The sequence below is a fragment of the Puntigrus tetrazona genome, chromosome 23 (genome assembly GCF_018831695.1).
Source record: "Puntigrus tetrazona isolate hp1 chromosome 23, ASM1883169v1, whole genome shotgun sequence".
Taxonomy (NCBI): domain Eukaryota; kingdom Metazoa; phylum Chordata; class Actinopteri; order Cypriniformes; family Cyprinidae; genus Puntigrus; species Puntigrus tetrazona.
Genome location: NC_056721.1, coordinates 3,668,889 through 3,813,067, shown reverse-complemented (window position 1 = coordinate 3,813,067; position 144,179 = coordinate 3,668,889). Strand labels below are relative to the sequence as shown.

Sequence of the window (144,179 nt, the reverse complement as noted above, 5' to 3'; positions counted from 1 at the left end):
GACTTACAATTGTGAGATAACAGATATATTGGGCCTCATTCATGAAACACTTTCTCTGTAAATCATTCATAAGACCAAGCTGACCGAATCTGAATGGGTACAAAATGCAGTTCTTCCCGAAATATGAAATATTAAATTAAATAACTTTTTTAACGTACAAAACAGAATTTGGAGCTATTTCTGAAGACATTTCCCATTCATACGTGAACCCAGTTTGTAAAACCATTCTCATGTTCACTGCGTATTTAATTCAAGTTGACCTTTTTTCTGTTTTATAAATGAGATCCATAGATCCGTAGTGCGTTTATGATAATCTTTTGTAAATTAATCATTTATTCGTCAAACAATGCCATGGTCTATGAGTGGAAAGCCTTTCTTGGTTCGGAAATGCTGCAAGGGTTACTTATAAACTAAAGATATTTATAGTTGGGTCGCACTGTACTAAATAAACACACCTGTATCGCTAACTCAAACGTCTATGTAAAAATAAGTCATTTTTGTACATTTTCCTAGTTAAACGAGATAACTCTAGGCCCTCATGCTTCTCTTATCAGTTCGTCGGCATATTATGTCAGTCAGAAGACCAGACTATTTTCATGGTACTACTTAAGAGTATAGGGGCATTCTGGGAAGCTATTTTATTAGTTCATTTAAGGCCTAACATAAACACGGAGATATCAAGAAACTTTAGAAATGCTTTCTCGGTGAGCACTGGAAATCGACAATATAGACAGCACTACACGATATCTTGATATTTTTCTGCCTATGACAGCATGCATTATATAACTTGATATTTGTGCTCTGGAAATGTTTTTTTTTTCCACAAGCTGCAATAAAGAATGCAAGAAACAGTCTACTCTAGAGATTAAAATAATTGTGTTTTCCTCGCTGTTATGGACTAAAACGACAGCATTAGGTTTATCAGCCTCGCTCACCAGTGGATCTTCTGCAGTGAATGGGTGCCGTCAGAATAAGAGTCCGCACAGATGATAAAAACATCCCAGTAATCCACAAGAAATGGCTCCAATTGAAACCACTTTCAGCTAAAATACGTATCTATATATTCCATAATAACACTTCCTTTGGTGAAAAAGTCCATCTCTGGTTGTCCTCTCATATTAAAATCCACCCACAAACAGAGCTGCTCTGGACCGTTTTCATATTTAAACCAAGCATTTATCCCCCACATATTTCTCTCCTGACTCAGACAAGATGAAGGAAATCAGTTTGAAGTTGATGATGGATTTATTTCTTACAAACACACAGTTTTTTCAAGTCAAAAAGCATTAGTTGACAGACTGGATTAGTGCGGCTGTTTGGACTCTCATTGTGACGGCACCCATTCACTGAAAAGGATCCATTGATGAGCGTAATGCTACATATCTCCAAATCTGTTCTGATGAAGAAACAAACTCATCTACGTCTTAGAGGGAAAGAGAGTGAGTACAAATGTAACATTAATACTTTATGGATTTTTTTTTTATACAGCGCATGCAAATATTATGGCTTTATAGCATTTTGGAAAATGTCTGCTTGTTAGTGTCCCAAGCTGCACTGAAGCCACAAACAAACTACAGGGACTCATTTCAGTAAACACAGACGGCCTATACCGGCCTCAGCTCTGTGGAGCATATAAAGAAGCCATATTAAAACATTAAATGTCACTATATTTTACTTTTATAGATCGTCACCTTCAGCCTTCCCACATTTTTAGGGTGTGTTTGGCAGGTTTCAAAGCAACATCATGACACACGTTCAGTGTTGCAATAACACGAAGCCCTCAGGGATCGGGGTGGCGTGTTGTGATGTAGCTATTTCTCCGAGCTCTGTCTCTCCCTCTGAGAATCTGGGTTAGAGAGACATGTGTCCTGACTTGACCGGGGTTTTACAGGCGGGGCCATTGTTGATTAGTAACTGGCAATAACCAGGACAATCGGCTGCTCTGTTGTTTGTACAGAGACACTATTGAGCCCGTCTCAAACACATACTCAGCTATGTATTTATCCTGCTCTTGAACGACGGGGCATTTTATTATACTTCACTTTGACCCAACAGCCAACTGAAAATCAGTGTCCTTAGCTGAACCTGCCAGGCTCGTGCAGTGTCACCTTCTGTACTAGAGTGCTAAGAAGACTGAACATGCCCGTGCATGTTAGCCGTAACGTTTTCATGTCGGTTCTATTACTTTGACTTTATGTGCGTTTAAGTGCAGACAATAGTAGCTTGGCTTTTATCACGCAAATGGGATTGTGCTAACTAAAACGCCCTTAATGCTAGTGTTTGGTGGCTGGCGTCACGAGATGCCTCGAAACTAGGCCCCCCTTGGTTACTGTTGCTATGTCAAGGTACGGCGCTCTCACTCCACACGTAGTGAAAAATTCATCGCCGAGCAAAGAGGAAACTGACAACGCAATGACAGACAAGACAGAGCAAGGTTTCTTTTGCTACGAAACAAAGTCTCAGCTTTCAAATGTTGTCATTTTGTAAGAAATGTAACCGTTAATAACTATTAATCTTGTGGCTCTTTGATGAGTCGTGACAGATCGTGGTAGTGACTCAGTTCGAGGGGCATGTGAAATGATCATCTCACCCTCTGCACTAGTTTTAGCAGGAAATAATCATGAATCAACATTAGCAGGTTGTTTCAACCACAAAAAGATAACTGGTTTATCTGTCAGATTCAGAGTTCAGTCAAACCCCCTGCAAAGGATCAATTGTAAGGAAGTCACCACACAATCTTCTCTCGAATATTATTACAGTTAAAACGAATATGAATGTAATATGTTATGAATCGTGAGCGAATCTGTATATATATTTCTGTACTTTTTAATTTCTGTGACTTCATGCTGCACCAATTTGTAGTCCATTTACCTGTATTTTATGTAATTTGCGTTGTATTCTTTTACCTTACTTTTGTTCAAGATTTCCAGGATAGAGACATTTGGTTTTTTGTAAAAATACAAACAAGTTTGATTAGACTGGCATCAACAACAATAAATGCCGAAAGCATTTTTAACTCTCATTTAACTTTGTAGTAATTTCGTAGCAAGTTACATTTTATTGTAACCATTTAGCATAGTTTTTTTTCCCAACCAGAACAACCCTAATAAAAATAAGCCACCTTTTTATCATGCTAAAACTGTAGTAGGCCTACCCATGTTTTTTTTGATGTACTGATTATTATTTGAATAGCCACAGCTGTACTGCAAATAGCACAACCATGGTTAATTTGTGGTTATGGTTTCTGGATTTTGGTTTTATCTGTAGTACAACAATGGTTAATTTTCATAACAGAACACCTGACTGCCACCATTTACATTTCAAATCACATGTAGTAGATTAATCTAGCTGCTCGGGTATGTTTTTCTCCACCAATGATAATACACTTCCACCACACTCACTGAAAAGAGTGAGGACCACTTCACTCTCTTAAGCACTCCAACAGAGCTTTCAGCGTGGCACTTAGGACTGCTTCACAGCTTCATATTTCAGAAATATGTCAGGTGGACAGAGCAGGAGGAGGCTGGTCCTTTGATGAAGTGGGCAATGAAAGAATTTGTGGTGGACGTCTCTCAAGGCAAAGTTATGTTCCATTTAGAGGATCGTGTTTGAATATTTACGAATGGAGCTGAAATAGAAAGACATCTAAAGAGGCAAATGCATTAAAAATACACAGGAAGCATCACTTCCTTTAAAGTTTCCTGATTTGTCTATGTACATACACTGAAGCAAATGATGTCCTGTTGCTCTGCTGTATATGATGAATGGTTGAGCTCTCAGCTTGGAATCAAGCAGCCAGTAATGTAAATGTATACTAATGTACATGAATGTTTGGCCTTTGCATGCAAATCATCGGTTCAGAGCGATGCCCAAAAAAGAGTCTTGCAGGCTGAATAAAAATGTGGATATGCATTAGTTTGTGGAGTAGTTGTCAGTATTTACTAACTATTGTCTCATTTTGCTTCAATAAACTCCTATATTTGCTTCTAGTAAGGTTGTTAGTAAGTTAGTAAGGTTGTAGTTAAGGTATGGGGTCGGATTAAGGGATTTCTAAGCACTTAAAAAATAACCATTAATATGCTGGTAATAAGCAAGCTGATGAACAACAAGTCGATCATTAGAATTGGTCCCTGAACTAAAGTGTTAGAAAATGCTAATTCATTCTCTGACAGTAGGTGGCATATTCAAAAAGCAGAAATACTTTAATAAACAAAGCGCAATGCAACTTTTAGTTTCTGACACCTGATTGTCATAGAGAAGTCAAGAAGTTGTGCATGCAGGTGTGTATTTGAAGCAATGTTTGTCGCCCCAAATATTCTCTCCAAACATTAGTTTTATTGTGCTTAAGTGTGTAAGTGCTGACAGTGCTATAAACGCCAGTTAGTAGAAATCATAACATAGTTTGCGATTCAAAACCTTATCTTTTGCCATCAAACATTTATAAATATCGCAAAAGTGCAAGTCATCATCTCCAAACGCACTGGCCTCACGGAAAGTAAAATAAACAATCTAGAAAAAAGGGAACTACGTATGAGCGACAAGAACTTGTTTAAAACAAGCTCTGCAGGTAGAGCCGAAACATAAATGTGACAGTCAGCTGCTCAGACCTTCCATCAGTCATTCTGAGCGGCGCTCTGTGTTTTTTTATGCAATGCTAACACCTGCGGAGTGCACCAAGCCAATGTCAACAGTTCAGGTTGGAAAGTGAGATGACTCCGGAGCCACAGACCCAAAACAAACACGCAGAAAAACAATCAGCGCACAGGCATCACAGCCCATCCCGTCCAAGCGTTTCCGGGCACATGCATTACACAGAACGCAAGAGCACAGACTCTTCTTTGAAAGCGCTCAGGCGCAGGTGGACCGAGGGTCTTTTGAAAGGTACGCTTTACTGTACGGGAGTAACCGGAGCTGGACAGGATGGCATGTGCAGGAAACGGTAAGTGCCCAGGGAGGTGTACACCTCACACACATGAAAAGGTGTTCTGATCTGTCCCACAACAGGCACACAGCGTCTGACCTAGATTCCCCCCTATCCTGTAAAAAGCTGCTCTGCCAAGTAAGGCAGAGTGGGAAGGGCTGAGCCGTGGCGCGTAGCTTTTCCCCATCTCTCTCTTTCTCTCTCTCTCTCTCTCTCTCTATTTCTCGCTCTCCCAAACATGGGCGGAGTGTAGCGTGGCCTTTTCAAACTCGCCCGGCTGGCAAGCAGACTGGCTTTTGGAAGCAAGCAATGCTGTTTTGAACTGCTGCCAAATGAGACAGCCTCTGCCGGCGCAGCTGAAACTTTTACAGCCTCCTCACTTCGACAGGAAGAGACATGGGGAGCAAATTTGTAGGAGAGGGGAAAAAAGAGCAAAATAAATCTTTGTAGCGTCTGCAACTAAGGCACTGCATCAAGGATTTCCTTCTGTGCTTTCACGCTCCCAACTTTGGCAAGGCGCCATTCGAAAAAGATGTTTAAAAGAGATGTTTTTTCTCTCGCTCTCTCTCTGGGAGGACTGAACAGGGAACGGATGTGCTAGGAAGTGAAGAGTTCAGCGAGTTCAGTAAATGAGAAATATGTAAATGCATCAATAACAAAGGAGCGGTGACGTCACGCGCTGTGCTGCCCAGGACACTGCCTGAGAGCAGACGGGACAAACGTGGACTCATTTGACAAGATGCCATCTGCGTACTATAAAGCGTATTCCTGTTTTACATCAGAGCTTTCTGGCACAGGAAGAAGACCCCGCAACAAATGAAACGTTGCAGTCACTTCCTCTTTCATGATAAGGACTTGAGGACCTCACCAACTTCTAGCGTTATGACTCCGCTGGAATTTGCAGTAACTTTCTCAGAGCCTATTTGCATAGCGTTTCGCTACTTCTAAATAAATGACTGCATGCAAAGTGCAACTTGGATGACGCTGTCAAACACAAGGTGAGTCATAAAACCAACTGAATCAGTCAGGCAAAATGAGATTACCCGAGTGAGGTGTGTTTAGAGACTCTTTGAGGAAGTAGCACGGTCCACTCATGTCATGTTTCAAGAAATCCAAAACGCAGGCGGTGACAGAACAGCCTCTGGATGTGTGTAATGATTAGCGAGGACTATAACTCGAAGGCTCAAACTACCTGGGACAGATGCCAAATGCTGACAAAGGCAATCATTGCATTCCCAGGGGAGAGAAAAATCAACTCTTCATCCTCTCAAGCTTCTTTCAGGAGGGTTATTTATATTCCTTAAAAAAACACCGAAAGCATTGACTAATTGCTGAAGGGGTCGGTCACATGCTTTGGCTAAAGGGCAAGTAAGTATTAACCTGCTCTGGTGTTTCTCGCCTCTTCTACTGGACTGATCAAGTGTTTCCCTTGAATAATCAATTCTGAGCCCTTGTTTTCCAGACTGTGTACTTGGTGATACTGGCAAGTCGGGGTACAAGTTGACCCTCTTGCATTCCCGTAAAATCTAGTGTGTCACGTTTTGCTTGCTATAGTTTGGTAACCGTACCTTTATAGGCACTTTGTGATTTTCGGCACGGCAAACCTTCTCGTCTTGATCTCTGATTTGTTTTACGTTACTCAAACTCCCTTTCTTTCTCCACCTCCTCTCTCCCTCTCTCAGTTTCTGTCTTTCACTTCGCATCCTGTGCCAAAGTGGGCAGGGAGAAAGAGCTCGTGGTGAGGCGGGTGAAACGGAGGCCGCTGTATGTGCTCTTTCTTCAGCCACAACCCCGTGGAAGAGCATGTTTGGTGGTAGCACGTTTCTAGGTCTCTCTTTCCGAGATAGGCGTAGTGTATGCAAGAGTCTACTCTTCTCGCCGCCATGACCCTGCCTTGTGTTCTTTGACGTTGAAGCTTCTAGTCTGCAGGTATTCTGCTTTTTTTCTCGCTTTCATACTTAATCGAATGCCCCGTAGATTATTCTGCCACTTTTTTAAGAGATTCTCGTAAAGCATCAATGTCGATTCTTTCACTCAGCAGCTCTGGCTCTCTTGTTCACTGTTGTCTTCCTCTTGTAAACGTGTCTGCTTTACCCCTGAGTCCATGCTTCGGATTCCGCCATTTCTACCACATAAACGACTTTCGGACGAAATGATTGTTGATGTACATTTGAGAAATGTTTTTTAGGCTCGGATCTATTAACAATAGATATCTTTTTGTTGATATTTTCGAAAGTTATTTTCACGATGAGCATACGCGTTCCTTCAGATAGCTTGCACGTCCCTTTAGTTTTGTGACTTTGGGTTTGTGTTTGTTAAGGATTTTAATGATTTTCAACTTACAAATAGTGTTTGGCTGCTACCTAAATGTTTTTGGAGGAAATTAACACAGTGTTGTGTTTGGATATGATGCTAGTGTTTCGAGGATGGCCTATAAATTACACTGTAGTCAAAAATATGTTTTACATCCCTTAAATTGTCTTTTATTTTTGAACAATAGATTACGGTTAGTTTTGAGTGATTTATTTCTTTAAAAAGAAAGTACCAGTGAGGAACCTGTGGCAGAAATAGTGCATTTAAGAAGGTTTAGATTTCGTATTGAGTATACAGTATAAGAGCGTTGTAAAATACTCTTTATATTCAGTAGGTATTCTTTCGAAATGCTTGACTTGTTTTTATTTGAATGCTTTTTTTTCTGTTGTATTTGCAATGGCGAAATACACAAATGCAAAAACGAAAACAAAATAGAACTAGTTTGGGAGAGAAAATAATGAAATTGGGACCTAACTGAATAAAATTCTTCACTAAATGGCATTTGTTACACAGATCGGCAGATGTAACTGAATGAAATACTGATGAAATATTACAGACAGGATGCAACAAACAGGTGTTTTATTCTAATTTAAGGTTTGTATAAAATGAAACAATTAAAGACTAAATTTTAGCTATTGATCATAATGTTAGTGTGGTGACAATCCATCAGTGCAACGATTATGTTTATATTTAGTTCCTTTTGTCAAATTCACAGTTAATTCCTTTAAAATGGGATGAGCAATCGATGAGATCTGATTCTTTTGAAAAGGTGACATCTTTTTTATTACGAGGCTGTTATAACTAGGACGAAATTACGCCGCCATTTAATGGCATTAAAACTGCATTGATGAATTTGATTTAAATCTTTGTTTAAAAAAAAATTACAAAGAAAAGCTCTCAAGATGGCGTCGACGTGCCACGTGTTTGTGTACTACTGTACTAAGTGTATTTTACTTAAAGGGATTTTTTGAGGGACTTTTTAATGGAGTCTCCTTCAAATAACAGCAACGTTTTTAAACATATCATTATTTAACATCAGATCGGCTCTCCACGTGCAATCAGTTATGGAAAAGCTGTGAAAAAATGGTGCTGTTAGGTTTAAACAACCCATGATGTGCTGATATCTGATGATTTAGCTTTAGAGCAAGGATTTTCTTGAGTAATGTTCTTTTTATTGCTCGTCAGCAGAAGGAAAGAGGGCAGGTAATTTGCTGCTTTTTAAGCTAAAACCAAGAGAAGCACAAAAGTTTGCATATACATGTTTATTTTGCTCAAAGACAGAGAGAGATGGCAACAGGAAAAAAGTGGAGCGAGGGAGGGAGGAAAAGGAGAGCATTTCCTCCACCCCCTGTTCTCCTCAGATGAACTTATCATGTAGCGTCATATTTTCTCTCGCTCCCTCTTTTTTTCCCCCCTCTTTCCCATACAGCTCCACTCCCTCCTACATTTACTGTAGCTGACAATCAGATGCACTCTGGGCTCCGACCCCACATTAGCAAACAGGAAGTTTCAAAACAAACACCGTTTAACCCTAAAAATACTTCGATTTCGCTGCATGCACAACCAAATCTACAACCTCTTACTGGAACAGCCCGAGAACAGCAGCGGTTTCGTAATCTCTAAGTATTTTGAAAGTTTTATTTGGACGAAGCGTTTCGAACGAAAGCAGAAAATTTACTGCAGGTGAGAAAACACGCTGAAAATGCGCAGACACGCAGCATATGCTCGGGCCTATTAGTTACATGGCCCCAGACGGGGGCAGAGATCTAAGTCTAATCTGCAAGGTCTTTGTATAAACAAGGCAAGGCAGAATCCTTATCGTCGAGTTTCGATGAGTAACAGCAGGCTCTCCGGAGACCGCGTGACAGAGTCAACCAAGGTCAAGCCAAGCCCAACTTCCTGTTTTTTGGGGACCGCTATTTTTGCTTTAAGGGCGTTTCTCTCTGGTGTAGGTTGATGACAGGAGATCATAAGCAAAGTGATTAATGACATTTCCAAAGAGTTATGGATTAACTCTTAAAGCAGCGGCGCGGACGCAATAGCTGTCACACGTACAGTGACTGGAACAGGAAGAAAAGTGTTGCTGAATGTAGTTCAGGGAAACCGTACGATGATTCATACGAATGAAAAATATGTTTCATGTTAAGAAATAAAGCTAATGCTACGATGCTAGAACTCAATGGTATGCTGGTCTACAAACAAAGGATTACAGATGAGATAGCAACATTACTATTAATAGTAGACACGAAACATGCATTGTTTGTTCGTACCCTATCTCATGTTTTCCTTGATTTACGGTTATACGGATGCCAAAGGGAGTTTCAACGGGGAAGCTCCCCTCCTACGTTAAATTATCGTTTCACAAAGGCATCGTCTCAAGTTCCGTATTTTTTATTTTTTAAATGTGGCCTCCTATACTCTTCCTCTGCCAACATCCCCCACCCTTCAAGGCTCTACCCACCACCCTCTTCTCCGTTCATTGAAATTCAGCCTGGCATACAGGCACTGCCCCTTTCTTGGCACCAGACTCAGGGACTCGGCGACAGAAAGGAGGGGAGAGAATTAAAATGAAAACAAGAATATGTATCAATTTCTCAATCGCTGAGCTCGTGCCAAACAGTCAGCCGGTTTCGGTGGATCTGATGCTTGGTTATCGATAGCCATTTTCGGTGTACGATTTCAGCGAATATCGTAAGCACATATGGTCTTGGCAACCATAACGCAGTGGGAGGCGTTCAGCAGGCTAATTGATTTGCCTGTTTACCTCCTGCGATTGGACGGTCACAAGGGCTAACGGCTGTGTCCTTTGATCGCTAGGTAAGATAGAAGGCCTTTTGTTGATCTGATTTGTTTACCTCTTTTCTGATTTGCAAAACCCTCAGACAGGGAAGTAAGATGATCCTTTCTGGCTATAAAATGCTTGGTATATGATTACGCCAAGAAGCGGCAAGGCATAGATGATGCGTAAACAAATGCAGGCAATTAAAAATGGCAGCCATTTCGCTGTTTCTTGGTAGAGGAATATATTTTTAACATTTAACGTTCGTTTAATGGCGGGTTTTGTCATGTATCACAGTGTGGGATATTAAGCAAAGATCCATTTAACCTTTGTGATGTTTTTCATGTGTTAGAGGCACTGGCTCGTTTCCAAATCCTAGTGAGCTGCCTACGTAGGAAGCACTTTTAAGTCATCACATGTGCTCTCCTGATATGAAGGCTGTTCCAAAAAGGTAAGATACTCCACTTTAGCTAGATTCTGAGAATTGTAATGCATTGCATGAGTCCTTCAGTGAGAAGCTAAACCCAGAATGCATTGCAGGTTTAATGATTTTTCAAAGATTGATGCCATTAAATAAAACATCTAAAAATTAATCTAAAATATTTTACTCAGTATTGTAGTGTGCATTTTAAAGTGTAGTAGAGCGGTAGCTTAGCCACATGCTAACACCAGACTCAACTGAAATCAGTCTTGAGTCGAGTTAGTGACTTCCACAGTCTTCCACATCAGTCACTTATAGTACCGCCTATGTAGGCAATAGATTGCAAGTTCACTAGATTTGGAAAAAGACCATTTCGTCTGCACAGGGCAACTGTAAACTCATTCAGATTAAGTTGCTTAATACATAATACAGTGCGAAGTCTTTGACAAAAATGCGTGCCGTGACAGTTATTAACTTATTCGGTTATTAATCTGGCGCCCATATTTAGGCTATAAGCTAAAGCTGATTTAAAATGAATAAACATGTTGAATTATTAACATAAGGACACTAATGCCTACAATGCTATGAAGTATTACAAGCAGATTTGTAAGAGCTAAGTTGTTGATGTTAATGCTACGACTTTGTGTAACAAGCCTGCATGCATTTAGTTTACGGGGCTTGCTTTTTAATATTTATGCATGCAGAAACATTTTACCATTCTAAAATGAATCAATAATCTAATTTCAATTCCATTATTAAATATAACCTAATTTTTAATAGGCTTTTTTCAGAGTTAATCTAAAACAATTTTTGGCATGCCGTTTTAGTAGCGGTGTTATTTATTAAACATGTCATCTACTTAAGTGTCAAATTTAGCAGGCAATTAAAGTCACATTTCAATCACTTAGGGGAAATCTCCTTACAATACTGTAGTGTTAGGGTGTGGTCATAATTTGTCATTAGCATTTAGCTCTTATCATTCTTTTAGATGATTCTCTTAGTACAATTAGGTGTACTTTTTTTATACAAATACTTAACATTTGTGAGCTCATTACTGCAAACTATTGCCTGAATTCATTTAATGAAGTGTTGTCTACCTAATATAGCCACTTTTTACATATGCGCTTGTATTTTATGGTATCTCACGATTGCGTTTTCAATTCCACCCACACTATCTACGCTGAAAGCAACAGATAATCTCTAATGCTCTCTTAAATACCCATGCCGTAAAAATCAGGGCATTTGTGTCTAATTTGCATTAGCATTAGCATTACATATTTTTAAAACACAACTAAAGAGGTCATTTACATATGAAAAAATCTAAGCTGCACTAAAATGGACCTTAATACCTGGCAAAGGACCAAAAGCACTGGTTAGTCTCCATCAACGCGATTACCGCATATAGGGGAACAGAAGGGAAGACTAGTTCCCCATGTAATCTAAAAATGATCCAAATGCCACATCTGTCAAACCATATTAGCATATTTTCCTCTTTCACGGGCGAGGCATCAAACGTTGTCCTCGACTAAAGAAGCAGCTCTAGAATAGCCAGTACATCAAACACGCAAAATGCTAATGCCTACATTTTTCTTTGATTACATTGCAGTTGTGTGTCGTTACTGATGGTGTTTGTATAAAATGCACAACCTGATGAACCACATAGCTGATAAGAGTTCAGCGTGTTTTGCTACACAGCTTCTGACCTGACCTTTACCGAAAAGTTAGCAAATCCGAGTTGGCACAGCATGCCATCTCTTTGTGATTCAGCAGACTGCGTCTTGTGCCAAAACTTTTCAATCAATGTCCTGCCAAATGGGCCAGAAAGAGCATGTGTATGCTAATTAGCTAAGAGGACTTTTGTATGTTAACAAATTGCCGAAAGTCAATGTCTGGAAGAGATTTGCATGTTTATTTATGCAAAACAGACATGCTCCACCTCTCAACGCCACACAATAACTGCTTTTATCGGCATTTTGCTAATGTTTCGCGTCTCTGGACGTTGCTGCGAAAGGGTAGCCTACGGATACGTGGGTTGTAAAGCAGCAACATTCACAAACTGAGAAACCGATTTAGCTGGATGCTACTAGGTTAGAGTGCTGATGTTTAGAGATGTTTAGCTTCACACGTATGCTAGCATGCTAACGGGGGTCCAGAAGCAGATGACTTCCACAGCATATCTGTTCGTTTTGTTGTGTGTGAAAGCACGCTATTGACTCGAGGATGAATCTTGGCTTTCTTGTGGTTGTACTGATGCCAGGCGTCCTTCAGTGCGTCGAGAGGGAGACCCTTGCTCTTGCAAACAGCCTCTGAGAACAGTGAACGCGTGAATGGGTTTTCAGGCACACCTCGCAGAGGTTGCAAGGAATGCACAGCACTCGCACCTAAAATGGCCGAAATGACGCCATTTTGTTTCCCCTCTATTTTGCTGTGCGGAATAGCAGAATCAGCTTTGTTAAAGCTACAGGAGACAGCTGAGGAAGCCATGTTTTACATCGTATGTTTACTTCAAAAGCGTAGCTTACGCAATGTTGTCTTGTTGGAATGAGCTCAGTTTTTGGCAAAACGGGCGCGAATTCCTGGCGAAGGATCAAGACTTTTTTTCCTTCATGATCCAATGCCAGCCTCGCTAGAATGAGTGAGTAATTTCTTTGGCTTTCAAAATTAGCGCTTCCTTTAGCCTGCATCCTGGTTCAACTCCTCACAGTTCCCTAGTCTTTTCCGCATTTGATCGTTTTTCCGACTCAAATAAGCGCCGATGACTTGAGTCTGGTGAACACAGATGCCAAGCTTTAATCTGCTGTTGTCTTTCTGCAACTGCATAGAAATAAGCAGCTCTGAGATCTATATGACTGATTCAGACCGGCGATGCCTTAAAATACTGTGGCGCCAGTTTGAACTCGTTTTGACACTTCGATTTAGAGAATAAAAATTAAACCAAGTGGCATCACAAACAAATGCTGCACAGGCTTTTCTCGTCTAACTAACTTCACTTGAAATAACTTTTAACCAGCTGGTGTCAAGGTGACTTTAGTGGATGTGTGAATTCGATTCTCCTCAAGTTCACATATGGTGTCCTAGCAGAATAAGAGGTCTTCACATTAAAAATGCCGAAGATTATTCATTTCCTTTCTTAATTTTAAATAGTGTGTAAGTTAAAACATGGTGTATATCTTAAGCACATAATAAATATTTTTTAAAAAAGTGTTTTAATTGTTTAAAGTAATCTTTACACGTCCACTCTTGTCGAATATGCACCTTTGTAAAATAAAAATGACTTCAGAAGTAAATCTTTATGTGAACTTAATGCAGTGATTTCAGACACTTAATGTTATTTACAATTCAATGAAATTGCATTATAGTTTATATTAATTAAACTTTTGACACACTTAGGTATGACTAAACTACATCTATATGGCCTGGTTTCACAGACGGGGATTAGCCTAAACCAGGATTAGGCCATAGTTCGTATGCTTGTATTTTAAAATATGCTTTAAGATTTCAAATACACTACAAGTATAGCTTCAGTATAATCAAGCACACGTCTTTTTTCAAGTGGATAAATGTACGTGTACGCATTGCAACACTGGCTCAAACTGTTCTGTGCAGTCAAGACTTTATAGTTGTGCTAACCAGCGTCTTTCTCTCCGCAGGAATCCAGCGGGTCGGCTTTCTGACTGGTTGACATCTGTTCTGCTGTCCTTGGGGCTGAGGTAGTAGATTGAATAGTTGTGGAGCCCTGCGCTCTCTCATTGAGATAACTATACAATCTACTGTCTTTCCTAAGGCGACAGCCAAAACATCCACAAACAAGTGCCTGCATTCATCCAGTGAGGATGATCGCTCACGTTACAGGGTTGGGATTGACGTGTCATGTTGACTTCATACGTACGCAAGCGTGTCAGGCGATGGGATTGCCCTTTGGTGTCTTGACAGGGTGAGGTAGTAGGTTGTATAGTTTGGTGGGAGGGATCAAACCCTGTTCAGGTGATAACTATACAGTCTATTGCCTTCCTTGTTGTGCCAGCTGTCTGCCAGCTAGTGGAAAATCCTGGAGCTTAAATATTGCTTAAACTTTACGGCCTGCTTCACACCGCATGAACTATGAATATAACCACAGCGTGCAAACAGCGTGCTTATTTCAGCATCCATGTTTTCAGGAGGCAACATTTACGCTGTCTGCATACACAGCAACGGATACTGTAGTCGTCGCAAAATATGGCGAAAATGCCCTACAGACCTATTTATCAACAGTAATTTGCGGCATAGCCTTTTTTGAAGCAGGAAAAGACTGAATCAAGACGAAGTTAAGCAGTTTATCCGCACTTAATGCTTTTTGGTTATGTCCTGCATAGATTAATAAATATTTGGTTGTAAAGGTCATGTAATTTACACTATGATTTAAAAGGTTTGGGGACAGTACGTTTTTTTAAATGAATTTCAGCTAAGATGCATTTTAACAATCCAAACTTACAAATGATTTCTCTAACATAAATGCTCGCCCCGCTTCTTTTTCTGCTCGTCTGAGAATCCTGAAGCATGTAGAAACTATTGTCTATCAGAAATTGCTAGTAAGTTTCACAGTTAGATACAAAAGAAATCTCACATTCAATTAAACGTACAATTTTGCAGTAGAAATATTATATAATGCGCTCCAATAGTGTCCGTTTGATTCAGTAACTTTGCAAAAATCCTTCCTTTTTACAATCGATAATAAGAAGGAATGTCTTTTGCACAACATATATTAACATGATTTCTGAAGGAACGTGTCACGCTGAAGACTGGGGTGATGATGCTGAGAATCCAGCAGCAGAAGAGCTGCGAGTGTGAAAGCACAACGAGACTCTTACGGCTTTGTGTGTGTGTGTGTGTGTGTTTTGTGAACTCTTTACCTAACAAGCCTGAACAACATCCCCTGCCAGCTTAACTTGCTGATCTAGTATTACATATGAAGAGAAAAATCTGATTAAAAGGGATTTGCAGAGCTCAGATTTATGGCTTAATCAATAATTTAGCTTTTCTGTTGGCTCGTGATCAAACAGGATTTTCACACATCATGACAGGAAGTTCAGTTTCAATCAGACAATGCATGTGGCATTTCGATGAATGAAAAATAGTATGCATAATATGGTTTGGTCTATGAATAAAATAGCTTTGTTCAATAATCCTTTGCCTTTTTGATTATATTTTTATTTTTCTAAGAGTTGATTTATAAGAGTTATCATACAGATTATGCAGTATGTATTGATTTGATGCGCAACCTTTATAAAATCATAAAACAAACACTGCACAGCACTTTAGTTCATTGTGCTTTTGAATAAAAGATTTGAGCTTAGAACCATTTATAATTTTATGATGTTTTTACGAGGAAAATTATATTTGCCAATAAAATATACCTTGTGAGAGACACTTTGATATTTACAGTAAGCCTACCGTATGGAGACAAACTGAAAAAGTTACTGTAATTTTGCTTATAGATGTTACTCAAACACAATATACACATAACACATTTCATACAGCGGTGACATGTCAATATTTTGAAGTTAAAGGAATAGCTGACTCAAAAATGTTATTTCTGTCATCATTTACTCCTTGGCAGAACTATTCCTTTAATTCAAGCAAAACTCTTCACTCTGATAAGGTTAGTCGTATGCTATATTCGATAGCCTGTTTTTAAACATCCATTTAGTTTTTCGACAAAGTTGGTTGCTAACAAATGTTACTGTGCACAAATATTAACAAAACAAAACTTGTCAAGTCGGACTTTGGTCTAAAGCCCTGCGTGTTACAGCCTTTATCTGAACACATGAAGTATGTCAACAAAATGACAGGGATTAGCCACACAATGTTAAAAGGAATAAAGTGAAACTCTCACGCCAATCAAATATCTAAGAATGTTATAATAGCAATTGTGAGTCAACTCAGTCATAATTAGCATTAGCTCTTTTTTATCCTTCCCGTTACAAAAGTAGTCAGCCTCTTTATTTAGTTTTCGAACAAACAAATGAACAATCTGTTAAATGTTTATTAAATAAACAAAAACCTAATGAAATTCCGACTTTCGTTCTTCACCGTGTCGTTGTAAAAGCTTGTGGCGCCCTCTAGTGATCATCCGGCTTTCTAGCTCCTGAAGGCTTTTTTTCAGTGATATAATTCGATATTGGGAGCCCGTTCTCGTGAAAATGCGTATAAATATTACGCCAAATAAAAACAAAAGACTTGTGTTATTGATGTGCAAAATGACTTTGACGCATATGATACTCACGTGATCGGCGTGATCGGCGTACATATGATACACGTCTGCCGACGACCCTAATCTTACCCACTGAGTAGCATATATACGCCAAAGTAGACATTTACCTCTTATTTTTATTTGGGATTCTATTTAAATGCACTTTCATGAGATGCCTATATCTCCAATATATTGTCACTACTCAGAATTGTATCATAGAGTGAAATTATGAAGAGATTATGGATCTGCCTGAGTCATCTGCCAGTGTTGGAGGGAAATGATGGCCAGTGTTCGGTTCTCCAGGCTGGGATCTCAATGAAGAACTTGAGAAGTCGCCTCGTCCTCTCCAGCACAGTACGTAGCGTCTCCAGATCTCCAGGTAAGCCTCCTGATTTTCGCGACACGGAAGGCGAGACCACAGGGTTCACCGCTGAGTTGGCGTGAGAGAGGAGTATTCCTGCATAAAAGCGATCTGGGGGCGCCGAGGACCCGTCGAAAAGCGCAGACGCACCATGACGTGCAGAGGCATCCAGCACGCTGCGAACAGCAGGAGAACCAGTGCCAGAGAACACGCCAGCCTCTTCTCCTTGATCAGAAAGGCCCTTAGTTTAGATTCAGCAGGTGTTGAAGTCTGGTCTTCCCGCCGGAGGCGTTTAGCGCAGGCTGTAGAAGACCAGAGCGTAAAGAAGGGTCATGGCTGCTAATGGGAGCAGGATGCAGCCCAGGTAGTTGAAGTAGACCATATAGGGCAGGGAGATGACAGCTAAGAAGGTGCAGTTGATTTGGGAAGAGTTAAGGAGCGAGGTGGACTGGGAATGGCCGTTATGCCAACCGAAGAGAGGGGTGAAACCCAGCAGACAAGATATCAACCAACACAGGACCACTGCAATCCAGGAACGCCGCCAGTGGCGATCTCTTTATACCTGCATTCACAGAGCATGTCGACTGGGCATCAAAAGTTTTAAAATAACACTTCATATAAAATGAATATACTTAAGCGTGAACTGATTATAATTTACATCGAAATGCAAACAGCTCAGCTTTAGAACACTGACACGAGCAACTTAATTGGGACTTCTTTCGATGTAATTTCATAATTTCTTCTTTTTTGTCTTTTATATGCGATTTAAGGCATACTGCTGAATGAACTGATCAGCATTTGATGAACTAAAATATACTTTGATGCGTTGCTATTTAAGTCACGGATTTGAATATATTTATAATTCCACACTTGTGACCCTGGACCACAAAACCAAACTTAAGTGGCTGGGTCAAAATAATATGCCAAAATAAACATTATGTTCCATGAAGACGTTTGAAATTATACCGTAATTAATAAAACCTATTTTTTGATTATTAATATGCATGAGAACTAATAAGGACACATTTAAAGGTGACTTTCTACATATTTAGAATTTTTTTCCCAAATAGTTGCATCTCAGTCAAATATTGTCCAGTCCTAACAAAAAACACACATCTATAGAAAACCTATTTATTTAGATTTTGGAAGATGTATAAATCTCTCTTTTTTTAAAAGAAAACTGACACTTATGACACTTTTGTGGTCCAGGGTCACATTTGTTCAGAGTTTAGCCCATTTAAAATAGTTTAACTTGTAATATAACATCTAAAAATACACTATAGTTAAAATCAAGTGCTTTGGTAAGTAGCCTCCTTTTTTAAAACAGTAATTAAAAACACTCATGGACAGCTGAGTGGAGGTGAAGTGAAAAAAAATAAAACCCTGCGAAAGTCACGATTCGCCCGACCAATCCCGGTTCTGCAGTTTGTTTAGCTCCACCCATTTGGTGCCTGTAAGATTATAATGATTTTGGGAAACGCAGCCCAGGCCTGTTACCTGATCCTTTGCTTTGTTTGTCAGTTATTATGTGTTTCTCATTGAGCTCTGGACGTGGGAAAAGCATCTGTTACACGTCGGTTGGGAATACAGTCAACAAGTGGCATATTGTTTAGATAAATGCAGTAAGTGTGAGAACATCATTCACGGAGCCTAAAATAACTCTAAAAGATCGCTGTGTCAGAAACATCTGAGGAAACGGAGAATTCAAAACCTTCCTGTTAGAAAGGATCGATGATTAAAATGATTTCAGTCAGAAACATCTGCAGACAGGAAGGGCATGGACGTTTTATCATGAAATTATATCGCTGTGGTGTAATTTTGTGACCATGACAAACATTTTAGGGACGATTTTTATTATTGTGATCAGATACCTTGGGACTGAGAACAGTTTGTCTTATTTAATGGCTGTACATGTGACCCTGGACCACAAAACCAGTCATAAGTATCATAATTATTTGTAGCAACAGCCGACAATATATGGGTTAAAATTATATTTTTCTTTTATGCCAAAAATCATTAGGATATTAAGTAAAGATTATGTTCCATGAAGATATTTTGTACATTTCTTACCATAAATATATCAAAACGTACTTACTGATTAGTAAAATGCTTTGCTCATTTCTCAATATTTATTAATTTTTCAGATTGTAAAATAGCTGTGTCTCAACCAAATACTGTCCTGTTCTAACAAACCTGATTTATTCAGCTGATGTATAAGTCCCAATTTCAGAAAGTTGGCCTCTTTTGTGCAAGGCCATACAAGCTGTGATTTGAAAAAGATATTGGTTTTCTGTGACTTAATGTTAGGACTTTCTGTTATAATGTTGGCTAAAACAATTTTCAATCCAAAATTGCAAGTAAATTGCTAGTAATTGCTACCAAAAGTCTTCTGAAGAGACAATAATATTCTTTTTTTTTATATGTATATATTTCGTAAGCTCTGACCTGAGAGGTATTGAGACGCGCAGGTATCGGTCCACAGCGATCGCCAGGAGGGACAGCACAGACGCTTGGGTCAGCACCAGCAGCACACAGCTGACCGCCAGACAGGCCTGGAACGGGATCTCCAGCCAGCCGTCCACCAGCACAGCCAGGGGCACTGCCACCGCCCCCACCAGGAAATCAGCCACGGCCAGAGACGCCACGAAGCAGAAGGTGGGCTGACGCAAGGTGCGCCTCAAACACACGGCCCAAACCACCAGCACGTTCCCCAGGCAGCAGGCCGCGGAGATGACCAGCTCCAGAGAGGTGTAGATCAGCCAGGCCATGAGAGGACGAACCGACACCAGCAAACAGAGCCCAGCCTGAGTCGAGTGTGAAGAAGCCTGTGACCATCTGGTCTGCACGCACACACACACACACACACACACACACACACACACCCCTGATCTTCAGTGTGCATCTCTGGGGGTCTCATTTCCACTCATAAGCCTTCTGAATAGACAATATTATTCACGGTCACATCTGTATTTCATCAACTAACTCCATTTGCAGGCGGACGGAATAATGATGTTAAATTCAAAGTCGCAATCAAAATGATGGGAAGCTGGCTGCTCGTGTTAGTTCTAGCTCAACCTCACAGGTGCTTGAGCGCCGTCTTCAGCTGCTACTATACTAAGCGTGCTGCGCCTACTATTGGTTTTTCTTTAAATGGAATATATAATGCATTGTGCAATAATAATAGAACGGCATTCTACACATGACCTCTCACGTGCATGTACTGTATATATACATATATACTCACTGTGGCAAAAAGAAGAAGTTAAGGGATCTATAAACTTCAGCCACATGTTTCTACTTAAACTCTGCAGTTCAAAAAACCCTGCCGAGGACAGATGATTGACTTGTGTTTGATTTCCCTTTTTTTGCGTGATATGTGTGGTTTGGTTCATAGTGCCAGCTCAGCAGCCCAATCACGATCGGGAAGAAAATGTGCTGAGTTTAGAGGAGATGGTTTCCAAGACATAGCGCACAAATTGTTGTTATTGGCAGTTATCAATAAGTACATACATAAATATATACACAACATGTTCACAGAGACCATATGAGTCCAGTAATCACCAAAACCTCTGTCATATTGTAGTTATCATATATATGTAGTGCGCCAGCAGCAAGTGGCTTTAATAAAAAGAACTGTGATTGACAGCTAATAAAAATGTATGTGATTACTGTTAGAGAGAATATTTATGTTATATGTTATGTTATACTGGAGAATCAATTTTCAGCTCTTTGGCAAGAAAAGTGAAAAGAGAGACACGCGCAAAACCTGTTTTTCTTCCTCTTGTTGTCTCTTCTCCATTCTGTGTACCTCTCACTTGGTCTTCCTCCATCTTCCTCCATCTGCTGGTCAGTGTTCATAAACGCATCGTGTTCATTTTAAGAAACGAAGGGTTTGTGTACCTGCTGCGGACAACAGGGGCAGTGTTGTGTCTGTGCATTCATCAGCCACAGGCAAATAAAATAAAACATTTATTTATTCAACTATGCTTCATTGATTCATGTACAGTTTTGTTAGTAAGATGTAGTTTTTGATGTTTTATTTTCTGTCGATCGTTTCAAAACAATGAACGATGATGTATAAACGTGGCACACTTTTCCAAGGAATATGCAGAATAACATTAAAGAAATAATCAATTTAATCTCCATGTTCATTTTCAACTCTGACCAAAGATCATGTTCCTAGTACTTCAACATGATTGTAAAACTTATTTTGATTTTACACACAGTCCTGTAAACTGTAACTTGTGCATCACACTGATGTGCGCGCATAACTGTTTTCAAAATATAATAACTATATATAAATATCTTGTGTGGTTTTTAACAGCAAAGTGAAAATGGAAGTGAAAGTGAAGGACTTCAGGCCAGGTGTGGTGCTCCCATTTGAAAATTTGTGCTCTGCATTTAAGCCATGAAATTAATGCACACACTACTACACACACACACACACACACACACACACACACACACACGCAAGACACACACATATACACACACACTACATATACACACACACACACACTCACATATACACACACACACACACACACATACACACACACACACACGGATCAGCTGCAGCCAGTGGAGCAGATGGGGGTCCGTCTCGCTCAAGGGTCTCTCCTCGTGGTGAGTCCTCTAGTTCTTCCCCTCTGACGTGGTGACTCAAACACCATCTCTCCCTCTTTTCCTCAATCATTAACACAGTTCTGTTGTAGTGGCGGTTTTCCAGAGTACATACATATTTGCATATTTGACTGTATGTGTGTGAATATGCAGGCGGGCTTGTGGTAAACTGCCATCAGATGGAGGCTGGGCTTTGTCAGTGATGTTGTGATCTGTGTTTGGAGCCACTTGATAGGCCTTATCAGTATGAGAATGCAGCAGACTGTTTCAAATACGATGCAAAACCAAACTCCCTTAGTTTACATGTGCTGCACGTCAACCACGTTCATTCTGTTGATGCCATTCAAATGTTATCATTCACTGTCGCCGCTGACAAACTAGCATAGTTTTATTTTTTGAACATATACCATGATAACGCGGTATGTATTCATGTTGTTTGGGTATGATGTATTGTTTTAAATACTTTCATAGAACAATATGGCTCATAAGCACATAAATTCAATGTGATACAAACAATGCAAACCAATCAGATATCACTTGAATAGTTATGAATAGTTATGAATAATCATTCACAGGGGTATACTTCAGAAGTGAGGGGGACAGAACTGTAATGATATATGTAGTGATATACATTACGAATCACTTTGCATTTTGTATTTATTTTTGGTCCAAAATAATAGTTTTACTTCCAAAAACAACTGCTTTCTATTTGAACGTGATCAAGAAACCTTTTTAATTATTATTGTTAATATTTATTGGATTTGATGTGAATAGAAAGATCCAAAAGCATTTAAATATGAATATTATCTCTATTTCAGATAAACGCTGTTCTCCTGAACTCTCCATTCATCAATGAAACCTGGAAAAATTAAGTTCAGCTGTTTTTCAAACATCTATAATAATAATAATAATAATATGTAATATGTTTGAGAATGTTTGGCAATGGGACTAGGAGTAAGAATGCTAAAATAAAATTGCCTTGAAATCACAATAAATTACATTTTAAAATATATTAAAAATAGGAAACATAGTGAATATATTTACAAAACTTTACAAAACATTTTTTGTAGGCCTACTTTAGGCTTCCAAATAAATGCAGGCTAGAAGAGCAGAAGAGACTTTTTAAAAAATATATTAAAAACGTACTGTTCACTCATATATACTTTTACTAGTATTTACTAGTAGTGTTTTAAACTATACTGATTTGATACAATCTATAATAAATTTTTTTTATCACATAATAATAAAGCATACTGTAATAAATGCTACGCCAATAATCTTGTCGCAATCGTGCTGTGTGTTTAACGCCATGTTTCCAAACATTTGTGTTTTTCTGTGAAAAACTGTTTTCCTGCAGCAATAGTTGGCCGCTTTTGCCCATATTAGAACTTCCTGATAGGATGTTGGAGATGTCTTAGGCATGAATGAAACACACACTGCATCTCACCTAGAAAACATCCCGATTAAAACATCAGGCACGACTACCCTCTCTCTTTGAATATAAAGTTATATATATATTCACACCAGTTTCTGAAAACGGGAAAGATTTACGGTGTTATCCCAGCAGACGGTATTATATGTGCTTGGAGGTGGAGGGTCCCAGAGCAAACTTGATAGCAAACACTGAACCAATGTCCGGTTGCAGGAGGCTTAGGTCAGGTGGTAAATGATGTGATCGCTTATAGAATAGAAAGCACCTAGCAACTAGAGTTTCAAAACCAAACCAGTCATTTAAAGTAATAGATTTGACTTGAATACAATTATTTACTCAAACACGCTACTGTGTAGATTAAACTGGCCGGTTTCTTGTTATTGTCAAAATACAGCTTTGCACGTTAAACAATTTATTCAGGCACATCAGACGCCAACATTTCTTGGCGTTGTTACAAAGTCATTGAAATGGGCACAAAATGGGCAAATATTTTATCAAACGATTCATACCTACATATAACGAGTGTAATGTTTAATAATCCTCGATTTATATAATTCAAAGATCACCATCAGCTTCAGAATGTCATGCTATTCCGTGGTCATTATACACTAATAATACCCACTTTTAATGGATAGAGGTCTAACGATTTATGTATCGTCCATCTGGTCATTTTTCTCAAGTCAAAGTGCTCGGCCCTTATCCCCTTTGTTAGTGCAGGACTTGAGTGAGCAGAGCACGCGGTGCGTGTCGTTATGTAGTCAAAGGGAGCGACGTCATTTCATTATCTTCAGCTGATGTTGCCATGACGACTAACGCAATGGTTTGCGCCAGCAGATGTCGCTGTTTTTAATGTCATTTTTTATTGGTCGTTAGCTTAACGAATTTCAAATAAACATACATCTTATATTTTAGATGCTTTTAAATCTGCTAATATATAAAAACTAATACGTATTAAAGCAGTCAATGTTTACACGCTTTTGTTTATTTTTAAATGCTGGAATTTAAAACGCGTAATTATACTCGTGATCTCAGTATTATTTTATGGACATTCACGTGTAAGTGAAATGTTCAAGAAGGTCAGCGGGCACGTAAATTTAACCAATAATATAAAAAGAAAAAAAAAACTGCATTCAGGGACACTCTTCTTTGTTTTATGCTTTAACAGGTCTTCACTGAAACGAATGATTGCATGAAGACAAAACGAAAATATGATAACTAGCATCTGGTTATGATCTCTGTTTCTCACGCTAACTTCCTATTTCTTCTAAAATTAACAAAAACATTAACATTAACGCGTTTTACAAAATACAACTACTGGCCAGATTTAGCAACCAATGCGTTAAAATGCCAAAAGCTGCAGTACTTCTCAACTTTCTGGCGCAGTGTTTGAGAAGAAGCACCGAAGCATCGCCGATGGATGACACGCTTTAACTGCCTTGTTCAGCTCCTACGGAATACCATGGGAGCCGCCGTGACCAATTTGTAAACGACTTCTGAAAAATAATGAGGAAATAACATCGTTCCCTTTGACGAGTGAGGTCCAAACGATTACATAATGACAATGCACGTGCTCTGTCCACTCCAAAGTCCTCACTAACAAGGGACAACGAAGGTCACTCTTGATCATTTAAAAAGACCGGAAAAATGATACGCGGATCATACACCTCTCTATCAATTGAGCCTCAATTAAGCCAAATAATATTAGAAAAAAGTGTTTCATGCCCACATTACATTATGAACAAAAGGCAAAACCATTTTCTGTAAAATACTCAGTATTTGTTTACACTTTCCAGTTAGAGAAATTCTTGGTGTATGCCACATCAACTACCCGTGAATTTGTTACTTTGAAGGCTTCAGTGTTCTCGGTGAACTGATAGGTGAGTTTACGCTTCACTTTGCAGATCTCCCTGTTCGCGTATCAATTGCTGCAGGGCGCGCCATTTTCTCTGGTACGCCATAGTTTTTCGCCACTCCCTTAAGGCTGCCCCACATCTCGGCCAGCCTTTGTTCTGGGACGAACTGGAACGCCCCAAGTTGGACTGCAACCCACTAAAATGCAGCTCCACATGTCTGGTGTCTGCAGCATCTGTGACAAGAACTGAAACAGACGCTTTCCTTTTACTCTGAGAAACGACATTGGAAATGTCGTATTTTAGTGACAACTGAATATTTATTCATCTTTCTATCTGTCCATTGATCTCTGCACACGAAAGCCATCTGTTATCAAACCTATTACGGCCTTTCAAACGCTTCAGATTAAACAGCTTATATAATAAATTATAAACTGGATGTAGTTTAATCAGCTGAACCAGATGCTTATCTAATTTGACTGTAAGGGAATAAAACTACAAGTTGGGTGACATGTTGAAACATAAGCAATACAACATTTACTAAATAAATGTACCTGCAAAATCTGACACAATGATAATCTGTGCTATTTGCATAACTGGTCCTATTGTTGTTTCTTTTTTGACTTTTTAAATCTCTGGGGAAGTAGAACCGATTACTCTTACCAGTTTTAAGACTAGTCAAAGATCTTTACGCAACTGTCTACTTATTGTGCTGTATGTTTTTAACTCAACTGGTGTGTTGTTTTGGACCACCCCACTTTGAATGAATTAACAAAAAAGTAGTTCAAACATTCCCTAAATATTCTTGTGCTCCACAACATACAAAGTCACCCCAGGTATGAAACAAAGGAAGTTGAGTAAACAAAGACAACTAATTAAAACTCCAAATAAAACCAATTCGCTAATATGGAATGACCTTCTGTTGATATGATAGCCTGGGCACGTTAGTTCACTCTTGAAAGCGTGCTAGGGTCAGGAGTCATACGCAATCTGACCCTCTTCATGTCAGAGGTCGGAGACGGTGGGAATTCTTGGCAACCAGAACTGTGGACAGCGAATTGAATCGCTGTACTGGTTTCTGTCATACTGAAGTGTCCCTAAAGATAGATTGACGATTAATTATAACCATGAACTGTTCATTCCTCGCCACAAAGCCGCATGCAGTACTGTGAGACTGTATGAGTACTGTATGTCTGGTGATGACGTAATTCCACTCGCTGAGACTGGACTGACAGACCCACGTCTGCTGCTGCTATGAGTTATGAGGATGTTGTTGTTGTTCGTATGCCTCATCTGTTCCTGCTATCCGCCGTAATGCCATTCAGACAGTATAATGTCCAGGCCAGCTGTTCTCTATGGAACAGTTCATTCATATCACCAGCACATACGCTGCTCGCTAGAATCAACAACACATGCGTACTCTAAGAAGATGTTTATGATCATATATGTAGTTTAATCTACTTTTCTTGCTTTTCACTTTCAAAACATTGCTATTTGTTTTATGATCTGACCAGCCTACAGAATAACTCAACCAATAGCGTGAGTTTGGGGGCGGGGCTATCATCTTACCACCAATGGCAGTTGGTGAGTAAGGTAAATTCGTTTAAACACTGGCGTGGACTGTGTCGCGAGCTCATTCATCACAAATTTACGATTTTTTTTTGGTCCAGTTTCACTCATTAAAAACTTTTATCACCCATGACATGGATTTTACAGAAGCGGGCTTGTCAAGGAAATTACTGATCTTACAAAACCAAACTCCACTTCTGTTCAATTAACAAAAGGAGAAGTGACTCCTTCCCTCACGGCCCGTTCCAGTGTTTGGCTGACTGTCAGTCTCTCTACCTGCCATGCTGTGCTCCTCTTGATTTCTCCTCTGCACACCTGGTGCTGACATCACGCCCACCGAGTGCTCCTGCAGGTACTCTCTATCATGTCGAGGTCCAGGTTTCCAGACGCCGGCTCTAGGGCCCAGATCTAAAGTATTGTATCTGTAGGTGAGTCAATGCATGTTAGCAAACACTGAATCAATGCGGTATTGTGACACTGCACAAAGTACAAGACACAAGCAGTTTCTTTCCTTCTCCTAAATTCATTAGTGAACTAAATATTACATGTTACTTAGAAAAGATTGTGTAAATTTGACCTATGATAACAACTGTTTAACGGGAATACTGGAAGTGAAGCTGCAACAATTTGTCGACTAGTGCATTCTTCCTGCCCTCTGTAAAATTTGTTTTATTTGCACCAAAATAAATATTTGCATTGTGAGCGGTGATATTGATATTTGGCCTCTGTTTTGATAGTATTGTGTATAATGCATACACATTATTTGGATAGAACAATTCATCGCTTAATGTCTGAATATCATTGCATTAAACGCACAAAATGTCTAAGCATCAGGTATCATTTATTTTATTTTAATTTCATGCTTTCATACTAAATGTTTTCAAGAGTTAATTTTTGTACTACTTTACATTACTATAAACTTTAATGCAATAATTCAAATCTGCATATTTGTTGATCACGTATGGACATAATAACTATTCCATCTCTTTATTAAGGTAATATAATTTCCAGTACACTTAGGATAAAAAATCTACTACTACTAATCTACTAATATGATTGGCTAAGAGATATATATATATATTTTACTTAAATATAATACAAAGCTGTTTTTATAGATATAATAAATCACCTGCCAGCCTTTCATGCACTTCTCAATGCTTTTTGCAGTATAAATAAATAATAATACTCACGTTTTCAAGAGCGCCAACATCTGAAAACAGAAAAAGTCAAATGAGTCCACCAGCTTAATGTGACTCTGCATGACGGAACAGAACCGAACGCAATGCAAAGTTTTTCTGAAACGCACTTCACAGTTAAGAGAAACAGACAGAAACTATAAAGCCAAAACGCCGACATGAACAACATCAGAGACGCGGTGGATGTTCAGTTACTCAGTGCGCCCCAGTGAATAAGACGACGGTGTATGACGACAGACAAGTGAAAAGACTGTGACTGGAAGAGAGGTGGAGCCGCACATCACCGTGAAGTGCACCTGCTTTGGTCTGATCTGATGCTTTATATTCTCCAAATGTCTCTCTGTCTCTGCTTTTGCCCGCCCCTCCTGGAATACTTCATAACGTTGTCAGCCTTCCATCAACCGAATGCAAATTCTATTAATCAAACATTGATCTGGGTTTAACGGTAGTAATGTAGTCTTGTGATTACTCTCCTTTCTGTCTGCAAGCCAAAGCCTTCTAAGATGCGGTCTGCTCTGTTACTTTGTGTCCTAAGAACTGGCTCGTGAATCAAGGCGGTGAATATTGGAGGTAATTTATGTATTACACAGATCCACAACCCCAAATCTGAAACAAAAGATTAACTATTGAAAACTACTACTATGTGTTATCCTCTTGTTCATTTAATGTTAATTTTAGTACAAATAAAAATGAGATGAACAGCTTGGTTGATGTACATATGAATCATCAGTTTCTTCTGTTAGTGGTGGTCACAAAGCTGTAATGCACTCAGTATCTTGAAATTTAATTAAACAGAAACAAGATTCTAATGGTTTATTAATGCATATCATCAAGTCTGTACTAGTTAATTATATAAGGTCTTTAATATGTATAATACACGCTACCTAAGCAAGTTATTAAGGCTTTTGAATATAAGTCTGTTGATTTGTATTATGATTTTATTTTATGGCCAAATCAGGTGCATAAAGATTCTCCTGCTGTACTTGTACAGTAAATAGAGTTCAACAGAGAAGTGTTTATTGAATTTTGAAGATTTCGAATATAGTATGTGTTTATAAAGCAACATAGTCCGCTATCAGATCCTGATCTGATTCCCTCTCTTTCTCTTCTTAAAAGTCCTTTCTATATATACTTACAGTGCTTTGAAAGAACTGAACCTGGAAAGCGAAAGACTTACATGGTAATTTTTTTTTTTTAAATAAAATGTTTTATTCTGTGTTACTATTAAAATCCCATCCTTTAATTCAATCTCACGATAACGTCCTTTCGACAGTAAGACGATGTTCTTTGGCAACACGTCACCTGATGAAACATGAAAACAGCATGCTGAGCACATGAGGCGGTCAGATAGTGAAGTAACACTCCGGCGACACGAAGTGTGTTACTGCATTGCAGAAACGGGAAGTACCTTCCAAACATAGCATAGCAGGAATGTGCAGCTTAGAGGAACAGAAGAGGATTGAAAGTGAAATGAGGAAGAGCTTTAGGCCTTTAGAAACTCACACTACAAACCACTTTCTGGTAACCCTGATTCACTTATCGATTTATTTCCCGACTCAGACATGGCCTCGAGTCTCATTATTGTTTCCCAAAAGCTATTCACCAAACCTTTTGTAAACAACATTATCAAGTTGTATGATTTAAAAGCTGCCTTAGTGCAGAAGATAAATTAAAGTTAGGGGAGGAGAGGAATTGGTTGGTTCAACCTTTAATTTAGCAATGTGGTAATAAATGTCAAAAGAAAACAATTTCAAGGCTACAGTGGATTTAGAGTCCAGGAGCAGCTGAAGGACTACATGAATATAAGGAGATTTATTGCAAATAGAAGTCAATAACAGTTATAATCACGTGATATATCGCAGAACAGAAAAAGGTCGTATCAAGGTTTTAAATTAAATTTGAACGGTAAGTAAGAAAAGATATCGCTATAACTGAATGAAGTAAAATTCATTTCTATGAATGTAGCTTTAAAAACAGTTTTATCCAAAGTATTCATTTATATATATATATTAAACTTCTTTATATCCTGTGTTACAAATAAAACATAATTATGTATCACATTAATTTTAATATCTGATCACCACAAACCAAGTCGGACTATTTAAGGATTGAAACAATTTTTTATTCTATGGACAAAAACAACAAAATACCTTTTTCAGATGAAAAGAACATGAAGGAACAACGAAACAACCAGGAAGTACAGATCAGCGTATGATTGTCTTTTACACAAGTACACTACAGTCACTTTTTAAAAGGAAGAAACATCATGTAGGTGTCGCCTATTGCAAAATGCATCTTGTTCTGTCAGTTTTGGCCTTCCGTCCATATTAAGAGGAATTAATGAGGTTTTATATACACAGTTAGGTGAATTTAATCTGAATTTCAATGTGAATGACAAATTTCTGGTTTTAAAGTGAAAAACTTACGCACTTGGCCAATAATTTTCATTTGTCTTTACATTAAACAATAGATCATCATGCGAAGGCATACATCTAAACAAATATTCTCAGCACAGACACACACACAAAGGTCATGATAGGTTCAACGGATTTTCTGTGTTGGGTTTTATGAAATCACAGACGAGCACTGACAAGGTCTTGAACTGTTTCAGAGAAGTGATTAGTAATGAAATTCCATGGCTTCAGCGACAGCTGGGAAAAACACATCTGGCTCTCTGGCTCTGTCAGGATAAAAGTCCACCATCTGAACATGGCGGCTTTTTATGAACTAACTGGCCACTCAGTTCAGCCTAACCTCCACCGAATTATCAAACTGTCCCCGAAGCATCGTTTACCCAGCAAACAGCCATCTGAAATCCCTTTACAACACTCCTCGACCTGTGAGAATCCCGTGACAATTCACTCGGCCAGGACGATTTCACTTTGAATCGTTTCTGTGCACGGCACATACGCAGAGCCGACCGCATTCCGACTGGAATGTGGAACTCCCAACAGGAATTTACTGTGAATTTCAGATTGTTTGCTTTCATTTTGGCTATCCGAGGACATCGATCGTGGGTCGATTTGAAGACTCCGACGCGAGTAGCTCCGTCAGAAGCATAGCTTCTGGTTATAAGCAATGCCTGATTGCATCATTTACACGAATTGTTTGCTTAGGTTTTGGCTTTCTTGTTTTGACTGCAACCACGAGGTGAAACTGGATTTTTGGAATGTCGGGTGTGTTGGAATTGATAACTCCTTCTAAAGACGAGCTAAGAAAATGAGATTTAAACAATAATAACAAATAATCACACAACTGGTCCACGAGGAGAGCTAAACCAGAAGAGCTCGCTTGGAAAACCCCGTTTGTTACTAATATCTGGCAGCAGCTTTCTTTGCACCTGCTACTGATTAGCGATGTTAAGATACAAAAGATATAGCTTGCGTGTAGTTTCTAGAAACACGAGAGCAGATTCTTATCAATGCTAATATTTTATTTGACTTTATTTGTACTCACATGCATAATTAATAAAGCCAATGGGGCAGACTTCATATTGATAATAGTTAACAACAAGCAGGCTCCCGGTAAACGGGTAACGCTCAGATCTCTGACCACGCTAATAGAGCCTTCATTGTGAATCATTGTTCGTGGTTCCCAAAATAACACAAAAGGTTTTGGGAAATATATTTCAGTTGGACTTGTCAATGATTTTAAACATCAAACAATACACTCCCAACCCAACTTTGAGTCAAATATAATTAACCTAACTTTTGCTTACAATTAAATTTTTTCTGGGTTTAATGCACCTTGATTGAGGGGTTTTCTGCCACTTTTTGCAAAAGCCTCAGTCTGGTTGGACAGTCATTTTCAGGTTTCTCCAGAGATGTTCACTGGAGACATTCACAGAGTTGTCCCTAAGTCATGTTGGCAGGTGAATCTTCTTCAGCTCATGAGGTCCTAGTAATCGTGGAACAGGTTTTCACTGAGAATATCTCTGCACTTTCCTCCATTCAGCTTCCCTTAACCCTGACCATTCTTCCAATCCCTGCCACTGAAAACAGCCTCACAGAACAGGCAGCACACTTTGACTTTGACTGAGGTGAGGAGTTTGGCCAACACCGCAGAGATTACTGGAGTGTTGGAGATGTTTGTCCTTCTGCTGTATGCTCATGGAGCTCATCTACAGTGACCATCAGCTTCTTTGGTCATCATCTAGACTAGGCCCTTCTCCATCAATTGCTCATTTTGGCTGAACGATCAGCTCTCAGAAGAGTCCTAAATGAGCCAAACGTCTTCCATTTGTGTGTACTAAGTCAGAGTGCTTGTGGGTAGCTTCAATAAACCTGTGCCTTTGATATAGCCTCTTGACCTCTGTGGCTTGGTTTTTTAAAGCTCCTCTTTGTCTCCCACCACGAGGATAATCACATTTATATATACCTCTATAATATGTTGAGTTCATATTGTGAGGTGCAATTATATTGAAAATTTGTGTTTTACGAGATATATACATATATATGGTATATATATATGACTGTCAAATAATCACGACATCTCATCCAAAAGTTATTATAACAGTTTTTATATAACTGTATAACATTTATTTAGAACCAGTCCTCTGAATGAATCAACATCTCTATCGTTATTTATCTTAGTTTGTTCGTGAATAAAAATAATAATTAAAAAATATACATAATCATTGCTCACTGAATGGATGAACAATCAATCAAATTCAGTTTATTCAGTTATATGGTGTTTACTCTTGTTTCAAATATTTAGAGATGTGCTTGTTAGAGAGAGAGAGAGCTGTCAGAATCAACTGACCTTGACAGAATGAGGAAAGTGTTTTCTAAAAATAACTATCTTCATTAATAGTCAGGACTAGCTAGACTTACTGCAAGGCACAGCAACAACTGGGCACATGGATTAATGATGTAATGTCATGAGGGAACGGCTCCTTCTCTTTGTTAATATGTTTTAAGATGTTACTACAGTATTGCTTTCTTTGATTGGTTTAGACTTTAGTGTAAACTGTTCAATAAAAATGAATAAAATAAGCAGATTATACTACATTATGAATTATATTATAGTGCATTATATTGATATAAGCCCATTACATTAATATCAGTTGTATGTATTGTGTTATCGGCAACCGCCAACCAATTTAATTAATAAATTTAAATCATACTTTTAGGGTTGATATATTTTGTATGTTTCTTTCTTTGTTTCAATGTTTAAGCATACCGTTTGTAACAAGTAAGTGCACGTTACGCTGTGAAGTCATTTTTATATCATTATGTTTTTATATTTAAAATGTCATAAATGCTTTTCGATTTAAATCTTTTTTCTGTTATCGTGTTACATCGTTATTCCTGGGTTATTAGAACCCTAATTTGAGCCAGATAAATATCTATTTTGGTCTTGTTTTTCATAAGTGGTGTCTGCTCGACTGCACTTGTGTACTCCGCACGGCAAATACGCCCTTATCTCTCTGATATACAAACAGGCCTCTGCGACCTGTACTCGTATGTTGTGTATGTCTGAGTATATTGGTGGTTTGGGGGTTACGCCAATGGCTCTTAGCTGCTCGGAAATATTAAGGGTAATTGGAATCATTGGTCAGCACAGTGCAGGTGTACTTAACAGTTTAAAAGGAGCCCCAACCGAATTCACATAGCAAACTATAAGCAAATTAGCTACACGAGATAGAGGTTTGCTGGGAATTTCTAAAGGCCCAGCAGGCATGTGATATAGACAGTTTCAAGCACTGAACAAATAGAGCTGTGTATAAACAAACCCAAATTTGAGGGGGTGGTTTAAATTGTGATATTACAGTATTTTGTATAAAAATTCAACTTCTTGGATGCATTTACACTTTAAAGCACCCCACTGAGCACATGAATTAGCAAAACTGTGGGACTGGTTTATATGTATGAAAACAAAAAAACAAAACAAACAATTATTGATTTAAAACAAGTTTATGTGTCTGTCAAAATATCACAGAGGAAATAATCTAATAAATAAAAAAATATCTAATGAATAACCAAATCATACTCTCCCTCCTCGTGATATGCACTAACAAAAAAGTCATGTTTAAATATATAGAAAATAGGGTAAACATGATAAACAAATATAATATTTTAATATAATTACTTCATTTATGAGTTTGGAGTCTGCAAATGCATTTATTTGATCAATGCATCTTTACCGTATTTCAATATATTTTTCAAATTTAGTTTATATTTAGGATAGCAAAGCTGATTTTTTAGCATAACACTCCAGCTCCCAGTGTCACGATTCTTCAGAAGTCATTTGAATATGCTGAAAATATATCTACATCGGCGGAATGAGTAGATGATCAGATGAACAGAAAGTAAAAAACTATTTTTCAATATTTGCTTGTTATTTTTTTTTTGTTCAGTAATATGCTTACTCTCATTTTAAAATGAAATGAAATTTAAATAATCAATCAATATTGGAAAGCTTCTAAAACTGGAATGAAGCCTAAACTAATTCCTGCAGCTTCTGGTTATTACAGAAAGTGCATCATTCATTTGAAAGCAGCTGTGCAGTAAAATGCTGATCAATAATTGCTTATCTAACTACTGTGTAACTTCTGGATGAATGCACACGCAGGAAAAAGCTGTTTCACAAATGCCTACTATAAAGCTGGGAAAACCTTTCCTTTCCAACGCCCGAACTGAACTCCTGCTATTGATTTCTTGCAGCGTTACGACACTTGTTTCTGATCTATGACACTTAAAAGACAATAACTCCACTGTCCTGACAACTCACACCTGTCATAAAAGTCGGCGATCTGAGACTAATTAGGGCTAATGTGGATATACCAAACACCAGCTTTCCCCTAACCCTTCGACTCCTTGTAGCATGCGACATTGCGCCCCTTATCCAAAAATGATTTAGACTAGGAATGCTGGTGATCAAACACGGTTCATGATCTGTGCACAGTATCCCACGACAACACTTTCCCAGCTGGTATCCAAAGGCAATAAACCTCCCTAGACAAACAAAGCCTGCTTTATCTGTAGCTCGGTAGAACATGCATGAATGTAAACTGCGTTTTCTCAAGTGAGAAAGATAAGATAGAGGGCCTTCCAGCGTCTCATGTGACGAAGCTTGAAAACCACGCTGGATTCGAAAGACCTACGGTACGAGATATGAAGAAGCGACAGACACACACACACCACACACACACAGGCTTTGTTATGAAACCGCACAGTAGTCCCTCTGGTTATTTCCTACTCCTGCTCTCCATCTGCTGTAGCAATCATTTGTTCATTATTTGTCAACCCACAGTAGAAGTAAACTCTCTTCCGGAAGGCAAAAGACATACCGCAATAGTATAGTTTTTCCACAAACTGATCACAGGTAATCATGCAGTTTCTTCAAGATCTTTAAAGCATGTTTAAAAACACTTCTCCGGAAGAAAATTCAATGTTTTAACTAACAGGCTGTTGCCATTGACCAAAAAGCATCTTTCTCTACTGATGGTATTCTGACTGAAACAATTCTGAAAGCACATGCTTTATGCGTTTAGTATTATACCCTTGAGATGAATGGAATAATAATGAGCCTTCTTCAGGAATCACACATCTTTATGGCTGGAGGACCGATATTTTCTAAGTCTTCCAACCAACGACGGCAGTATTTTCTTCTGCCATAAGAGGAGCCACAGATACCAGACGCTCGAAGCTCTGCTTATGCCATAACGAAAGACACAAATAACCTGGTTTAACCTCACACGAGAAGGTTGCAAGACGTCCGTGATTTGTTGACCTTCACGTTGCTGTCCTCTTTACTGAAAATAAACTAAAAAGATTATTAGGATGCTACTTAGGAAAGTAAGGCTATTCACAGACTGGCAGTCTCAGTTACTAATGCATCTGTTTTTGAGCTGAGAAACCAAGTAAACCTAAACCGATGATGGAAATAATATGAAGTGGGGACAAAAACCTATATTATTAAAGTTATATGGTTGCAAACAATTTTATTTTAGATGTGTAGATATGAAATGTAGTCTTAACTTTGTTTATTTAAATGTACATAAAATAAATGGATTGCAATAACTTAAAGCAAATTCAATAATTTTTTTGTTTTCAGTGTTGCAGTCTGTAAAGTAACCATAAAAATAACAGGAGGTGATGATGATGACAAGTCATTAAAAGCTATAAAAAAATAAACCCCAGAAAAACCGTGACTGTTCACAGCGATGCCATAGAAGAACCATTTATTGGTTCCAAAAAGAACCATTCGAGCTTCTCTATAGCTTTTTGTAATCTGAACAACTTTCTTTTTGTCACAAAGAACCTTTGTGAAACAGGTTCTTTATGGACATCACAACAAAGCGATTTTATCTTTCCGTTCCCCAATTCTTGTGGAGGGCACGCGTGATTTATACATACAGTGGTGGCCAAAATTAAAAGCTAGCATTTTCAATGGTTAGATGTGTCAGTATCAGTTAAATATCAGTTTACATATCAGTCCAATTTTGCTATCAATTTGTAAAAATCCAGTGCATCCATCTAATCACCATCCAGAAACAGAACAAACTGAGACTGTGGCAATGTCTCCAATACATACGTCAAGTGCACAGAGGGCAAACGCTGCTTAAAAAAAAATGCAAAGGATGGACTCTAAATTTTATATTTAATTTAGTTCAAATCTGTCTTTGCCGAGTTGTCCCTCAGTGTCATGCTAAACCTTATGCTCTAGGAGGCGCTCCAGGATATTAATTTGAATAAAAAGTATCACGAACAACACCGGAGATGTCACATTACAGTATCAACACATACTTTCACTATAGCTTTATGTAAACAAAATAACATCACGTAATGTTACATTGTCATAAGCACTTACGGAAGAAATGCACTTAAAGGACCTTTGGTTTGTCATCATTGAATAAAACAGAAGTAATGAAAGAAACACCTTATTATTCTCAGAGTTTTTATCTGCTAGGAACCTAAAAATCAAGATATCGATATATAGAAATAAATGTAACATCTCTCTTTTTTAATGTCGTGATTAGTCTCGTTGTTGTTGACTAAATTGAAGAGGTCCCTCCTTTATGGACCACGAACACCCTGCTTTTCAGGCCTATCATTTTTCTCTGGTTCTGGTTGGCTGAACTCAAATGGAGACAGTAAAATATTATCGGGCAATGTTAACATTCCACCTGAGCTGTAATCGCAGCTTGCTGTATGCCAGATACGATCATCACTTACTGTACCTGTGTTTTGTCTCTCTCTCTCTCTCTCTCTCTCCCTCTGTTGGTGTGCATATCTGTTGCATGAATCCAAACACAGCTTAACAAGTGCCATCTCATCTCAGCCCTCTCTTTCTGCTCTCTGCTGTTGTGTCCTGATAACTGTTGTATGCTAAATTTCCATTACAGGAGCACCTATCTTATAAAGGCTGTTCGGAATGGAATACTTGATTACTCTATATTTCACATTATTTTTTCAAAAGCATACAAAAGCATTAGCCAATGCCAAAAAACAACCTCTACATTTTGCCACAGGACCTCATTATGTTGTGAGTAATGTCCATTTATAAACTTATTTTTAATAAAAATCAAAGTCAAAATAGGCGCTCAGCTTCCTTTTTCAAGGCTAAGTAGGCCTTACTACGATAAGTATGAATTATTCCTGCAAAAAAACACATCTTAAATCTTAAATAGATTTCTTAGAAATCTTTGAATGTGATGCAGAGCCATCGAAAGAGTTTAGATTCTAACCCTATAACCCGTCTGACTTGCCCCAAAGTAACACGTGCAACAAGTCTTTGCCTGGAAATAATTGAAGCAATAAAATTTGATACAATCGATAATTTATCATCCTTATTTAGGCTATTGCTATTTAATTTATGCCCCCTTCTTACCTTTACTACTATAATTGGACTGCCAATGGCAAGACTTAAAATAGAATCCAAAATAAGATCCTTTTCTTTTCTCTGTTCTCCCGGCAGGCTCCGACTCGTGAAAGTGTTATCACATTATACTAGCTGACTGTATTTTTATACTGTCAGCGTGATTCTCACGAGTGAGCCAACACGAATCCAGCTTGCCGTCTTTGGGGTAAACATTATGGGACATGAACTCTCGTGCGGGTTCACAGCTAAACGTCTTGAGGTAATGGCATTTCAAAATGAAAAAGAAAAAGATGAAACGTTGAAAATAAAACCTAAACTAAAACTTCCCATGTTTCTAGTGTTGTATTTTACAGTCCTTATCATGCAACCTGTTTGCTTCCCCTTTCAGTGGCGTACAATAAAGCGGGTGACAAAATGTTCAGAAATGTAAAAAGCGTATGGACTCTACGACCATTACAAGTAACCACTTTGGCTATGCACTTATTTGTCAATGATTAAGTATTTCCTGTCAATGTGCGAGACGTACAGATGTGCTTTAAAGTACTATAACAAATAATAAGCCTATCTGCACGACAAACCAACATCGTTTTAATGATGATAATACAATACGATAACATTTAGGTGCAACATAAAGGACTTTTTGCTTCCTTTTTGTTGTTTTACAGCTCAAAACTACGTTTGAATGGCTGCAGAGGGTGTCTTGCTCAAAGACAATTAACCTACTGTTAGCTATACTCGATTTAAGTTCATGTACTCTAAGTTAATTTAGCAAAGCGGCTTTACAAAGGAGATTAATATCCGTTTCTGTGCTCAGGCTGCTGTCTGGACATTAAAGGTGGGGATTTCCTGCATCTTTACGCCAGTTGGTGGCGATAACTGCCTGTTTTAACCCGATTAATGAATCGTTAATTAAATCAAAATCATATTCATTGAGGAAGCTGTGTCGACTTTGCTCAAAGAAAGCGCGACGATACTTTGAACGTGTTACTACTTTCATAAATGTAAGTAGAAAAATGCTGAGTAACCTAATATAATCAGTAACTATAATGCTAGCCAATATTCATTTATTTTTCTTTTAGGCTAGCTGTTGTTCAAAAGAATCAAGCTTCATAATCGGAGTGATACCAGATATGGTTAAAAATGTTATGCTGTCCATTTGATATAGACTTTATTTAATTTCTGGGGCTTTGTCAATGAACCATATGCTGTTTAGGTATGTTTTGAAGCTGGGATGCTGGTTTGAGCTGGTCATGTTCTGGTCCTAAGATGCAAACCTAGCATATGCTGTAGTTTTCAACAAGACAGTGGGGTAAATTTCTATATGAATGGCCAGTCAACCACAAGTATCTCCTAATAAGAACAATAATGCATTTGTAATGACATAAAAGCATCCAGTAATACCCTAGTAGCTAATACTTACGTAAAATGTTATCAAGAAAACCTATATGTCTTACTTCAGACTATTAAAGCCTATTAAAAGCCACTTACATACAGTGATACTTAAACAAACAACATTTTGATCACTGCAGCAAAGTTAGAAATATAGAAACCGAGAGTTGTTTTGCTAGCTGTTTGCTTTTTATTGTAAGACGTTCCCTCAAGTGAACTGAGCAGGTGGTCATAGCAGCCAGATATGACTGCGTTTACCGTAATTGTCTGTTCCCAGCCTCGGTAAGTGGGTAGAACCAGGTCTCCAGTTTCTCCTCTCATCAGGCAGCCGCTGAATGGACTTCCGTGCTTGGACGGAGCTCGAATAACCTCTGGCAGATTCAGACAGGTGAGAGCCAGGTAACTGCTTCCCTTTTGTGTCTTAAAAGATTGCCGATGCTTGGATAGAGTGTGTGTGTGTGTGTGTGTGTGGGTGGATATGAGATTGAGTGGGGAGTGTAGGCCTTTGATCTTCAGGGGGCGGGGCAGGGCAAATCTTCCAGCGGTCCCTGTAGCTCCAGCCGTATAGGTAACCCAACCCTGTTTTGGCCTCCGACTCAGCGAGCAGGTGCCCAGAGGTGGGAACTGTTTGCAGAGCTGTGTTTGGTGACAGCACGTCTAACTTTCAACTTCTCCTTTACTGCCGGCACATTGTTCACAAATCCCTGCTTTTCAGCGTCTGAGCTTTTCAGAATTGCTCGTTCTTTCTGTTTTGCTCTTGAGAGAGAAATAGTGAGAGCAGATCTCATTCATGCTGCTGCAGAAAAACACAAACCTCACAGTCACAAAGCACTGCAAAAATGTTGCCTTAGTATGTTCCTTAGCTAGTTTACCAGTAAAATGATCTAAACAGTGCAGTTTAGTTGATATTCTAAATATACACAAGATAAATATTAATTTATAAAGCGGTACAGTGGAAAAAATGTTTTTACAGAGTGTTTGATTTAGCTCAAATAAAAATTTGAGTAATATAATATTAATATTTCACTTGCTTTTACTAGAGAGAAATGAGATTAAATAAAGAAAATGGAAACATAAAAATTATGCTTTAAAAAAAATGATGTCATTATCAAAACTCACATTCTTCCTTGACCAAATTACATGAGCTCACATTAATTTTATTATTTATTTCTACTTCTATTGAAGAAATATTAGATAAATGAGAGCTTTGTTAAGTATCCTGAGCTATGACAATGCATCCTTTAAGCAATTAATTTTTCCTCTGGGTACAGGCAATCTTCATGTTTTATTTACTTAATCTTTTTATTCAGCATCTCTTACCTTTCATCACGTCTTGCATGACACGACTGGAAACTGAACTGACATAAATTATACCTCAGAGAGAGGAGTATTGCATGTTTGTGGATCTATATTGAGGCTGTCCTCAGGCAAAGCAATTACCGCAATGAGTGTTTGCATGAGAATTGAGCTCTTGATGGTGTTCGGTGTGTGAAAGGTCGACCAATCTGCTGATGTGTGTGTGTGTGTGGATAATGCAGAGATAATGTGCAGCAATGACTACAGTTCATTTTTTTGGAGGCAATGCAACAAGGGGTCCACAGAAAATGGGCTCAGCTGAGGAATTTTAATGAATTAAAGGAATTCATTTGAGCCCATTGTGAATGATTCTAAATCAGATGAATGAGCAGCGCTGGAGATCTTCATGCTGGACTGCAAAGTTGAAAGCATAAAAAGCATTAACTACTAGAAAGAGATTTTGAAACAGATGGGATGACTAAGATTAATGCAAAACAACTGAAGCACTCAAACTAATGTTATTTGATTCTCAGAAACTGGCCACAGTTTCACAAAAGAAAATGTATCACGCCAACAATCAAGACCCCATGAACAAAACAAAAACAAGCCTAAAAATAATCGAATGAAACAGAACAAAGAGAGGATAGCGCTTTGGGCACTATACTACGCAAGATCCACAATGGGAATTTTTCCAGAGACCAATGCCAACATAGTAGAAGATGATCACAAAAGCATAAATAGTGCATCCTTTCTCAATTCACATTTTGTCCTGTTTAACAATAGAGCCACGGTGAAAGTACTTAAAGAGTTTTACAGACATTTGGAGCCACATCGTGGAGGAAAACTTCCACAGCTTTTGGAAATATCCTGGATATTTCCTGGAGGCTTATGTGTTGTGGTACATCTCTATAGTGTTTTTCCTGAAATGTTTATGTAACATTTTGCTGTTGCCACTGTTAGGACCCTTGACGGCAATCGATCAGGAGTTCCGTGATCCTTCGGGACATAAACAAATAGTATTTCTCGCCTAGCAAACCGAAAAATTCCATTGTCCACTTTTCCAATTGAAGAAACAGTGCAACTCGTAACTGTACCTTCCGCTAGCTAAAAGCAGAGACCCACTGAACTATGAGAATGTCTCTCGCTCTGTATATTCATGCCTCTTGCGGTAAAGAGACACCCCGCTGTACAAGCTGGGACAGCAAAGTAGTAAATCTGTAGTTTGTTTGGCTGAGCATGGTGTTGAGGGGAGTCCGCAGCTTAACTCAATTATTGTTGTTGGGGTTATAAAACACCATGTAAGCGTTGCTCAAGAGAAATGGAGCGCAACAACATTCACGTATGATTTATATGAAGCAACGGCAGGAGAAGCGGTCGGCGGTGCTTGACAGCTAAATTTGTGCTGCAGGATCTATGGGAACTTTCCACGAAAGCCTGGATTACAGAAGTTGTAGAAGGATTGTGGTAGCTCTAAAGGTATGACGGGCAGGCATAGTGAAAATGAATCTCCGCATACAGCACGCAGTCCCCCCTCTCAGAGTTCGGCTCTCCTGCTTTCTTCCAACCATCCGCTCCAGCTGCCGAGGCAGAAAGAGCGCGCGAGAGAAAGTAGGAGGAGTGCTGTGCCGGCCGGCTCCGCCCTCCAAAAGCTCCGGCCAATCAGAGGAGCGCTGCAAGCTTCCACTACAATAGGTGAATGTCTCTAAGTGAGATGAGACGAGAGAGAGAGAGAAGACCTGTGTAAGCCCCTAACTGACTCATTCACCCATGGGAGTTTGAAGTGACAGAATAAATCTACAGAGGACGAGGCTCAGGATAACATTTCAGAGAGCTGAGAGCGGACAGACACGTCCACACAAACAGAGCTACAGCTGAGGGAGACTGCTGAGAGGCAGACAGATATACAGAAAGACAACAGTTGGAGTCATTGTCATGTTGGTGGTGCTGCTGATCCTGCATGCCGTCTCGTGTGCCCATTCTCACGGGCCGCCGGGTGCCTCCTGCCTGAAACAGTGCCCGCCTGCGTGCCAGTGTGAGGAGGATGGCATCCTACTGCTCGTGGACTGCTCCGAACAAGGACTATCCAGTGTGCCAGCTGACCTAAGTCCTTTGACGTCTTACCTGTGAGTACACCCTCCTGCTTCCATCACCCGCTTTGCTGAGACAGTAAGGGCTTGTGAATAGTTCTCAAGGGATGTTTGGTTTGATTACCTTAAATATCTTCAAAAGGGCGCTGAAAGATTATCGTTTTATGCCTGGATGAGGGGTTTGGAAGACATGAAAGGCTCTCGGTTAATAACAGACTCTGTGGTTCTCAACCGGTTTTGCTTCAAGACCCAGACCTGGTATCACTCAAATATTAGCGACTGTTCAGAGGTCTATTAGAATTTGTTGAGCTACAAACATACGCAAAGTTATTAACAAAGAGATAGACTGAACATTTTTGTGGTTTCATGTTGCACAAAACACATTTAGGGCTTCATAAATCATATTTATGCCCAAGTGCACCTGTATTTAATGTAGTCTGTGGCGTGTTTTCTTTTATCTTGAGTAGTTTGTTTGTGGTTTATGAGGATGAGTGCAAGTCAGGCTATCTGGCATTTGTCTGATTTGACTGTTTCTACTAAGTGACAGATGGATTTGCGCTAAAATGTCATTGTTTAATTGAGCGCTTGACCTACATGTCACTTGAGAACCATATGGGAAGTGCTTTTCTCCTCTGTTTATTGCTTATATTTTAAATGATCTTTATGATTTAAATTATTATCATGAAATTAGATCAAAATGACCTGATCCCATTTAGGTTGTACGACATACATGAGATCGGTGTTGACGTGCACCTTTAATCAGGACTGTTTCAAAAATATGTGAAACCCTGTTAACCCGAGCAGGACACTTTCAGCGTGGCGACCCGTACAGACTGCTCCGTTCGTTACCGTACGTGAAAAGCAGTGCTTGTTTCCCATGTGTCCTGTGACAGTTCTCAGTGCAGCGGTATCTGATGGGAACGTGTGTGTGTAGAGTGATGCAGTGGGGCGCTCCCGTACAGTATTGGGTTTCTCCATGTCAGCTGGAAGCCTGTTGGGTTTAAGTCCATGCTAATCGCTAAGGCATGCCATATGTCCCCTGATTGTGAATGATGACGCAAAGGAGGACTCAAATGTTAAGCTCATAAAACGTTGTGCAGCTCACGTGAATCAATAACTGGAGAGAGTTGTGTTTCAGGCTTCGGAGGAAGCGTAGCTCATGGTTGGGAATTGGATTGCAAACACATGTACCGCAACCTTTCAAACATATTGAAACGTCTTGAGCAGCGTCTCTAGGCAGTCGCAAGTGTATAAGATTGTATCTCTTTTTTATTCGCTAGTGTTTTAGGGATTTTTATTGCGTTGTGCAATGTATCGAGTGACTCCATATTTAAAATTTGTGTGCATTTAGTACTCAAACACTGCAGCGTTAATATAATGAGGATTTTAGTGAAGCTTTAATATTGCAGTCTCACTTGTTTTCAATGAATAATTGGTCAACCTGATTCTGCCAAGTATTTCACGACGTTCATGAAGTTATTGATTTTAAATTCATCATGAGTCTGTGCAAATCAGACCAGCAGTCTTTCACATGCAGTGCCTCGTCTAACACTTGCTTTCTTCGCGGAGGGCGCAGATTGATGTAAATATTGACTGAGCTTTGAAGTGCATGTCATTGTTGAGATGTCAAAGTGTGTGTTTAAGCACGACGGGGACCGCTCTGCAAGAAAGCTCTGTTCTACTGCGCCATTTACTCAAAGTGCTCATTCATCGCTCGTCTTTTTTATGCCAAACTTTTAGGCTTAACGAAAGAAAAAGTGTTTGCATTAGACATGTACAGAACATGCAACTGCTTTCCGGTCTGATTTCTTTTGCTTACGCCCTGGCCTGTCGTTATTATTCCACTTTGAACTGCTATAACTTCTAATGCCTGCACTGAAAACTCACCAAACTTTAAATGCATTTAGTGTCTGTGTCCTATTTTAATATTTTGCATTGCTTACATTTTAATTGTGTGATGTATTGAGTATTATTTACAGTAATAACCTGGCCCCCCTATTTTAATTTGTCTTGCAATTATTGAGATTGCAAAGGAAAAAATTATCTCTGCAAAGGCATCCTTACTCAATGGATTCAACTAATATTATGCTTTTATTACTGCTTGTTTTTCTTCGCACTTAACAAGCAGATATCATCTTCACCCGTTTTTTTATGCTTGGTGGGTCTTGATTAACATTATATTTAGATAAAATAGTTTATAGAGCAAAAAGTAAAGCACAAGTGGGAGCTGTGTGAACGTGCTACTGAGAAAGCAGGCAGCAGCACTGGACATTCTGCCAGTATTAAATGCCTGTCCTTTCTCGCTCTGCAGCGATCGCCCATATGGGACAACAGGTGCCCTGAGGCGCGGAAAAACTCTGTCACCAAGAGAGTCTGTTTTTGCACTGATTTCTGTTTGTTTCTGTTGGTTTTCACAGTGGACGTTAGGTACATCAGACGAGGAAAGTTAGAGATTGCTGTTTTGTACACTAACATGTATAACACTCACATACACATTCCTAAACACAATGACTGCTGATTGATGCATATTTGTAGATATGGAAGATCTAAAAAACCTGGAAACAAAGTCTTCACACAAACTTCATTTAAACCTCCTTTTCAAACCTGTATGACTTTCTTTCTTCTGCAGATCACAAAAGAAGATATTTTGAAGAATGTTTTAACTGTTTTGTCTGTAACGTCAATGCAGCCTAAAACAACACTGGGCCCCACTGACTTTCATTGAATGAACACAAATGGTTTAATGATTAATTCCATCCAAAATAAGGTTTTTTGTTTACGTAATATTTGTATATTCATTGTGCATATATAAAAGCAGAAAGCACACACATACAGTGTGTAAACATTTATAAAAAATAAATATAATTTAAAAATAAATATAATTATCATATAATTTATATGTAAATATATGTAAACATCACATATTTTTGTTAAAATATACACGTAATAAATATGTGTTTGTAGTTGTATATAAACATAATAAATAAAAAATGTCATTGTTTGTTTTTGTATATTGAGGTTGAGTAAAGATGACAATTTTCACCTTTCAGTCTTTTTAATATTAAATTAATGTTTGTCTTTCAGTACAGGTGCAGATAGAAGCGTTTTAGCCTTTAGGAGATTAAAGGCGTTTTAAAACTGTATAATATATTATAACTAAACTATATTACAATCACATACATAACAGTTGTTTCCTATATATTAGAAAAGCAGGAGTGCTTTAAGGCAACATTTAAATAACTGTAAATAGATACAACTAACGATAAAAAAATAAAACTCAATTCAAAGAAACATGTCTTTTAGAGCTGTACTGAAACCAGTTAGCATCAGGTTAGCTCAGCTGAAGATGAGTACAAGCATCAACCAGCTAAAATATCATCATATATCCAGCTCAAACCTCAAAGCTGTCTGCCCATTCCCTGAAGCCAAGGTCCATGTATTTTCATCTCTCTCAGGGCAATTTTCTACACAAACACAAATTAATGCTGAGCTCGAGCTGAGGGCTGGAGACACATGTTTTCGCTTACTGGTCTGCCTCAACTTCCAGTGCTTTGGCCTTGAAACCTTTTAGAGTCAGAAACAAGAACAGAGCGAGTGTGTGAAAGATGCCTTCAAGTTCTGAAGTGTGTTGTGTTATCTGATTTGAGGGCCATAAATCTATTTGCGGCCCTTTTGGCCAGTGATTTATATTTTAAGGGTCAAACAGGAAGAGTTAACACCTAAATCACTGTGTAACAAATATTACAAACAGCTGGAACACATTTTAGATACACTTATCAATTATGTCACATGACCATGTGACAAGTTTTAGTTTAGTTCAGCACAAAATGCCAGTTACTAATATATTTATGAATAAATACAGATATTAAACGAGGGGAATAAATGTGAGTAAAGGAGGTATCTTTGGCAAGTTGTTGCATTTTTAACCTTTTACATTGCTGACATTTATTTATGGGATGTATGGTTGATTAGAAAGAAGTGCTTAAATTATTTTTTTAAATATTAACCCAGCAGCCCTATTTTAATTATGTTTTGTCTATAATTATTCAAAAACAAACAAAAATTTTATTTTCATGAACTGCTTTTTTAGTGGATGCGAGATCTTTGCACTTTAATATGCAAGTCAGTAGTAAAAAATAATAAATGTTTTTTTTTTTTTTTTCAAAGACATGCCACCAAAAGCACTGCCCATGAGGCTACTGACTCCAAAAGCTAACTACAATTTGATAAAGACTACTTTTTGTTTATTTATTTTTGATTTAAATGCTGTTGTGAAAAGAGATGTCAAATGTAAATGTAAATTTTACCTAGCGCCTAGTAACTAGTAGCTAACACACACAGGTTAGTACATGGTGCTCATACTGAGAAGAGAAGTTTGAATAGGGCTTACATCATTTGCCGATCTCTTTCCGCTTCTTTGTCGCATCGTTTCCTGTCTTCTTTCTATACTGTCAATAAAATGGTAAAAACATTACCAAAAAGTTTAGAAGAAGGACTTCTCAGGATCGGGGCTCAGATCTTCAGGGTTGTTTATGCACTTCTGAATCCTAGTGAATTCAACTCTGGCAGCCTACATCATTAAACGGCTCCAAGGGCTCTAATGTTCTCTGCGTTTAACCACCTAAGCTCTTCAATGAAACAGGGTGATAATGGTCTTTTCATCCTGGCAGTGGTGAACGCTTTGAGCTTTATAATGTGGTAAGTTTGTAGGCTGATCCCTCAGGGGGTGCTAGCAGACAAACTGCACGGACAATCACTCACAGCTTTGATGCTTATGGTACCACTGCAAAGCAACACAGCGGGATTCACGTAGAGCAAAGAGCTGAGGAATAACATCACAGCTGAGGTGCTTCAGTGGATTTATACTGCTGTACGTAGACCCTCCATCAACAGGCCATTACCAAAACCCAGAGTCTCCAAAAAGTAATACTCGAAATTTAACAAATATATGAAACACATGGACAAATTTGGCATTCCCGCTGACTGTTCCTCAGAGAAAGAGAATAAAAACTTTCTTCAAGTGAGGCTCCAAATGTCAACGGGATATCTGGAATGGTGAGTTTATTAAAAGCCCCCAGCTGACGAAGTCCACAGTTTACAGAGATGTGCATATTTGCTGGGGTGAAATTTCTCCATGGGTTCGTGACCGAAGCGAAAAGAAGGTGAAAGTCATGTATTATGTCTGGTAGAAGCGGGAAGACGGCTTAGACTCTGACCGTAGATCTCAGCTCATGGTACCCCAGTGGCCTGTTTACCTGCTTTGTGTGTCAGGACAGGTCATGGACAAGGCACCGGGGAAGGGGTTTGATCTTTTCAGAGCAATGGACAATTCAAACAGACATAGGAATCTGCCACACCGATGTGCAATGTAGTGAGTGAGTGAGAGGGGTCAGGATGTACAACATACCCTCCAGGCTGTAGGACAGACAGAGGTATGTTTACACCTGAGAGTGTTATGACCTTACTCGCAGAACCAAATCACATTCATGATACATGACTTTTAAACTACCCTATGCAACTTATGCAATTTGTAGAGGGGGATAAAAAAAAATAACACATTCTTTCATAAATTCCTCACTTCCTCAATTCAAATTCCGGATAAAAAGGCTGAATGGAAAAAAAACAAACAAACAAAAAACAGGCCGTTCATTTTTTTCTCTCCAAGGAGAGCGTCTTGTCATTAACACACGACTCCATTTGTGTACAAGCTAGTACACATGCAGAGTTGCAGACTCAACCTCACCCTCAAACAAACATGGGAGTGATTGTTCATTTCCTTCTCTTCCCGTTACCTAACAGTGAAACGAGAGCAATTAGTGCCCTGTGAAGTCAGCCCGAAAATAGTCAGAGCCCATGCAGGATAAATAAACCAGTGGACCTACACAGACTGCCTCATCTCCAGAACATCTTTAAATAGATCCAGAGCTAGAGGAGAAGACCCGAATGCTTCTACTCAGCATGTTGTAGAAAAACCAAACCTGATGAGCAAACCCTGTATGGGACCCCCTAAAAATTATGTAGGATTGCATATATGTAGAAATTTGTAACATCATCAACTGTTATCAACTTGAGACTTTCCTTCCAGGCCACTTCCTTCCTGAGTTCCTGATCCATCTTTGCTCTTTCTTTTTTTTGTGAAGGACAGAAAGAATTAAATTTATTTTATATTTCAGTACAGAACAAAGGGAATCATTTACTTTGCTTTACGCAATGTATATAAGCACGTTTCAGAAGAGTTTCAGACTGATGTCAGATATGACATATAAGATATCCCAATCGGTCATCATAAGACATCTCAATATGAATGTATTGAAAGATGGTCTGATTTGACTCCAGAGAAATACTAAGAAAAACATCTGTGACAAAGATGATTCTTAAGTGAACCTAAGTGAGAATTCGCCTGGTGAATGAAAAAGCAACCACTGAACAATAAAATTGTCCTGTGGGTTCTGGTGAGAGAATAACAATTGAATCAGTGGCTAAGTGTGGATTCTGTCCTTTTTAATGGCAGAGGTTCATAAATCACCCCCTGGGCAAACTTGACAATCCATCACAGACCTCTGTGGGGGTCTCTTAACCTGTGGTTAAGTCTTTAGCCACATTTCACCATCGGCTCTTTGGATCTGACAGAAGCTATAAACTCTGCTTTTGAGGTGACTTGTTCTCACCCCTTCAAACACCACTGGAAACCTTAAGGGAGGACAATGGCTGGGAAAGAAGATACCCAGAATATTGTTTGTTAAGTGGAAATGGTTTATACAGAAGCTCAGATTTCAGATTCATGATCCTAAACATAAAGAACCCAGTCACAGCAAAGCGGGAATGGTTAACTGTTCATCCAGAGATGCTTGGGATCCACACATGTGAAAAGCCGTCAACTCAAATGGAGGAGCAAATGAAACCTTCCGAGTTTCCAAATAGATTACTTTACATGCATACAGCTTACAGCGTTACACAGTCCCCCTTAATGCTTTTTTAATGAGTTTGCTTACATTTGCCGCATTGAGAATATACAACTCATCCAAGATTGCAATATGTGGACCAGGAAGCATCACTGGCCAGACTGAGGCCGGCTCAAAGCAGGAATTTTTAACTCAAATTTTTCCTTATCTGAACTATTTAGGGCTGTGCCTTGCATCAGGAAAGATTACTCACTGAATCCTGGTTACTATCTATGTATCAGGTTTATTTGAGAAGCTTTTCTCACCAAACTAGGAAAGGGAAATCTCATAACCTGCTTCCCTGTCAATACCAGAGGAATATTTGCGTCATAAATTGGACAAATATTTTTGAATCACCTAGGAATGTAAATTGGAGTCACACTTTCTTAGTCTTTTGTGGAGGACTCAAGCTAGGGCATTTCTGATGGATGGCTAGTTTATTCTTGGCATTGTGTCTAGCAGGAAAAGATGAGAGAATGGTTGCTTAGGAAGGGAGCTATGAAGTATGCGTGACGTGCCGGAGTCGCATCACTTGCAGCTGCACATCTCTGAAAGAAGTAGAACTGCGGTCCAAAGAAATCAATTCAGTGCCCACTGCATCGTAAACCAGCCAACTACGCTCATACCTCACCATGCATATACCGAAATGCAGGTGGCGACCTTAAACTGTGAAGAATGTACACATCAGGAACCTTGTAAACAAGATCTTTGAAAATCGCAACTTAGTTTGATACTATGTAAAGTTGTGCCAAAGAAAACATGGTGTGCATTTTAGGAGTGACTGTGGGAGAATAATTCAAATCAAAGCCAATTATTTTGTAATAAAGTGAAAATTACCACTCTGGGAGTTATTTCCCGGAAGGATGGAAAAGGCCTGTTTGAATGTGTGCCGAGAAGATAGAGTGCTAGTGTACTTTCAAGTTGAACACAGCATGTCCCAACTGACCAACTGACCAATGCTGATAAATGAATGTGATCGGTTTACAATAATACCACTAATGCAGGCAAAAACATTGCCATTTGTAAAGGTATAATCTTTTACGACTAAAACCTGCATGTTCTTACTTGCCAAACTGCCGGTGAACATCAAAGCATTTACAGATGATTTGCCACTTTGAATATGGACAGTTGTTGTGCTTTGAGACTTAAGAATCAAGTAAGATGCCCAGCATACAGTATCTGATGAAAATAAATGAAAAGAGTAAGAGCTGATGTTGAGGTCACCATATGATTTTTTTTTCCATTGGCTTTGACATGCAGATTAGGTTTCCCAACTCAAAACTCAAAGCAAATGTCAATGGAAAAACTTTGTCATTTGCCTACTGAACAGTCTTTATCTGTACGCGCTATTTCCCACGGCCAGTGTCTTGCAAAGTCCGGCGATCCATCTCGTACATCTTCTGTAGAGTTGAGATTGGGACCTCCAGGGACAGGGTGATCTCCAGCCAGTGAAAAGGATAGATGGAGAGGGAGTTTTCTCCACCCGACCTGCAGCTGTCTCAGCTGCTCGCCACTGGGGACAACAGGAAATTTATTGCAATAATCATCTCTCTAGGCAACACATTAAATAGCGCACTCCTGCTTTGAAAAGGCTTTGAAAGACTTTCTCTTTGATAGTTGATTAGAGAGTGAAGTTTGCAGGAGGTGGCAAACAGTCTTAACATGTAGAGAGTTGTTGGATCATTTTTTAAAATAATTTTTTTGCTTCCTTTGGTGTTAGTGAGGTTGATTGGTTATTTTACTATATATAAAGGTAGTGGCTTTTGAATTGCTTTTAAATTAGATATTTTTTTTACTACAATAATTTACAAGCATACATGTTAAATGTATCCAGATTGTATTTTAGATCATATTTCATGTCTGCATCATATTTACATCAATTCACTCTATATATTTCCTAGAAGCTGGTCTGCATGGTTTAGTGTAAACTTGTATTTGTCAGAAAATAATTTTTGTTTGTAAAAGACTGAACAAAACTACAGATTGGGCCCTGTAATGATTTATTGCACGTCCGGATGAACGGCAAGTAGAACATGTTGAATGCATCATAAAAATGAAAACATGTGTGATTTACTTAACTCTCTTTGCAGCACAAAAGTCACTTGTAGACTGAAATGAAGTCTGGACTACATCTGAAACATGACTTTAAAATGTATTGACATATTTTTGGAGAACTAGGCTTTAAATATTGTAAAGTTCAAGATACAGATCAATGCAAACTTTGATATTATTTTACAACAAGAATTTCTCTTTTTGGGGCAAAGAGACAGCTAGACCGTACATGTTTTGAGATACTGTTGAAGCTGTTCGTGTCTATAGCCATGGTGTCCATGTGGACTGAATCTGGCTTGTTTTAAAGACTAAACAGTCAAGGGTATTTTATGGTGCCATCATTTGTGCACTGTATTGCTATGCAAAGACATGCAGAAAATCAATTTGTAGTCTCAAAACATTGTGACAAGTGGATCAGCCTATTCTGAGGCTTAAGTCCTGAAGAAAACGGAGAAGAATTTTAAGTTATGGAATACTGTACATAGTGTGGCTTGTAGCCTCATCTCAATTCGTAATTTTAACTCTAACCACTTTCTGTGACAGTTTGGGCAGATTTTGAATCCACACATCAGTTGCGATAAGCAATCTCGTGGATATATTTTGATGTCATTTGCGAAAGCATGGTCAAAGAAAGCCGCAGAGACAGTTCTGGGGTCTGTCTGTCCTTCCACATAGTTTTTCTCCATTCCTCATCCACTTGATTCACTCATCCCTTCACTCTCGGATATTTGTGGCTCTGTCTTCCACAAAAAGAGTAAGACTCTCATGTCTTTCTGTCTTCTTTTCTCGTTTTCTCCCTTCGCGACCACAAATTGCTGTCATTATGTGACGCATTGCAGTGGTGATGGCTAACCAGAGTCTGGCCTGTGGAGAAAACCACGACAAGCGAATTAAGAGCTGAGGGAAATTGAGGGCCTGTGTGTGTGTGTGGACCACCCAGACTCTCATAACCAGAGGGTGAGACCACAAGCAGGAGCGACTCTGTTCTGCCGCCCGCATCTCGTTCCCTCACTTTCTGTCTATATTTAGATCTATTTGTTTCTCCTTTGTCTCCTTCTCAATTGCGCTTTCTGCTTCGTTCTCTTGGTCTCACACCCTTATCTTTGCGGTCGTATAAACTAAAGCCAAACCCATGAGACCCTAAGTTAATTTCATTGGGCACTTCACGTATATACTATATACTATATCATGTAGTGTTCCTTTTATTACTTGGAAGCTGCATGTTATACTTAAATAAGATTGCATGTTCGCTGTATAGACACAAATGAGACAATTGTTGACACACAGGTAGCATCTAGATTAGCTATTTTGTTTACTCTCACAGTCCCTGGGGACGTAGCAAATCTGCGCTATTGGAAATCGTGAACACACATTCCTATCACAGTCGGAAACATTTGCGTGTGTCTTGGCCCTACAGAGTCTCACTTCTCTCAAAGACTTCCTCCAAACTTTAATCTCTTCCTCTTAGGTTCCCCTCTTCCGTATTGCATTTTTCTCCGTAAAGAAAAAAATGGTTTCCATGCGGATTGCCCATTATGTCAGTGGAGCGATGGTTATCGGTGCTGACCCAGGTCAAGCAGCACTGTAAACAGGACTGTGTTCAGAGGCAGGCGGCAGAGGAGAGAGGAGCCACGCTGAAGCCAGACGACGGGACGAGCCCACTATCAGCCCCAGCATCAGGCTGCTGGCTCCAGACTGTTCCCTCTCAAACTCTCGGAGCCTCCCGCCCCCCGTCTCACCGGGGAAGGAATGGGTGTTGGTTTGGGTGTTGGCTTGTGGCTGGTTCTCCACGTGGCTGTAGTATCTACAATGCATGAAGATAAAAAATTCACATGTAGAGGCTAACCTGGCTAAAGGCTAACCTGTTACACTGGACTTTGATAAACTACTTAAAAGCAATGCTACTCAGTATACGTAATCTCCATTTTCAGTTATCAGTTTTATTTTACTGGGGCAAAGCGTTATTTCATTGGAGTTCATGTCTCTGTAAAATCTATAGTTGATCTATAAAACTATAGTCTCCCTGCAGCACTCTTTTAATAGCTTTTGTGGGTATTTTGATGTCAGGATATTATTTTGCAACATTTGCATTAGGTCAACTCATTATACCCCCCCCAAAAAATATCAAATTGAATCTTAATTCAGAAATTATAAAGACGCTAATCAAAGATTCTAAACTAAGTTATATCCAGTCCTTATGGTCATGTGTTTTAGCATTTATATATGTACAATGCCTTGTCCCATTGTAAGTGCACTGCTTTATTTTCTGTGACACATATTTGTATTGAACCCAGAATATAAATTTTTGTATTCTACTGTTATTATTTAAGCATGAGTAAACCCGTAGTCTGAAAGCACCGAATGTGTACATAGAGCGCTAATATGCGGTGAGAAGCAGGTACATTCACAGTATCACCAATTCTCTCTTTGAAGACTCAAAGGAAATGTGTTGACAGGAGTCTGTTGAGGAGGACAGGGTGCGGTTTGATGTTGCTCACATTGCTGCCGGCTCAGTGTGTGTTTGGCTGCAGGCCAAGACGATGTTGTTAGAGAACAGCACTGAGTGAAAGATAGATGCCTGTAATTACTATATTAGTACATTGAGGAGCCCGCAGAGTGGCTCCTCAATGACCACAACGTCTCTATTAGAACTTGTTTTGGTGACACTATTACAGTATAAGTTGTTACAGAATTATATTTGATTAAAAATTACATTGAAGACTGATTTCTGAAGGGTCATTCTAATGGCTGCTTGAAATTCAGCTTTGCTATCACAACACTAAACTTTTAAACTCTTGTGTATGTATCCAAATTCAAAACATCCCAGCAACACTATTACAACAATCCTCTGGAAAACGGTCTTTGATCTCAGCTTACTTTACAAGTATTCTTGACATAACACATTTCTTGCTTTGCATGATTTATCTGTGCACAACTTTTACAAAAATCACTAGAGAATCATCCTCTGTCTGTGTGCTGCCTGTGACTTTCATTACTCAATTAGGAATGACAACATTAGTGTTGGTTCATAACCTCTGGATTAGTGGATGGCCCTCATCCCAGGACGTTATGGTGACTGCACAGTTCATCAACGGCTTCTTCCACGTTTCTTAGGCGGATAGGAAAACATGTTTTTGAAAGCAACAATGGAGTGGAGAATTTAATAACTTCCTTCTGCATTCTTATTGAGTTCAACAGTCAACATTGCTTTCATCACATTAAATAGACAAGTAACTGTTCCACAGATGGCAAAAACAATCATTTAGTACCAGCAAATATTAAAATAAAACAAGACAGAACAACAATCCTGTGCCAATAGCGACAATGACACCAAAGTTTTCCTATTAATTGTCTAATTTCTGGACATGTTCTAGAAAACGTTTGTGTTGAGTGCTAAATGGCTTCTAATGTTGGTGACTTGTGTAGTTCTTCGATATTAAAATTCTTTCACATAATTTGCATAGACAACTTTAAGTAAACCAGTGTAACACAGTATTGTTGTGGAGCACATCAGAGCACTGCTGTTTATTTGAACATTTTAACCAATAACAGCTTAACCCCACTGAACATGTTTGGGGCGGGGCAATCTGTTTTTTGACCAATGGCAGATTGGCGACGTATTTGGAAAATCTTCCAATCGTAGCATGTGCATGACAAAGTCTATCTAAGAACAAAGACACATGACATAACCCCCATACCATACACAAATCACCTGGTAGCAGATCTAAACAGGTGGAGCTGGGGAAGAGGGAGGGTTTCTGAAGTGCACAACTAGTCATATATTCGAATGTTAAGCAGAGAGCTCATTAGCTACCAATACAACAGAGAACCAATCAGCTCTGCCATGTGATGATGATGTCATTAGGTAGACTTGATCGGACTGCAGCGCCATCTAGAGTTTCATGCCAGAACTACGTAATTGTGTAAACGAAACCTTTTAAAACATTTACAACTTATTAGTGCAAACGGAAAATCTCACTGACCTTTGCCTTCAACACCAGCCAAAGTCTCTATCCTTGTGTTGTCAAGAGTAAAGGAATTAAACTTTTCTCATGCACCTTGCACATTTCTTACAGTGCAATCTAGATCCTGAACGACACTTGATGCAGTTACTCATTGAAAGTCCCTCGGGGAGCTAAAGATGCAGCGGCGTTGTGAACAAACACAAAGTAGCTTCCGCTCAAGACAAAGGTACAGTTATATTCCTGGGGAGAGAGGTGGCAGGCATGAGGTTTCATTCGCCCACCTTTAAGATGTACATTGCCCTGGGACAGATGCTAGATGACAGGGTTATTACACCGACAATAGCTTTAGCAAGGGCGGAGGGAGAGACAAAGAGGAGTAAGCTTAGTCACAGCGATATTTCCTGTTCCTGTCAAAGGAATAAAGAGAGCTAAGGTGTCAGTGTCAATGTTTGCGCTCACGGTTTGAGATTGTGGAGTTGATACAAGGTGATGATGGGAGGGCAGGAAGTGTGAGCTGATGATATGGTGGGACTTGTCCAGTCTGTACTTGTAGGAGTTGTTTTAGAATAGGCCTGTTTATTGAAGTCGGTTTGTATATGACCAGAGAAAAGATGTTTTCTCATGCGATTTGGAGGCTCTCGTATTCTTCTTAGTAGCACCGCTCAAAGGTTTCCCGATCACTCCCACAGGGTAGGATGTGCACGCTCACATTGCAGAGATTCCTCCTGCGCCATGGAAATCTGCCGGACCCCTGTCCTGTCATCAACCCCCATTCTCTCCCGCCACAAAGGGGGCATTGTATTCAGTCCCAGACCCGGGCAGACTGTCCTCAAACCAATCATGTTTGGCAAAGTGAGCCTCGTTAGAACAGAAGGATTAACAGGAAGATGAGAGCTGGAGTTGCTGACAAGATGATGTGTACAGGAACTCCTTTAAAACCTTCAATGAGAAGCGGCCTGATATGCATGCAATATGGACACTATCACATAAAGCATCTCGAAATGTCTTGTCTTTAATGCCTGCATGCAGAAACTAACATTTTATCATTATCTGTTCACCACCATAGTGTTTCAAAACTCAAAACCCATAACTCATTTTTTCCCCCTTTTTTTTAACAAAGAATTTTAAAAGAAAAAAAGTCCATGCAGCTCAAGTCAAGACATTTCTTTATGTCAAGAACAATATATTTTAATATATATTTATTTTATTATATAATTATATATATATATATATTATAAATTTGGCATACACTGTATATATTAGGAAAAACGATTTTATCAATTGTTTTTCTGTTATATTAGCAAAAATGTAGAAAGAAAAAACAAACACACAAATAACTTCATTCTTAGAGTTACAAATAGAATATAAATTTCATTTATGGTCGAATTTTCACCATTCAACATGATTTTAATAGTCATCTAGACATTTAACACTCTTTATGTAGCTTAGTTTATGTAGCTCTTTTCCATTCATTAATGATCACGTCTATTAAATGATTAAACACCCAAAAAAATCCTTAAAATGACATTTATTACTATTAATATCATTAATAACAATGATTTTAAATATACATATAATTAACTAATTACATGACATAAGAGTGAATAAATATCGACTTAATTTTAAGTTTAAGTTAAGTTTAAGTTAAAGCATATAGATGTCTTAACCCAGTTTTCTAGCTCTCAAAGTATTTCCTCAAATCTCTAAGCTCGTTTGCCCTGAGTACGGTACATATCGAACCCAGCAGACTTTGTCAGCATGCTTAGCATGACGTGGCAGGCCGCAGTCAACACGCAGCGAGGGCCCAGCGCTCCGTAAACTCCCCTCCCACCCATCCAGGGCTCAGATCTGAGGCCAAAGTGTGGTGAGTAAAGCCTGCTCAAAGCTCTCTTCCAGCAGCAGCCAGATCCGCTGGCAGGCAGGTGATAAATAGTCCCAGCGTTAATGACACTTAATGCTTGCCCAAATCCCTGCAGTAGCATCAAAGACGATAAGAGTCCCTGTGCTAATGCCACTCTATGGAAGGAAGGATTACACGGCAGAGAAAAGGAGAACGCGGTGACGAGACAACGGCGAGCGGGAGATCACAGCGACACTTAGAGCCAACAAAGGCGGCGGGAGACGTGGAGGAATGCGTTTTGGTGGAGGACCGGGAGGGTTGGGTGCAGGGGTCCTGGGATGGAGCAGGGGAATAAGACACTCCAAATGTCTTCATTAAAGGGGAAGTTCAGCCAGAAATGAGAACTCTGTCATCATTTGCTCACCCATACGGCAATCCAAACCTGTACGACTTGGCATTTTTCGGGAACACAAAAACAGAAAGGCTATGCAGGCTGTGCTTTACTGGGTGTCACAGCAATATTATTATGTTAATACCACTCACGTGATGAGGTGGTAAATAAAAGAGCAACTAGTCGGTTGACTCTCCAACATAGTAGATGGCTGTATTGCACCTTAATGCTGGTTCATTTGTCATGAAATGGAAAATCACAGATGATGACAGTTTTAAGCTAATACTGCTGCAAAAAGGTCAAAGGTTACAAACGAAATTGAGACATTCTACCCAGAGTCGAAAAAAATCTGGTCTTTGTGAGTGTGGGACTTTTTAGTTTAAAAAGCCAAAGAACGACTAGTGTTAAATGTCAGTGTTAGACTACAGTGAATTAATTTGCAAGTTTTTATATACTTTTGGACACAAACACTCCTGGTTTTGTGAATCAGAATCAAATCAACCAATGCATTAAAGATCAAAAGAATGATTCATTCACAAAAGTATGATTCATTCACAAATCTGACATTTCTACAAGGAGAGATTTTTTTTAGGTAAATAACAGCAATTTGGACGGTTCTCAAACAAATATAACGGGCATGACTTCAGAAGGCTTGGAATATAATGCGTAGTTTGTTTTTATGATGCTTTTATGGTGGATTTTCATCCAAGTTGTAATTATATTTCATTTAATTATACTGGTATAAATGAAAACAAGAAAAGTTTTTGTGTTTTTAAATAGTTTATTTTCATGGTGAGCTTTTCTCTTAAATGAGGCAGCATTATTTCCATGCCCTTGCAGGCCGAAGGAAAATGAGGAAGAGAAACCGATGTGGAGATTGTTTGAAGGACACAGGCACTTTAAATAGAGTCCTCATGGAGAGCACTGGCGGAGGCTTAGGTGTCACACACATTGTCTCATTTCAGAGAGCCGCAATGTGGCAACAGCGCAACTGGCAAGCGGTTCAGACAGAGTCCAGAAGTTCTTTCTTACCAAATTACAAATCAGTAAGAATCGCACATTAAATAGCAGATGAGATGCTTAAACTGTCATCTCAGATTCCAAAGACTTTGTTTTGTGGGTAAGATGATCTTTAAGAGTTCTTGAAAGAATCAGTGATGGAATTCTGTTATAATCCAGGTATTTTCATCAGATTCTGAGAACAATCGCAAACCTTCACTTAAACAACAAGATTCAAATGCCTTTGCATTTACTAGTCTTCAAAAGAGGTGGATAAAAGTAAGTATTGTAGATGCCCTAATAAAATATGAATCAAGTTTTACTTCAGTAGAAAAGTATGTGATTTTATATACTTATTTATACATATATATATTGACCAATGAACCATGTTTATTATTTATTCTATCCAGCACTAGTCATTAGTCGAGATATTTAATATGTGTAATATGTGTTCATAATCATAAGACAGAGGCTGAAGGAAGTGCACTTCATAACAAGAGGTATCAATAAATAAATGGTTACTTGCGTAACTTTTTTTGGAGAAGCAACTAATTTTTAAAACGTGAAAGTAATGTGTTACTTTACTGGTTACTTTAAAAGTAATCCGATTACATAACTCACATACCTGCAGTGCGTTATCCTCAACACTTAATATAATGCAACAATACACATAATAGACATGATAATGTAGTCCACTTGTGGCTGGCCATGTATGTGGGTCAAAGGCTGCTGGTTATTGTATAGCGTGAACAGACTTTTTGTGAATGTTTCTGTGTCTGTATGGAGGAAATAGGACTATCAGTCCACTTCCTGTGAGTATTGTCCAATGGTGTGACCTTTGACTCATGCCTCTAGTCCAAACGACGTCATCTTTTGTCTATATGCAAAAAGAAGCCGACGGAACAGAACAATGTCTGTTCTGCCTGTGTCCGTGTGGGAGGTAGAGGGAATTCTGGGATATAGAGAGCCTTCTGTGTTAAAGCGCATGTTGTGTAGGCTTACCCTCTGATGCTGGTGTTTGTATCACATTTGAATTTCTCTGAATTCAATTTGCTGTTGGTGCTTTATAAAAGCGCACAAAAACATCCTCTCGGGGGCCTAATTCTTTGAAAGCTCCGCAAAGCCAAGACGGCTTTTTGCGAACTTATTCATGAGCGCATTAGAGGAAATTCAACAAAGTGATGCCAAACGACTAAAAGTTATTAAATCTCAGACGGACTTAAAAAGGACCTGTGTCGTAAAAAGGGCAACGTCAATCTAGATCTCGTAACAGGCGACAAGGCTTCAAAGAAGATTATGATGAACTGGAATTCTGAGCTCTGTCAGTGTGTGTGTGTGTGTGTGTTAAATCAAATGACATCCTAGCAATGCCCCTAGGGTAAGAGAAGTATAAAGCGCAGCTCCCATGACGCATCCACAGACTAAACATCCAATTTAGCCACCCAGACATCTGACTCTTTCTCTCTGCTTCTTTTTAAACCATTAAGCATTTGTGGCATACGGAAAATAAAGGACGTCCAATGAGAATGCGTCTCATTCTTTCTGTCCTCATTTTCTCCCCGTTCTTTTTTAGCTCTCGCTGCTTGTGTTTTTCGCTCAGGTGAAAGAGTGTCCTCTTGTTCATTGTGTGTGAGTGAAAGGGAGGCCACTCAGAGCAACAAAAGACAGAATATGGAGCTCAGGAAGCTTGACAGTATGTAAAAGAAAAACATGTCTCTAGGAAAACAGAAGGAGGGGAAGTGAGTATTGTTTCCTCCTTCCTGTGTCATTGTGGATCTGTGTGAGGAGAATGCTAAGCCAGACGGCCTTTTCAAGACTTGAGGAAGGGCAAATATTGTTGTTCTTTTCTTTTCACCAAATTTCTCTCTCAGTTTTCCACAGTTTTCTGTCAGTTCGGGTCAAGGTATCGTATGCCTTTCATTGTCGACTTCTCAGTCGATTACATAATTGACATACACTCCAGTTTCAAGAGTTTGTCTTTTTGGATCACTCTGCAAACATTTCCTGTTCAAATCCATTCTGGCACCTGCTTCAAAAAACACCTTTTAAATGATCAAAGCCATTTAAGCAAGCGCTCAAAATCATTCCTGTCCTCACTAGCATTTTCCTGTATTTATTAGCTGATATTGATGGGACACATGTCAAGACTTGCCTGGGAACACAGTGACTTTTGAGCTGAGGGATGTAAAATATTTAAAGGAATAATTCAGCTGAAAATGAACATTCTGTCAATTTCTCCTAAATCAGTTATTTTGTTTGAGAAAAAATTAAGGATTCTGAAGAACTTTTAACTTTTAAATTGTTCAGTTGCCACATATGTTCAGTTATACAATTGAAAAAAGCACTATAAAGGTAGTTTTGAGCACAGTTTTGAGCTCCATATTCAAAGCCCCCCGAAGCCAAACAGCTTTGTGTGAACAAACTGACCATATGATGTGATTTCCTTTCTCTTTTGATTGTTACAAGCTGTTAGTGCAAAGATAATATCCCTAAGTCTCAAAACCAAAGAGATATTTTTTATAAAAAGTTATGAATTGTCCACAACGCCCAAATGTTTATGCAAAAAAAGAAGGTGGAGCTGTTATTCTCGCTGTAGTGTTGCCGCAGGCGCCATGATCTGGAGATGCTGTTTCTTGCTGTGAAACTGAAACTACTACTAACTAGAAATCAGCGGTTAAGTTGTGTTTACAATACTGTTCCAGAACAGTACAACACTCATATTAGAGTGTGTTTAGCCCATTTAGGGAGGACTGTGCACAATTCTAACTCTGCAAGGACAGTCTGGTGCTTCTGACTCACAACCTTTAAGTAAGTTATGTTTTCCTATTAAAAGAACCTGCTACTTACTATTCAAATGTGAGGTTTGAGAAGTGAAGGGTAGCATTAGTGCTTGTTGTTTGTCGAATGCATACATGGTGTTATGTTTAGGCGTGATGCAATCCAACGTGTAAAAATGTTTTTTGGCAAGGTTCTCCTGATAAAAGTTGCATTTCAGAGACTAAATATCACATTAGGGTTGCTTAAACCCATGGACATTCCCACAGACACTGCTTGTGCATTATGTAATTGTATGACACATAGAAATACAGACTCAGTGTTTACAAAGTAAACATGTCAACAAAGTCAAAAGTCCTTTACACAAAGTTTTTGACCAAAGTAAAACCGTAATTATGTAACTCACACGCACTCACAGACACACATGAGCATTTGTGCTATCATTAAAAAAAACATATAAAATGTTAATTATTAAACAAAAAGACCAGTATCATCACTAGACAAAACACTGTCTGCTGTACTGTACTGCAATTTGGACCCTTGGTCCACTATATGGAGTAAAATGGAATGTTTTTTCTGCTACTACTTTCTTTTCAACTTAAGAAAGTCATGAACACCTTTGATGGAATGGGGGTGAGTAAATGATTACAGACTGGTCAGACTTACAGACAAGACCCAAATTCTTTTCTACACTCTTAAAAACAAGGCTTCTTTTAAGAACTAAACATTCTCTATGAAACCTCCTTTTTGGAACTTTTTTTAGAATGTATAAACTGTTACTGCACAATCAGACCAAATTATTTGGATTAATTGCTTTTTCATCATTCAGACATTCTGAGCCATGCACATTAATTAATTCCCATTATTTATTCATTTGTGGGCTAATATTATTAATTAATTATTAATTTATTTGTAGTTAAGTCATGGCCATGTTCAAATTCAATGTATAACTGTCATGAAATTTATGAAAAATAGCTGCACGAAGATCCTTTAAAATACGTCTTGTTGAACACAGCGAGAAGAGAGACAGTATCCAGAGTACAAGTTTGGCCCGACATGGGGTGACATGATTTAAAAAGAGTTTGGCAAGAAGAATAAAAAGTTCAGGAGAAGATAAAGCCACAACCTGCGTAAGGAGAAATGAAAGCGAGCGAGTGTGAGAGAGCGACGGATGTGTCTGGAGGGCCTACTTTTCTCTTTTGGGTTTAAGCGAAGAACAGCGGGACTAGAGCAGCCGTGTTAACGACAGAGAGCTGTTGAACGGGATCCAGCGCTTTGAAGAGGACGGCAGCACCTGAGGACGGCCTGTTTGTCTTGTGGCTTTCCACCAGTGGCTCAGGATTCACAGCACTGTGTAATGTTTACCCAAACATGTCAGCTTTTAAGGTTGGAGGGTGACGAAGGGGAGGATTAGGTCTGCCAGCCCGGAGGAGGACCAGAGTATGAATGGAGCAGAAAATACTAAACGACGGGCAGAAAGAGAGATACTGGGGAGATGTAGTAGCACGGTGGGTGGGACGGGATGGAAGAGAAAGAGGTCAAACAGTTTGGAGCTGTCAGGGACCACCGGAAAAACATCATTCTTTACATCCTTCATTAAAACTGTTGAGTGAAGAGAGAGGCAATAGAATTTCTCACCAGCAAATGCCTTCTTTCTTTTGCAAATTATGTAATTGAAGGTGTGTGTGTTTCTGCACAATTCTATGCCATTTTGTACCAAATATGAGTGGATAGTGGCGCAAATGGACGGAGTCTCCCTACTCTCAAACTTTTGCGTGTATTGCAAAAAGTTTGAATACACTACAATATTATAGTTCAAACTTACAATCAGAGACTTTCAGTCAGTATTTACATATCGTTACATTGTTGCATTTGGGTGAACGTATGTTTTTATCACGATTAAAATAAAATAAAAGCTTAAAGAAGTTATGAAATACAGATGAAAAATACCAAGTTAAATGAATGAATGAGTAAAATAGACTTTGGTCAAGAAGCAAGATCTTGGTCAAGTAGGTGTGACATAAAAAAATGACTAAAAAAAGCACTTAAGATAACTGTTTTCTCACATAAAGTGAGAGAAGTTAAAAATAAAATGAGACCAATGTAAGAAATTGTAAAAAAAAATAATGCAATAAAAAAACAAAGTAAGACAAGTTAAACAGCAGATGAATTAAAACATATTTACAATGAGGTGTAATGAAGCTTAAATCACTGGCCATGAAGCAAAAGCGATGTGCTGAAAAGAGAGGTGTGATTGTGCTGCTCCACTGAACAAAGAGGAACCCCTATCCTGTCTTTTAAAGGGCAACTATGATTCGTTCCTTATCGCACGTTATGTTGTGAAGCTTTAACTTCAATTGCTCCTTCCTCTCCGGGGTGGTCTCGTCTGAAGCTGGTGTAAAGACACTTTGAGAAGCTCTGGCCCCTGACCTGCAGGAAAGTGTTTGCGAGTTAGTGAGCGTCCATGGAAAAGAGACAAAAAACAGGAAGCGTGCCAACAAAGCTCAGATTGTTCCAGTAGTGCTGATAAATAGCCGGCTGTCATCAAGAGGCTGAGAAAGACGAAGAATATCTCTAATGAACACTCGTGTAACACTCGCACGGGCCTTATCATCAAACACAGCGGCACAAGCGTATCGGTGCGCCGTCCTTTGTGCGCGACGCGGGAATTGTTCGCAGGATGCAGGAAACAATTCCTGAGAAGTTTAAGCCTGTTGTTTTGGGTCCTCGAGTCTGTCTGATATGCCATTACGTCAACTTGGAGTGAGTGATGAATTGAAGCATGGCTCCGACCTCCACACTTTGTTTCACCCGAAAAGGGCTTGAGGTTTCTCACCATGGAGACTGTATCAACTTCTCCCAAACAGCCTCCTAATCTATGCATCTGTCTCACCCACTTTTCCCCTCTCCTTTCTTCTTTAAAAATATTCTTATGCTCCTCGGCAGGAATTCTGCATTTGTCAAATAAAGTTCCCAGAAGTTTCCTTGCTGTTCGCTGTGGACTCGCCCCAAAGGATTTTTTTTTTTTACTAATGTGGTAGGTCTGACTCAGAGATTGAAGTCATCATCCTCATCCAATTCATCATCATCATCATCATCTTTGTCGACTTCTGACACACCTTAATGTTTTTTGAAGCTGGAAAGTGCTGAGTGCTCTTGTGATTTTGAACTTTCCATTTTTACTTGGGCTTCAGCGGCGGATATTTTCTCTACACCGATTCTAGGCAAACTGCACGGTAAATGGCGTTATTGTAAGGGAGCAGCGTGCCATGCTTTTGATGATGAGCTGGCGTGAGGCAGGCGAGATTAAAGCATACCTGTGCCAGGGTTTGGCGGAAGGAGCGAGCCCTCGAGAGCCACTTCAAAGATGGCTATTACATAGTCTCCTCTGTGCTGCTGTGCCTCGACACGACCGGCAGAGCAGTCTAGTCATGTCCTCGGCGCTGGATTCCTTCAGCACCCGATTTAAACATATGCTTGTATACCATTCATATATAAAAATGTATTTTAAACATACACAATTTTTTTTTTTTTGAATTGACTTTTTTCCTAAGGTAAATAAATTGTTTGCGAAAATTTTATATTAAATGAAGTGAAAACAATGTATATGTATATATGTATGTATGTATATAAAACACACACACACATATCTCAGAAAAGCATAAACATACAAACATAACGAATGCATATTTAATTACATTCATGGTAGCTATTTTATTGTACTACTTAAGTACAACCAAAAATATACTCTCCTTCTCTGTAAGTGATAAACACCTTTATTATTAAAGGGTTAAGAAAGAGACCGTTTTTCATAATCTCATCATCCCTGTGTGATTACTGACAAGATATGATAAAGGCACAAGCCTGTAACCTACTTGAAACGATTACCGTTTTATACAAATAAGATATTTCTGCTGGTACATATAATTTCTTTGTAAATGATAAACATCTGAAACATTTACGGGGGAAAACGCAGACTATGCTGGTAGAGTCAACACATGCTGACTTGCTCTCTCGCCGGGGCTTATGTCATACGTCTTTAGAGGGCTAAAAATGCTTTTGTAACCTACACTTCACCTCTGTCCGGAGCGGTAAAGTCATGAAAACATGGCAGGGGGACACAGGTGGTCCTATTTCACTTAATCATTTACTATATATATAAAGGAGTCATTCTACAGTTGCAGTGGCAGATGCTGTCAGTCGCTTTTAGTTGGCAAAAACTCAAAGTACACTGTTTCTACACTGAGGAAAATGGATTTAAACTAATTTTCCAACTCCTATTTTCTTGTAAAATTGTTTCTAGGAAGTCTTATCAATGCAATTTTCGAAAATGCCACCGCAGCTGTGAAATGAAGTTGAAGACAAAGGCCAGAATAACACGTAAATGTACGATGAAGGGGGTTAGAGCCAGCAGAGAGAGGCAGCAGCTGTTTGAAACTAGTAAAGTCTTCATTGCATGTGTTGACGTTTACGAGTATCATCTTTCTGATGGCCGTGCATCAAAACCCCTACATGTGCAAACGCTGAGGGGGGTGAGATTGCGACACAGCCTCGATATATACCATCTCCCGCAGGGTGTACCGAAGGGGGCATTGCCTGAACGCACTTAGTAATCATTTAAATAATCATCAGGATCCATGTGCTCAGCGCCTAAACGTGGTTGCCAGATATTTCCTTTAGTTTCAAAACATTGTGTGCATGACCTCTCGCGAACCGGTCACATCTGCCTTTCTTTAATTAAAAAAAGCGAAAAGCAAAAAGCAATATCTTCTTGATTGCAGTGGTTGCGATGTGAAGCTGCATGTGCAGTGTGAAGAACACGAGTTTCTCCATAAAGGCAGCAGGAGATTGGTTGCACTTCTTAATGACTTAAATCAACATTGCCCATTTGGCTGAAAAACAAAAGTCGTTTTCATTAATTGTAATTATTGTGATAAAAAAGCAGCATGTGTTAGCTGAGTGTGGAAAGAACTAAGGATTACCACATGAGGGAGCGGGTTTATACTGAAAGACAAGAGGGTTATTATCATACAGGGATATTGAGGACATAATATACTGACTTTGTATACAAAAATAACCAAATTATCTTAAAAAAAAAATGAAACTAATACAGTTCCTTAAGTCATTCTGATTCCAGTCTTATCTTTTTGAAACACCCCACATGCAGATGGCGATAAAGTTTGCGATGCAAGTAAGCTTTCCAATGATTATTTAAGTTTGTCTACACAGAAGTCTCTAATAAAAAGCATCGCTAGGTGATTTGTCCAGTCAGACTAATGTGTAATAAATGGCAGATGGACTAAATGAATATTCACATCCACTCACTGACAGTAGGTGTCGCTTTTAGAGAACTTAAAATGCACACACGCACATATACTGAAATGTTCGTATCAGTATGAACGGGTGCATAATAGCTGTTCATTCAAACGAAAATGCTTAGCGCACCAAATTTTCAGACTCAACATGCGGAGTTAGTGTGAAGAGACGTTTACAAATTGCTTATCTAGCTAGCTTCTAACTAGAAAACTGCAAAATAGAGCTCTTGGCAGATTTTCTGTCTTTCAAGCCGCGTGATATCACTTTACCTGCTGGGGCAATGGATTATTACGCCGGGATGAGAGTATAGTTATAGTATCAATTTTCCTTTTATGATATAACTACAGAAGAGTCGAGATTTAAATAGGAAAAATATTGAAACCCTTTGGAAACCCTTTTTGAACACGATGCTACTGGTCTAATTGTATTCAATGATCTATGCTAAGCTATGCTAAAAGTGTTATCGCCAGATCGGATGTTTCCAAAAAAAGTGCAGTGTTCCTTTAAAGCAAGATGGATTCTGACTGGCTGCAAGGCTGGGCCATATGTTTAAAATGTGACATCTAGATATTGATATACGTATGTACCAGTATTTTTGCTTTTTCAGATTTCTGGGTACCAGGTAATCGTCCCATGTCTCCTACCACCTGTACTCTTTAATTATCATGATAATAAAACACTATTTAGTGCCCTGCCCTAATTGGCTGTTGATGTTTTATATCATACACCACCTGTACAAAATCATTGTGAAAGAGATTTCAGTGAATGTTTCTCTCTGCCATCATTGTAATATTTTTAGTGTGGACTCTACTCATCTTTTACATCTTGACATATTGATTTTAGTGTACAGATTCTACTGAGATTTTGCATGTGTTTGCTAGGTGTAAGACCTGTTTAGCACAGCTATAAATCTTTTTTTTATGATAAAGATTTGATATTTCGTTAGCTTTGTGTGGCTGCTATAGGCTAGCCGTCAACACCTCAACAGCAAACGCTCATTAAGCCTTAAATACCAGCTCATGTGTGCGATATTGGGAGTAGTTCAAAACCCAAATATTCCCTCCAGTTTAACAGGTTTGTGTTGAGTGCATTCCATGCCACCATGTCAGTGGAAAACAGCGGTGGTCAGGTCAACTCAATCTGTTTCTTTTTCTGAGTGAAGTTTTCCAGGCCCCATCTACAGCAAATTAGCTTTTCACCTTGTCATGGTTGACACGCTGACAAAACAAATAAATAGCCAAGTATCAAAGTCTCCGTGATGAATATTTTCAGACTTTTCAGTTTATCTTCTCAAGCCTGGTGGTCTTCGGTTATGAGAAGCTGCCCTTTTGGCTGTTCCAGACCTCCAGGGACAACAAATGAAGTAATGTTGCAGTTTGGTTGCATCGATGTCGACTCGACATTGCCTAAATGAAAACCTTGCTAAAAATGTTCAAGTTCAGATGTTCAAGGACTTTGCAGTAAGACGGCTTCAGTCCTTTCCTGATTCATTTTAGCTCTAGATCCACACTGCAGCACTGTTACGCTTCTGGAGCGACACAACCCTCGGTCTGAATAATTTATTACACCTGTAGGTTCAGTAACACCGTCGAGATCCATCAGACTGCTTCCAAAAGCTGCAAACGTAGCTGTCTAGAATAATAACAGCGCCTGACAGAGATGCTAAAAGAAGTAAATGATTTTTATTGTTTAATATTATTCAACTTATGAATGATTTCAAGTGAAAAATAAACTGAATATTTGCTTGGTTATGTCTAAATTGCATGTGAATTTATTCTAATTAATATTTGTTAATGTCAGTTAATAAAAATTATTAATGGTATAACATTTCCCACATCTAACATTATCACTCAAGGATTAATTTTACATGATAACAAACTAACTAACCAACTCGTTCTCCATCATCTAACATCATGGCTCAAAAATTCCTTTTATATGATAACAAACTAACTAGTCACCTAACCAAACCTTTTGCCACATCTAACAATATCCCTCAAGGATTCATTTTATATTATAGCTAACTAACTAACCAACCAAACCCAACTTGTTCCCTGTTATCTAACATTATGGCTCAAGGGAGATTCATTTTATACTCTAACAGGTCCTAGTTCTTCTAGGTTGATCGATTTTAGTATCTAAGTGACCAACTAACAAAACTAACTAACCTTCAAAACTGCCCAACTAACTACCTAACCAAAGCATCTATGCTAGTTTATATTTATATTAAAGGAATAATTACTCACCCTCATGTAGGTCCAAACCTGTATCACAAAGTTTGTGACCAAGCTCTCTTGGGTCACCACTGACTTCCATAGTATTTTTTTGGTCCTACTATGAAAGTCAATGGTGACCCAACACAGCCTTAACAAATAACGTTAAGTAATGTTAACAAATTAAAAAATTAAAACTGCTGTGGCCAGTTGCACAAACCTAGACACCACGTTAAGAACTAGTCTGACCAACTAGCAGTTGCCAAGAGGTAATAACACTGCTGATATCGGTGTGTTTACAATATCTACACTATCATCAGGGTCAAAGCTAATTAGACTATGCCGAGCAGTTAAAATCAAACACCCATCACAGGTCAAAGGTCAATTAAGGCTTCAGAACACTCTAGGGCTGATGGGTAAAATAGAAGAGTGTAAATAAAGACGAATACCTGACCCCAAATGCCTCTCGATGGAGAAGGTCAAATTTAGAAGTGAAAAATATTAGATGATCAGGATGTTTTGATTAGATTGAAGGCAGAAACATCTGGAACACAACTACACACACATTTACTACAAACCAGAGAGGAAATTACATCTGTTGAACAATAATTCAGAGTGGAACGTTTTTCCTCTTTTATTGTTTTTTTTTTGTTCCCCTTCTCCACTCTTCCTCTCTGATGGATGGTAAAACGTGCAGGTGTGGGTTTTCTTTGATACGAGAGCGCACATGTTTCATTCGGAGGGCTCTTGGCTGCCTTCGGAAGAAACTGTCAAAGCCAGAGCGGCTCATTTTTCAGAGATTGTCCAGGTCTCTGACTGGAGCGTTGTCTAGATCAGGCAGGGTTCACAATCAACACTATTGATTAGATGATATTGGCACAGCCGATGTAATAATCACGTACGAACGCTGGGCTCCATTAATTAATTGAACTGGAAATCGAGAGAGGCATTCGTGATGATAATAATAATAAAAAAACACGAGGCCAGGTTTCCCACGTCGCAATCAAGGGTCGTATTGTTGCCGTGTTTTTGAAGCCGGCCAACCGATTCATTCTCATTTGAAACGTGAGATCTACTGTGTTGGATTACTCGTAATTAGTATAATCAATATTGTGCAGTTTTTCCATCTTGATTGCATTTAAAGCTTAATGAATATTGTACTGTTGAAAATGAGGACGTTGATCAATGGTCATGAGCGTGTGTCTAAAGCTCCAGCTATTGCAAGAAAGGTGAAATATGTGAGCGGGAGCCATGATGGTGAATTAATGAACTCATAAACTAATCAAGCATAAACTCATATACTAAATACCACTGTATTTCTCCACAACATGCAGGCCTTAATGAAACAAATCAGTGGTCTTTAACCGTTAGGTCATGATCCAGAATGAGTCACAGTTCTGGTCTGATTAGCAGGGGAAAACAATTCTAAATATATGTGATATTATGTTAACTATATAACCATGCATAGTTAAAATAGTCTCATAATCCTTTAAACAGGGGAAGAAAATGTTTTCAGTAATTATTCACATAACACAGTTGCAAAAAAAATCCTATTTTGTCTATGTTAATTATTTTACACATAACGCTAGACCTAGGTTTTTTTATACACACATACACACACACACACACACACACACACACACATACACATATATATATATATATATATATATATATATATATATATATATATATATATACACACACACAGACATACCAAAAAAGAATAATTGAAAAGTAAATATGTATCAAGAAGATGCAATGGTTGCAGTTATGCTAGCTTATGGAGAGGAGGAGGAGGAGTAGGAAGAGGAGGTAAACAAGTAAACAGACAAATAAAGGGGGGAATATACATATACTTACAAAAAACATTATTTATATAGTATAAACACATCAAAAGAAAAAAGCACTGAAGGATTTTATAGGTTTATGCCATTTCACAAAAAGTTATTGTTATCAATTATCATCAAGTTTCTTGATTTTTCTGAACATGTGACGCTGGCATTGACGTGTGTGTTTGGTCTGCTTTTAGGGATCTCAGTATGAACAACATCAGCGAGATTCAGCCCAACGCTTTCCACAACCTGCACTTCCTCAGTGAACTGTAAGTACATTTAAACCTCTCTGCCTTCACCTCCATGCTGTGACAAAACGGTGTATACAAAAAATCCAGCTGATGAGTGGTTATTTATGTGAAGTGGTTCAGTGAAGGTTAAGTTGGAGACTGACGTAATTCCAGATGTGTTATACAAGACCTAGATAGAAGTGTAGCATAAAATCAGAAATAAACAAATAAATGAAATCATCAGCTCTGCTGATAATGACCTTGGCGTGCCTTGTGTATTTGGGTAGTTGACGTAGTTGATTTGTTTTTATTAAAATTGTATTACTATTACATTTATTACCGTATATATTTTATCAACATGAAATTGAATATAAAGGGAAACTGGCTAGCACTTTACAATAAGGTTTGATACGTAAACGGCATTACTTAAAATGACCTAATAATGAAAAATACTCAATTAAAATGTACTAAAATATGTACTATAAAGTTGTGTCTGTTGTGCATGTGTTCATAAATTATTATTATTACTGCTATTTAATGGGACCTTTAATCTAACACAAACTAAAAATTAATGGCTGCTTTTATTTTAATATGGCTGCTTTTATTTTTTATTTTGCTTCTCAATTAAAATCTTTTTTAATTTTTTTTCATTTTTTTCAGTGAGCCATTTTTTTCATGTAGTTATTAATAAGCTGTTAATGTGATGCATGAATGCACGTGTGTGTAACACTGCAGAAAACCCATGTTTGTTATACCGATCTCGTATTTTTGCTGAAAATGTAGACTTTCAGTTTCCTGCATCACGTTTCAGAGAGATTTACGCAGCACTGCGTGCGCCAGACGCATGTGTGATGTTCAGAGCTCAAAGACATTCGGAGATGCTGCGGTAACTTCCTGCCGCTCGATCAGAGCCACATAAAAGATCAAACGTATTTTATACCAGCATCGAGCCTGTACACACTCTGTCTAGACCTTTACACGTCAGCCATCAATCAAACGGAGTTGAAGGCTAAAGCAATATAGCGTGTCTGCTCACACTTTTCCCCCTGAAGGACCAATTAGCTCAGGTGAGACCTAGCGTAACCCCTCTGAGAGTCTCTGGAGAGCGTTAGGGTTGAAATGAAAAGCACCTGGCGGCTGTGGAGACTCACACATGGTGCCGCCGGCAGCAGCTGGGTCTCTCGGACACCTGACGGACACAAACAGGATGGATCGGGATTTGGGAACGGCCAGAGCTGTCAGAGAGTGTTGCGGGACGCGCCGACGGCAGGAGGGCTGCAGGAAATCTAGCATTTTTGTAGGAGTCAATATTTATGGCGTAGCTGTCAAAGCAAACGGCAATTCCCCGTTCCACTTCACTGAATTATTCCTCGCTTCCCAGGGAATCGTGGGCTGTTGCTGCGTTTCAAACAACAGGGAGAAGTGGGGGAGATGTCAAAGATTCAACAAAATAGCAAACCTGGAGCCGTTCTGTACGTCATGAAACCTCTTAACAATCACAGCACTTCTGAACTCGGAACGATATGCACGGAGGATCATATTTAAAATTCAGGATAAAACAAACAGAAAAGGGGAGGAAGAAAAGAAAGAAAAGTTAAGGAAGTGCTTGAAATAAATGTTAATTAAAATAAAATGTAAAAATTCGACAAATTTCCAAGGCAGTATTTCTCGTCGGGATTAACTTTTGTTAAAAGTTATTTGCTAGATGTACAAAAACAACTGTACTGTAAACATTAACTGAAAAGTATATAAATCAAATAAATTCATAAATCAAAATAAAATTTTTAATATTAGCAAACTGTAATTTATATAAGTAATATAACTATAATAAGATAATATTATAGTATCACATTAAAATGATATTAAAATAACACTTCTTTCTGATCGTTTGTTAGTTCAGCTTTCACACATTAATTTAATTTCTACATGAAAAAAAATTATTCAAGAAAACGACAATTCACAATTTAATAATGCATTTAAGATAAAATATCTAAAATATTGGTGCAACATTATTGATAGGATTATGTTTTATTACTATATGATTGCTTTGACACAAACCTTGACAAACCCACTCTTTCTTAATTTATAATTGGATATTATTTCACAGTATCTTAAGATGATGAGTAAAACTTTTTAACTTTTGCAAAAAAAAACAAAAAAAAACCACTTGTGCTAATTAAAATTCTGCACTTTTTCATTAATTAAAATAAGGATGTTATATAAATGGCCACACATCATTACACATAATGCAAAATAACAAATCAATATCTAAAGTGTTGACAAGAATGTGAAAAAAAAAAAAGTGTCATATTGAAATATGATTTTAATGCCCCAAGCGTTGCTCGGCTAACAGACTGTAGACCCTAGTAACACTGTACACCTCTGTAAAATCATATAGCTTTTATTTTGACTGCAGTTATTATTAGGAATATAATGGGCTTCTTTGTTTCTATTCAATAACTGCATTATGAACAGCACGAAACTTCTTGAGACAGTTTGACTGAAAACACATTACAGTGATATTAGTGGGAGATAAATTTCATGCTTTGAAGTGCTGCTGGGAATGATGAATTTGTGCGTTTTCACCCTTTCTGGTACTCGTTTACACCCCTAGGCACCCCCGTTTGCTCAAAGTAATTTCACGAGTCTAAATTACAATTCTGAGGATCGTCTGTAAAGTTCTTTGCCCCGGGGACAGCGGCGGGCTCTTTGGGAGTTTTCGCTTTTTCTTCTAGTCTCTGTTACACCTTAAGCTGCCTACCAAACGCGGATGATTAATTGAAACAATCAAATGTGATCAAATGTATAAGAAGAGAGAACACAGACGGGGCTTTATGTTTACCGTCCAGAGAGGCCGATCCGACCCGACCCAAGCTCCATCCCTCCACATCCTGTGTTTGAGTTATGCGGTGCGTGTCTGCTTCAATCAGGACTGAGACCGAGCCATCAATATCTGCTTGTTCGCTTCTGTAACACTATAACCCACCCAAGTCCCTCAGCATTACATAAACTACTCCCATGACCTGCGGTTGTCAGACTCTGGCTGCTGTCCTATCAACTCCAAGGTCATCTGTGAGCGTGGACGGGGGAAGAGGAAGTCTTGTTGTGCGCCTTTGGGACAGATGAAACGCAATCTGAGCCGAGTATGTCCTTCCACTTCCTAAACCCCACCTTTTGACTTCAGCTCTACCTCACCTTCTTCTGAGACGATGGTTTTCTGAGCTCCTACAAGAACTCGCATCCAAAAGCTAGTTTGTACTCTCTATGTACTCTAGCAAATCTAAACTAATAGAAATGATTTAAACGGTCGTACTCTGCACACCATTCAACGCACACACAGTTAAATCCAACAGAAATGCATATTAAATGCAGTTAGCTAAACTTGTGCACAGTGATTTTTTACACTTTAAGTAGGACCCAAATACATCTTCATATATAATTTCCTTTGTCTTTAAAATGTTGTTTAAGTACTGCTGAATGTACTGATAGGCATTTATGGCAAACTAAAATATACCTAATTTCTGTTGAAATGCATATGCATTGATTTAAATAGATTTGTAATATATGAAGCTGCAATATACTCTCTAAATGTAATCTTGAATAACATTATAATTAAAATTATTCTACAATTAGTCAAGCGCATCACAAGTGCAAAACACAGTTGCTTTAGTGTGTTAAGAAACAGAACAAGTACTTTTTATTGTTTGAAGTAGTTTCAGATTTCAGATAAGACCAAAGGAAACTTTAAATATGTATCATTTTTGTATCAAGAAAGATCAGAAGGCTTGAGAAAACGGGAGGATTGGTGAGAGACACGAATTCCAGGCCTTCAGTATTTTTAGTATTTGTTTATGTATCTTTCTTGTTAAGTGTAACCTAGATTAAAGAAATGCTACATACTTTTCTCATAAACCTAACAATGATTTGCCCTGATGTCAAAAGCACAAAAATACTGCTGACTAAACTGGCCTCCCAGCACGGTCTCGCTGGTTTTTCAGCCTGAATAGCTGACAAGTGTCCAAAACCCCTCTAAAACCGATCAAAACAGGCCAGCGTAACCAGTTGGACGTCCAGCTAAACTCCACAGGCTTCTTTCCCAGGCTTGAGCAGTAAGTGACCTATCAGCCCCCTTAAGAAGGGAGCACTCCGGTGCTAAAGACCTGGAATTCCTGTCTCACACCCATCCTCCTGTTTTCTTAAGTCTTCAAATCTTCCTCATCCTGTGCGAGACACAAGGCCACGGCCAGCTCCCCTCTCCCACCTTTCGCTCTGTTTCTGTAATGGCTCTCAGCTGAAATCACAGTTCATGGCTCCTTCGTCATCAACCAAACAAACCGCGGCCAGATTGCTCTGTTTCTTTATTATTGCAAGCCAATGCTGAGCCCATTAGAGGGCTATAGGTACCTCCATCTCACAAGACAGGCCTCGTCACTGCTGATGGGGTTTAATGGGTGCATTGTTGCCCCATTCGAAAATGGTTGATCCCTCATGTGAAGGCCATTAATCAGCTGCTCTGAAGGCATTACGGCTGACTGGAAATAGTGCTGGTGTTTGCTTTACTAATTGCGATTTGTAGCGAGCGAGAAGCTCTCACGTTCTCTCAAGTGAAGGTTAACTGGATCTACTGTCAGGAAATGTTTCCTAGTAGGTTTAGCACAATTCAACAAGAAACACTCAAGTATGTCCTGCCTGTAGACTTGTAGTGAAACTGAAGAACAAACCGGTGTGACATAATCAAAATCGAGCCAAAGCAAAGTTTGTGTGGAGTTCATTTGGACTAAACTTTACCGGAAACCATTGGTCCGTCACAATGATGTAATATGTAGGTGTGGCTCTCTGGCTCCTCCTTCTTTGATACGGAAGGTTTATTTCTTCTGTCCAGTTATTCTGGGTCAGGGAAAAGATAGCCATGTCGTTTTGGATACTATTTATTTGTTTTCAAAACGATGTGAACATTATGCAGCAGTAGGTTTCATTCATACTCAAAGCCGGAGCGCACTCTCACTCAGAAAGTCTAAAATGAACTCATATGAGAAGTAATAATCAATCCCTAATATGGACAAAGACATCCCACTATCGCAGTTACTAAGCTGAATAACAAGCATAAACCTTAACTGATGAAACGTGAAGACGATGTGGTTTATGCGTGTTTTTGAGGTCTTCTCCAAATAAATATGAATAATGCAGTGGTAACTGAAAGAATTAATTACAGTACAGAAGCTATAGAATATATTTTCCGCCTAATTCTGTGATTTAAAAAAAATTTAAAAACTGTTTGTAGTATATATACACTGATCCATAAAATTTTAGTAAAATATATATATATAAAAATATTATAGTTATAGTTCAATTAATTCTTGGTAATTGTCCAGCAGCTGTAATATAACTGCATATAAAACTTTAGCAATATGCTGTTTTACCGTTATTTAGAGATCAAGTATTTTATTCGATGGGAAAGGAGCCAAAATTTTTGTCGTTAAAGATTTTAGACCTCTGGTTAAGGTCAGATGCGAGATGCTTCACAGTAGACATTTTAATAAAAAATTACACCAACACTGACATTTCATGTTTGGTACTGTAAGGCTGGTTTTATACAGTGACATATAAATAAATGTAAATTAATCTTGAGATTGTAGATCTGGTGCTGACATACCTACATCGCTATAATCCAATGCTTGCTTAACTGCTACGTTCTCACCGGCGTTATCTTTGTCGTGTTTATTTTATTATTAAAAATAAATAAATCTAAACATGTTTCTCAGCAGCATAGCTGTTCGCCAACACTAAACTGCTGCTCAGGTATTTCAAACGCCTTCGTAACCGTTAGCAATGAACGAAAAACACTTTGCCATAAGTACATCAGGGCCTTAAAAGCGAACACCTGGCTTTGAACGGCACCCTGGTGACGCGAGACCCTCAGAGCCTAATCCAGCGTAGGACTAACATTATGAAAGAAGACTAGAGTGCACCAGGCCGTGATGACCCTTAAGCCCCTCTCTCTTGCCGGCCCACTCAGTCCGTGTACCCAACTAAGCCTCAGCATCTGATGTTTTCATTGTAGATGCTTGTGCAAATCAACGAAAATGTGATGAATACTGCTTTTTCTCTCTACCTCTCCTCTCTGGGGCCAAATTTGGAGATGAAAGCATTGAAAGGTATCATATGAGGAAAAAGACCAGCTGCAATTTTAATGTAACCCCCTCAACAGACTCAACCCTGCTTTGGTCCCCATCTCCGATTTTATGACAAGAAGCCAAAAAAACAAAATATAGAGCTCATGTCTCTGGCAGGGTTCAGCCTTGGAGGAGTGCAAAAGGTTTTGTTGGTCTCTACTGTCCACTTTCATGTCGTAACATTTTATGAGACATACTTGTTGCTTTGTGTTGCTTCCAGTGAGGACGTGACTGCCATGGAGAGGACTTTAATGGTGCTTTGACCCTTTTGAGGACAGAATAACAATGAAGCATGAATGAAAACACTAATACATGGACACAGACAGACAGAAAGCCATAAATAAAAACAGAGAGACAGATGAAAAGAATAGATAAATAGACATAAGGACAAAGACAGACGGATAAAAACGGCGAGACAAAGAAAAATATAGACAGACAAAGATGAAATAGACACACAGACAGACAGACAAAAAATAGAGACAGACAGACAGACAGATAGATAGACAGATAGATAGATAGATAGATAGATAGATAGATAGATAGATAGATAGATAGATAGATAGATAGATAGATAGATAGATAGATAGATAGATAGATAGATATAAACACACATAGACACAGATAGATTCGGACACAGATATATAGACAGAAACACACACAGATACAGACAGATAGACAGCTAGATAGCTATATAGACAGATAAATACAGATAGACAGACACACACACACAGACAGACAGACAGCTAAATTGCCTGTCTATATATCTAAGTTAGCTCACAGATACATAATACAGATAGATAGAGAGATACACATAGACAGACACACACACACACACACACACAGAGATACAGACAGACAGCTAGATAGATAGACAGACAGTTAGATAGCTATATAAAACAACAAAGACAGGCAAGACAGAATTAGTCGTGAGAGTTTTGTTTAGATTTTGGTGATTTTCACGTGGAACAGCAATAAACAGAAAAGGCTAAACTTGGCTTCATCAGTGACGGAACAACCTTCGTGAGGACACAAACAGTAGTACAACTGTGCATCGAGTGGAGAAATCATTGGTACATCATAGTTTACTATACAAGGGGAGGTAAATGACGGTGTATCTTAATTGTCCAAGAAATACAGAGGGGTCCTCAGCAAATTTACTAAACACAAACCACAGCAAAAACACACAAATCACGTCTTGACAATGTTTGGAATTCACATCTGTTTGGTGTATGTTTATACATGTAATTTGTGTATTTTCACACAAAAAATTGTGTTTACATTTCAGCTGCAGTGAAAATCTAGGTAACGAGAAACAGTTTGAGACTGATAAATCTTTTTCAGAACTCTGGTATGTGTGGATAGGATGGTAGATTCGATTTTAAAGGGATAGTATACCCCCCGAAAAAATGACCGTTTGTCATCGTTTACTGACCTTCATGTTATTCCATACCTGTAGCAATGATTTTCTTCTGTGGAAGCCAATAGATGCCAAAACTCTTTGGTTACCTACATTCTTCCAAATCTTCTATTGCGCTCTGCAGAAGAAAGAAATGCACGCAGGTTTGGAATGAAGAGAACAGAATTTTCATTTTTTTTAAATGATTCCCATGCTCTAGATTTGACGTTTCCTCGCTGTGCTTTAATCTACATTTACAAAAATAACAATCCCAAATACAGCTTTGTTAGAAAAGTCATAAAGCTATAAATCTGTCAAAATCTACAAGCCAGAATTGTAATCTTCATAAAAGCCGTTTACATTACGCATTTTTTTTTTTTTTTTTTTACAAATTGGCCTTGTGGGCGAACGAAATTGCTCCTTGCTCTGTAAGGATGTGGTCACGTGACCCGAAGAAGGTGGTGCTGAATCATTTTGATTGACGCATGTCAGTGCAGGTGACAGCACTGGAGTCACCTACCGCAGAGTGCTGGATGCTTTCCCCCGCTCTGTCCTGCCATAATAAACCAGAACCCAACCGGCAGCCCCACTCATATGGAGCAAATTACACAGCCCGTGTTGCTATATCCATCAAACACAGCCCCCACACACACACACACACACACACACACACACACACACACGGACTGTAGTAATTTGTAACATGTCTTGTTCAATGTGATGGTCGTCAGATCAATGTGAAGTGATCACAGAGATGAGCTGTACACTCCACACACACTTACAGTATGAAAACAGAGAACCGCACACAGAGAAATAAGCTGTCTTCACATCAGAGGAAGCTTCTGCCGAACAGATGAGCAAATACAGGCGCGCAATCATATATATTCGGCACGAAGGCCGATGACACGCAGTTAAAATAACACCTTGCGTAAAATGCAAAAAATGAACATGACACAGGGTCTGCTTCACGCAGCAGTAAGATAAACAGCGATCTGCCACAAAATAAATCAAAGTCCTGCTATTAGCTGGAAAGTATAACTGCAGAAATCCTTTAAAGTGAATGGTAGATCTCCTTACACACATCAAACGAAAACTTCTTGTGAATATAAATAGGTCCTTTAAAAACACACCTAGCAGACACGCGGAAAGAAACGTGTTGTGGCAGAGCTCGGCGCAGCGCCAGAACTGACACTACTGTATTTAGATATCTTACACCCAGTCGCAGGATTTCACCTGGTTCTGCGGTAAAACGTTTGATTCGATTTCATGCTTCATTTTCAATCTATTTACGAAGAGTCATTGTTTATGGCCACCATAACCAAAATAGGTGGAACTCGTTTCTTTAAATTTCACTTCATGAATCTACAGAAAGGTCGCAAGTTCAAGTAGAAAAACAAAAATTTCTGCAAAATTATATTCAGTCGCTTCTTGCAAGTGTTTCTTGGACGCTTTGGAAGTGGGCAGTGCAGTGCTGTACCAGGTGCGCTACAGAGCAGGTTTACTACATCAGAAAAGCCATCTAACGGAGTAGTATTGTAAATGTTTTGAGGCCATAACAGCATTTTGGACAGAACTGCACAAAAAAGGAATCGTTAATCTACTGTTGTAAACTGTATGTAATATCGTGTTTTAGGTTTTTTTGCACCAATGTAGGTAGATGCATGCATTTTTTCCGTTGGTCCGGACGATTTAAAACCATAAAATTGACATTGCTTGCATCTTGCGCCAATATCTGAATTAAAGGAACGTGGTGAAATATGTACAATATTAGCCAGACATCTGAACACACCTGTATTACTGTTATGTCTCTGACACAATAATGGCAAGAAACACATTATCTTTAATAAGATCCCTACCCTGAGGTTGGTTACTAACCATATTGAGGAGTGTTTAAATGCATCTCTATGGTCACTGCGCAGTTCAAGCTAAATAAATAACTAGATTGGAGGTTGCCACCCACCGGCTTTTGCAGATGATCTCCTGGGGCGCACCACTCCCCTCACCTCTCTTTTAATTCCCTTCTTTTTTAATCTTTCATTGATCTTTAATCCCTGTCATTAAACGTTCATTTAACACTTGTGAGTGAAGCGTGATTAAACCATCTTTAGAGTTCTGGGTTTGTCTTATATCCTGTAATTAATGAAGGATAACTGCAGTGACTGCAGACTGGAGGACAGAGAAGCTTACAGTCATCGGAACAAAAGCTTCCATCTGCTTTAATGACCGAGCTTAATATCAGTCTGTACTGTATCCTCTCTTGTACCTGGCGCCTTCCACGAAATACAGAGATGACTTGACCTCGCTTTCGGTACACACATCACAGTGACTTTACATATAAAATAAAAATTATGGCTGTACGAAGATTTTTTGAGTTTTACTGGATCAGGCGGATCAAACGGGCTCTTGTTTGAGTTTGTCAGGCTTTAATTTGTGATGTAACTAAAATCACTGGGAAAGAGTATAGAAATCTGGCTTGCTGCGAGATAAAAATCTTACTTTCATTTTCGTGGTCTAGCTGTAAGCCAATGGTAGCTTTAAGTCATGCACTGTTTGCAAAGCTTGCCTCTGAAGTCACACGCCGTCAAACTTAAAGGGGTCGTATCGTAAGCAATCAAATTTGCCTTGATCTTTTAAGATAAAAAGGCTTGTACTATGAAAACACGCCGTAACTTTTAAAACTCCAAGCTGCAAAATGTCAGATGCATGACTCAGGATCGTCCATGTTTACAAATCATTGATGTCTATTGGATGGTCAGAAACCGAAGCCACCCAGTCATAAAGGAAAATGACAGAGAAAGTAGAACAGGCGGTATTTCTCAACTAAATAACGACTAGGAATGTGTTCTAACTCACATACTTTATTCAGAAAGGCACGAATATGACTTTAAAATGAGTCAAGAATTCTTCCAAGTAATAGAAAGACAAAAATTGTTAGACAAGCACAAAATTAAACCCCCTTTAAAAGAGTAGACAGATGTTAAAAGAGTCTTAAAAGAGCCACGGATGTACTGTGTACTCCAGTTGCAATATAATCACACAATTGCTAGTAAAAGTCTTTTGACACGCATAAAACACTTAAAATTCAAGCTTAAACCATTAAAAGGTGATTTGATGGCCTTTTTCAAGAATGTCCCAAAGACACATTTGCACCTGTGTTTTACTTCAGATATAATCCCCTTTCTTCTGTAGATATTGTCAGAACAATATATCAGCAAATCAAGTGCTCTGTGCAGATGTCTTTCATCAGACAGCAGTCTGATATTACAGTCACAATGTCAGACGCAGATAAAAACACTTAGATTAGCACCTACGTAAAAACCCACACCCTACCCATGGGTTTGCAGATAACCTCTTCTCCTTTCTCCTCTCTTCTCTCATCTTTTCCTGACCAAAGATAATGCCACCTGAAAAGATTGGATGTCGAAATGCATCCAATCAACGCCTTTCACAGCAACCCTCATTTTGATTCTCTTTAGTAACCAAAACATGGTAACATAGTGCATTTAGTCGAGGTGATGTTCACGGTACCGTGACTTTTACTGTCTGGATATCTCTGACACTTCATGTAAGATTAGACTGAATGCTTTTTTTTGTATCTCCTCACAGAGTCTTTTTATTATTAGATATAGCTTATATGTGAATATTTATTATAATATAGTTAGCTCACAGCTTTTTGAAATTATACTGTTCTATCACTAATAGCCAAACGTCATGCTAATAAACAAATCGGCACAGCACATTCAGAATTATTATTTTCCTCACTGAATTTTAAGCATTTTATTCAAAGTAACTAGTCAATACTGCTAGTTTGTAAATGTAGCCAACTACAGTCATAACCTTTTAAAATAGCTTTCATAACACTGGCTTGTGAAATCAAAGTTAGGATAATTTTGGACCGCACAATCAGTCTTAAATCTTATCCGTTTTACTGAAATGTACATTTTTGGTTAGTCTTATCAGAGATATATGACAGCAAAGACATATTATTTTAAATCTGCCTTTTCACACAAGTGCCCACATGGGACAGAGCACGAGCACTGCGATAAAGATCTGTTTAAATGCCATAAAATCAATCCATTTTTTTTTTTTTTTTTTTAACAAGAGAATCAAAAGCTTATTTCCGCACAGGTCAGAGTTTATAGTGATGATGAATACATATTCGGGAAGACAAGGTCACTTTCAGGGAGCTGGCGAGAGTTCGGATTTCAAAGCCAGAGGAAGTGCAGTCACAACGTGTACATTTTTCCATTTGCAGATCCTCCTCAGGCCAGGATCCAATCAAAAATGATTTAGCTATATAGAAACGTTTTCCATCGTGCTGTGAAATTGATATCGCAGGAAACTGTATTGCAAATAATACGACCCGGTTCTTAGGCTTTTAAAGCCAGTGATATTTTCACCAGTCAGAGAATTCTTCAGATTCAATTGTTTAATAATTCAATGCATATGTGGTTTAAGCAATTCTGTAAGAAGTAATCACTGTTTGCGCAGGTTTATATTTGCCATTGTTTTGCACTGTTTGTGGTAACTGCAGACAATGAAAGCTATCTCAAGGGCACATTTATCTCTGTGAAAGTAATTTGCCACATAGGCTTTATTCCAAAAAAAGGAGAAAAGTGTTTGCAATGTGTTAATAAAATCTATAAAGTTTGATTATGAATGCGCAGGGCTAGGAATCTGCTGACGTTTTTATGCGCTGATTGAGTGGGAGAATCTGCAGAACGGATTTCAACGTGGTAGAATATGGTAAACTGACTGCTGGCTGCTATTTGCCAAAACGTTTAAGGCTGAATACCATTCATAAGTTAAACATCCTTACCAGGAGAGCGTTTAGAAAAGCCCGCTTGAAAACAACCATTCATTCCGTTTTGCTAATAAACAGCTATGTGTGGGATTTGCATTCCGTGAATGACAGGTGTTTCAGTTTGGCTGAATTTAGCTTTTGACCCTTTTTATTTAGCTGTAATAGATTGCATGTGGATGAGAAAAAGACTTTATATTTCAAATTCCTTATTGATACATCCATGGAGATGAGAGTAAATGAGAATACATTAAGAGCTGAACCAGTATGAGTCCCATCAAGGCCTTATTTTTTCTTTCTCTGCTAACAATTCTTCTCCAAACTCAACTGTAATTACCTCTTCACGAACACACCAAAACTGAAAAAAAGACGAGTATGATTAAAGTTTTACGGTGTTTTGGCCCCCAATGAGGCATCTAACAGAAGACAGATGTGCTGCAGGGGGCCTAACACTAACCAGCCATCCCAAAGTTTTTTGCCTCTGACTTGTGCTGCTTGTTGTCAACACAGCTTTCAGTGGTCTAATGACAATGGCCAGCCTTCACCTTTTTACACAGACTATCTGCAACGCAGCCGATTCTCATAAACTACTCCCAATAAACATGCGGTTGCTGCTTTATGAGGTCGCAATTGATGCTAAAAACGGACTGGAACTGCAACAATAGAGCTGTTAGTAGGTTGCAATCACACTTTTTGACAACCAAATGTGTCCTGACACTTAATTTCAACAAACATCTGTGGTAAAGTTGCAGTATGAAAAAGCTCAGCTCACACTTCATTTGATGCAGACTTTTATTGTTTGGTCTGATTTAGACAGATGTTGGAGATTCCACACTACAGCAAGTAAATACGCTTTGTGTAACATGCATCCAACAAAATACATTAATTCTGTTTTGAAAAACTGTTTCTAAGTTTTACACCATTGGGTTTGAAGATCAGTTTAAAGCTAAATTGAAGCTTTTGAAATGGTTGCCACCAATAGCATATTTTTCCTCATTCACGCCTTCCTTAATCTGACTACTCAATGATCCTTTGTAGGGGAGTGGAGTGTTGAGGGCAGTTTGGATAATTTTGGACTCAGAGCAAAGACTAGTAAGGCTGGCACAGGTTATGAGGGAAAGGTTCAAAGGGGTTCTGTTTAATGCAGTGTCTCTTAGGCTGTTTTCACACTTGGTTTGATTGCTTGTTCTGAACCTCAGAACACCCCCCCCTCATCCTGCCTTCACTGATCTCTTTTAATGTTGTATTGCTGGGTTTGAGGTAGTACATGTTGTATAGGGGTGGCCGACATCAGTCCTGAAGAGCCACAGTCCTGCTCTACCCTTGATAAAATCTCACCCGCCTGTAGCTTTCTAGCAACCCTCTGACCTTGGTGTGTTTGGTTAGTGTTGACGTGGAACTCTAAAGGAAAAACTTGTGTGGTAGTAGATCCCTAGCATCTGCCCAAGTATTTAATGAGACTATACTACCTTGAGCACCATCAGTTAACGACTAGAGACAAGAGGTTGCAACAGTTTCATTCTCTAAAGGCAATTTATTCTGAGACAAGCTGCACAGAATATTAAAATGCTACTAAAATATGACTAGGTTAGAAGGCATTGGTTGCCAACAATGCTTTCGGTGGGCTACAGCAGAGTTCAGCTCCAACCCTTAACAAACACACCTGAATGTAATAAAGGTGTTCAGGATTACTTGATGATAAAGGGCAGGTGTGTTGTAACATTAAGGTAGACCTCCAGGAGCAGGTTTGACTACCTCTGGAATATAGGCTCACAGATTCAGTTTAGCGTGGATTGGGTTCAAATTGACTGCAAATAATACGAGTTCACATGACTCAATGCAGACCAGTTTTTCAAATGAAGTAAATCTGCATTAAAACATGTAGTGCAGGCTTTGCTAATGGAGAGAAATTTTACTGTTGAGAAATATCTAGACAGGTGTGATGGGGCAAGTTGGAGCTAAAATCTGCATGACAATGGCCCTCCAGGAAAAGGATCAGAAACCACTGCTGTATTGAGAAAGACTTCATATACAGAAAAGAAAATTCCAATTTGTGGATACTTTCCACTGAGTGACGAAATCCTACTGGATTTGTCTTTCTGTGTATACAAAGCATCAAAAAGTAATTGCATTGAGATATTAAAGAATTCTCATTTCATTCCCATGGCCAGAATCAATTTTGAAGACTTTACAAACATTCTTAATATTCATAACAATACACTCGTCATTTTTCAGAAGAATATACAACATGTTGACACAAGTGGCTTAAGACAATTAGCATTAAAGCCATGTTTGTCTGTAATGTGAGAGAATACATAAAGCAGAAAGCTCCAGTGTTTAGATACATGACTGAATTATAACGAGGGATAAAAGCTGACCGCAGGGCTGGCACGAGCTTTCAGCAGAACAGCTTGCTGTGGTACGTGCCTGAAACCTCATCCGACACGCATGTGAAACCATCACTGGCCTATTTACACGGGGTGAACCGCTAAGCTTCGCAGCCTCCAAATCTGACACTTTTATTTTTGCCTTCCCCAGCCCCTCCATCCCCCTGCTTTATTTCCCTCTGTCTCTTGCCCTGCGCAAAACAAATGTTTGTGAAAGAATGGCGGCACACGGTCTTACCAGAAATAGAGTCAACGGATGGGAGTGTGGTCTGGCACAACATGAAGTGATAGCCATTAAAAACCTCAGAGACTTCATGGCTCGATGGCAGAAGACGGTAGTGTGTGTAAGCTCGTAAGGGAGTATGATCTGTCAGACCTTGACATAGACCCAATTCTGAGTTTTGTCGTTCTGCTTTCTGGGCTCGTGTGGCCCTTAATGTGCCTGTATACAACACAGTTGTTGCTTTGCCAGAGCTGTCGCACCCATCACATTAGCTAAGCTGACTTACATGCTAAACATTGGCAGCAATTCTCTGCAAAACGTTCATCTTGTCACACAAAAAAATAATCATTTGGAGTACATGAGCAGATTGAGGCTATTCCGGCAGGATGGAGCAACTTTGAGGCAAAGAAGTCTGGAGGTATGGGTGGTCCTGTTTAGCCTGTCATGACTCCTTGTGAGGCTTCGACAGACTTTCCTCAAACTCTGCCACCCAGGAAAAAAACTGGCACGAAAGCTTATTAAGTGATTTGTTTGATAAACAAATTGATTAGTCCGGATGGGTAAGCCTACAGCTGGTTGATATTTGCTCTCGCTCTCTTTGGGAACGTCTTTCCTGTGTCTCGAGTACTTTCCAAAGGTAGCTATCAGCCACGATGCTCCTGTTGGTTGTTATCTGTACAGTATACGGCCATTTTATAAGGGGTATTTATCTTTAGCCATTGTGTATAAATTCACTTGTACTATGACATGTTTGTTGCCACAGGAGCTTAGAGCGCATTCATATCTTGGCTCTGCTTTCAAAATGTGTTGACATGTTTGGAGACCATACAAAAGAGAGATTTCTGTACGTGAGCGGTAAAGACCAGCGGCCGAGAGATCTGAACCCCAGCTGCTGTGGTTCTTGCTTCCAAGGAGATCTCTCACTTTTGTTTTCACCATGAGCTCTTGAGCGCACACACATTCATACTCGTCTTTATGAATTTACCAGATTCTCTTCTCTCTGTTAAAGTCATCAATTTGTTGGACTGCAAGTGAACCAAACCACTTCTTTTGTCCTTCCACAGGAGACTCTCGGGCAACCACCTGAGACACATCCCTGGCCCCGTGTTCCAAGGCCTCTACAACCTCAAAGTCCTGTGAGTAACGAAAGACAGAAAGAGCAAGAGCGTTTTTGTTTCAGTTAATGCTTCTGTGGAAAATTACATTCTGGGTGATTCATTCTGAAAAAAGACTTTTGTTGCACTGTCACACACTGTGAAATTAAAAACAGAACGTCGGACAGGTGATGATTCAGGTTTTGCTTTGCGGTGAATGATCACTGAGCTGTTCTTTATGCATGGGTGTATGTTGATGGTTTATTGACAGATTTTAATTTTATTCACTGACTTAAGCCCAGTTGATGAAATTGTATAGGACAGACAAATTCCAGGCATGGAAGAACTTCATGCATGCCAACATGCATATCAAAATTTCCACATAGGATTAAGTGCCGTCCTGGTAACTACAGTGAATTTGCCCTGCATTGTTATTTAACAATCCAGTTACTTTTTTTGTTTTGTTTGTTTTATTGCACACCACAAAATTGCCCTGCCACATCAAATAATTTTACTGATCCATAGTAAAAAAAACAACAACCTTATTTATATCTTCATGATGTACCCCATAGATGTTTGCTTTAAATGTTTCTAGATTTATATTTTAATAGGTCAACGAGAATATAAATATTATTTACTTCAGTTTAATATTTAATGTCCTTTTCCTTGCATTGAAAGCAATAACATTGTAAATGTCAGAGATCCTATTTCTGTGGTCAACGTAGACAAAAAGGATTGGGTTGGGTATAACAATAGTTACAAATTTTCTCTGTTTGCTGTCTGTGTTTTGTAGTCTCTTATTCAACAACTGAACTTGTCTGAGGCACGGGTACATGACCTCCTGACATTAAATTAATGTTCAGTTTTCAATGAGCCAGTCCGAAACACATTAAATGCGGAAGCACATAAACCAAAATGAACATAAAAACTAAAATATTACAACAAAAACATTCATTAGTCAAAATCTAACAAAACCGAAAATGTGTGTGTGTTTGGGGGTGATAAGTACACCCTTTGTAACATTTGAATGACAAAACAATAGAGACTTTTTCACACTGTCATAAAGAATGCTGGACACTTTAAGTCTAGTTTCACGATGGCTATGGTGGCACCATGATTTCCTTGATAAGGGCATCCTGCCCACAAAGGCTTATTTATTCCTATAAACACTAGCAATTCTCTCCTGCGTGGTCAAATGTCAGGAGTTTCATTTGATTGGACATGATAAAGCTGTCTGCCTTGTAATTAAAGCTCAACGTCTGTGGCCGCATGCTCTCGCGTTCAAATAATTTGCTTTGTTCAAAGAGCTCAGTGTCATTGTTCCACCACTTCCTGTTTCTTTCGTTCTTTTATTCGACGAGTCCTGTGAGCATGACCTCAGTGGCCCACCCAAGCAGTTTCTCCCCCTCATTCTGTTTCGTCTTGTTCAGTCTCTCTGCCCCTCCCATGTTCTGGTTTTGTCCACTGAAAAGTGCACCGTGCAGTACCTGAAATAATATCTCCTGACTGATTGATGTCACGACAGGTAACCTCATCAGCAGTAGACTGGACGACTCTTGTGCCCTCAAGCCATACTAACATGCTCTTTTTTTTGTCAGTTTTTGAGCAATTGTTAATGCACAACTATATACCACCCAGAAAACACATATGGAACTGACTAGTGGTGACTTTTTTTTAATACATTTCATTAATACAAAAAGAAGGCCACCCATTGCGACTACTAGTATTATCTGTATTATTTTACAAATCACATTTAGGTGTTTTAAAATATTTAATACTGACCAGAGCAGAATTGATCACTTTTCTAATTTTCATTTACGGTATCTTTGCAGGATGTTGCAGAATAACCAGTTGGAGAGATTGCCCAGCGAAGACCCTTGGGAATTACCCAATTTGCTTTCTCTGTAAGTATCACATAGTTCAAGTGATCAAAAGCAATCTTGTGCTGTTAGAGATTTACATGAAACAATGGTGTATATTAAAGCAACATTGGATAGGCTAACATGCCAAGTGCAGACCTCCTAGCTGTGACCACAACTTCAAGCCTAACAGCTGGAATATAATGGATTCACTTGATTCAAAGATTGGTCTCATGTGAAATGTTATTCCGCTTGGAAGATGCTTGCAAAAAAAATTTCAATGGAAGTCGAAAAGTTTGTCCAGGAAAAGATACATTATCAAGAATTATGTATCAAATATTACATCACAAGCACAGCACACAATAAACAATTTAGCACCTCTCTATCAGATAAGGTCTCTAGCAGTAGTTATTTGGTCTACAATGCAATCTAGTCATGAGGTAACTATTGGCATTTCTCTCTAATAGAGTTAATGCAGGAAAGCCTAGTTATTTATATGCCTATTAGGACCATTAGGCCCTTCATTAAAGAACTCCCCACCAGGGAGGATCAAGTTTGCAATTTAGGACACACATGGTAGTGGTAAAACAGGTGTTCTTTGGATGTGCAATAGTGAGACGAGTAGAATTTTTCAACAAATTTTCTTTTTTTTGATTTTCGATTGCATAAAAATGTCATGCAGCTCTTTGCATAGGAGATTCAACAAATAAAGAACCAAGAATGAATAACAAAAGCATAGTAGTTCTTGTGTGGTCTGTGCAATTCAGTATTTAAAATGAATACAGTTTGAAAATGAATTCAGTGGATCTGGGTTTATACTTTTTTTCTTTAAAAGCTATTAGCTAAATTCTAACTCTCAAGAGAGACAAATTTGATACACTTCTTGAGGAAGACAAAACGTGACTACGTCACATTTAATATCAGTAGGGTGAAAAAGAGGAACCTTTACAGGGCTATTGGCGCATCTGGAACCCATGAGGAAACCGCCAGACACTGTGCACTGGCTCCTGAGTGAGCGCTGGGAGATTCAATGAGCTGTGAAGAGCCCAATTTTCCATCAGTTACTCTTCCCTCTTCCCTTATGTCCAATGTTTCCCTCCTAATCGGAATCACGCCCCCTTCCTAAATGGTTCCCCATGAAAAGGTCAGAATCTAAATATTGTCTGGTATTTTGTCTGGCCTTGTCCATCTGCTCCACTTACATCCACCCCTCGACTCCTTTCAATTATTCCTGATGCCAGTCAGCATCCCGGAGCGGAGCCGCACACCCACTTTTTCCAAATGAATAATTCTATGTAAATATCCATGCGCTCATTTCCTTCTACCTTTGCGAGGATGTTTTCATTAGAGTCATGGCGTACAAATTTAATTCCTTTGCCACCAACAGAGATTTTTTTCCGCATGGAAGACGTGCCTGGTTCCAGAAGAGGCTCCAGACGTGCATAGACTGTGTCCAGGCCCTCCCTGTAGTGAGGCAGAGACTCTGGCATCCGTCCAGACAACTTACGCTCACTTTCAATCCCCCATAACAAAGAATATGCAGTGATTTAACTAGGTGCTCTATCCTGAGTTCCCACAAGAGTAGAAAGGCATTTAGTTCTCAACAAACATGTAATTTAGGGTAATGATAAGATGGGGATCGGTTAACCACTGGGGGGGCTATAAGGTTTGAAGTCCACTGGCGCCCGATGTAGACAGAGTGAAGATGAGTTGGGGCAGGAGAGAGGATTGGTGATGAAACTCATCTTTGTTTCTTTACTAGAGTTTAGGACTGTAGGCTATACTTGCTACACTCGGCACAGAGCATCCTTTGATGTCAAGACCATCCTTCCAGGATTTAATCTATGAAAGAAAGATCTGATAAAGAGCCAGTAAAAGCTGAGAAACATTACTCACCTTCCTTAAATCAGAGGCAACTCAATACCTTTTGATCATATGATGCCTATCAATAAGATTTCACACCAAAGGTACCACGAAAGCCATGTTTACACATGCGATTTTAAGCCTTACATATGATTGAGACGTCATCAGCAAGATGTTGGTGTTTACCTAGCAGGGTTGCACAGCATACAAAATGCAGTCTGAGAATATGAGGCGTTTTTCAAGCCAAATGGCATTGTACTTGGGGGTTCAAGTTCTTCTTCGATTGATGCTCATCGTGCATTACCCTCAGCTGAAAAACTCAAGAGTTGAGAAGGCCAGAGGGGAGGTGAGAAGAGGCCAGTGTAAAATGAATGTGTGTGAAAGGTCATGAGGAAAAAATGCAGAGGAAGTGCTTGCGGCTAACTCCACGTGCTTTGGTGCTATCATACATCACGACTCGTTGATCGCTGAGGTTCAGCAACGCCCCCCATCCCCTGAATCCAGGGGGCAACATTCATTAGATCAAAGTCTTAACTTGTTGACAACCATTCATCTTGGTTGTGGAGATGTCAAGGTCTGCGAACAACAGCCTTGCAAAGAAACGGGGTGGGGGGGCGAGGGGGAGAATTTCAATTTGTGAAAGAATCCAAATGTCTGCACTTTCAATTATTTCCAGCAACCTCTGATGGGTTTTTTTCACAGCTTTTATCTTTAGCTCAGTTTCTTTGTTTAATTTCCAAAAATCAGAGAGAAAAACGTTCAATAGCATCTTAAAGCATTCCAGTCAGTGTGGAGCAACAATTGCTTGGTGGCTTTAACCAAATCAACTCACCATGCCGCAAAGCCATCAAATTATCAGTCGGTGCTTTATTACACCATATGAGCTCAAGCAAAATGAAAGAGGAATGGCCAATTTTCGAAACGCCTTCATGTGGTTGGATCGAGAGTGGAATCTTTGCCTCGGCAGCCCTTGTACGCCTGGTTTGTGATTGCACAACTTCTCTTTGTATCCTCTGAAAGCCACTTGTTGTGATTTAGCACCCTTTCTCTGAATGCTTTAAATTGAAAAACGTAAAAAACCCACAAAGCATAGCTCTCCACCTGTAGGCTCCCAAGGTTTCATCAAACATTCAGAGCAGCGACCGTGCCAAAACTCTCATTAAACAAGTCCATGCTGGAGTAACTAAAGATAGATTCATAAAACACTTGCATATAAATCTCTTGGGGGAAAACTAAATCACTCAGGTAGTGGTGCCAATCCTTACACCAGAAGAACAAAAGACAGAAACAAAGAGGCTACAAAATTATGCTTTAATTATGATATCGTCAAAGCAGAAATGTTTTGACCGCAGACCACAGCATGGTATCTCTTTCTGTTTAGCCACAATTGGTGCCTCCTTTGTTCATCTTATTTATCTACCTCTGTAAGGCGTGGCGGTTTGATGAATGAAATGAAAGAAGTAGATTCCGTGACAGGACATTGCACGGACAAGGAGGGTTGCCGTTGACTGGGTCACAAACATTGTTGGGCTGGAGTCATGCCAGGTCAGTCCTCAATATCAAAAAGGCTAGCAGAGGAAAACAAGTATATTTTATGAAGGGTGGGTAATGTACAGTGTCTAGTTGACACAGGTTCAGAAACTTGCTTTAGTGATTCATCTACATGGAAAGAATATACTACCTTGTCCTGTAATTGCTCATTTTCACTAATATCTCTTGCAAATTTAACACCTGGTCACCTGGTTAAACACAACTAACTGTGTTACCTGCTAATTTTCTGCTCCATACATAACCTGTATACAGAAATAAACATCTGCTTCTGTTCATTCTAATAAAAACAGGCGTCTGGATGCCAACCTGATTATGGAGGTGCCAGCAAGGACCCTCTCGGGTATGCGGTCCCTGCGGCACTTGTGGCTTGATGACAATGCCCTGACAGAGATCCCAGTAAGCGCCCTCAATGACCTCTCTTCGCTCCAGGCTATGACCCTTGCCCTAAACCGCATCACCCACATCCCAGACTATGCCTTCAGGAACCTTTCCAACCTAGTTGTGCTGTACGTATATACTTCCACACAACATGAATAAACCAAGTAGGATGTATTCTTGGATCAGCTTGTTTATTTGCTGACCTCAACATATACCCAGTCCCTTCAAGCAGATGAGAAATGAATGTTCAAAAAAGGATATGTCACCTAAAAAAAAAAAAATTTTTGTCATCAATTACTCGCCCCTCATATTGTTCCATACCCATAAGATCTTCACTTTTCAGAACAGAAATTAAGATATTTTTGAGATAATCTGGGAGCTTTCTGGGAGCTTTCCCAATCTTGAATGTTTTACCCTAAGCCTTGATCTATTTGAGTTATAAGTTGACTTATTAAGTCACACTAACTATAGTGCTTCCGTCAGTTTGAGGTAATGTGGAAGTTGGAACACGTGTCTTGGTTTGACAGGACACCACAAGAATCTTAAACTCTTTCAATTACAAAGCAATGAAATCATAGTGTGGATTAATTTTATGTCTCATCCACCACCGGTTTACCTTCATTTGAAGCAATGTGCACAGCCAAGCAGGTGTCATTCCAGGGGTTTGTTTTGATGTTTACTATAATCCTAATGAATGTTTTCATGTTTAGGCATCTTCATAACAACATGATCCAGACCCTCGGACAGAACTGCTTTGAGGGACTGCACAGCCTCGAGACTCTGTAAGTGAGATCGTCCCTTCATGAAAGACTAAAAACATGAAAGCATTTCCTGTTTTTAATGCAAACAAACCCTGATCTGTTATTTGATTTTTGGCGTCCTCTTGGAATCATTATGGAAGGGGCTGCGTCTATAAATATAAATCAAAATTATTAGCAAGCTCACCTGACTCTACTTATTCTCAGTGGTTCAGCTTTGTATGAACTATAAACAAATCGTTCTTTACACAATACTTCTGCTGTTGAGATACGCACATGTTAATTGCAGTACCTTGTTTTCCAAAAAACACTCTTACCTCTCATTACAGTTAAGAATGAATGTATGCCAGTCTTTCATTTTCTGTGATAAACAATAATAATGTCCTGACAATGATTTCAGTGTTGGGTCACTTCTTTAGTGTTTCATACAAAAGTATATGTGTAAGCAGAGTGGAAACCATACAGTGACTTTTAGGGAACCTTTGGGCTTTGGTTATATGGCTGATTTTGGTATCACAGGCTGCATTTTGTGTTTTAATATGCTCCATTTGTCCTTTAACTCTGTATATTCAGCATAGGGTCATTCAATTTAGTGGAAAATGTAATTTCTATAATGTAGCAATCAGATTTTCACACTTATGTGTGATTATACATTCTATCCCTACAATTCTTTTTTTTCTTTGGTGCAATGTCAGTAGCATGACCCATGATAGAGGTGGTTGAAATTATATATGCTTTTAAATTAACTGCAATATGCAATTTGTCTGACAGTCTGCACGTAAAACGTGATTAACATACAAATAAAAATACAATTAAGGACATCAAGATTTTATAGCTACTGGCTACAATTTTCATATCATAGCTGAACGATAGTGCACAATCTCTGCTGGAATTCAAGCTATATATGGTAAGTTATACATTACTGAACAGATTGAGATCAAATGTTAAATAGGCTCAATAAATACACTAGAAATGCTATTAAAATTCATGAGAAATTTTAAAAGGGGCTTACAAACCAGAGCCAAGGCATATTTGTAATGTAATGTATGAAAGACATTACATAGACCATGCTATGAAAGTTTGGCTTTAAAAGAATAAGCATATGCTGAAGTCACGGTGGTCTCCAGGATACCGAGAGGTTCACACCTGCTTTTTAACAGCCTGCTGAAGTGCTAAAGATGACGTTTTCCTCTTTACGAGAAGGATTTCAGTCTTGAGAATTGCACTGAAACACTTCATTTGAAAGCAATCACTGAGAAACCGTGCACCGAAACACTCCCGTGGCGATTCTGTGGCTCGATAAATTTGGCTTTTGGACGGAGTTTTGTTTCAAGGAGAAAATATTTAAGCTCTTGAAAATTACAAAATGATACATATCTACAGTGATAGGAAAATTAGTTATCATCAAAGTGATTCCCAATCAGGATGTGCATAAGCAGGTCTCTTGCTTATTTATTACATTTAAGGTAAAAATGATAATCACATAACTTAGTTTGTACAACAACTATTATTTTTTAAATATCAAGCATGCATGCATTACAATTAAAATTCCACGTTATTAAAAAAGTCATGCTGCATATTGAATGACATTTTAATTACCATCATAATGATGGCTAGGCAAGAAACTAATCTTCCCGAGGCAAATATTCTTATATGTAACATGACACACTGAAAGAAATCATGCCAGCTGTCTCAGTTCAGTTGCGCATGTGTGTTTGGGAAGTGTTGAGCTTCCTGAAACAACAGATGCTAACAATGTTTGCCTTCTTTAGAAGGTCTCACATATATTTTCATGAGACAATGTGCATCTTTTTATTGATGCTCCTGTAATGCCCATCACTGTAATTATCTCTGAAAACACATTCACAACCATCAGACAAAGTGGCCACCACAGTGTTGTTTGTTATGATGCCCGATGATTTAGCTTTCAAACAAACTTCTGCGTGGTTTGACAAATTGTAAATCGAGGTAACTGACAGCTCCCGTTCTAAACAATGAGGTCTTCCCAGGAAATGAAAGGCATTCCTCTTCTCTGCTATATCAAAGTAATGTCTCCAAACAAGACTGACGGATGTTCTAAACAAAACCAGGATGTAGACATGGCAGAACCACGAGGCACGGCTCACCCACAGCAGCGTGTTCCCAGTCTCTCCATATGCGGCCCATTTTACAGGCCACAAGCGCAAGTGGATTTCCATGCAGTGTTTGAAGAAAATTACTTAAACACTTACATGTCTCACTAGAAGTGAGTGAACTAATGAATAAAAAGATGTGGATTAACATTCTATAATCTAAAGGGCTCATGTTGTTTAAAAGAGCTGCTATTAAAAATAACAGTTCTTTACTGGCATTGACGGTTCCATGAAAAACTTTCACCATCCAATCTGGTCTCATGGCATAAACATACCTGGGGAGGACTTTTTAGCGAGGTTCAAAATACGTAACATATCACTGCAGTTTTATTACGTTGTTCCAGGCACATATTGTGAACAAAAAAGTTAAAGCTCTATTATGTTGGAAATAGGCCCTACACCAAACCCAACACTAAACTTACCCGATAGTTTTACACATGCAAAATGTATATAAAAATGTATTTGTTGATACACCCAAACCATTTCACCACCCAAACCACTTCTTTATATGCAGTTATATGAACAAAATGCCTTTTTACTGCCTCTAGTGTTACTTTCGAAAACTGCAGTAATATGTACTTATTGGTACACATTTCGCATCTAGCTAAAAAGTGTCCCGGGTACGTTTATGCCATGAAACCAGGTAGTCACCATCCCTTGAACCTTTCTATTGCACAAAAGGTTTTTTTCATAGTGGAAAAAGGTTCTTTGAATTATTAAAAGTGTTCTTCACACTATAAAACGTTAAATAAAGGTTCTTTGAGAAACAATTTTTTTTCTGCTATATCATCTCTGTGAAAACCCCTTTTGGGAATCTTTATTTTTAGCAATTTATAGGTTGATGCCTCTGTGGTGCATCCCAACTAGCCCGTCCACAGTAATTTAACCAACGGCATGAGATTGGGGTAAAGATACCTTTTGGGGTTTAAAAATGTGTTATTTTTGCCATTACATTGGTGATGCTAATAGTGCAGAAATACTTCTACTTTAAGCAATTTTGTCATACACGTTACAAAATAAAGTTAGAGATGACACAGAAAACCATTTTTTGGTTCCACAATAAACCATTTAATAAAGGTTCTTTCCTTCTTACCTTTTTATAATCTGAAGAACCTTCTTTTGCCACAAGAACCTTTTATGAAACAGAAAGGCACTTCAGATGTGAAAGGTTTTTTAATGGAACCATTTAGGCAAAAAGTTTATTCTGTAGAATTGTGAAGCACCTTTATTTCTTAAATATTTTTACCTCAAACTTAGGCAAAGTTCGCATTAACACTCTTGAGCAACAGACACACTCACGCATATATAGACACACATATACACCCACACACTGGAATTAAGCAAGTGCTTCGCCCATTCTGGATGGCGGCCAACGCGGGTCCACCCCTATTCACCAAGCTACTTCAAACGCACTGGCTACCTGCCAGAAACTTTTTTTTCCCCCTTAAAAAAAAAAAAAAAAAAAAAAACTAAAATATATAAACATTTGGACTGTTTTGAAAGCGTACACTTAACACTAAGGGATAAGACATATAATTATGGGTATGAAGAGACACATTGGGTATTGTAACTGCGGGGAGCGGACAATATGACTAAGACCTGGGCCTTCATGAGGGGATACAGGGCCAAAGGCACCTATTAATGCCGCCCAGTTGCCTTTACTGGGCAAAAAGGAGTGCTTGTGGAAAAAAAAAAAAAGTCTCCTGTTCAATTATAGGATTTTCCCAATAATTATTCTCTGAAAAACTCCAAGAGAATAAGAGATGAAAAGGAACACTGAGATCCAAGGAAAACAACATGCAAAGCATGGCCATAAACACATTGTTCTTGCACCTGTGTGCAAAGGCCGCTCGCCCTTAGCAACCGCCCGTGTTTTGGTTCAAGCTCGGTTTTTGGACGCAGGTTTCCTAGAAGGCTAATGAAATGCATACAACAAAAATAATGTATGCAGAGGAGAGGTCACGTCATGTCAGATTAGCTTAGAACAGCTGTCTAGGTCTCCAAGGAGCAGGCCAACACGGAAAAACCCGCAAGGTCAAGGGGAGGGATTTTGACTGATTGGAACCACAGTTCTTAAGTGTTTGCTTATGCTACAGACACGTAGGATGAAAGATCAAATAAAAACGTCAAAACAGTTGGGCTAATATGTAACGAGACCACTAATTGTTGCTTGAACGGTGGTCTTATGCAAGACACAACTTAGGCATAGCTTAGCTTATTAAGTCCTAAAGATTTGAACGTACGAGATCTTTTTCTCTTAGCTTGTGTGTCTCAAAGTTCTTCTGCTCCTTTCTCTAGGGAACTGAACTTCAATGACCTTCAAGAGTTCCCCGTGGCCATTCGCACACTCGCCAAGCTTCAGGAACTGTAAGTAACCGAGACTAACTTACCCGGCATACATGCGTCAGTGTGCTTCCTTTAAAGTGGACCGCTTGGCCTGGCCTCGTGCTCCTTGTAAATCCCGCTTAGTCCCTAGAATGTGGTTCTCAAGCACAAGTCTCCTGAAAAAAGCAGATGCTTGCAGATGAGCTCTTAAGTCCTTCCTTCTCAAGTATCCTAAAGTGTTTTTTGCCTGCGGGACTGCCTCCTGACAGGTGTTTCTGTAAGATACAAAGGATGTTTACATGGGCAAATGTGAATTGACGCAACCAAATGGCTCACACGTGTGCTTATAGAGGAGCTTGAGATAAAATGCAACTGGACTCGATTGTCTAAGGTGATGAATTCATTTTCGGCACCCAAAAAGGACCTTATAGTCTTGTTTATTTAACACGCGTAATTATTTTAGACTGTTTAGAATTTTCGGATTACAATTTGCTGGCAACGTGTGTGCCATAAATTCACTTTAGCATGTTATATTCATAGTGACGGCAGATGATGATGAATTATAAGCTGTTGCAGTAGTTGAATGTGCGGCCGCTTCGAAAAGCACGTCAGTGCTGCAATTTATAGCCTATATGGAACAGATGCAGTTAGCAAAAGCACTCTGCAAAGCTGGTCTTGATCGCAGGATTTCCTCATCCCTTAGTGGATTGTGTTCAAGTGTGCAGATGGTCATATTCTCACTCTCCATGCATCTTACACAGGGGCTTCCACAACAACAACATTAAGGCCATTCCTGAGAGAGCGTTTGTGGGGAACCCACTTCTGCAGACCATGTGAGTATCTTGTCTCAGCAACGACAGTAAAGAGTTTCTCTGTTGACTAAACATGCCTCAATGTGTGATAGAAAGACATGTTATAAAAGTCTGTTTATCTCAGCCAGTGGACCAGGAAATGTGTGACAAATATTTGGGTCGTTTTACAAACGGGTGCTTTTTTTTTTTTTTTTTTTTTTACACTCTTTTACAAGTTTAAGTATGTGCAAATGGTATGTGTACATAAAACATCAGCAAAACACAGTTTTATTTTTACATTTATTTGTTCTCCCTGTAGTAGCAAATATATTGAAATAACAACAAAATGGACATGGAAAATATAAAGGGTGTAATTTTATACATTAAATATATCTTTAGCAAACATTATGATGGTAAAAAGGCATTAAAGATTTTTGAAAAATACAGAGATAAAAGCAAAAGGTATTTTTTTTTTTTATTTTGTCTATGTCTATATGATTAGATTTTCATTGATAATGCGTTTAAAATATTTTAAAACCTTTTTTAATGTTTTTAAGAGTGTTTTAACGTCACGTCAATCCTGTTATCAACATAGCTCCCTATTATTAAAATAAAGTTTGAAAGATGTCATTTAATCTATTGAACAGTACTTTTTTCCTTTTACAAAATCTGCAATAGCTATGATAGTAACAGAGTTGGCATAAAATAATTTTATAGGCAAAATCAGCTATATTTTGTCTATAGTTTCTGTTTAAAATTTTGTTAAAAATTTAATAAATCCGGTTAAGTCAACCCTGTTACCAATTTATTTGGGTCCATGTTACCAAGATTTACAATAGCAAAAAATTATTTTTAGTTAGAAGTATTTTGTATAAATAACAACATTACATAAAAACAATCTTAGGCGCTAAATGAATTGTAAAATTGTCAACCCTGTTACTAATACAACAAATAGCAATATCCCAGAATTCAGCATATTAGTTTTAATTAATTTAAATTTAATTTGGATATGGCACGGTGTCATTTATTAATGATTAAATACAGTCTTTCCTAAAAGAATGTAAATATTCCTGTCAAAGTGGAACATCGACTCATTTAAAATGATCTATTCAATTTCTAACAAAAGATGTCTTTTTCTTCTCTGTTCAGTCATTTCTACGAGAACCCCATTCAGTTTGTTGGCAGATCAGCATTTCAGTTCTTGCCAAAGTTACACACGCTGTAAGTACAAGTCTATGTGTGAAATGATAACACACACATGATTAAACAAAGCAATTTGGCTTCCGATAAGGCACCTCTAAAGCACCAGTTGGCAAATGTGTATAATTTCCATTTCATCATTGCTTTTATTTTGATAAATACTATAATTTTGCTCGCCTCTTGCCATCACGTCTCTCATAAGTAAACATTAAACTAGTAATTTGTCTCCAAAAAACAGCACGATTCAATTATAACCTCATAAATGCCAAAATATGAGATTTAGCTTTTCAAAAAACTAATAAAAAGTAATTTATCTCTCTCCAATTACACAGACAGTGCATAAGAGTGCTGTGAGAGTCTATTCAGATATTTTGATACGAAGTCTTCCGTTGTTGATTTTGGGTAGTGTTGCGAGTGTAATCAAAATGATGGAACCAAGTAGAATAATATTGCCTCTAGATGATGGAGAGCTAAGTGGGTACGGTAACAGTAGACATCCCTGTGGTTTTGCTGGACGACATCTTCATTAGCAGAACGATTCTCACTAATGAGTTATCTAATCTCGTTTTAGCTCTTTGAACGGGGCCACTGAGATCCGAGAGTTTCCCGATTTGAAAGGAACCACCAGCCTGCAAGTACTGTGAGTCTGAGATCAAATGTCCCCATTTCACGCAGGATCAGTTTCACTTAAGAGACTTCCAGAAGTTCTTCCCACCGATGAGGACAAAGGAATAACCGTTGACAAAATAGAGATGCTTTTACTGAACTCTCACCATGTCAGAGTTTCGTACAAGGTTAAAAATCATGCAGGGCAAAGGCATACTGAACGGAGTGCTTACGTTTACTGGTTAATATAAAGCCCTGTATATAATTACTGATCCTAAAAGAGCATTAAACCAGTCATTAGAGTTAAAAGAGAAGGGTTTCCAAATCTTACGTCATTGCCCATGAGCTGACTGGGATGCTCAAACTTTTGAACTCAAATTTTGATAATGCCATTGTTAAGTAATAATTTTAAGGTAAATCATTGCATCTTTGCCTGTACAGCTTGGATTGAAAGAAGCAGTTTTATATTTTATAATGTCTGAACACCTAATACGAGATGTATTTTGAATATTCTCTTTGCATTAGTAAAGTTCTAGGGATATAATTTTTCAATCTTTCGTAGGGCACGCATAATCATTTGATTGCCCATTTTTCGTTCACTGTTTCTGTCTGCTGTTCTGCACACACACACACACACACACACACACACACACACATTCAGTACAAACTCTCCTCTTTCATTTTCTCTCAGTACACTGACCCGAGCTGGACTGACCGGACTGCCATATGATCTCTGCCACCTGCTGCCTAAATTAAGAGTGCTGTGAGTTTCCAAACACAAATACGCACCTGCAACACACAAACACAAATGCGAAAGCTCATCTCTAAACGATTCCTAAAGATCCGGGCTGGCAAAGGGAGTTCAAATTCACCCTGAGGGATTTGATGTAGCCAAACTTTCAAGGAGTTCCTAAAAGCCTCTTTTAACATGAACTTCAAAACACACCAGCAGGCAGATATTTGGCCAAGTTTACAAAGAGAGCAATGTGATCGTTTTTATCGGCTGTGCCATGCTTGTGCAAACAATTTAAAAGTTAAAAAATTAAGTCATTTTTTTTAGATCAAGCGATTTTTACTTTTTTTTTGTTTTGCTTTAATCGCTTTGTTTAAAACGGATAAGAGCAAGCACGTAAAGGTGGGCAAGTTCAGTTAGAGAAACCCCTGCAGGAAGAGGGAAACTTTATGTAACTGTTCAAATGAAGAATTAGACCTTTGGGGAAAGTAGCTGCTTAACATGCCATTCTCTCTCTATATATTTGCTTATTCTCTTTCCAAGGTTTCTTCTTGCATAAGCGCTTCAATACATTAAATGCGGTAAGAATAAAGACAAAAGCAAATACTAAAGAAATGTAATGTAATTTTATAAATTATTATTATTAAGAAATGTTTGTTCAGAAACATTATAAGTACATTTGTAGAACAATGGGTTCTACAGTTTGACCTAAAGACGCTGGTAATTTTATATTCAAGTAGATAGCTCTATGAGATACGACTTTTCTCAATCACTACTACAAGTCTTAGAACTGCTAAAATGATGTGAAAAACAAAACAAAGGTTACACTTTTTAAACTGGCACAGAACAATTTAAGGGGGTGTTTTCACAAAAAAAGGAAATAATGAAACATTTTGGCCATTCATTTACACCAGGTGTTTTTTAAACTTCTTTTGTCAGCTGAACCCCTTTGGCCTAAATTATCCCCCCGGGATTGTAAGTAAATATTTCAAAAATGTAGTGGTACGATTGCATGTGTAATTTTAAAAACATTTTTTTTTAGGGTTACTCCACTCCACACCAAAATGAAACATTTGTCATTAATCGCTTACCCTCATGTCATTTTAACCTGCAAAAGCTTCATCCGTCCTCAGAACATAGTTTATGATATTTAGGATGAAAAGCGGGAGGCTTGTGACTGTGAAAAGATACTCTGTTTGTACAAATCAAAGCGTAAATACACGTACAAGACGTATCTTTCCATTGCGTTGAACACAGAACCTGAAAAGCGTCGACCAGATGCTGTCCAAAATGGTTTGACAGTCAATGGGACGGTCACAAACCTCACATCCTATTTTCATCCTAAATATTTTAAATTGTGTCCTGTGGACGGTTGAAACTTTTACAGGTTGGGAACGAAATGAGGATAAGTGGTCAATGACAAAATTGGTATAGCATTTTAGCTGTTTTGGCTGACATTGTCATCTATGTGCAAAAACATACACTTTGTGTATTTCCATATAAATTCATGCTTTCTAAACCTAAGATGTTATGTCTTGTTAAAAAAGTTTGAGGCATCCTTTACTGTTAGGACTTTTCATCTATGAGGAGTTTTCTTTTTACAGACAGTCTGTGTGTTTGATTTCAGGGAGCTGTCGCACAATGCCATCGAAGAGCTGCCGAGTTTCTATCACTGTGCCTCTCTTCAGGAGATGTGAGTTCAGGAGTCTCTCTCTCTCTAGTGAAACGGGAATAGAGTAATATCAGTAACATATCTATGATAACTCTAAGAGCCCTAAATAACCCACATAGTACTTGACAAATGACAGTCATTACTGTAGCAATCCATCAGTGTCCATATTTGGGAAGCTTTCAAGTGTGTTCACGATGTCTGCCGTGTGTGTGTGTGTGATGCAGTAATACCAGTTCTTTTGTTTTGACTCGGCAGAGGCCTGCAGCACAATCTGATCAAACAGATTGAGATGAACACATTCCAACAGCTCGGCTCTCTGCGTTCACTGTGAGTACTGTACACACACTCATCTTCTGCTGGCCTTATGCGCTACGCTGGAAAAGCCTCTATTTGGCATTTTTTCCAGTTTAATACTTAATGCAATACATATTATATTAGTTAAACAATCTGTACAATCAAACACCACTTTTTTTACTCCGTGAATGATTTGAAAAATCAATTTGTGACTTTGATTACTGACCTAGAAATATCTTAAATATTTATTCTTTTTTAAATTCACAGCCTTCAGCCTTTCAAAAATAAAATTTTTTTAAATTTGCATTTAAAGTTATCCCTTCTGCATACAGAGAATTTTGTGGAATATTGATACTGTTGCAAGAGCGTGTATGTTTTTAATTGGCTCACCAATACTACCCCCTAGAGGCCAAGACATTCTGCGCAAATAAGCCATAAATATCTTGCACAACGTTGCAGAACTTTAAATAATTATTATTGTTAAAAAAATTTGAGAGCAAGGCAGTTTTCAGATATCAGATCTTGAGAAGGATAAAATATTTACTATTGGCTGTCAAGATCGGAGCAAAAACAATTATGTTTTTCTGAGAAAATGACACATATACGCATGAGTAAATGGCTTCTTATTACAGGGATCTAAGCTGGAACAGGATCAACACCATCCACCCTGATGCCTTTTCCTCTCTTCAGTCGCTCATTAAACTGTGAGTATTATGTATGCAAATCAGTGGCAGTGCATATCATTGGATTTAGCACTGAAGATAAAGATTACACACCTAAAGGTCTAGATGTCTGTATAGTCGTACAAAAGCTGTTATTAAACTGTGACTTGGCACAACCATCCCATTTACACAAACAAAGAGATTCCATGATGCACACTTTGGAGTTTCTGTCATCTATGTGAAGCTTTATTTGGCCCGAAGTGAAAAGACTGCGATTGTAATCATGGTTAAAAGCTCTGCACAGCAGTGAAGACGTGTGTCGTCAGTCGCAGGCGATTAAATGCAAGCAGCATTAGGTGAAGAATGTGATGAATGAATGAGGAAGACTGATAAAGAGTGACAGAGTGTGGCTGATGAGTAGATACCGCAGCAGTTAGAAACCTCTAGTTTTCTTTAGCAAACAACATGCACGGAAAAGTCAAATCACTGGTAGAGAAGTCAAAAACCAGCAGTATTTGTTGACAGTTCTGGGCTCAATACAAGTACAGCTCCATCGACAGCATCTATGGCATGCTGTTGATTACCACAGAAAATTATTTTGACTCGTCCCTCGGTTGTAAAAACAAGCAAAAATAATTTTCTGCGGTAATGAACAGCATGCCACAGATGCTGTCGATGGAGCTTAGCTTGTATTGAACCTGGAACATGCAGAGTTTTATTTAAACTGACACATTCTAGCTCTCATCGGGGTTAAAGGTTCAAGGCCTGAGTGCAAAAACATGTCAGTTCAAATAAAACTTTCTCCAATCAGGACATGCTTAGATTTACAAAGTGTCCACAAAAGGTTTTTGAACCTAAAATGTTTGAATTACAAAATATTAAATAAAGTTGCATTTATTTTAGATTTAAAGTGCCCCTATTATGGGTAATCAAAGGCTGATATTTTGTTAAGTTGACATGCATGCAAGGTAAAAAAAAAAAAAAAAAAAAAAAAAAAAAAAAAAAAAAAAAAAAATCACACTTTCATTGTCTTACGATATGCATTTATTTTTACGTTACTTGCTCAATAACTTCCAAACCAACCTCCCCTTTGCGTGATTGGTGGACGATTTGTCTCATTTTAATCTCATCATGTCTGCAACAGCTGATAAAGCAGTGTTTTAGAGCGCAGTGATGTTTTGTGTACAGCGTTACCGTGGAAACAGATACCAAAAACAAAAACAGCACCTAGTGGTGAAAAATGAATTTACATTTTTATTCAGACCAACTCGAAAGGACCAACGAGTGGGAGGCCAATATACGCATGTTTAATGCTGATGTCAACATGAAATGGATGGGGATTTGGTTTAAAAATTACTTGTTTCAATGATTCAGAATAGACTCGAGACAAAAACTTGTCTGATGGGGTAATTCATTTTACTTCTACTGTGATTTCCACATGATAATCCCTGAAACACAGTGTTGGCAAATGTATCAACTATTTGTGATGCTTCAATTGTAACTCCATCTGCAAATTTTTTTACGTATGCTGATCTTCTATCTCCATCCAGAGATCTCACTGGGAACCGCTTGAGCAGTCTCCCGCTTACTGGGCTAACAAGTCTCACTCACCTAAAACTGAAAGGAAACATGGCACTCTCGCATACCTTCAGAGAGGAAGACTTCCCCAACATAAGGTACATTTGTGGTAACCAAAAAGTCAATCAACTCCGTCATGCCGCACAACAGCAGATTAAAAGACTTTCATGTTAAACCATCAAAGAAAATTCATAAGTGTATGTGGTTATTAATTCCCACAACAGAAATTCCTTGAATTGCTCAAAAACACGAAGGTTTTGCTTTGTTTTCAGAGAAACGTTCAACTGTTTATAAAATTGACAGTTTCAAGATAATCTGTTGCTCAAGGAACATTCTGTTCAGTGGTACTAATAAACAGTCTCTGTTTGTTAAGTTCCTAGAATATCTGGCTCAAAGCAAGGCATCTGACAAGCAGAAAGATTATTTTTTAAGATATCTTAATATGTGCAATGCAGAGAGGCTGTAATAAATACCCCATCCCGATTCATCAACTGCTCAGGGCTTGGGAGACACTCCAACACATCAGTTTTAAGTACTTGCGTGATTTGATTAACACCTCAAAAAAAAAGGGAGATTTCAAGTATTACCATTTCCCAAAAGCAACTGATGAAGCAAAAGCAAATGAAAGAGAATCACGGTTTCAACTGTGACCCTAACACTTATAAAATAGTCCTTGTGGTTACATGTATTTGCGGTTACAGATTGATGAATCATTCTTTCTTTTATAGTTTTCATATTTCCTCAAACTCATGCAGTATGCACCTATTTTTAAATGTTCAAACTCCATTTGGCACAACTGAAGAATCAACTGCTATAAAATGTTATATGTGGTGTCACTATTGTTGAAACAGGGTCATTGAGATGCCATATGCCTATCAGTGCTGTGTTTTTGGAGCCTGCAACAGCTACAAAGCAGCCAGTCAGTGGGAAGAACAGATGGGCAGTGAAGAGGAAGATCTCCAGAAGAAAGCTCTGTCCCTGTTCCCCATTCACACCGACAACAACTGTAAGTCCTACAACTTCACCTGGCCATCCTACAGATCTGGAAACATTAAATAATTTTGCAAATGTGAAAAAAGTAAATTGCTTTTAACTTACCAAAGTAATACCATTGTATTCTTACTGCCAACAGTTTGGTCACCTGCACATTACTATTACTTTCTTCCACAATGTATTATATGGCCAGAAATTAAGTGTCCCCAACTATGCAAGACAAAGCCAACAGTGGCAAGGAACTAGCATGTTTGAAAAAAAACCCAGCATATGCTAGTTCTGTTAGTGATGGAGATTTGCCCCATTGAAAAAAACAGCATATGCTGGTTAAGTTTGTTTTGAAGAATGACTGCTGGTTTATGCTGGTACTAAGCAACTAGCTCCTGCTCAGGGTCCAGCTTAGTCCCAGCAATTGACCAGATTAAACTAGTTTATGACCTGCTATGGACCATCTTAAACCAGCTCAAACGAGCAGCCATGCTTCAAAACATACCTAACCAGCATATGCATTTTTTTTCTACAGGGCAAATCTCCATCACCAACAAAAATGGAAAAAAAAACTGTGGGAGGAACCAGGCTCAGTTGGAGGCTAGTTCTTCTCTGGCCTCCGGAGTACCCCCAACAGTACATATTTTGCATGTCTCGCTAATCTGGCACAGCCATTTCAGGGTTGAAATCTCTACTATATAGCTGATGAGATGAATCAGGGAGGTTTATACAAAACATGCAGAGTTTGGGCGATACTCCAGGGCCTGCTTTGAGTAACCAAAAGCACTAGCTTGCACTGGCCCGACAGCGAAAAATCAGCTAATGATCTAAACCAGGGACATCCAGTCCTACTGTAGAGTTTAGCTCCAAGCCCAAATAAACTCCTGAACCAAATAATCACGGTATTACAAGGCATACTAGAAACTTCCAGGCATGTTTGTTTAGGCAAGTTGGATCTAAGGACACCAGCCATCCAGTTGGACACCCTGGGTCTAAACACTGGACTGATAGAGTGCCTTGGAATTACATGTAAATAAGAGGTTCTCGAGGTCAACAGTGGTCACAGTTTAGCTCCAACTTTGACCTAACTCACCTGTCTGTAATTTTCTTGTTGTCCTAAAGATCGTAGGAGTGTTAGACTTGAACCGGGGCTGCACAGAAGGATCAGTGTTTGACAATCAAAACAAGAGCTATGATTTCAGTTTGATTAGGGTTGAAGCAAAACTGATTTTGAAGGTCAGAGTCTGAGAAGCCCAGGAGCAAATATTATTGCACTGAACAGAGCAGGTAGATTTCTTGAAATGGTCTTTTCACCATGCAAACAGCTCGAAGAAACCAGTGGGTTAGGTACAAATTTTCAGGGCAAGTTTCCAAACTGCAATACTGTATTGTAGCAAGTCACTCAAGTTTGTACAGTGAACCCCTTTTATCAGAGTCCCTGTAGCCACAAATAAAAACACTGGCCCTACACAAACACTTTCTCATATAAGAGGAAAATAAAAGCACCACTTGTAGCGGTTTTCCACAGAGTATGTGTGTGTGTCTATTTTTATCTGCTCTGTTCTATCTGCCAGTCTCTTCATCTTTAATTAGCACAGTAGAAACATGTCAGGGCCTTACAGTAACCGCAGGTATGTGACAAACGAAATAAAATGTGTCTTTTCTCCATGCATTCCTTGATGCGATCTGATCAGGTTTCAGACTTGAAAGGAGCTCTCCGTAATTACACTCCATGGGAAATTAGATAAACATTAACAATTCATGGTCCAAAACATACCATTTGGGTTATCGGAAAATAACAAAACCAGAACGCGAACAAAGACTGATGACTGATTGCACTCTGAAAGAGAAGTGGAAAGTTGCAACTGAGATGTGTACGGTGTTGAGTGGCGCTAAAGCCCTTAGATAAATTAATCCGTTCCAGCAGACTAGATGTCCATAACATGGTGATTTATCTTTTGCCAGACTGAGTGCATCATGTCATCTTGAAGAAGACTAAACTGTTTCATCATACTGCCGTACATGTGCAAACCAAAGGTGCTTCATGCTTTTCATGTGTTCACTTGCAGATGACCTTGACTTAGAGGAATTCCAGTTAGCTATTGAAGAATCCAAACTACAAACCAGCATACAGTGTACCCCCATCCCAGGTAAATCTGAACCCAAGCTTATATGTATGCCATCAAGGGTATAAAGGCCTGTTCACATCTAGTGCAAACAAACTTAAAAATATATATATATATATTAAAAAAAAAGATTAATAAATAAGCAAAAACAAAATCTTGCAGTACAAGTTTTCTGACAAGGTGCAAAGATGCTAATAAGGATGCGTTACGATGTATCATATTTGTTTAAAATCTTTAAAATTTTACTTCAAGGCGATGGGTTCTTTCTGCTTAAATCCTAATCTATCATTTCACCCCTTCAGGTCCATTTAAACCGTGCGATAACCTGTTTGACAGTTGGGTGGTACGGCTTGGCATGTGGCTCATCTCTTTGGTCTCGCTGATGGGAAACAGCATTCTCCTCATGACAGTCTTTGCATCCCCAGCTATCTCTCTCCTGTTAAATTCATCATCGGCACCATCAGTGGTGCCAACCTGCTTACAGGCCTTTGCACCGGCACCCTGGCACTGGTTGACGCCCGGACATTCGGAGAGTTCGCCCTGCATGGTGCTCAATGGGAAATGGGTGCAGGATGCCAAACAACAGGCTTCCTTTCAGTTCTAGCCTCGGAGGGCTCCATACTCTTCTTGACCTTGGCTGCAGTGCAGTGTAGCGTGTCTGTGTCCTGTGCTCGAGCCTATGGAAAGTCGCCCTCTCTGGGAAGTGTGCGAGCTGCTGCAGTGGCATGCTTGGCACTTTCGTTTGCAGTCGCCGCTTTGCCACTAATTGGGGTCGGAGAGTACGGAGCAACTCCGTTCTGCATGCCCTCACCACTCCCGGATGGCGAACCTTCCACGTTGGGTTTCATGGTAGCTCTGATAATGATGAACTCCTTGTGTTTCCTGGTGATCACCGGAACTTACATCAAGTTGTACTGGGACCTGATGAAGGGCGACTTTGACAGTATTTGGGATTGCGCCATGATCAAGCACGTAGCCTGGCTCATCTTCACCAATTGCCTGCTCTACTGCCCAGTGGCCTTCCTCACCTTCTCCTCTCTTCTGGGACTCTTTCCTGTGAGTGAGGAGGTTGTCAAATCAGTGGTCCTGGTGCTTCTGCCTCTTCCTGCGTGCATCAATCCCTTGCTCTACCTTCTCTTCAATCCACACTTCCGTGAAGATGCGCGTCTGCTTTTGAGCAGAGCTCACCTCCATCACGACCGCAACCTGGATTCTTTCGTCTCTGTTGACACGGAGAAAAGCTCATATGACTCCACTCAAGCCTTGGTGTCCTTTGCCGCTGAAACAGATGCTGCTTTCGAGAGCTCATCAGCACCAAAACCAGAGACGGTCGCCAGGTTTTCTTGCCCACCCTCAGTGCCTCTCATCCAATGCCAGATGCAGATGAAACCCTCAACAGAAAGGGATAACGTTGCAGAGAACCTGGTCAGGTCAACACCAGGACTCATTGTCAAAGAGCAGGAGCACCTTAGGAGCAGTGGACAGGACACTCATAATGGAACCTCCTTCTCTGGAGTCTACCACTCCACGCATCTCTCAACTCATTCTTAAGTCTTCTCCTAAACTCTAAAGTTGTAAAGGACCCTTTGAGTGTGAGAAGTCATGAGCCCACATATGAACTGACCCTTAAAACCTTCAGAGCTAATGAACAATGAACTGTATTTTGGGACTATATATAACCATACTGTCCCAACCGCTACATGGCATTAAAGGGAAAAAAAAGGAAAGAAAAGCCTAATCGCATTTTGTGACATAATCTTGTGGGCCATTTAGTAATTTAAGCAACAATCTTCAAATGTTAAAAAAATCTGCATTTATTTTTTGTAACTTGTTTGTGTAACTTGATTTAAAGGAGTGTTCTGGGTTTAACATCATGTCCATGCATTGATGATTTTCACAGAAAATTATTTCTTTTTTGTTAATGTACATACAATGTAAGTCTACGAGGCAAAGTACTGCACCTGCATAAAAACTCAAATTCACAATTCTTGTTGTTTTGAACCTGGAACATTCCTTTAATTAGTGAATATCATAGGGATGTTTGTTGATGTACAAGGAGTTATGCATCAAAATATTTCAATGTAAAAAAATGTCTCAAAAAGCTCAATTCTTATGTACACAAACTTTTATGCATTCATTTCCAAGTGTGTATATATCAAAGTCTTGTTAATTATTTGCAAGTCATCACTTGCTTACATGCCCCTAGGGAATTAAAAAAAATATGGGAAGGTAAATACCTTTGTATATTGTCAAGTAATATTTAATGTCTTGAAAACAACAACAGCAAAAACATCATGCAAACAGGTGCTAAAACATGCTGCCATAAACATACTCTCTGCAAGTACATTGAAGGGTTTGTGGTGTTAATTCAGGTAGTCAACTAAAAACGTGTTGACAGCTAATTTTAACCAATTAATGACTGTTGCCTCACCATGACAGAAGCAACAATGCACCACAGGAGACGAGACATTAAGCAAATTTAACATTACAACTTTACAATCAAATGAAAGCTTTTGCATCCATGTACTTGCATAGCCTATGTTTGAGCTTCACAATGTCTTTTTTTCCCCAAGTCCACAGGATTAAGGTAGAGCAAAACATGAAATATATCGAACATGTTGACGCTATAAACTGAAGATTCAAAAGAACTATGAGTGGTTTGATTAGGTTGTAATAAAGCTTGGTCAGGATCTTTTACAGATTGTAAAGTAGGCTAGCTATCGTATTGTAAAATATAACTACCTCTGATCTAGCATGCTATACCTTTTTATCCTTATTGATTTCTATTCTTTTTATATTAAATGTATATTAAAATGTAATTTTTATATTGAAATTTTAAGATCTTTGTACAACAGACACTATTCTGGATGTAAATATTTTCATATTTCTGTATACATGTGATAAAGAATGATTTAATAAAGTTATTAGTTTCATAAATGTATGTCTTGAAGACTACTGAACGATTCAGGGAGATATGAATGTAAAAACAGTCAAAGGTACTTTACATTTTCATTAACGATAAACATCAAATCCTGTTACAAAATAAACTGTATAAAATGAGATCAACGTAACTCAGATGCTGTAAGATTTTCTTGGGTTGCTCTGAAGTGCTTCCAGTGACTCTCTTGTTTTTATATTTTTATTCTTAAGAAAAATCTTTTCATCTGTGTCTTCCACACTCTTCAAACTCAAGCGCAAACTGGCTGTGGAGTAGAAGAGCACTGGCTCCCCCCAGTGTGAGATGTGTGTGACGACAGTGTATGAGTACGTGATGGACTTTGCTGAACAAGCGGTCATGAAAAGAACACATCACTTACCTTGTTCTTCTGGATTCCAACATCAACTGTCCATTACTTGGTCTTCTTTCGTCTCCGTGTATTGGTTTACTGTGTTTAAAATCTGAGGACTGGAAAGTTAAAGTTATAAGGTTAGGGTACATTGAAGCCTCAAAATATGTTCATCCATCATAAAGTAAATACCACATGGCTTCTGGAGGTTAAGAAAGGCCATCTGTTTGTTTAAGAAAAATATACATTTTTAAACAATATTATTCATAATCTTAGAAAACATAACATCACGGAAGTGTATAAATCAGTTGTTTTTCTAACAGCGTCCAGCGACGTAAGCAGGTAAAGTTATAGCAGGAGTTAGCTGTACAGTTTTAACAGACCCCTTAAAGTGTGATGTTTCTGGAGGGTAACTGAGAATAAATGAGGGAAAGTCACGTGAGAGGAGGCACGGCCTCCAGCGCAATAGGACTTGATATGAGTGGTTACATTTGGTACATGCAATAAACTCGATAGATAGAAATGATATAAATAAGATATTTCTGATGACATCTGAGAGCTCTCAGACCTACTGTAGAGAGCAAGAGTCCTACCATGATCAAAGCCCAAAAACACAGTAATGACATTGTTAAAATGGTCCAAATGACTTTTTCAGATGATTTCTTCTCCTCCCAGACAGTCGTCTGCCAATAGTATAGGTTTCAAATGACATGAGGTGAGAAATTATTGACTGAACCGGCCCTCCAGGAAGATTGGTGATTCCTGATATACATTATACATGTATATAATAAGTTCTGTCACCCTATACTCACCCTTACCTCCCAAACACATTAAACATTTTGCTAATCTTTTGCAAAAGACAAATTCATATATTCCTACTATTTATTAAGTAATCCATATGAATCAAGTGACTCAGTCCTCTTCACCTGATGACTCTGTGATAAACAGAGTCAACAGACCTCTAAATTTATAGGTGCCTCTCAAAAAATTTGAATATTGTGACTCTTTTACCTTATTTCAAAAAGTGAAACTTTCATATATATTTTAGATTTATTACATGTAAAACATTTTAAAAGTTAAAATCTTTCATTTCATTTTCATTACTGAAAGGGCTGACTGTTAACAGAGTGCTGTATCAAAGCATATAAAATGTCAAGTTGACTGGAAGGAAGAAAGTGGGTAGGAAAAAGGTGTTCAAGAGACAGGGATGACCTCAAGCTTGAGAATACTGCCAAGCAAAGCCAATTCAAAGAGTTTCACAAGGAGTGGACTGAAGCTGGAGTCTCCACGCTCATCTTCAGGAAAAGAGCTACACACTGGAGAACTGGTAGAAGGCTGCATTGGCTTTTGATTGTGTTTCATCAGGTCAAAACTCAATGCCTTCTACTTTTTGCTTTCATTTGCTGACTTTAGCACCTGCCCACAGTGACAAAACCACTTGTGCCCTGCTGTCCATGATATCCCTGTGCTTGATTGGCCGGTCAACATGCCTGACCTAAAGCCCATGAGTTTGAAGGGAAAGGTGAGAAACGACACAGACGAGCTGAATCTCAGCAGAGACACAGTCTGATCTCTTCATTCACCTCTCACTGAAGCTGGAGCCCAGCCAAGTATGAGTGCAGAAATGACTTTTTTTTTTTTTTTTTTTTTTTTTTTTTATGTATTCTAATATTGTAATATTTTGACTTTTATAAGATGTAAACTTGAATCATCTAAATAAAAACAAAACGTTTTACTTCACATTTAATGAATCTACAATATATATATATTTAATTATAAAATATAAATAAATCTAAAATAATTAAAGTTAAAATTTTTAAATGACGTCTTTCACGATATTCAACTTTGCAGATGTACCTGTAGACTGTTACTCACATGGTAAACGAGTAGGTTATACCATACCTCTTCAGATCATTTATTTCTCCATTCATTTGTATCAGGTTGCTTAATTTTTTGGGGAGGAGTATCTCTTTAATAATACACAAAGTCTTAACAATGTAAAGTTTATTCCCTTTAAACAGTAGCCAAAGTCAAGAGATTTCTCTAAAATGGGCTACTGCAAATCACCTATAAAGCCTAAGATTACTTAGAGGAACATTGTAGGAGATATTCGGGCAGATAATTGTACTCACTGGAGTTGTTTTGGTCGACTTCTGAACGCTTCTTTAAACAGCAGGTCTTTCGTTTGCGCGCCAAAATGTGCGTCGCGCGCCTTTACCGCTGATGCATCATGGGTGTTGTATTTTAAATTGTTTGTTCCCGTCACATTAACCACAAGTTATCGCCAGTATAATCATAAATTGTATCTAAAACAATAATGAAACGGTAGTCAATTTGTAACGTATACAGGCCCAAATAGCTGGTCTAAGTGATGGACTGAACTTTGGTAGAAAGAATTTTTATTTATTTCATTTCTTATTTACAATTTGTGGTTTACATTTCCTATAAAAGCTTACCTTATGTATTAATAAAAACAATTGTTCTGCAGACTATATATATATATATACACACACACCTGGTTTCAAAGACAAGGCTTAAGCCTAGTACTAGACTAAAATACAAATCAGAGCTGTTTTAAATGAAAGCACTGACTGATCTTAAACATGTCAGTGCCTTTGTTTTGTCTTAAGATGAGCACTAATAATGCTTTTTCTAAGGCATGTTTATAAAAAATTACTAAATGTCCTGATTGGTTTATGGACTAATCCTGGCTTAGTCTAAGCCGTGTGTATGAAACCAGGCCACTGGCAATAGGCTATTTACTTATGTTGGATTTAACTTTAATTCAGATTCAATCATAAAAACCGAGGGACACGCAGGAATTTATTTTGCAGCAGTGGCAAAAATGGCTTGAAACTCGATGAGTTTCTCTCTTTTATTCTCCATCCGCACATCTGTGAACCCAGAGGACTGCAGGGCCTCCATGTAGACCTCGGGACGCCAGCTCTCGCCGCTGAACATGTTCTTCGAGGCTACTTTTTTAACACTTTCCAGCCTGAGAGCCGTAACCATAATCCCACCTGAGAAACAGAAAATAAAAAATTACTGCAGTGTTACAAAGGTGTTTAGCCTATCTCAAACCACACTAACATGAATCCTAATTAAAGAGGTCTAGAGGTTTTCTTTTAAGTTACTGGAGAGTCGAGCACATCTATCCCACACACACTTTTACTCAAATGTGTACATTTCTCCAGGTTTATTTTGTGATAAGTTTAGATTAAGATGGGCAAATATGAGTCCCTATGAGTCCCAATGTCAATTTATTCACCTGTTTAGATTAAACCATTTCACAAATGCCTACGTTTAGATCATTGAGGTTTACTGCTGAAAGTGAACGAGGCGCCTTACTCTTGAGTGTCACCCGCCCTTCAGATGTTTCTTTACATCGCTGTGGATATTTTATTGAATCAGTCAAGTAGTGGAGCTCTCACCTGGTTTCATGACTCTGTGAATGGCTCTCGCTCCTGCTTTCAGATCCGGCCAGAAGTAATAACAGTTGCAGTGAAACACCTTGTCGACCGAGTTGTCCTCTACCGGCATGGTCAGCACATCGCTGTAATACAGCACGGCCTTTCCTCTGGAGATGTGCTCCTTCACACGCTTGCTGGCCATCTCGTGCATGTACTGAGAGAAATCCACGCCGAGCAGCTTCCCCTCCGGACCCGTGAGGAGCTGCGCCGCCGCCTGCAGACCGAACCCCGGCCCGTGACCGAGCTCCAGCACCGTGTCGTCGGGCTGAATGTTGCACAGTTTCACTGCGTTCTCCTCCAAAATCCGATTGTGCCATTTAAAGAACTTGGTCACCAGCCAACCTGTTAAAGAGTACGTGGGGCGACCCAGCTGCTTGCCCACTCTGTTAGACAGCATTTCTATGCATGCAAACGTTAACTGATAAAAATTCTATGTGAATTACTGTGAATCAAAGCAAGGCCCAGATACTTTTAATTCGGCTGCCTTTTAACCTTATGGTGAAGTGGGTTAGGGGTTAAAGGCTTTAGCGTGGTTTAGTTTCGATATACAGTACACTTTCTTCTGACCGCGGAGCGACAGACTCACAAGACAGCAATAACACACTTCCGTTTATGATTATATAACTGTAATACAAATATGCTTGACGCAAACAGTCAAAACAGGCAACGCTTATTGCAGCAGTATAATGTAAAGAGTTGTTTAGACGCTTGTTTATGCCTCAATAAGGGACCGTGTAAAAATTCCAACACGCTGTAAAAACGTAGAAAGCGTCCATCCCTTTGTTTAGTTACAGAACAAATACAGTAATATATTCTAAGGGCCCACAATGAACGGATTCACCTCAAATACCTGTAATATAATTTTACATTCTGCTCCCAAAGGGTCCCTTAAGTATTAAACAGACTGTCGAACCAAGCTGGGATGTCATTGAGATGTCAATCACCGTTTAAGGATACCATAGGAATGTATGGGAAGCGTCATGAGTATTCTTTAGAGAGTAAAAGATGTTGAAGACGAGCTGACCGACTCATTAAGTGACAAGCTGTTTGTTTAGCATAACAGAGCCTCTCTAACCCTTTAAAAATAAATGTATGTCTAGAAGACAAATGAACAAGGGACACAGGGACATGTAGGCGTAGAGTAATATTACATTAATTTTAATACATTCATACAAAAAAAAAAAACCCAGAAATGATCTGTACAATAAACTTAAAATCAGTAATTTGTAAAACAAAGTCCTACTGCATGCAAGCTTTCTTGGTGTCCTCTAAGTTCTCCTGTGCAGTAAGCGCCTCTCTTTTCAATGCGGTTTTCTTATTTTTGTTCTCAGGAGCCTGTTCTTCCGTCTCCACAGATCCCTTCAAACACAAGAGAGATCTTCAGGCCCCCTCCAGTGTCAGATGCGTGTAATGGCAGGGAAGGAGAAGCGAGCCCAGACCTTACCTTATTCTTCTGGATTGCATGTTCCGCCGTCCATTTCTTCGCCTTTTCTAGATATAGCGCCTTGTTGTATTTAAATTCTGAGGACTGAAAAGCATGCCACGTGTATTAATTTTTTTTTTTTTTTAAGAGCAACAATTACAAACGCTTACTGATAATAAATTAAAAATGATAATTTTGCTCTTTAAAATATTACTTTATTTTGCACTACCGCCAGTTTATATGAATATAAATTCTGAGAATGAAGTCAGAATCGAGAGTTTAAGTAACAATTAGATTACGATTAGGTAAGAAGTCACAAATAGCTTTTTTTTTATTCAGTGGCCCAAGCGCAGTTTAAGCCACTGGTTCAGCCAACGCAACGACAACGTTTTTTTAAACCCAAGATTTACACTTGATCTTTAAAAACGGAGGGAAAGCTCACTATATCAGCCATGAGCGGGTCGTCTGGGTTTGGTTCGGTCATCAGTAACTGTATGGAGGTGAGCACCGTAGAAATATTGAGCGATGGCCTCCAAGCTCCCTTTGAAACGAAATGCATTTGAACACCAGCATGCAAAAGCTGACAATCACAGCGTATATGCATTAAATAGGTCTACTAACAAAGTTAACACGATCACACGTGTCATGCCTTAATTAAAAAGGAAAAAAATATTACAGTCGTTACCTTTGGTGGCAGTTTCAGAGCATCAAGACAAATGCGTCCTGCGTTATCGATGTTGGGGTGATAGATGGGCGTCAGAAAGCGCATCTTCGGAGGTTCAAACGGATACCTTCACGCGTGAGAGGAAAATTAATTCGCTGTAAACGTACACATCTGGAGAAATACCTCGCTTTTACCTACAAAACTGTCATGATCGCCAAGTTAAATCACAACATGTGTGGATTGCAGTTAATAGTGTTCACTGTCCCTGAAAAGCTCTACATCAGCTTTGAATCGAGGGTCATTACAAAGACATCATTCATAAAATAGACCATGATCTGTAATGATGCTCCCTCCGGTGGAAAAAGTTCATCTCCTGCTGTCCTCTCACATTAAAAACCAACAAGGGATTTGTTTTGGACCCTTTACGGTGCTTGATCTGTGCAGATTTCTCTGTTGATTCAGACAAAAAAACTACTTTTTAACGGACAAAGCAATATTATGGATAGGAGACTTGCATGTTAACTGGAAGCATCGCTTAAAAACCCTTGTAATGAAGAAATTGTATAAGCATGCAGCTTTTAGGACTGGAAGGAGTGTGGATTATTGTAAAATGTTTTGACAGTTAATTTTTGAGCGACCTAGTCCTTTAAGCACTTTAATCCATTCATTAAAACAGTAAGGCGCTGATACTGATTTAACAGCCTCACCTCTCAGGTATGTTGATTTCCAGCGTGAACACGCCTCCTTCATATGGAGTGCTTGCACCTCCGACGATCTCTGTATCAAAACACAGGAGAAAGTCTGTCAGAGTTTGATTTGGACACCGTGTCGGTGTTAGACCTGACGAGAGAGCGGACTGACGGGCTCGCAGCTCATCCAGGCGTCCCTCGGTCTGCCAGCAGGAGAGTCCCGGAGGAGGCTCGGCGCTGAGGAGCTGCAGCTCCCGCTTCAGGCGACTCGCTCTCTGCATGACGGCCGCCTACAACGAGCGCGACAGCTCTTTAAAAAACACACGTAAAGCGAACAATTTCATCGACCATGTTATAGACACTTACTGATGTTGTTGCTGCCAAGTTTAGCTCGTTCACTAGATAGTAAACCGCCTTCGAAAGACTTGCGCGGTTTCAATTCTGCCCGCTAAATGCTGACACGTCACTGTGCGACGGTCGCGCGGTTTTATCCCCCGAAGCATCATGGGTATTGTAGTTTTTTTACGTGGTTTGATTACCTCAATTTTTGCTGAAGTTGCGTCAAACCTCACTTAAAAATGTTTCGCCGTTCAGACGTAAAATGCTAGTGTTTTAATATTTTTGCGAGCACGGTACACTATAAGATTGAAGTGTTTCCTCACTTCAGTCTTCAAACTTCAATTTCTCATGACTTGGTGTTGTCATAGTCCTAAAATATTTTAAACACAGCAAAATAGCCCACAAATGTAAAATTGTATGCATCATGTTTAGGTAGCATGTCGTCTATTTATATTTTTATTTATAATATGGTTCATTGGCATTCATTTAAAACATAATGTGGGTGTTAAAAAGAACCCATAAAAGTCTGAACTTGTCTGAAGAGAAAAAAAAGTGTCTTGCAAGACATAGTTTATATTACAGATAATACGCAAGTTGGGAATGAAGTATGGATTTCTATAGGGACCACTTTTAGCCTCACGTATTCAACATGTTCTTGCAAGGTGTGTCAACATAACACTTTTTTAATTTCTGGATATGTGCCTTCAGAGAAACTGACTTTCAAAGACAAGCCCATCCCAAGGAAATAATGACAAGATTTAGTCCTGTTGGAGCTTTTTTATTTCAGACACAATCCTAAGAAAGTGTAGACAGTTATTACACATCAGTGCATTACAGCCGTGGCAAAAATAGCTTGAATTGTGATTTGTTTCTCTCTTTTATTCTCCATTCGGACGTCTGTAAATCCAGAGGAACGAAGTGCTTCCATGTAGACCTCAGGACGCCATTGATCTCCAGTGAGCACTTTCATATTAGCAGCTTTAATAACACTGTCTAGTCTGAGTGTCGTAACCATAATCCCACCTGCATGGATAAAAAAAAATCCAATATAATAATAATAATAATAATAATAATAATAATAATAATAAACAAAAAAGATATACAGTTGGGTCCAGCAATCTGAGACCACATTTTCTGTCTAGAATCATTTTGGATGATATCCAGCACGTAGTTTAAAGCTTGTTGAGTTCACGCATCTCTACTGAATGAGAGGCATGCTAAATACTGTACAAAAACAAACAAAACCTTTTCAGCAATTGAGTTATAATTGATTTTAATTATTATGCTGATAATATTTACAAAAATGACTGTATACTCTACCCACTGCCAACATGAGAGTATGATGTACATTTTATTAAAATCAATAAATAAGTGACTATGACATTTCTTTATTTATCAGAATTAGAATCAGAATTAGCTTTGCCTACTTAGTTGTGGATTTGTTCTTAGATCATAGATGTTGATTTGGATAATTTATTAAATCCCTCAAGTAGTGGAGCTCTCACCTGGTTTCATGACTCTGTGAATGGCTCTCGCTCCTGCTTTCAGATCCGGCCAGAAGTAATAACAGTTGCAGTGAAACACCTTGTCGACCGAGTTGTCCTCTACCGGCATGGTCAGCACATCGCTGTAATACAGCACGGCCTTTCCTCTGGAGATGTGCTCCTTCACACGCTTGCTGGCCATCTCGTGCATGTACCGAGAGAAATCCACGCCGAGCAGCTTCCCCTCCGGACCCGTGAGGAGCTGCGCCGCCGCCTGCAGACCGAACCCCGGCCCGTGACCGAGCTCCAGCACCGTGTCCTCGGGCTGAATGTTGCACAGTTTCACTCTTTTGAACATAAAAGAAGATATTTTAAAGAAAGTTGGAATGTTGAACACATCATAAATCAAGTTCATTAAACATTTACATGAAGTAATTCTATGTCAGTTTTATCTCATTCATATGTTTATGTCTCTAAGCTGTTTTATTAGCTTCTTTTTAAGAAGAGACCAGGAGATTCTTGGTAAAGCAGATATTCGTTTTTATTTCGTTGCTGCAAGTCACCTGCAAGAAGTCTTCAAGGAATCTTTAAGAAAATCGTCAATCAAATCTCCAAGAAAATCTTCAAGAAATCTCAAGAAAAAAAAATCTAACTAAAACCTAGCACAGTGAAGTTTATATGTTTCAAGGGGGAGGAGTACATAGAGGTGGAGACCATTAAGACAAAAGTATGCAAATGCAGAACAGGACCTTAGCCCAGAACAGGAAATTTCCAGATCCGTGATCTATTTAGCATCCAAGTGTCATTCAAATGCATAGGGGCTATAGAGACCCTGAAACAAAAGCAACAGTTGTACCTTTTGTTTAGCATTCACATTTAACTTGGGAAAACCTGCCAGACAAAAGATTAACGTCTCAGGGCTTGGACTTCCTGTGCTTGTATTGTAAAGTACAATATACTTTCAGATTGGAAGCTGTGTTTAACCTTTTGTAAATTTGTAAAACAACAATCCCCCATTTGAGAGTTTTAATGACTCTCACAGAACACAAATTTATTCCTCCTAAAATTCATTCTATAGCTCTATATGTTTAATAACATAAGCTCCATCTTGCAGTCATGCAACTTGAAAAAGTCACAGGCACATATATCTTATTCTGTGTCATTGCCTAGATTTACTTAGATGTAATAGTTCTTTTTCAGAACCATAACTCTTGACACATACACGGATGGTAATATGTCGTACAAAACTACATGATGACGTGAAAAATCATGTAGCATAAGAGTGGAAGTCCTGAAGTCCATGGCGTCTGAATAACTGTGACGTCTGTTTCCTGTAGTCCATTTCCCCTGTAGACTCATTCGGATGACTCTTTGTCCTCATGAAGCTTGTTCATGGATGTCTGAGGTGAAACTTTAAATCAGGGTGCTGCAGATGAGATGACATGTACCTGAAACACAAGAAAACAAAGAAACAGCAGACCAGCAGTATTCATGCAGAGACATTTTTAGACTTCTGGTGATCGTATAGTGGTTTTGTTGACCTAGTCTTAAGTCATTTGACACCTATGGACCAGTGAGGTAAGGATGGACTAGTGGACGGGGAAAAACCTATGAGGAAAATCTTCACCGCAGGGGTCGGCCCCCGAGGCCTGTTGCGTTCGGTTCTTCCCTGGGCTCCTCACTGGTCTATGTGTCCTAGTCTGTCCCTGTAAGTGATTTGTAAACCTTTACTGTAAAAACATCTTCATCCTCCAATGAAACATCAGTCATAGCAAACATCATAACATAGAGGATGGGTGTAGTTTGAGTGTGCTGTAGCCTAACTTTGAAGGCTGTGAGTGTACTTAATTTAAAGTCGCCTTCCATCGAGAGAATGCTAATTAAGTACTCACAGCCCTAACAAGTAATACCTGAGCAAACTGCTCCAACAGTTGGGTAAAGTGGGCAGGGGCTGCTTCAGAGTAGCTAGCAGACTGAGTAGGAGCTGGGTAAAGCTGTTCATTTCTCCTAAAGTCTTTTTGCTTTTCCTGCACTCTTTCATCCAGTGTCCAGATTTCCCACAGTAATGGCAATTGCCCTCCCTCTTAGGACATTTACCTTTCTGCCTGTTCTCAGTGTTGAACTTAAAGGACGCTGCTGCAATCCTTACTCTGGCTTTAACACCAGAGTCTTTTTTCCATGTAGCTAGTGTGTTTAGGTTAGTTCTGAGAGTTTTGTTAGACCAAGTTAGATCTAAAAAAGGCGAGGTCTTTCTGTCCTCTGAGAAAACGCCATCAACCCATGTGCGAACGAGTGGTCCTTGATGATCCAATACCTTATCTGGAGTGTCAGCTATTCCACTATATGCTGCAGCTGACTGACAAAACCTTTCAGTGTACTCACTTACAGCTTCATCCTTCTTCTGCATACAACTAGTGACCTTTGACCAATCCATGTTTTGGTCCAACAATGTTCTTTAACTCTCTCAGAACTCCTTCTCTCAGTTCATCTTTACTGGCATGTTGTAGCTCAGAAGTAACAGCTGATTCAGATTCGGTTAGAAGTTGTGACATCGGCTGTGTGACTTCTGCCAACGACATGTCGTAGAGACGCATTTTGCTAATTAAGGCTCTTCTAAATTCAGGAAAATGTGTACGTGCTGAGGGTAAGTTCTGGGATGTTCTCTCTATATCTTTAGGTCCAAGCAGTTTTGCAATTGTTTGGACCTGGACAACAGAAGAGTTGGGAGGAACACTTTCAATTCCCTCAATTCCCTGAGATCTTCTCCTAGCACCACACACCTTCACTGAATCTACAGACACCTCACTTACTGATGTGAGGGCTACCTCAGTTTCAAGGAAAGCTTGCGATATTGTCAGGATAAGTGCTATCAGGCTGACTAACTTCCACCTCTGTTTTTTCTGAAGCTTTGTTGCGATTTAATTTCTTTGTCAAAGCCGATATCCTAGCACGTAGCTCTTGGTTCTGTTCCTCTAGTTCTGAGATGAGCTGAGATTGTTGTGTAGCTAGTGCTAAGCCAAATTCTCTGTGGCAAGAGATAATGCCTTTCAAATTGTTCTTACGGAAACATGCTCCTAAAACCTTTTTACACTCCTCTACAGATCAAGTCTTATGTTTCTTGTCTAACTTTCTCAGTAATTATAAGGTTCATTTGCATGCCTAAAAGATTTGAATTTGCTATCTGACCACAAAGGAGTTACGGGAGTTTCAGTTGTGGGAATCAGTCTAGCATTCTTTTTAAACATTTTGTGAGATTTTTTTTGTTACTTAAACAAATAAAACACTCTGAAAAAAGTCTCTGATCAACAGAGGCTACACTTGTTAACACAGATCAACTAAGGTTAACCTTCTCTAACAAAGTAGAGGACAACAGAAATATTAGCAAGTAATGCCAATCTTCCCTGTTGGTTCAGAGGATAACGAATTCTTCCCTGCCAAAAAAAGAGAATAACACAAATTATTAGCGAAGTAATGCCAGTCTTCCCTGCCTAAAACAGAGGATAACCAATATTAGCACGTAATGCTAACCTTCCCTGTCTGAAACAGAGGATAACCAATTCTTCCCTAAAATTAATTTTTAGAGGATAACCTAGTTAACCAAACCCTACAGCTGTCTGTTAACTCTTCTCTGGTGGCTCAGAGGTGTACATGTACTGGTCTGTAATGATGCTTTGGATAGAGTTACACTCACCAACCCTTGGTTGTACTGAAAGATTCAGTCTGGAACGAAGTCAGATCTTTGTTGAGCTTGAAGTTTCAGTCTGGATTCAGGTGAGCAGCTCTATCCGGGTCACAGCACCAAAACTGTTGGAAACTTTTTTTAGCTTCTTTTTAAGAAGAGACCAGGAGATTCTTGGTAAAGCAGGAGTTCGTTTTTATTTTGTTGCTGTAGTCATCTGCAAGAAGTCTTCAAGAAATCTCCAAGAAAAAAAAAATCTAACTAAAACCTATAGCACAGTGAAGTTTATATGTTTCAAGGGGGAGGAGTACATAGAGGTGGAGACAGTTGTACCTTTTGATTAGCATTCACACTTAACTTGGGAAAACCTGATGTTCAGTAACTGAAAGACAAAAGATTAACGTCTCAGGACTTGGACTTCCTGTGCTTGTATTGTAAACTACAATATACTTTCAGATTGGAAGCTGTGTTTAACCTTTTATAAATTTGTAAAACAACAATGCCAAACAAGGGCAGTAAATTATAATAAGCTATTATTATTTATTACTAAAACAGATAGACATGTAGTGTTAGAGGTTAGCGTTTTATTTGTTAATTGCATAAATAAAAAAGAAAATGAATAAACAGGTTAGAAAGAGAATAATGAAGTTGTTGTTAGGCTGTATTTTTAAGAGTATAATTAGAATAGAGTTTGCTAGAGTTGGAGGGTCAAATAAAGAAATAAGACATGTGTTTTAGCTGATTCTTGGAGATAGATGGATTTTGTATTTTTGGAATATAGATTGTATATTTGTAAAGACATTATTTTTGGGTACAGTAATTGGCTGGATTTCAACGTCAGCAAGGCATTTTTATTTAGACGTAATTTTATTATATAATTTATAAAAGTAGTAATAATAATAATAATAATATATATTAGCAGTAAAGTGTACAACAGAATACAACCAAAAGCTTTAATTATAATCACATTGCACGTGAATAAAGTAAAAGGTGTAATCCGTGGCTTGTCCTACAGGTGACCTCATTATACTCCAGTTATTACTCCTAGATCTACGATGATTTTCTAGCGCTACTTAAGTTAAGATGCTTTTGGGAAACAGTCCGTAATACTGTTATGATCAGTCGTACGATCGTTTTTACGATCAACTAAAGATCACGATGCTTTTGGGAAACGCAGCCCTGGACTCTCTTATTGACATCACCCTTCTGACAAAACCTAATATAGATAATCATATTTATCATAGGCTTTTATGTGTCACTGGAGCACAGCAGCGTTTTTTAAGGTTTTCCTATTTTTGTTACTTTTAAAGATTTGCTCATTTCGCGCGCCTATAATCCTTCTGGGCTTTCAGGAAATACCAGATCGGCCACCTGAACCACCGGCACCAGGGCGATCTCTCTTCCCTGCAGTGCTCGCGAGGCTCCTGTGCGCGCAGATCCGCTCTCTTTCGTTTTCGTTTCCCGGAAGGATTCTTAATAGCGCGGCGACTCGCATAAGAAAAGACGAACTCGGCTTCGCGGGGCTTCGCGCGACACCACACGCCGCATTTGGTGCGCATGTCGATCGGCTATTGATACGGCACTCGGGCATTAATACCGGGGCGAATATTTAGGAGTTTGTTAGTCTTGAAGGTTACAGAACATGAGTGACGCCTCCTCACCGCCACCTTTGATAAAGGTAAGATCCTCATAGACGCACACACTCGCTCGCCACCAAATAAAGGCATAGCAAACCAAATGACTTTGAATCAGTGGTCAGTGATTTAATTAGAAAAACGCTTAAATCACGTGGAAATCAAGCCAAACTGCTCACTTTTTTATGCAAATGTTATATTCAGCTAACCTTTTGTTATTTTGTAAACCCTCTGAAATGTCATAATAAAGAGTTAAACACGAATGTAGATTTTTGATGCAATTAAACCTTATTAGAAAAATTAGGCGACTGTGCAAAACTGAAAATAAAAACTGTTGTGTGCCTCAAATTTACTTTCACTTTTGCTTTGTATGAGATCTGTTTGTTTTCATGCAGCGAGAGTCGAATGTCTGGTTTCTTTGCCTTCTGATTCATTCATATAAATGCTGACAGAAAACACGGGGTCTGAATTTGAACTGAACGTTTCTTTCCGCTTCCCCTTCCAAGCTACACAAGAGTTGTAATGTGAACGAACCCCCGGTTTGTTCTGCGGTTCTGCGCGACCCTCAAAGCGACCCTCCCTCGGGGTACGAGACGGTGCCTGATGAGCTCTGCAAGCTACCTGGAAGACTGCGTATGTTCCCACCTCAAATATTTACATGAAGAGCTTATGGAGTGCATTATGGAGTGCATTCTTCTACAGGACACAAAAGATGTGTAATACAAAGACACACTTTTCCAGATTGAGATGCATGAAGCAGCTCTCTTCATATATTTAACTAGGGCCCTAAGCAGAATTTTATTCGGGGGCCTCTCAGTGCGGCCAATGTGGTCGGTTATTGTCATACGAAGCATTTACAAAGTTGTAATTTCAATATGTTTTTATAATAATTACAGCAGAGAGCCTCTGTAAAAAAAAACAACTCTTGATCTATATCTAGCTAACTGAGGGATGATAATGATATTAGAATATAATACCATCCAAAAGGTAGAGTGAGGTAAATAATGTTAAGCTGTTATATATTAGTTTATGAAACTACAAAATTATATACCCAGGAAAGCTACTTTTACGCAAAAACTTTAATCAAGTAAAGTGTTATATTATATTAAAATGTCTATCTCCTGATGTTTTGATGTTCAAACATGAACTTGAACATGAAACCAAAAGATACCCTACCTAAGCTACGCTAATTAACTCAGATTTGATCTGATCAGGGGTGTGTTTCCCTCTCACTACCAATAGACTTCAATAAAAATAACCAGAATGACCCTAGTTAGCTAATAGTTAGCTAGTTAGCATAGTTGGTGCACCCTCTATGCCCACAATGCGATAAATTGAACCCTTTTGACGCACTTTGCTTTGGCCGACGCTGAGACATGAAAAGCTCCGAAAAAAGACGTGGAACGATGTGGAAATAATAAAATTATATGTACAGATTATTTATTTAATATCATATTTTTGTATAATTACCATTGGCCGTTGACATAATATATCACAAATGAAATAAATGTAAAGTTTTGTGAGAGGAATAGGCAGAAATCATTCAGTCACACTTACAAACAATCAAAGCGTGTGCCGGTGACATCACGCCATTTCGAATTTTGCCCAAACGCACAAACAAAGGTTCACCATATGACAAGAAACATAATAAATCAATGGTGCTTTCATGGAGATCCATAGCCACGTCCGTTTCGAAACTCCCATAAAATGACCATAAAGTAAACTAATTCATAGAGGTTTGTAATGACATGAGGATGAATAAATGCTGACAGTGTGTTCATTTTTGGGTGAACTAACACTGTGTTTTATGGTTGTAATGTAAGGGATCAATCCGTCTTTGTGGAACAAGGAGGACGTCAATCTCTGGCTGCGCTGGGCTCAGAGGGAATATTCTCTGCGACGCGCCGACCACCAAAAATTTGAGATGAACGGAAAGGCGCTTTGTCTTCTGACCAAAGAGGACTTCCGTCTCCGCTGTCCCAGCTCTGGTGTGTGATCTGAAATGAGTTGTAGTTATCAGTTCTGTTTCTAGATCTCATGATAACCGTGTGAATGGGAACTGCTGTGAACAGGCGATGTTCTGTACGAGCTCCTTCAACATGTGAAGCAGCAGAGGAGATGTGCCATCTTCAGTCCGCTGTCCGGCTCACAGCAGACGCCCGACTCCCACGGGACAGGTGATCTACTTGTGCATAATAAGCTTGGGAGGGTTCGGCTGGGCTCTATGCAATCCAATGCATCCAATGTATGATTATACGGTTATCTGCTTGGTTTAAATTTACGGGACTTTTAAGGTTAAACGCTGAAAGGACTCTTCGCGTTTGGGCTGTTTTTGTGTAATCCTCTAATACGGGCTTCTTGATAAACGCCTGACTTCCTATTTGAACGGTTGCCAGAGAATAAATGACTTGCCGAAGCTTGCAGCAAACACAATGATGAAGGAACTGAGTCACTGTTTTTGCTCCAGAAGACATTTTGCATTTCATACTACTGAGCACTTTTTTATAGCAAGCGATACTGACGGGAAGCACGCTGATCTGCTTCATGGAGTTAAATAACACTCATTTCTTTATAAAGGAGGGAACTTCCTGGTTGTAAATCAGCTAGAGCTGTCGCCAACAGGTGTGGCTAAATTAGACCTGCCTCCATTCAAACTATAGCACACAATGCATTTCTTTCATATCTGCCCGTTTCCGTGTAATCTTATGAATTGTTTTGCGGTTAATAAAGAGGCTTGATAGCTAATCTTGCAGGTCCTTATGTTCCATCTAACACATACAAATTCTGGTCTGTCCAGTAAATAGGAACTCCTGGGTGCTAACAGCCGGATGCAGCGCAGATCCGAGCCAGGAGAAGAAACCTGCTGAGCCTGAGCGTTCACGTGACATGCACAGAGGTCAGCGCTTACACTGTCTTTACTGACCCCAGAAAGCCCTTACATCTCACCCTAACTTGCTGAAAATGTATTAACTCTATGCTAAAATTGCTAAAACAAGAGTCGCCTGGCTGTAGTATTGCGTGGCGTGCACACATGCACAGATCAAGCACCATTTACAGTATAATGTGTCACTGGATTCTGATCTGAGATGACGTTGAAATGCTGACGGCACCCATTCGCTTATTGATGAGCAAGTGATGTAATACTACATTTGTCCAAATCTTCAAACTCATCTCGGATGTAATTTCACTTTTGGATGAACTATTCAAGATTAGATGCAGCTGTGATAAAACATTTCTGAGAGGTTTATTTTTAAAGTCCATAATGTAAAAGGAAGGCCTTTTTTGTATATAATAAAATCTTTGTAAAAATATATCTTCTAGCCCCACACATGAAATATGGATTCTGTAGACATGAATTAAAAATTTGATCACCTGATTTGATTAATTCCCTAGTTTTAGTTTAGCTTATAATTAACATTAAAACAAATGACTAATATTTACCTCATAATTAACCTCTATAAGGGGTAAATAAGGGGAAAACCTGGCCACGATTGTTGACAATATGGACACGAAGTCATAGAAAATAATTTTTGGCCACGATATCTAGTTTCCTTCTTGGCATGCCATACGCCCGGGGCTTCATTAAACACATTTTTGCACACATTTTTCTAAAAGAATGTTAAAATGGAACTGTATGTTAAAACGATGTTGTGAAAGTGTTCTTCGGCCCCTAGATCCTGACTGATGCAAGATTTTAATACAAGATTATGAAAACTTCACCCTTGAGATTTTATAGCTCTTCTTTAATTTCCTACTTTTCAGAGCTTCACTCTCCCAAAGAAAAACATCAACAGACGTCTCCAGACGTCTCCAGACAAGCAGTAAACGTCCACTGCACAGACGAGCCTCTCAACCTCTCCAGTAAACCCACGAGACCCTCAAACAGCGCGCAAACCTCGGAGGCCAACGGAAAGATTGCAGGTGCTCACGCACGACACTGAATACTGCCGATAACATAAAATGCTACCTCACGAATGGCGAAGAAACATGCCTGTCGCTGTTCCGTCTTTTCGTTAGACTGCAAACTCTTATGGGACTATGTGTACCAGCTGCTGTCGGACAGCAGGTATGAGGCCTTCATTCGCTGGGAGGATCGGGACGCCATGATCTTCAGAGTGGTGGATCCCAACGGACTCGCACGACTCTGGGGAAACCACAAAGTACTGCAGCAGTCAAGACCAGCTCACTTCTGCGTTGCTTTAAGTGGGATCGATATTGATTGGGTCCGTTTGTTTGTTATTGCAGAACAGGGCCAACATGACCTATGAGAAAATGTCCAGAGCATTACGCCATTACTACAAGCTCAACATTATCAAGAAGGAGACAGGCCAGAGGCTGCTCTTCCGGTGAGTAGAGGCACTCGAAAGGCATTTGATGCATATTTGTATTTTGGTAACACTTTATTTTAGGATCTCTTAACTAGTTGCTTATTAGCTTGCATATTAACAAACCTTTAGCCATTTATGAGTACTAATTAAGCACTTATTAATTCCTTATATAATATAATTCCTGTATATTTCCAATTAATGATGGCAAATGGGAGTTGCCCATTGTTTTAAATAGAAGTGCACTAGATCATAAAAAAAGTATAATTGTAGTGTACTTGAAATTTTAAAATAATGTAAAAAAAAAAACTGTTCAGCAGAAAATATATGAATTTTTTTTTGCTTTAAACAACATACTGCAGTTGCAACTTCATAATTAAAAACGTTTCATATTTTTAGATGTGTGACACTTATTAGTGCACCATTATAATTATGAAATTACATATAGAGATGTACTCTAGTCCACACTCACAATCTGAAGTTCATCTAAATGCATTTAAACTTTAGTTCAGCATTTAAAATATTTGTAAGCATGATGTTGAAGTATATTAAATTGAATAAAAATTCATTTGAATCCTATTTTTGTACCAGTTTTATTTGAAATTCACTACTTATTATAGTAATTACAATATCAACCCTACCCCATGTAGTTATCTTATATATTATGTATGTAAGTACACTACAAGTACTGTACACGTAAGTTCACGTACTGTACAATAAAGTGCAGAAATTCTTTATCATTTAGTAGATTTTTGAACTCACACAAGGGGGAGCTAAAACTGTATAAATGAAACCGGCTCGGCCTATATATTTTTTCCGATCACACTCGCTCTGGTGTTTTCAAACACTCCCTCTGTGCCGCAGGTTTCTGAAGACTCCCGAGGAAATCATGCAAGGCAGGTCAGACCGCACAGAAGTGTCCGAGTCTCCTGACAGCCCTGCATCCCCCGACTACCGAGAAGAGGCTCTGGAAGTATCTCCCGTATCGACTCCTACTACCATGAGCCCCAGCTCCGATCACAACTTCAGCATATCACCGATCCCCTAACATTCCCTGCCTCGTTCTGATCCAGGATCAGCCGTAGCGGTTCATAACTGAATGAGAAACCCAGAGCTGATCTTCCGTCGATGTGAAATGCCATCAGCAGCACCACAGATGGCTGGTTTCTCCGGAAACGTCCCACAGTCTCAGACCACACGGTTTTGACTCAGGGTAGCAGTGTCCAGTTGTTTGCTGTTGGTCTGCGTTAAAAGCTAAGCGACACTAATTTCTCAACACAATTCTGATTGATTCTCATAGTTGATAGGAACAAGAACTTTCTCTCAGGTTGTAAAACTGTGCAATGTTATTTTTTTACAGATTTGCGAACTGCACTTCATTACTGTGTAATAACATCACATTGTCGATTTATACAATTCATCAAATATCATTAATAACCTACAGAATTAAATCATTAACTGCATGAAGGGAGTTGACAAGTAGGACGCTTATGAGCGGTTTTTAGGTCGAAATGTATGAATTTGATATTTGATTAAAATTTTATTTTATCATTTCTTTTACTGCTTTTTTAGTTTTCTTACAGCACATATTCAGTGCATGACAAAAAAATTGCACATATTTTATTTTATCTAATGAAAGCCACGTGACCTATGAATATGAAATGATCTGAAAAACACTGCTGAAATCGTCAGCTAATTTAAAAATGACTTAAATACAAAACAGCTGTCAAAAGACAGTAATATATTTGTAATATATTTAAAGAACCAGGTTTCCCACTGTCTTGAAAAATGACGATTTTAAAAGTTTTATTCTTAGACCTGGAAAAGTCATTTAAATGCAGAAGACGAGAAATCGATAGCTTCTAGGCTTCTGGTTATGTTTTATCGCTTTTAATCCTCATCCAGTAAATACTGATCAAATGGAAAAGTCATGGGACCATTTTACATTGCCGTGACCGATGGGTCAAAACTGTTGAGAATCACCTTAAAGCAGTCCATTCAGCTGGGGGAAGTGATATGTCTGAATTATTACTTACTGTAAACCCCCCCCAGCTATGAGAACGCTGGGTACATTTACAGTTATTTTATCTACATGACGACTCTGAAGTTTTAGAAGTGGGAGTTAATAACGTTTAGGTTTAGTGAGTCCCAGCTCTTCTAGTTCTTCCTGTGCGCGTGCTTGAAATCTATCATCTCTATGGTAATCTAGTCATGACTGTGCTCATTTTAAGACATTTATTAAATGCCAAGCATATGACTGCTCGAAGGACAATAATAACACAGACATTTATCTCTGACGGCCTCTGAAAGCGCGTAGACGCTAATATAATAGGTCTAGTTTAGACATCATGAAGTGAGGAATTGATTTGAGAATCGGATCTCCTCAGCGGCTTCGGTGTCCCAGAGGGGAAGGAGGGACTTCTGTGGGTTTCTCAAAAAATCTTTTTGATTTAACAACACCGTGACCGTCCCGTTTTAAGATGCCGCGCCGATGCTCCCCATGCAAAAGCCAGTTCGAGAGTCGAAGAACTCGTACCGACCGAGATCGAGGATGTCATCGCCGCTATGCATTCTGTCTAAAAACGAGGACCTCTCCGTGTCTTTCTGTGGGTCTGGTTTTCTAGCTACGTACCAGCTCGGTGTGGCGCAGAGTCTTCTGGATAACGCCGCCTGGATCCTGCGAGGAGCTCCGAGGGTCTATGGGGCATCTTCTGGTTCCCTCGTCGCTGCAGCCGTCGTCTGTGGCACCAATCTAGGCAAGATGAGATCTTTCTGTTCATAACTTTCCTTCACTCTCACTACTGCAGGCAAAAAAACGTTTTTTTTTTCTTGATCTTGTAAATTGTTAGATTTAAGGTTTTTTAGCACTGTCATGAGATTCATGTTGATTGATCACATCCAAAGTAAGTTTTTTTTTTACATAACATATGTATTTATCATGGATATATGAATGCAAACACGTGCATTTCTAAATTTAAGAAAAATATGTTTAGATATTAAATATATGAATAGAAATATATAAATATTTTCTAAAAATATATATCGGCGTATTTAAATATACATAATAAATATACACAAACATATTACATAAACAAAAACTTTTATTTTGGATGCGATTAATCGTGATTAATTGTTAGACTAATTAAGTATTTTTTAGGCCATTGGAACAAAAACACTACACTACAAAATACTTCTCAATACTTCTTTTAATTTATGTGAGTGATACAAAGAGATCTCCTCTTAAAACCTCTGAATCTAATATTTCAACAAACCTAAATTTTGATCCCGGCTTCATCCAGTCTTGAGGTTTTTGATCTAATGTAAGGAAATTAGCACATAATTATGTAGATAACACCTCGTTTGCATATTAAAGCATACATTTTCTCAAAATGTTTGATATAAAAAAAGTTTGCAATCATTAATGCAGCTGTATGAGCACGGCGATGTCTAATTTTTTACCCGTTTACCTGGGGCCTGTTTCACAAAACAAGTTTACCAACTAAACCAGGTTTATTTCAGTTAATCCGTCTTTTTGCCAGTTTTTCTGGTCCTCAATAAGTCAGACTAACTGAAATAAGCCTGGCTTATTTGGTACACCTTTTTAATGTAAGTTCAAACAGACTTTTTGCTTTTGACACGCGTTTGTGATATCTCTCTGCAAGAGATCTGTAATGTGCCCTAAGTCACTTGGATTAAAGAGTCACGACTTGCAATTGAGTCAGCAGTAATTAAAGCCACCCTTTCTTCTCTCAGGACGTGTTCGAGACCAGCTTTTGGAGTTTGCGCGGTTTACCAAACAGCATCCTTTGGGTCTTCTCAGTCCCGCGGTGGATATTTTCCGGTGGCTGGAGGTCACGCTGCAGCGCTGTCTGCCCGATAACGCACACACTCTGGCCAGCGGCCGTCTGCACATCTCCATGACGCGCATGTCTGACGGAAAAAACGTCATCGTGTCAGAATTTAGTTCCAGCAACGAGCTTATTAAAGTGAGCACTGTGGTTATTAATAATACACGGTAACATAGCGCTAACAAATCATTTGCGATCCATCGTAGGCTAATTAAATCATAAACTGGAATCTCTGCATTGTTGATACGTTGATAGGTTATGTGCAAACTTTTATGTACGAATTACTGTTTAATAAGCTCACGTGCAAAAAGGTAGATGTTTTATTATCCTTGTTAGCCGCAAATGATGTATTCAAACCAGTAGAATGAGTTAATGATTCATTAGAAGTAAATAGTGCTCACATTTAGGTTAGTTCATTGAAAATACTAAAATAAACACAATGCCTTTATTAAAGCGCATATAATATAGTAATGTCTATGGAATCAGGTTTTCTTAGAAACACGTGCAGCCCTTCTTTTCAAGAAAGATGAAGAACCGGATGACATTCATCCCTTGGGCTTATCTACTGATGAGGAAATCGTGTTCTCTCTAGGAGTTTGTAATATCGTTCAAACGCTGTTTTTCTTTCTCTTTCACTTCTCCTCTAAACGGCCACGTTCCGTCCTCTATAAGGCCCTCTTGTGTAGCTGTTTTGTCCCTGTGTATTCTGGCGTGATCCCACCGCAGTATAAAGGTGAGGTGAGTAAGAGTGTTGGCGTAAGTGCTTAAAAAAACGTCAGAAATGCACCCCACCGGCCGACAGCCCAGAATAAGCCCCAGCCCTGTATGTTCCCAGCACTACATGGACGGAGGTTTCACAAACATCCAGCCCTTCGAGGATTCCTCCCCCACCCTCACCATCTCCCCGTTCGCTGGAGACATGGTCATCTGTCCGTCAGACACCTCCATCATCCTGTGCGACGCCATCATCCAGCAGCTCTCCTTCCAGTGCTCCGTCACCAACTTCATCCGGCTGGTGAACGCCTTGTTTCCTCGGGACTGGAAGGTGAGATCTGTAACACTGACATTTCTACGGTGCTTTTTGTTTAGTGAGTAAACACAACCCTGAACAAACAAAGAGCTTGAACATTGTGTAACCTTTTTTTTTTTTTTTTTTTTTGGTCCACTGAAAAAGGTGTAGCTTAAGGTTTAATAATTGATGCGATTTCACTCAGAAATTGCTAATAAATCGAGCAGATCATTCCAGATGAGTGCCAGATTCAATTAAATGCGAAACGACTGAAGTAGAATTACCCCTAATATTCACAAATGTGACAAATCATCTCTTTTGTGTGTGTAATATGGGTGAATAAGTGATTTGGTGGAGTTTGTCACCATGAACTAACTGTTTTTATTGTTGATCGTCAGATCCTGAAGAGGGCTTTCTACAGCGGATACCAAGACACCGTATACTTCCTGCAGCAGAGCAGTGAGATATTATCAGATTTACATTATTATCATTATTATTATTCATTTATTATTTATTATTGGCGTATGGAGTAAAACATACCGTAAAGCCCTTCGTGTAATTTTTGACGCACAGACGCGGAGCTGCCAGCTGTCACGCGTTCAGCGCGAGACTCACGCAAGTGACGCAGTTCTCACGCTCTCGCGCTGCACGTTCATTTTCTCACGCAGAAAAATGTCCCGCTAAATTCAATGTTTATTTTCTGTGTTTATTATTTTATTTGCCGTGTTTTTTTGTTAGGGTGATTTAAAAAAACAACAACTCCAGACAGAGCTCGTCAATGTCAGAATGCTTTAGATGGCCAATCAAATCAAAGAAGGGCGGGGCTTTACTGTTTGAGCGCCACATGTTTAACTCAGACCGGAACCGAGCCCGCGTTAAACCTAGCCTTCTTAACTTCTCATGTAGCACAAGCAATCAAACCAACATCACATCACACACATGCTTAAAGTTTTATATAAAAAAATTAAAACAAATCAAATATGAGCCTTTTTCTGTCAAATGCGATCGCCTTTATCATTCGTCCCAGTTATGATTTGTCCGCGGTTCTTCACGAAAAAGTGATTAATACAGCACAGTTACAACATAATCATGATTATGTAATTAACCGTCATAACCAAATGCATTTATTTTAATTATTATTCACATCGGAAATAATCACAACATGTGCAGATTTTAGCGTCTGCTTCATTTTGGCATTATATTTGTATACTTTACCGATTTCCGTTTTTATACTGTTAACTCTGCCAAACGTCCATTCAAACTGAAACTAAATTATAGGCTATAAAAACAAAACTATAACATGTACTACTACTACTACTAATAATTAAATCACAAAATAATGTGCTAAAAAAAAAAAATAATGCAAAAACCATTGGGGTCAGTAAGATTTTTATTTATTCGTTCAATTGCTGATTGGTTGGACGCATAAAATAATAAATTAATCAAAATTGATTATTATTATCAATTTTACATTATTACAAAATATTTGTAAAAATCCTTAATGGGGGCATTTTAAATTGTTATATTTTATTATTTTACAGTGTTTTACGATGTGGTCTTGGTGAGCATTTATTCTTTAAAAAACGTCAAATTATTTCCAATCCCAAACTTGTTTCATTATGGAACCTATGAATACTACTGATCGCATTGTTTAGAAAAATATAAAGTATTATAATAGGAACCTTTCTGAATGTAAATGTAGAAGTTGGACAGGGAGTTTTGTCTGTTGCTGTACTGTGTATCGTTACCCAGTTTCAGTTCTCTCCCCGGACAGATGCACTGCCGCTGTATCCTGACCGGAGAAGGGAGTCGGACGCGTCTGATGATTCGGTGAGCTCAGATCACTGGATGCTGACGCAGACCGAGGAGTCCCATCACCACGAAGAGGAATCCCATCAATACTGCCCTGAACGGCCCGTGGTCAATGGGGTTATCCATACCATCCAGATCCCACAGCACATAGGACCTCACCAGTAGAGGTCAAGACAGGTACAGCAGAGTCCCGTTTCTGTTTCTGACGGTGGAGGATTCAGTAAAGTGTTAGACACCCTCCTCTCTGTTTCAGTGCTGCTGTCTAATATCATGGGGCAGCTGGAGATTGTGAGGAACGCGAATGTGGCTTTACCTCAGCGGGCGCTCTCATACCTGCTCTTACTGTTCACGCTGCCCATCTGGAGCGCCACGGCCTTCTGGGACAGGTACTGACCGATTACAGTCCGTTTACAAAAATGATTAGTAATGCAAAATAGACTTACCTTTCTTGACCTCTACTTTAATACGAAACAAAGTCAAACTTTCTTCAAACGTAACATCAGCTGATCGTCTCTTCATTTGTAGTTATATCACAAAATAAACACGAATGAACGTCAGAAGGTGTTAAGAGGTACAGTGAGTCTTTCTGGAAAGAACGATGCCTCGTGTCTCGGTGAATTCATCATTTCGTGAATCAGGAAAGACGCCAGTAAACTGTGTGTCGCATTAAGTCGGTTTACCTTCGTGGTTAGCGCCGCTGGCTAACGATGGGCGATAAAGTCGGCCTCGTGGGTGAAGGTGGGGGAAGATGACCTCTCATTTCATCCTGCGTGTAAGGCAGCGTCTGTAAGCTCAGAGCTTAGAACACTCTAGAAGGACTTAGCTGTTGTTATCGATTTTATTGGGATGTCTACCGGAAGGTAAGTTAGGGCCACAAGGGCACTCGCGTGCGTAACGTTTATGTTGTTGTCGTCGAAACGGTCTAGAAATTAAATAAATAGAAGCACCGAAGGTTAGCCCCCATGCTGGACACCCCTGACCTGAAAGGCAACGCTCTTATGCCGCTCCTAAGCAGTGTTTTTTTTTGTTTCGCAGGTATCAGAAATGGATCAGCGACACTATGACTCTGGCATACTGGCTCTGGCATGGAATTAAGGTCTTCATGATTTTCGTGATCAAAATCATACTGTCTTCCTCGTGGAAAGCTCTTGGAGATATGTAAGCACACACACAATAAAAACGTATTTCTGCTATTAAACGTTAATGCTGCCGATGCGGAAATTTAGCAAATCAAAACTGTCTTCTGCCAAGAATGCTGAGTGTGATCAGCCTGATGCCGGCTCAAGCTCACAGGCGCCGAGAGCTGTCCTCCTCCAATCAGAACGGCCACGTCTCGGCTGTTTCCCCGCCGACTCCCTCCGTGGAGCAGACCCTCCCGAAGCTCTACACGCTCCTGTTTTCACTAGAGACGGAGAGCAAGTGGAGAAGACGCAAGATAGAAGTGCAGCACACATTACAGCAGCACATGGCCGATGTGAAGAGAAATTAAAACATGCTAGGAATGCAAGATGATTAACGTCACTCGTCAGCTGACACTTTATATTATTCTACGCTCCTTCAGAGAGAAAGCTTCACTGTTTTAATGCAAAGTACTGAATACTAATATAGGATTATTTTATTTGTAAAGACCCCGTGAAATTCAGTTATGTCTTATGAGCACTTTTTTTTTTCCTGGTGAACTAAAAGGCATATAAGAGCATATTAAAAAAATAATTTTACTAAATGTATTTTAGGGCTTAATGTATTAAAATATTATTATATATTATTTTACCTAATATTAGTATTTTTTAAAGATTCACAGATATTATAATATTACTATTTTTATTCTACCATTTATATCAGAAGTAAGACAGATCTGCAATTTTGTGGGAAGAAATGAAAACACATTTATAAATATCAATCTCAGTTAAGCTGTCATGTTTTCCGGTTGTAACATTGTGCTTTAGCATTACGCGAATAATTAGTTTGTGTTGTTTGCTTGATAATGCACTTGATATTTTATCACGCATTTAAAACGGGCTTTTATATGTGAAAATATTATAATCAATCATGATAATTTATGCAAAAGAACATTTTCATATATATACACGATCAATTGTGTCGTGAACTCTCATTATTCCCGCACAAACCGTTGCACCCTGCACTGCATTTCCCATCATCCATTGCACTGACGCCACACACACGGCTGTAATCACTCACACCTTTCAATCTCTGTACCAAGCAGTGTTGTTAAGAGTTTATCCCTCTCCTAGAGATAGGTACTCTGCGCAAGCCATTTTCCCGCTTGTTCCCTCTTAGTTTCTTCGTTAGATTTCAGTTTTATGCCTGTTTAGTGCCAGTCTTTAGTCTCGATTGGATTATTGCTTGCTACCCTTTTCGTCCCTTTGGATTACGTTCACCGCGGACTGTCCCTCGCTTGTTTCTCGAACTGCTCTCTGCTTCCCTCCTACATAACTGTTCACCGCTGTTTTGAACATGTTTTCGAATAAAGCTTCGCGCTTTGGATCCGAAAGTCTCTCGCCTTGTGTGTCCCGTTACAGATATATACATATAATATATATTCAAATTTTAACAATGCCAAAAATCCAGTTTTTATTGTATTAGCTGTATTTTTAGTTGTTTTTAACCTATTAAATAACCCAACTGCAGTTTGATTGAGATTAACCCGAATGCACAGTGAAAAAGCAGGTTTCAAATGTATTTTATATATATATATATATATATATATATATATATATACACAGGACACCTGTGTGTGTTGCATGGCGACAGCTGACTCTTAATTAGGTGGTTAGGTGGTAAGATCACAGGACTCTTCTTTCGTCAAGCTCTGAATTCAAACTCCAGGAATCAGTCGAGATCGATTAGCATCGGAGCTCAATGCAGAATGTGTTTTACGGGACGCACCGAAATGTCAAGGGTGGCTAATACACTCCCAGACGCCACTGCTGCCATTCACATCCCCCAACAAGCGCTGCCATTATTTCACAGCAAGCATTCATAAAGACATTAACTCTCCAAAAGAAACCAAATGCGGTTTTGCTAAACGATTTCAGCACAATGCCACAAACAGCACACCATCAAAACAAATATCCGTGCCACCTCCTCAGTTAGAAACCAGTACGAATGACCTTTTATAAATGGCGTAAAATGCAAGATGTTCAACCTGATCCAGCCAAATAACACATGATAGTCGCGATTCATATATTACGCATTTAATACCCGTGTGTAATGTCATTTAGCGTAAATATCTTTTCTGAATTGAGGTTAGACACAGCGTGAGACCCCGATAAACGTTTCGAAATTTTGGGTATGATATTTTAAAAGTGTTTTTATAAGAAGTCTCATACATTTATCTCATCCACAAAACAGTAACAGCAGTAATATTTTGAAATGGTATTCAAATTTAATAGTTTTTTTAATACATTTTAAAATCATCATATTACCTTTCAGAAGTCATTAGAATATGCTAATCTGGTGTAAAAAAAAAATTCACAGTTTTAGTCTTATCGGGTTGTATATTTTACAGTCGGTTACTGTATAAATTTTACAGTAAAAAGTGACTAACTTTGGCGTATTCACAAAAGCAGCTAGGATTATTACAGTCCCCCCTCTTCCCTTCACAGTCAGTCTGTTTCACTTGTACTCTGTTGTTCCAAGTCTTCAGGCACCTACCAGGAAACGAAAAACACGACATGTGATCAAGCCACTTACAATAAACCACTTAAATCCAACGGCAAAAAAAAACGGGAAACGAAACCGGGGAACAACTGTAACTTAATAACTAAAAGTTCGATTTATAATGAACAACTTTCAGTTTCAAAACTCCTAACTTCCTTCTCCAGTGGGAAAAAGAGGCAGCTACAAAAAAGCGAGCTACAAAAACAAGCCAGTGCTTCCGCAAAATTAGGCAGACGTAACGTAACGTAAATACATGACCACGAGGGGTGGGAACCGGAAAGAGTCACATTTCACTAACTTTACAGGAGAGCCGAAACAAACATTCTATCATAGATTGACTTTGCGTGTTCTCACCTGTCTGTGGGCCGCGCACTTTAGCGTGAAGGAGTCCTGAAGGTACTGGTAACCGAACCCCATGATTCGGCCGACCGCCTGGCTGCACAGTCCAGCCACTTTAGCGGTGAAGTCCAGGGTGAAGGCCAGCCTGACCAGCTCGGCAGAGGCGTCTGTGGTCTGAGGAAGAGGACTGGGGATCTGGGCTATGTAGCGGTCGGCGAGCTGCTGGAAGGAGATGTAAGACAGCTTCTGGAGGAAGTCTTGGACACTCTTGTTCACGTTTATCTAAAAAGAAATTTACACAGAAATGGTACGAGGGGCATTTATTGCTGTTTTATTGATTTGGGTCTTCATATGTTAAAAATAGGCTCTGTTGAACCTACAATAGAAATTAAATATGAGTTAAACGCTTACTCTTTGATCGATAGCATCTCCGTGTTGCTTCAGCAGGCTGATAATCCGCTCTGTAGTGTCATCACCTGAGGAGACACCTGCGTTTTTGCAAGCATTTTTTGCAACATGAAGCTTCAATAAATTAAAATTAAATAAATAATTAGTGGTGCTCGTGAATGTTTCCCGCTGGTGGGATTTTACAGAGAGGCTCACCTGAAGAGCTGCAGTCTCCTAGAGAAGCAACAGAGGGCAGCGGAGCATCTTCTGGTGAACTGCACTGAATCTCCTTCACAATCAACTCCAGTTCTTCTGACACCTTCTCAAAGTACGTATTATCGGAGTCCACGCTCACTACAAACAGAGGAAAGGTTCACACACGTAGCTGTTTGGACCAGCGATACATTAGCACTTTAGTGTACAGGCCTGGTGGACGGGAGAGAGCTTAAAGGAACGGTTCACTCAAAAATGAACATTCTGTCATCAATTGCTCAGCCTCGAGGAGTTACAAACCTTTATGAATTTCTTTGTTCTGCTGAACACAGAGGAAGACATTTTGAAGGAAGTTCGTAAACAGGCTCTTCTGGCTTCCACAGTATTTTTTTTTTCCTACCATGGAAATCAGTGGTGACCCAAAACAGCCCTGTTGACGACCGTCAAGGTGCACGGAAGTACGAAAGACATCGTCTGAATACTCCATCTGTCATCAGTGCTTCAACTGTAGCATTATGAAGCGTCGAAAAGACTTTTCAGACGACGTCTTTCATAGTTTTCTGGACCTGGACAGTGTTCATTACTTGGCAGTCAATGGGACAGTTGCAAACCTCCCGGTTTTCATTTCATTCTTAAATATCTTCAGTAAGCGACTGATGACAACATGTTCATGTTGGGGTAGAGTAAACCTTAACAAATGTCGGTGTAAAGGACTGTTCGCACCTACACTGAAGTCACAGAAACGCCTGTTTTCTCATGTTGCTGAGAAAATGCTGAGACGGATGTGTAAAAATAACGTATAGCACGAGCAGAATGAAAATGCTAATGGAAATACCCCCGTTCATAAGGCGCAACACTTTCATTTCTCACACCCACTTGTCACAAAAAAGAATATAAATATTTTTTTTACTCTCTGCCATTCCAAACTGATGAGACTTTGGTTGTGTTTCTTCAAAAAATGGACTCCTTCATTACATATTTCTGGACTTTTAATGGAGAAACCTCTCAGGTTTCATTAAAAGTATCTTTGGGGCTTTTAGGATTTGGGTTTTGAAGATTAACCAAAGTCCTGTGGGTTTAGAACAGCATGAAGATGAGCAAATAATGACAGAATTTTCATTTTTAGGCGAACTACCCCTTTAAAAGTGAAGTCTCGCTCTTCTACACATCTTCATATGATATGAATTCACAGGTGTGAGTTAAGTTAAGCCAGAACAGTGGCCTATTCACACCAAAAATGATAACTCCAAAGATAACTAATGTATAACGACAATTACATTAGTATTCACACCAACACTCAATAACGTCCGGTTTATTATAAGCTTGCGTTGTCTTTTTGTTGTCTGCAAGCTAGTTTCTGATTGGCTGTCAATGCTTCTATCATTCATTAGTTTAAAAAAATGGTCTAAAGTGATTCTAATTAGATTTTTGCCCTGTGTCATTACCATTATTTTTGTAATATGAAAATTATTTACCCATTAAAACTTGATGCGAACAGGCCTTAAATGGCTAATTCTTCTTTCCGACTGTAATTAAGTGGCCAAATTATGATTTTGACAGTTCACTTGATTCAGTTCAGTTGATCTGGCCCGTCAATTTCAAGACTTACCATCTGAGAGCCCCTCCGCACCTCCAAGAACAAGAGAGGAGTCCTTTGCTAACGTCTCTCTTTTCTCGTCGTTCTGCCTGCTGCAGAAGATCCTTCTCAGAGAGTGATTCTTCCTCAGGGTCCCACCGTGTCCAGGTGAGCCTTTGTGAGGCGAGCGAAGCCCCCGTTGTAGTCTACACTGTCCAGAGTCGGTTTCTGTAACTCGTTCAACTTTCTCTTTGGGCTCGGTCTTCTTCTTAGAGAAGAGCTGGAGAAAGCCTCTGAAGAATGATTTGGTTCTGCTCGGTGCTTTGAGGCTCTTACTCCTCACAAGAAGTAAGGGTCTGCTGCATTCGGGGCACTCGACGGTCTTCAGGAGCCCCTCTTTTCTCAGACGGTGGGTGGAGGTGTCACTGGATGCCCGTTTGGACTGCCTTCCCGGTTTAAACCTGTTGAGCTTATTTAGCTGATGTTTCTTGCATCCTTCATTCAGGCTAAGGCTGCGCTTGACGTACACCTCTAACAGACATTTAGCACACTTTTGGTCCGAAAACAGCAGTTGAGAGCTACGGGAAGAAAGCCTGGACATCTTTTACCTCACAGTATCTATAAAATAAAACAATACGAGTAATGCTGAACCTTTTATAGTTTCCCAAAGACTCCCTAAACTACATCTTTCACATATTTGCAAAATATTACATCTCCACTGACACGGAACAAAACATAGCAAAGATAAATGTTGAACACATTAGTTGATGTTTCCAAAGAAACACTCTATACGTTATGACTTATAACTAAAATGACAGTTTAAATAAAATAAGCATTTATTTATTAGTTGATTATTTTAGCACATATCCACCAAAGAGATGGGTATAGACAGTAAATAAAAAAAACGGTATTTTTTGACTTCATAAAGTGTACAGAATAATGTTTAGCGATAAAATGAGATAGTTTTGTGTTCTGAGGAGATCTGAACCTAGCAGTTAATGTAAAAGTAGAAAGGCTATGCTTATCAGTTGCACTTTATTTTACTTACATATAAAGTACTACATGGGGTGGAGCAGAGGTTTAGAGTTAGTACCTAGTTATTGTAATTACTATAATAAGTACTTAGTATGTACATCTGTAAAATAAAGAGCTAGGTTACCCACTTATCTGTTAAAGCGGAAGTTGGGTACAGGTCACGACTGTGTCCAAACCTAGCTGACTAACGCTACTTCAGTGCATAGGTACTTTAGACGTCGTAATCCACAGTTATGGTTTTTATTTTTCAAATGCTTGTCTAAGTAGGCAGCAAGTACGTTTTGAGACAGAGCCCTCACCTTCTGAATCTCCCAATATTTGTACATATAATAATACATTACACTCGGAGACGCGCTCATTTCGTGTCCTGTTTATTAAACGTGTCGCTACAGTATTAGTTTAGTATAGTGTAATTATACCTCACCTTCAGAGTATGAGTGGCGTTATTCCAAGTCAAACTTCACATTGTAAAAGCAGAAGAAGTAACGGGAAAAAAACTTCCTTGCGGCTCACAACGGTGACATGATCACGTGACTTTATGGCCCACCCACTTCATGAATATTTATTAGCATCATGAATAATTAGTACGAGATCGCACCGGGGTTTTGTTTTCGTTTTTGCTCATGATTACGCCCCCTTTGAGAAAGAAGATTTTCATCGATTTCTCAGCAAATAAGGATTTGGTCACCAAACATCTTTAGAAAAAGAAAAAAAAATTAGATTAGATTCAACTTTATTGTCATTACACATGTACAAGTACAAGGTAACGAAATGCATTTTAGGTCTAACCAGGAGTGCAATAAGCAGCAAGTGCAGGATATAAATTACAAGTGCACATACAGGTAATATGTACAGGA

At 39.0% G+C, this 144,179-nt stretch overlaps 7 protein-coding genes, 1 long non-coding RNA gene and 1 pseudogene across 11 annotated transcripts; 3 read left to right on the top strand and 6 right to left on the bottom strand.

The window, feature by feature from the left end:
- Positions 1-16,698: 16,698 nt before the first annotated feature.
- LOC122329238 lies at positions 16,699-19,792 on the bottom strand (annotated as a pseudogene).
- Positions 19,793-42,204: 22,412 nt separating this feature from the next.
- On the top strand, positions 42,205-111,462 carry LOC122329314 (leucine-rich repeat-containing G-protein coupled receptor 6). Its single transcript, XM_043225547.1, is given in 19 exon segments — positions 42,205-42,327; positions 70,813-70,884; positions 86,890-86,961; positions 88,752-88,823; positions 92,483-92,698; positions 93,281-93,352; positions 97,759-97,827; positions 98,547-98,618; positions 99,726-99,797; positions 100,348-100,416; positions 101,074-101,145; positions 102,743-102,808; positions 103,043-103,114; positions 103,714-103,785; positions 105,294-105,419; positions 106,173-106,327; positions 108,372-108,452; positions 108,731-108,844; positions 108,847-111,462. Coding segments are annotated over 18 exon segments (2,667 nt in total). The 5' UTR covers positions 42,205-42,327; positions 70,813-70,822; the 3' UTR covers positions 109,980-111,462.
- A 2,644-nt stretch (positions 111,463-114,106) lies between these two features.
- Positions 114,107-115,863, bottom strand: LOC122328357 (uncharacterized methyltransferase YdaC-like). The gene is made up of 2 exons (XM_043224008.1): positions 115,147-115,863; positions 114,107-114,735 (listed from the first exon to the last, which is right to left on the bottom strand). Exons 1-2 carry the CDS (start codon positions 115,580-115,582, stop codon positions 114,539-114,541), a joined length of 633 nt encoding a protein of 210 aa, XP_043079943.1. The 5' UTR covers positions 115,583-115,863; the 3' UTR covers positions 114,107-114,538.
- A 182-nt stretch (positions 115,864-116,045) lies between these two features.
- ube2t (ubiquitin-conjugating enzyme E2T (putative)) lies at positions 116,046-118,368 on the bottom strand. The gene is made up of 7 exons (XM_043224010.1): positions 118,328-118,368; positions 118,134-118,251; positions 117,980-118,049; positions 117,294-117,399; positions 117,051-117,149; positions 116,630-116,713; positions 116,046-116,544 (listed from the first exon to the last, which is right to left on the bottom strand). Exons 2-7 carry the CDS (start codon positions 118,240-118,242, stop codon positions 116,425-116,427), a joined length of 588 nt encoding a protein of 195 aa, XP_043079945.1. The 5' UTR covers positions 118,243-118,251; positions 118,328-118,368; the 3' UTR covers positions 116,046-116,424.
- A 718-nt stretch (positions 118,369-119,086) lies between these two features.
- Positions 119,087-121,786, bottom strand: LOC122329176 (uncharacterized methyltransferase YdaC-like). Its single transcript, XM_043225373.1, has 3 exons — positions 121,695-121,786; positions 119,806-120,131; positions 119,087-119,323 (listed from the first exon to the last, which is right to left on the bottom strand). Exons 1-3 carry the CDS (start codon positions 121,784-121,786, stop codon positions 119,124-119,126), a joined length of 618 nt encoding a protein of 205 aa, XP_043081308.1. The 3' UTR covers positions 119,087-119,123.
- Positions 121,787-124,869: 3,083 nt separating this feature from the next.
- On the top strand, positions 124,870-130,976 carry etv7 (ETS variant transcription factor 7). The gene is made up of 9 exons (XM_043224432.1): positions 124,870-125,141; positions 125,604-125,730; positions 126,921-127,085; positions 127,170-127,274; positions 127,895-127,993; positions 128,860-129,018; positions 129,115-129,257; positions 129,343-129,443; positions 130,287-130,976. The coding sequence occupies exons 1-9, from the start codon at positions 125,106-125,108 to the stop codon at positions 130,468-130,470; spliced, it is 1,119 nt and encodes a 372-aa protein (XP_043080367.1). The 5' UTR covers positions 124,870-125,105; the 3' UTR covers positions 130,471-130,976.
- LOC122328634 lies at positions 126,960-134,305 on the bottom strand. The gene is made up of 5 exons (XR_006247817.1): positions 134,168-134,305; positions 133,216-133,352; positions 132,695-132,737; positions 132,055-132,174; positions 126,960-127,094 (listed from the first exon to the last, which is right to left on the bottom strand). It is a non-coding gene; the product is annotated as an uncharacterized LOC122328634 (long non-coding RNA).
- On the top strand, positions 131,109-138,603 carry pnpla1 (patatin-like phospholipase domain containing 1). Its single transcript, XM_043224437.1, has 10 exons — positions 131,109-132,178; positions 133,176-133,408; positions 133,943-134,008; positions 134,106-134,315; positions 134,678-134,738; positions 136,054-136,208; positions 136,257-136,299; positions 136,345-136,477; positions 137,127-137,249; positions 137,343-138,603. The coding sequence occupies exons 1-10, from the start codon at positions 131,914-131,916 to the stop codon at positions 137,578-137,580; spliced, it is 1,527 nt and encodes a 508-aa protein (XP_043080372.1). The 5' UTR covers positions 131,109-131,913; the 3' UTR covers positions 137,581-138,603.
- Positions 138,604-139,475: 872 nt separating this feature from the next.
- LOC122328631 lies at positions 139,476-143,871 on the bottom strand. Of its 4 annotated transcripts, XM_043224434.1 has the most exons (6): positions 143,747-143,871; positions 142,321-142,905; positions 140,715-140,852; positions 140,523-140,599; positions 140,127-140,393; positions 139,476-139,762 (listed from the first exon to the last, which is right to left on the bottom strand). In XM_043224434.1, exons 2-6 carry the CDS (start codon positions 142,886-142,888, stop codon positions 139,718-139,720), a joined length of 1,095 nt encoding a protein of 364 aa, XP_043080369.1. In that variant the 5' UTR covers positions 142,889-142,905; positions 143,747-143,871; the 3' UTR covers positions 139,476-139,717. The 4 variants fall into 4 exon arrangements, with proteins under 4 accessions (XP_043080369.1, XP_043080371.1, XP_043080368.1 ...); XM_043224436.1 differs by lacking the exon at positions 143,747-143,871 and having other exon boundaries at positions 139,476-139,765; positions 142,321-143,740; XM_043224433.1 differs by lacking the exon at positions 143,747-143,871 and having other exon boundaries at positions 142,321-143,740.
- Positions 143,872-144,179: the final 308 nt, after the last annotated feature.

Coding starts and splice junctions, on each gene's coding strand:
- LOC122328631 (XM_043224434.1), bottom strand. CDS start 142,888: ATGTCCAGGCTTTCTTCCCGTAGCTCTCAACTGCTGTTTTCGGACCAA. Junction 140,600..140,714: donor AGGAGACTGCAGCTCTTCAG/GTGAGCCTCTCT, acceptor GCAAAAACGCAG/GTGTCTCCTCAGGTGATGAC. Junction 139,763..140,126: donor AGTGCGCGGCCCACAGACAG/GTGAGAACACGC, acceptor GTTTCCTGGTAG/GTGCCTGAAGACTTGGAACA.
- pnpla1 (XM_043224437.1), top strand. CDS start 131,914: ATGCTCCCCATGCAAAAGCCAGTTCGAGAGTCGAAGAACTCGTACCGA. Junction 133,409..133,942: donor CCAGCAACGAGCTTATTAAA/GTGAGCACTGTG, acceptor GTCCTCTATAAG/GCCCTCTTGTGTAGCTGTTT. Junction 136,209..136,256: donor AACGGCCCGTGGTCAATGGG/GTTATCCATACC, acceptor CCTCACCAGTAG/AGGTCAAGACAGGTACAGCA.
- etv7 (XM_043224432.1), top strand. CDS start 125,106: ATGAGTGACGCCTCCTCACCGCCACCTTTGATAAAG. Junction 127,275..127,894: donor GCCCGACTCCCACGGGACAG/GTGATCTACTTG, acceptor TGGTCTGTCCAG/TAAATAGGAACTCCTGGGTG. Junction 127,994..128,859: donor TTCACGTGACATGCACAGAG/GTCAGCGCTTAC, acceptor CCTACTTTTCAG/AGCTTCACTCTCCCAAAGAA.
- LOC122328357 (XM_043224008.1), bottom strand. CDS start 115,582: ATGCTGTCTAACAGAGTGGGCAAGCAGCTGGGTCGCCCCACGTACTCT. Junction 114,736..115,146: donor TCACAGAGTCATGAAACCAG/GTGAGAGCTCCA, acceptor TCTGTTTCTCAG/GTGGGATTATGGTTACGGCT.
- ube2t (XM_043224010.1), bottom strand. CDS start 118,242: ATGCAGAGAGCGAGTCGCCTGAAGCGGGAGCTGCAGCTCCTCAGCGCC. Junction 116,714..117,050: donor ACCCGCTCATGGCTGATATA/GTGAGCTTTCCC, acceptor CATGCTTTTCAG/TCCTCAGAATTTAAATACAA. Junction 116,545..116,629: donor ATGCAATCCAGAAGAATAAG/GTAAGGTCTGGG, acceptor TTGTGTTTGAAG/GGATCTGTGGAGACGGAAGA.
- LOC122329176 (XM_043225373.1), bottom strand. CDS start 121,786: ATGAACAGCTTTACCCAGCTCCTACTCAGTCTGCTAGCTACTCTGAAG. Junction 120,132..121,694: donor TGTTGGAGCAGTTTGCTCAG/GTATTACTTGTT, acceptor TATGTTCAAAAG/AGTGAAACTGTGCAACATTC. Junction 119,324..119,805: donor TCACAGAGTCATGAAACCAG/GTGAGAGCTCCA, acceptor TTATCCATGCAG/GTGGGATTATGGTTACGACA.